General features: G+C 40.4%; 4 protein-coding genes across 7 annotated transcripts; 2 read left to right on the top strand and 2 right to left on the bottom strand.

The window, feature by feature from the left end:
- Positions 1–13,701: 13,701 nt before the first annotated feature.
- On the top strand, positions 13,702–56,066 carry LOC105929667 (sodium channel protein type 3 subunit alpha). Of its 2 annotated transcripts, none has more exons than XM_036125318.1 (32): positions 13,702–13,909; positions 16,511–16,667; positions 16,741–16,878; positions 21,400–21,518; positions 21,779–21,865; positions 24,126–24,251; positions 24,871–24,959; positions 26,538–26,795; positions 26,949–27,006; positions 27,077–27,218; positions 27,333–27,536; positions 30,341–30,431; positions 30,588–30,817; positions 31,297–31,368; positions 33,061–33,162; positions 33,794–34,141; positions 34,313–34,475; positions 34,590–34,750; positions 36,461–36,533; positions 37,965–38,119; positions 39,635–39,808; positions 41,134–41,244; positions 41,716–42,000; positions 43,725–43,778; positions 45,061–45,198; positions 45,322–45,426; positions 48,295–48,568; positions 50,941–51,571; positions 51,934–52,078; positions 52,156–52,215; positions 54,206–55,070; positions 55,584–56,066. In XM_036125318.1, the coding sequence occupies exons 1-31, from the start codon at positions 13,830–13,832 to the stop codon at positions 54,356–54,358; spliced, it is 4,983 nt and encodes a 1,660-aa protein (XP_035981211.1). In that variant the 5' UTR covers positions 13,702–13,829; the 3' UTR covers positions 54,359–55,070; positions 55,584–56,066. The 2 variants fall into 2 exon arrangements, with proteins under 2 accessions (XP_035981211.1, XP_035981207.1); XM_036125314.1 differs by having other exon boundaries at positions 13,703–13,909; positions 34,587–34,750.
- A 1,435-nt stretch (positions 56,067–57,501) lies between these two features.
- LOC105929669 (gamma-crystallin M2) lies at positions 57,502–70,398 on the bottom strand. Of its 2 annotated transcripts, none has more exons than XM_021318959.2 (3): positions 70,340–70,398; positions 58,980–59,222; positions 57,502–57,835 (listed from the first exon to the last, which is right to left on the bottom strand). In XM_021318959.2, exons 1-3 carry the CDS (start codon positions 70,367–70,369, stop codon positions 57,557–57,559), a joined length of 552 nt encoding a protein of 183 aa, XP_021174634.2. In that variant the 5' UTR covers positions 70,370–70,398; the 3' UTR covers positions 57,502–57,556. The 2 variants fall into 2 exon arrangements, with proteins under 2 accessions (XP_021174634.2, XP_012722981.2); XM_012867527.3 differs by lacking the exon at positions 70,340–70,398 and adding an exon at positions 59,832–59,945.
- On the bottom strand, positions 57,502–70,427 carry LOC118556209 (gamma-crystallin M2-like). The gene is made up of 4 exons (XM_036125308.1): positions 70,340–70,427; positions 69,496–69,738; positions 68,557–68,825; positions 57,502–57,566 (listed from the first exon to the last, which is right to left on the bottom strand). Exons 1-4 carry the CDS (start codon positions 70,367–70,369, stop codon positions 57,557–57,559), a joined length of 552 nt encoding a protein of 183 aa, XP_035981201.1. The 5' UTR covers positions 70,370–70,427; the 3' UTR covers positions 57,502–57,556.
- Positions 70,428–72,797: 2,370 nt separating this feature from the next.
- On the top strand, positions 72,798–114,967 carry lamb4 (laminin, beta 4). Of its 2 annotated transcripts, none has more exons than XM_021319023.2 (35): positions 72,798–72,936; positions 82,803–82,887; positions 83,420–83,586; positions 86,487–86,622; positions 86,706–86,779; positions 89,099–89,287; positions 91,320–91,383; positions 91,876–92,090; positions 94,383–94,503; positions 94,702–94,890; positions 95,738–95,893; positions 97,828–97,931; positions 98,143–98,222; positions 98,828–99,011; positions 100,669–100,794; positions 100,906–101,082; positions 101,428–101,540; positions 101,937–102,048; positions 103,585–103,765; positions 104,491–104,634; positions 104,732–104,963; positions 105,743–105,900; positions 106,193–106,417; positions 106,499–106,716; positions 106,820–106,916; positions 108,405–108,774; positions 108,872–109,035; positions 109,302–109,504; positions 111,280–111,438; positions 112,040–112,184; positions 112,350–112,554; positions 112,645–112,780; positions 112,859–113,023; positions 113,100–113,253; positions 114,751–114,967. In XM_021319023.2, the coding sequence occupies exons 2-35, from the start codon at positions 82,866–82,868 to the stop codon at positions 114,882–114,884; spliced, it is 5,319 nt and encodes a 1,772-aa protein (XP_021174698.2). In that variant the 5' UTR covers positions 72,798–72,936; positions 82,803–82,865; the 3' UTR covers positions 114,885–114,967. The 2 variants fall into 2 exon arrangements, with proteins under 2 accessions (XP_021174698.2, XP_021174697.2); XM_021319022.2 differs by having other exon boundaries at positions 100,903–101,082.
- The last annotated feature ends 4,175 nt before the right edge of the window (positions 114,968–119,142 follow it).

Genomic DNA, 119,142 nt, shown 5'->3' with positions numbered 1-119,142 from the left:
TCCATCAATTAAGCGCACTAAATTGCATATAGAACATATCCTACGTAAGGTACACAAAGTTTTATGAGAGATTTCCAGAGCATGAAAGAAATCATGGACACAAACATTGTGTGAGGGAGGGAGTGGCAAAAAGACTTGTCCTGGACCCTGGCATCGATATCTAAGACGGTTATTTACAGCAAATCGGGCAACATGGAGACATTCAGGATCTGGATACCATCAGCATTGGAAGCCGTTTAGCAATAGCCTTTAAAGAAACAAAACGGCTTTTGTTCGTGGTCGCTGCACAAAATTTACTGGCCAGCTCAGACTCGGAATATAAAGGAGAAAAATTCATTTCTGAAATTAGAAACTGAGGAAAAACAGCAGCTGTGTGGCAACTTTGTCTTTGTGAAGACATTTAGTCTGGGCCTCCTTGTAGGTCCTCACAAAGACACTAATTCAAACATGTGTGTGTGATGCAGGAATGTTGGGAAACAAAGAAACGCTGTTGGCTTCAAATCAGTATCCGTCACTTTTTCTTTCTTTTTTTTATTCAAGTGTTCTGGTGATTCCACGAAAACAGGATGTGATCTTCCTCATCTGGACATTTGACAAGACAGTGTTTATGTTAAAGAAGGTTCTGTTGGATAAGAATGTTGCTGGGGGATTCAGTCGCTGATGTGAATGTGTGGGTTCTCTGTTAAAACAACAATCCTTCGGTTCGGATCATTTCCTGTCAAATTTCTTCTTGTGAGTTTCACAAATAATTTTTTTTCCCCACATTTCAAGTGTTTGAGATGCAAATCTCAATCAATTTCACCCCAAATCTAAGTCAAGTAACGACTGAAATTAACATTTTCTTATCAAATCGACACCATCTTACATTTAACTCTGCATCGCTTTCAGTTAGGGCTGGACGATAGATCAATAACGGTATATATAAAGATCGATAGACGTATATCGATGATCAAGAAAAAAAAAGGGTCAATAAAAAGTTCAATAGAGTAACAGTTTTCTTTCCTTATGCATTTTAGCCATTTAGGTTAATATTACAGTCGTTACATCCTCCCAACCAATCAGAACACAGACCAAGGAACTAACCTCCCCCCCCCCCTTCAAAGAGTTCTGAGAGCACGCGTTCTTTTTTGTAGTTTTGGTAAAAAGTTGGTTGAATAAAGGGTTGAGTTTTAATTCAGTGTACTAAACAACAGCATAACATGGCGAGGGCTGCACTTTGTTGATAATTATCGATATCGATCAATATGATTTCTATTTTATCAATAAGCTTTTTTTTTTTTTTTTTTACTTCAGTCTTTTAATCATCCCAGTTATCTATTATTCACTTATCATTTGATTTATCACCCAAAGATCTAGTATAGGCTGATTTGTATTATATTGAAAATGTATCAAATGTAAAATTTATCCTATTAGAAATATAAACAAGTACTTAAGCTTAAAGTAATAAAAAAAAAAAAATTCTGTTAATGTTGCTAAGACTTGAGTTTCAGACCAAAGTCCAAGTCAAGTCGCAAGTCTTTGGAGCAAAAGTCTAATTCGAGACTTGAGTTGATATCTCTGGTTGAAACCAGTGATATCAAGAGATATCCATCACAGAGATCTACTATAACAGTTAAACACTAACTTATGCAAGGCAAGGCACGTTAATTTATATAGCACTTTTCACTAACAAGATGATTCAAAGTGCTGTACATGAAGAGAAAAACAGACAGTAAAACAAATATTACTTTAACAAAGGAATAAGCTAAACAAATCATTGACTAGACTTCTTTCATACATCAACAAACATACAGAAAGACTTAATTGTTTTTTCCATTCATAATAAGAAATAAGCTAAGTATATTTTTGGGGGTTTCTGATCTAAAGTAATTTGTCCAGCCTTTCCAAAGCTACAACTAGAACAACTTCTTTTGTTTCATTGTTTTACTGGAACAAGCTTCACTAAAAATTCTAAGCTTAATTTTTTCTATTCATAAAGCTAAAACTTGAGGTCTCTGATCTGACCTTTCTGACACTACTGCTAAAACAGAAATCAACAGAGTAAGAAAAGAAAGCACAGTAGAGGTTTGTTGTGTGTGTGCCTGTGTTAATATAGATCATGTGCATGCGTGTGAGTTTGTCTATGAACTGTGGCAGATAGCTCTCCCAGCCAGAGTCTGATAGAGATTATGTTATCAGGCAGTTCAGTAGCACTCAGTTCCAGGTCACAGAGCGGTCACAGACCACCTTGATTACATTATATCCAGGAGAAATTAAAGTTATTTGCCTTTGAAGACAGACTGGAGGCAAGATTCTGATAACAGCATTTGTGTTGGGTAGGAAGACTCTTGTTTTTCTGTCTGCCTTAAAGTCTTGCTGGTACAACCCAAAATTGTGGTGATTCTGCCAGAGTTTAGCTTCCAGCTTTCTGTAAGATCGTTCCCATCCTTCCAGCAATGACATGAAGCAAAGTCCATTAATTTCTGATAATGGAAAGCTCCAAGGGGCTTATACCACTAATACCATGATCACTTACAAATTAAATAAATATTAAATCAATTATTAATACATGATCACCTGCTTTACCATTACCAGCCAACGTTTGAGCTAGCGCAATAATTTGGAGCAATCAGGCCATTTGACCGCAACTTTATTTTATAGGTATCCTATAAGACTTTTTAATGGACACCCAGCAGCCAATCAGAATTAAGAATTCACCCAGACCATGGTGTAAGGAGTTGGCATATTAGGTGAAATAAAAGAGATTGTGACAGGTTTAACTCCTCCCTTCCAGTAGATTGCACGCTTACCCACTCTCCTTCAGTTGAGTTGTTTGCCAGCAGGCTCCAGGTCCGGTAGCATTAGCATTAGCATAATGGTTGGTATTAGCAAACATTTAAATTATCAATGCAAAAGAGAAGTGGCAACCTCTGTGAGGCTTCTGAGGCCCTTTGCTTCCTTAAGTAGACAACATCACTCCAAATATTGACTGATGTGCCTCCTCATTTTCCTTCTTTTTTGGTCCACTTGAATCTGAGAAATGTAACGCAGAGAAGCTATTTCTCAGCGGTATGACAGTTACTATGATCTGGCAACCACTGAGCTCCGTCTCATGTGACTTAAACCAGAATCCTTTTGCATTGATGTTAGCATTGTAACAAATAAATATTTGTATACTTTGGACCCATCAAATTTTATAAAACGTTTATTTATGTACTATATATGTATTTTTCCGTACAATTAATACTTTTATTCTGCACCACACTAGACATTCTGTGGATGTATTATTTTTGAAAAATTGCTTTGATGAAAAAGTTGTAGCTATAACCTTTATTACAAAAAGAAAACTTGATTTTCACAGTGTTTCTGTTCCTGCAGCTTGCTGAGTGGTAGTGTTTAACCTGTTAGATTCATTTGAAAAACTAAGTGCACTCGATGATCCAGCTGTTAGCAAAACCTCACTCAGCAGCAATAACTCCCAGCCGTGTTTTTCTGTCTCCAAATTCTGACCCGGTCTCCTTTTTATCTTTCTGTTCATTTCTGCACAGCTCTTTGAAGTTGCCATCAAAGAAATGTAATCAGGTTAAAATCTGGACTTTGATTGGGCCATTAAAACACCTTGATTCTTTTCTTTTTCAGCTGTCCTGTTGTAGATACGTTGCTGACTTTGGGATCATTGTTCTGTTGATGACCCAGTTTTTGGTCCAAACTTTAGCTGTCAGATAGATGGCCTCTCGCTTAGGTCTTGACCAGGAGTCTCAAACTCCAGTTCACGTGGGCCGATGTCCTGCAAATGTGAGATAAATTATCTGAATCCAGTGCTCGACTTCCCTCCTCAGCATGCAATAAGGTTCTACAGAGTCCTACTAAGCTGCAGGACCCTGATCTTCAAGGACTGGAGTTTGAGAACCCTGCTCGAGTGCACTTTGGTACACAAAGGAGTTCACGGTGGCCTTGTTAACTGAAAATGTGGCAGTGGGTACAACGTTTATGTGCAGATGTGACTGTTTTTGGGTTTCTCCAAATGTGGTGTTGTGCAATATGACCAAACCTCTCTACTTTTAGCGGCTCTGTCCAACGGACACTAGCTGTGCTTCCATTGATCATCAAATTGTAATAAATATTTTAAAAAATCCTTAGTAGAAACATGCAAATTTCAAAAAACCTCAAGTTTTTCGATATGCTTTGGCACTAGGATAAGGTGATTTAAAAAAAAAAATTTTTGTCAGCTGTATCGAAATTGTTGTATTTCACAAGATTACAATGGAAGTACTTTTTTTTGCATCACGGTTATTACCAATTTAGGGGTTAAGATGGATGCTGGTCTTAAGCTGGAAGCACACATTAGAGCTGTTATAAAAATCCAGCTTTTTCCACTTAAGGTAGCTAGCTAGCCAAAGTAAAACCTATTCTTTCCAGACAGCACTACGAAACAGTGATCCATGTATTTGTGACGACACAGCTGGATTACTGTAATGCACTTTATATAGGAGTCAATGATTTATATATTTCCCAGCTTCAGAGGGTACAAAATGCTGCTGCACGTCTTTTAACAAGTACACAGAAATGTTACCACATTTCCCCTATTTTAGCTTCCTTACACTGGTTGCCAGTACATTTTAGGATTGATTTTTAAAATCCTTTTCTTTGTTTTTAAAGCTCTTAATGACCTTGCCCCACCCTATCTGTCTGAGCTGTTACATTCTTACACCCCCTCCCGTTCCCTCTGGTCAGCCAATCAGTTGCTTTTGAGGGTGCCAAACACAAAGTGCAAGCCCAGAGGGGATCGTGCTTTTTCTGTGGCAGCTCCCAAGCAATGGAATGATCTTCCTTTGAGCATAAAACAGGCCTCTTCACTTGCTGTTTTTAAGTCCCTTCTTAAGACCCATATTTCTTTGGGGGGTTTGTCACAATCTGAGAGGTTTATGTATTTTATATTCGATCCTATCTATTTTATAATTGCATTATATTTTATGATTGTGTATAGCACTTTGGTCCTGTCGGTGTATAAAGTGCTTTGTAAATAAAGTTGGTATGGTATCACACATGTCCCATGATCAACAACCGGATAGTACTACTGCCGAAAAAAACAAACAAGCTAAGAAGGTGACACAAAGCAGTAGTAGGAGCATGATGATACATCATGTTTGGATTCACGAGGAGACAGAGTACTTTTAACATTTGGTTTGCGACAGAGGTATTACCAATAGATTCAAAACAGCAAAGAAATGTGAGCATTTATCCGTCGCCGCAATGTTTTTTAATGAATTACTGCATGAACAAACGTATTCATGTGTGACTCTAATTGCATTTCTTATTTAACGGAAACACAGCAATTGCGAAATTGTGTTTTACAGTAAAAGGTAGGGTAATTTTATTATTTTTTTTCCAAAACAAGATTTTATCTGAATCAACAATTTTACAACAAAACAAATTGTGGAGCCGATGGTGGAACAATGTAGCTTGAACCTGTGAAATAAAAAGAAACTGAATAATAATTTCTGATCCCCCTCTGATCCGAAGGGGTCCGATCCGGGGATCGCATCTGGTTTAGATAAAGATTCGGTTGCCGGAGCGAGCGTAGAGATTTTCCATCTGGTTCTATCTATTTTCTCTGAACAGTTGGCCTATTTGTATGCGGCTCTGAGCGTCCTGAAGGACAGGAACAACCCCAAAAGGACAGTCTCCTTCACACAGCAGCTTTTTTCATTCGTCTCTTTCTCACTAAGAGAACAGACCAGAATCAGGGGTTTCATCAAACCTTGTTGAAGACTGTCACATATTTTCCACCATGGTCATCAGATCCACCAGGAAAAAAAAAACCCAAAAACCCCAACTATTGATAAGTTTCATCTGGACACCACATGTTTATCCTCAAACTTCCCCAGCTGGGAGGAAATTGGAAGCTAGGAACATGAAGTCCGGCCCACTACTGCAGAAACAAATTTCAACATAGATTTTCATTAGAAATTTGACTAACCAGTGAGCATGGCCGTAAATACCCAGCCCAATACTGTAACAAGCATCGGGTGGGGTAGTAAGGCAGAGCCGGAGGACAGGAAGGTGAACTTCTCTCCAGAGTTTGGATCTCCAGAGCCACAACCAACAGGCATGTTTGGCTTTAGCCCTCCAATAACTTTTCCCTGCTCTCCCCTCAGAGACAAGGACTGAGGATAATCTTCCTCCTCCATCTGTGGCTTGTGTAACTCACCCCAAATTAAATGTATTTTTCCTGTAAACTGTATGAAATGGGCCTAAAGTTGCTATTTTAATTTCTCTGTGCCTTTTTTTTTCTGGTTTGACTTTGAACATAAATGTGAATAACTTTTTTTTTTTTTAAATCTCTTAACAGGCAAATTTCTTAACATCCTTTTTTTCCACAGTATTTAATTTCTTTATTTTTTCTTTGTTTCCACAATAGCTCATATGAATTTGTTTACCCTGTCTACTTTTAAGACTAATCTTAAAACTTTCCTTTCTGACAAAGCTTATAGTTAAAGAGGCTCATGTTACCCTGAGCTATCTCTATAGTTATGCTGCTATAGGCTTAGGCTGCTGGAGGATATCAGGGTCTATTTCTCTCACTCTGCTGAGTTCTCCTACCGTTCTACAATTTTGCATTGTTTGTCGTCATTTCAGCTTTTAACTTTTTGCTCTCTCTCTTTTTTTCTTCATAGAAGGTACACCTGGTCTGGTGTTCTGTTAGCTGTGACATCATCAGGGGAGGCAGATCATCCTCTATTACCATCTAACATAGAAAGTACTCCTGGGTCAATGTGAGCTTCTGTGCTTTCTGTGTCTCTGCTCTGTCTTCTCTAAGCCCCAGTGGGTCGAGGCAGATGAGCGTTCACACTGAGCCTGGTTCTGGTTCTGCTGGAGGTTCTCCTCCCTGTTAAAGGGGAGTTTTCCTCTCCACTGTCGCTTCATGCATGCTCAGTATGAGGGATTGCTGCAAAGCCTTCAGCAATGCAGACGACTGTCCACTGTGGCTCTACGCTCTTTCAGGAGGAGTGAATGCTGCTTGGAGAGACTTGATGCAACCTGCTGGGTTTCCTTAGAGAGGAAACTTTCTGACCAATCCATATCATCTGAATTTGACTTTGGAAAGAACCTTGAGATGACATGTTTCATGAATTGGCGCTATATAAATAAAATTGAATTGCAAGTTTATACATCATATTAAACAGAAAGAAAACAAGCTTTAAAAGACAAATATTAAATATCTGGGTATCACAATCATTAAAGGCCAAAGTCTAAGATCCTTAGAAAATTTTAACCCAGTTATTAAAATAGTTGAGCAAAGAAAAAAAACCTGTGGCTTATCTAGACTGGTGCATCTTGCTCTTGCACTTGATCTTCCCAAACAAGTTTATGTTGACTATGGCAGCCATTTTTTGAGTAAGAAAACAAATCTTTAAGAAACATTATCTTAAGAGATATTGCCTTTTCACCTCCATGTGTATTCTACTGGTCTAACGTTTTTGTAAATATTAACTGGAACTGGACTTAGTTGCTACTAAAGAAACATTTAATAACCAATAAAATTAGAGATATCTCGTTTGAAATGATCACAAATGTTACACAGTTAAAACTTTCTTGATAACAATAAATAAATATAAATGAGACTTGGATCCTTTATGTGCTTTTTGTAAAATTGATAAAGAAAGCATTTATCTCTGTTGGGACTGTTGCTACACTTGAATCTTTTGGAAAACTATGAGAAATTTCTTCTGCAGAAGAAATTTCAACGTCACTTTTACAAATAAGAAAGGTTTGTTTGGAATGGCACAAACTTTATTAGTGCAGACCTTTTTTATGTTTTCAATTTTTTTACTATGCATGGTAAATATATTCACACCTCGTAAAGCTACGGTTGGTAATTCTGTTCAGAAGCACTTTCTGCTATATTGGGTGAAATGGTCCTTCCAACCTGACTGTAGTCAATATATTATATATTCAGAAAAGTTGGGGAAAATGAGATCTCTGTGGGAGCTGCAGGCCTGTAAAAACTCTGACCAATCCCTGCTGTTCGGTCCAAAGGGCAGAGATTGGTCAGAGTTTTGGTCCTGCTCTCACCCCCCTCTGTCCTTTGAGCTCCATGGGGAATCACCTTTTCTATTGGTTGTTCTACATGCCAATAATTTTGACGCACTCACGTAACACCGGTGTGCGTGCTCATTTCTTGTTAGTTTCTGCTTGTCACTACTCGATCTGTACCGGTAGCACGATCCGTTCCATCAGCTCATTTGCGCACGCGCGACCAGAATAACTTCCTGGTCGCTAAGAAAATATTGTAATTACGCAACGGAAAATACTTATTTCGATACTTAAATCATTATATAACGCTAAACTATATCGTATAGAAAATATTGAAGACCTTTCTGGAAGAAATTGATGAGTTTTACATTTTCTCCATTGTATTGCTTGACGTCATCATCGGATATGCTCAGAAGTCCGGGAATATATCATTGCGTAACGTTTATCTGTAATGTCTGAATGCACTCTATTAGCTTTGTTATTTGTTCAAACAGGACTGGAAAAAAATATTTTCATCCTTAATAATAAGGTGAATTTTGTTATACAATTAATCTTGTACTAAAAATTTTTTTTATTAGATAGTTAAAATTATCGATTGAGATTTTAGCGCCCTCTGGTGTACACATCAGAAACAAGAGAAGACCTCGTCATTATAGTAGCCACATTGTTTCTTTTCTTTCTTTTTTTTTTTTTTTTTTTTTTTACAAAAACCGAACAGGGAATAGAACAAACACATAACAAAACCAAGGCATACATTATTAAAAAAAATTAAGTACAAAATACACAAATATATATGCAAATCAAATAAATGATAAAGAAACCTGAAGAATATTTAAAATCAAATACGTTTCTTTACTCCTATAGCAGGGTTTTGATGTAGTTACTTTAAAGGTATACTCACTGAGCTATATAATACAATATATAATATATAATATATAAGCTATATAATATATATATAATATTATATAGCTCAGTGGGTATACTATGCAACCGGGGTTGATTTTCCAGCGAGGCTCCCCCCAGAGGGCGAAAGTAAAAGTGCACTGTCGTAAAGATGCTCAGCTGTTCTGGTTTGTTCGTCAAGCCAGGCGCGGTTGTTTTGAGCTTAGCAGACAGGCGAACACAGCGAAAAGTGGAAAAAACGGCAGTACAAACAATGACTAACACAGTGAAGGTATGAACATCAAGCTTCCCGCAGCGCTATCTTGGCGAGGCGGCCGCCGCCGCCGACTCGCCAGTTTTATTATTATTATTATTATTATTATTATTATTATTATTATTATTATTATTATTATTATTTTATGTTGGCGAGACGCTACCGCCACCGCCTCGCCAAGCCGCAGCCGCCGCCGCCGCCTCGCCGCGGTAGCGTCTCGCCAACATAAAAACCCCCAAATAATATTAATAATAATAATAATAATAAAACTCGATATGCTTGCATGTTTATTTGACGTTAACACGCGGTTCTTTGTTGTTGCTTTCGCGCGTGCATATAGTGAATGGCAGGGCAAAAACACATGGAGTTCTCGCCGTTAAGCAAGACTTCTGTGTGTGCGGGCCGAGAGCTCTTGCAATTGCAAGTGCGGTATTTCCCCCACAGACCCCCAGGGCGGCCGAGAAAACCTTTATTCTCGGCCGCCCTGTTGTAGTTTTTTATTCAAAAAACTACAACCTTCGAGCACCTGTTTGATTTTAACGTTATATTTGTTTTTTTATTGTCAATAGATAATGTATTTATGTATATACTGTTTTTTCTTATTGTTTCTGTTTTCTTATGTTCTCTTTTTGTATGTTATACTTTAAAATAAAGTTTTTAAAATGTCAACTTGTTTAGTTTTGCAATTTTTGTCTTAAAAACGTCTCAGTGCTGCCCTCTTAAGGATGAACAGTGGCTACTGCAGCTGAATTTTCTTCTTAGATCAAATGGTACATGCTTTTGCACCTCGGAGGTAATGTTAGATTCGGTTACCCTGAACGTGGCAGCGCCGTGGTCCTACTGTACTGCACTTTTGCAGCTGATCGCAGCACCTCTAGTCCCAGATGCTCACCGCTTCTCTAAAATACTGGCTGTTCTATTTTTGCTGCTCGCCACACCAACTCCACGTGAATCTGGAGCAGAGCGGGTTCAGGCAGGATGTCAGTTGATGAAAAGCAATGTGGATCCGGTCGAGTTTACGAAAAAGACTACATATGCAGACTTTGGATTGCGTTTTTTAATTTTTTTATTGTGGCACTACAGCTCAAGTGTGAGCCGCCAGAATTGACAAAGACTCCTGGATAGGTTTTAACATGTTTTGAGAAAGAACTGAGCAAAAGTCTAGTTGCCTACGATTTAAGCCTGCTTGCTGTTGCGATGACCCGGATAACTGAGAATTTGCACAGGTGTTTACACGTGTCCTCTGTGATCTTTATGTGGGTTGGTAGGGGACACGCCATGTAGAGTGGGCTTGTTAGAAAGGAAGAGTCTGAGGACGGTACTAGCACCCACAACTAAGCCAATATTTGCCTCAGCATGAATGCCGCACCGGTCGACGCCATCTTTGTTGTTTTTTGTGAGTGAGGCACATGTGGGTTACAGACAGAGGTGAAGCTATCACGTCATTGTTTAAGAAAAGATGTGCCGCGCATGTACACTGCCATTTTGAAATGTATCCTCTCTGGGACCCGGTCTCCATAAAAGTCGCATCCATGTGGACACACAGCCTAAACGACAAAATACCTTTATGGATACATTTAATCTCATCTGAACCTGACCAGTTATGTTCTACCCTCCAGCACTTCTCTAGATTCTTTGATCAGCATGTCTTTGAGCGCATTCTTCACCAAACTGATTTGTACTCATGTCGGGGTAATTGGAAGAAGCATCAATACCAATATAACTCAATTTATAAGAAAATGGTGCCTTATAAAGCCAAAGAGGCTTAAAGTGTGAGGCAACATCCAACAAGCACACCTATGAAATGTAGCTTTAAAATCGGTGAGCAGGGGTGTCTGGCTTTGTGCATGACTTCATGCTGAGCACTGGGAGGTCTACGTTTAATTGAGTGCTACCATATGACAAAGAGTTAGGGCTGGGAGGTAATGCTGTCCTACAGTTGTGCAGAACCGTCAGATGCAACCCCTCAGATTGCACCGTCTACCTCGCATACCTAAGGGAATTTTTATTGATTTACAGAAGGCATTTGACACTATTGATCACAGTTTACTATTAAAAAAGCTGGAAAGGTATGGCATCAGAGGGTTACCTAACGAGTGGTTGCAGAGCTATTTGGAGGATAGAAAGCAAATTTTACAGTTTGGACAACATAAATCTTGGCTCAGGGGCATAACATGTGGAGTACCGCAGGGCTCCATTTTGGGTCCAACTTTATTTATTATGTATATAAACGATATTTGCAATGTGTCTTCTGTTATGAAGTTTGTACTTTTTGCTGATGATACTAGTATTGTATGCACTGGAGACAACTTGGAGCAACTTTTAGCGCAAGTAACAATCGAAATGCACAAGTTAAAGAAATGGTTCAACAACAATAAATTATCATTAAATTTGAAAAAGACTAAACTAATGTTATTTGGCAAACGGAAAACTAATGTCCCAATTGAAATTATTATTGATCATGTAAGCATAGAGAGGGTTAAACAAAATACTTTTTTGGGTGTGATTATAGATGAGACATTGTCCTGGAAAGATCACATTAATTATTTGCGCACAAAAGTTGCAAAATGTGTGGGAGTGATGAACAGAGTACGTCACTTCCTCAGTCAAAATGCATTGTTCCTTGTGTATCATTCACTTGTTATGTCATATCTGAATTGTTGTATCGAAGTTTGAGGAAACAACTTTAAGACCAATCTTCAGCCCCTGGTTACACTACAAAAAAGAGCTATTCGAATCGTTCATAAAGTAAATTATTTACATCCCACTAATTTATTGTTTCTAAAATCTTCCAATTTAAAATTGTTTGATCTTGTAAATTTAAGGACTGCGCAAATAATGTTCAGAGCGTCAACTGGCTCTCTTTCAGAAAATGTCTTAAAACTCTTTCAGGAGCGGGAGGCACTTCGCACTTATAATCTTAGAGGCGAAAAGAAATTATACCAACCAAAAGTAAGAACTACATTGAAATCAATGTGCATCTCAAGTCGTGGTGTCACCCTCTGGAACAAAAGTGTTGTGAAAACAAAAGTCTTTTTAAAAAAATATTTAAGCGGGATGTCCTGAGAAAATACCTGGAAGAGAGTGAGTGATGTTCTATAAAGGTGGTGTGGTGTAGGGAAGGGGATCGTTGGGCCAGTGTGTTGTCTTGTATGCATGAGTGTGGATGTGTCGTCTGTCTTGTCTTTGTCTTGTCGTTTGCAGGTCTTGGGAGTGTCCCTGGGATGAGCGGGAGGGGATTGGACATGTATAAGCTTTTTCTTCTTCCATCCCCCTTTCAAGCCATGCATTTGTATTGTTTAACAGTATATGTATTGTAAAATGTGAGCGGGTTTGAAATAAACTTTTGAAATGAAATGAAGGTTGATTACTCATCTAAAAGTGTAGAAAAAACTGGATGATTGGTTGCAAATTGGAAGACAATAAAGTTCTTCTCAAATGACAAAGATGCAGCTCTCAGCATGGACAACAATTCAGAGCCTGTTGTCAAATGGACAGATACCAAAACTGTCTCTGGTGAGCTTGCTTGTCTCTGTTGATCCTATCGGCCAAAGGGGCCGGAAGACTGTGTCAGTGAGCACCACTCACATGGGAGGAGTGGATTTGTCACACTCTGGCAAAGTCACACCTCTGGTACCTGACCCTATTTAGGCAGATAGGGGACATTCCTGTCAACAAGGCATGCCTTCTCCACCTCTGTGGTGCCGCAGCACTGGATCAGAAATGCCAGGGTCTGAAGAACTTTAGGCTAGATGTTGCCAGAGGTCTCATCTATCCTGAAAAGTGGTCCAGACGATTCCCCTCTACAGGATTGGGACATCCACCAACAGGATCCATCAAGCAGCCTGAAGTCTTTAGGGGTCTGGGTGATATGCGACACGCTGAGATTGGCCACGTCCATGTCCTGTCAGTAGAGGAACAATGCAGGATATGAATGTATGTTGAGACCTCAATTATGTGCCAGAAGTGCAAAGTGAGGCTTTGCATTGTTACTGGCATAAACGCTCGCTAGTGTTTCCTCAGTTTTCATTGACCCAGTGGAGATGTTAGTAGCTGATGAACCTCATTCAGAGAGAAATGAGGAGGAATTTGGATGACTGCAAGTTTACTTTTGATATAAATGTTGTTTTTTGGTTCAAAGATAGCAGTTCAAGCACGTTTAGCTTTCAAAATAAGTTGCTCGTTTTTGTCCCAATTAAAATTTTCTCACTTTGTCCCACTTTTTAACAACAACAAAAAACATAATGCAAAACTAATGCATTGTTTAGAATATTTTACCATTTGTAATGACAACTATGTCAAACTGTTATTTTCTTAAATCCCTAAATGTGCAATGTATTCTGAGAGATACAAACTGTAAATTAGAAAATAAAGGTCCAGTTAAAAGAAAAAAAAATATTGTGTGTCGTTTTAGCCTGGAAACTTCAGGAACTGGTTGTAAAAATGTATTTATATGTGTGCGTTTAAGGGTTGATGCTTTCAGGAAAGGGTGACTGGACACAAACATTGAGAAGCTCCTCCCACACACAAAGAGAGAAAAACAAGAAACTACATGAAGTCTAAAAGACTCAGAGAGAAGAACAGTTGCAGAAAGACAAACTGGAGCTGGGAGACACAAACTGGGACAGACCGAGACTGACAGAGGAGGCTGTGGAAAATGTCCTGGTTTGACTTTTGGAGCAGCAGGATGCAGCGAGCAGAACATAAGAGAACTGCAATGTTAAACCCCTCACAGAGGTGAGTCTGTCTGCAGAAACCTCCTTTGCTCTGTTCTGTTCTGTTCCGACATGAAATTCTGACCTTTAGGAGGATTTCATTCTGTGTTCTTTGCGATATTGCTGGTTCTAATCTGTTTTGCTCAGACCAATTGCTTCAGCATGTGGGCTTTGGAGTTGGAGTTACTCCTCCCAGATCCTCTGCCTGCAGAGGGGCTTCACTGTGGGGTCCTAGTTAACGACCACTGCACATACAAAGAGCTCCACCTTCCCATGCGAAGGCCCATTGGAATGTAAACCAGTTACACTCAGAAAGAAAAGTGTAGTTTTAAATTACTAAGTGTGAAATAGATCAAATCTAAAATCCTGGAGGACCAAGAAACTGATCTGTTTTCAGAACTGTTTAAAACAGGACGGGCCAAATCAAGAAATCTGTGTCAATGGACAATTATCAAATTTAATAGATGTTGTGGAGATTGTCCCTACTGACCTTTGTTGAGCAATCGGCTCTGAAGCCTGTTTGTGAAGCAGCTTCTTTGTCCGTGGAGAGCAGGAAGAGGAGAGAGTGTCCTGGAGGTTGATTAGATTAGTTCAGCTAAATGCTCTGAAGGCTCAGAGAATCCAGAATATTCACGTCCGGCAGAAATAAACTGTCAGAGGTGCATTGGTAGAGGGTGATCAGACCCGCAGACTGTTTTCCTTGTTTCAGCGTCTGTTGTTGACCTTCTGTCATGGAGCCCAGAACCAGTCATGGTGGAGGTTTCATTCAGCTTGTTACTCAGATTGACCAGAATACATTGATCCAACACAGAAACCCTTCAGAGAACAAGAAACACTTTCAATGTAAACGCAAAACACAGTGCACACAGTCTAGTTAAAAAGAAACATGTCAATGCATGACAAAGCTGAACTAGTACAAGGAAGGGTTAGCATGCTGCTGGTCTAAACCTGCGCCCCTTTTTCAACTCATTGGTGTTTTGTTTTATGTCTGACTGATGTCAACATTACAGTGAGCTGACATTCAGCCCGTAGCATAAATCTCAGTGTTCAATCCAACCAGAGGTCTAACTACTTGGGCAATGAAGGAGAAACTACTGTTAAATACACTGCAAAAACAGAACTTGAAATAAGTAAAAGGTTCTTAAACTTAGTGTATTTGTCCTTGTTTTGAGCAGGTAAATAAGACTATTTGCCAATGGAATAAGATTTTTGCACTTAAAAAAGGAACAATTCATCTCCATCACCTTATTTCAAGTGCAGGATGTCTAATTATCTCGTTTTAGGGGTCAAAATACTCATTCCATTGGCAAATAATCTTATTTACCTGCTCATATCAAGGACAAATACACTAAGTTTAAGAACATTTTACTTATTTTTAGATCCGTTTTTGCAGTGTAATCAGTTGCTCGCTCTATTTAGTTTCCGATGATTTGAAAGTGTTTTCATAATTAGATTCATAATCATATGTAAGTTGTGTCAAGTTAACGGTTGTTTAGCGGGGTAGCTTAGCATATTGTATTGAGGTAAGTAGGGTTCGTTACCATAGCTTTAGACTGCAGTTTTGGTTTCCCACACTTCTACAGTCTGTGCCTCTATATGCCCAACCTCTATCCCAAGGGATAAAAACTCCAGACACACCCCTGGTTTCTATGAGAAAAGAACCCAACACAGAACTGGAAGAATTAAATTCACATTGATAAAAACCAACAAATATTGCACTCCATTTACTTGGAAGTGCGGTGGTGGCGCAGGGGTAAGGTGCACGGCCCACAATGTGTTTTAAGGTCACATTTTATTGCTAAATCTTTGTCTTCTTTGAAGCCGTGCTGAACTGCTCAACTGTCGGTGGCAATTCCTTATTGCCACTACTGTTCAAATTATGCTATTGAGAATAACGCTGTTCTATGCATTATTTTGTGCATCTAAACAGCGCTGAAACATTCACGTCTTATGAACACCGAAATGTAGTATGAGTACGTCTGACTAAATGTTATATAAATAACAGAGAACTGCTAAAAACAGTCAAAGTATAAAGTTTTACTCAACGTTGCTGTGAGTGGCGGCCACCTTATTGCCCCTACTTTCCGACTTGTAATTTTGACTTTAGGGGCCGTTCCAGCTGAAATGTTCTTCCCTGAGGTTGGAAATTTTTATTTCTAAGGACAAATAGAACTCACCATAAAGCTATAACTAAGCACAGATAACAAATGCTTTTATACAATACCCAACATCACAATTGTAAGACTAAAATAAAGCTAAAAATGTAAGAATCTATGACATTATTGAACTGGCCCTCAATACAGGTTCAAAGGACAAAACAAACAACCAAAATCAAGATAAAAATGCAAGTGAAACACATGGATCAGTGGGAAAATGGCCAAACAGAACATGAACAGACATAGAAATCCTCTAACAAACTACCACAGCGTAACACCTGGAGTGCTATACATCATGACGTGAGCAGTAAGTAATGGGAGTGTCAGCAGCTCCACGCATCATAATTTCCTTTTTCTTAAGAGCAAAATTATGCTGACACTCAAAGGTGAGGAGGATGCCACCTGGTGTTGCTGCTTTATTTAACGTGAACCAAATTAACAGTCATTGCTTTGTAATACCTGCACAGAAACCAGTTACACGGCAACCATGAAGTTCGAGCGGAGCTACGGAACGAGACAATGACGTCTCTGCTGCCCCCTGTTGGTAAGGAGGTCTTCAGACGCTTCACACCAGCCTCACTGGAAGAGAGCAAACAAGAACAAGAAGCTGAGAAGGACAAAAAGGTAAAGGTGCACATTCAGTCAATCCAGTGAGACGCGTTACAACTTTCACTTACTGCACCTGAATTTATCCTAGAAACCAGAAAAGGACAAGCCCAAACCAGCCAATCACCTAAAGGCAGGGAGACCCCTCCCTTTTATTTATGGGGACCCACCCCCCGAGCTTCTCAGCACCCCTCTGGAGGATCTGGATCCCTTCTACCATTCTCAGAAGGTTAGTCTCATTTCTCCTGTCAGCAGGTAAACTACGGTGTTAGATAATGTTCTGGGCCCCGAAAATCTGAAGTATTGTGTAATTACAGTTTTTCTCCATTGGTTTGAATACTTTCTTGAAACAGCAGTTCCATTCTCCAAATAACTTGGAGAAACCTCCAAACCACTTGGCAATTCAAATTAAAAAATACTTGATTTATCCCAAAGGGAAATTAAATGTTTATGTAACTTATTTTGTCAAGGAGTTATTCTAGATGGTGATGGCAGTGGGCTGAAAAGATCTTCTGTTTTACAACCAATCTGACCAAGCCAATGACTGAAGAGACTCTGTTTTCCAATGATAGTTTAATGAAGAGGATGTTCAGGATTGTCAAGTGTCTCAATGCATCTGTACAAATGATGAAGTGCAAATAGCCTAATGTTTGCACATTTTTCAAATGAATAGATCTTGGTGACCTAACCTGATTAGATGATTCTCAATCTAATGGCTCTTCTCTCCTATATATCTGATATGTCAGCAGAATATCATTGTATAATTTATCACATGCTGTTGAATTGTCAAAATTAGTCAAGGACATAATACCATGAATACTATTTATGTCTCTTGAACATTTCAAGATTCATGACAGTAATTGACTGTGAGGGGAAACTTAAACTATATGAAGGAGGAGTTTCACGCATCTCGATGATCAATCAAACGGTATGTGCATTTACTTACCTGACAGGTGCCATCCATGACTGTGAGTGCTGCCAAACATGTAGGCCTATAAATAGAGCTTGACCAAGACCAGTACAAGTTCTGAACATGGAGGCACCAGGGCAAGTAAATGAACAAGGGCAACACCCTGCTCACAGGAAGATGAAGAAGAAGAAGAGGAGTGAGGGTGCAAGATGATGGGATTGGAGGAAGAAGCCAAGGAGCACGAAGACACCCGGCTGTCCCGGAGAACATTTGTCCCTCAATCATAGACCATGTTGTCAACCATCGCCTTCCGACGGCAGACGAAGGTCGCCGGGTGCAGCCCGATGTGCCTTTCTTTACAGTCTCCTCCATCATCCAAACCTTTTGAAGGGAAACATGTATGTACAGTACTCAGTCAATGATGGAGTAGTATGCTGTGTAGGACAGGGCACTGTGCATAAACCAAGAAATGTAGGGCCTGGTTCTCTACTCATCCAAGAATAGCCATGTAGTTACTACCACCTTACACTTCTTCCCTGAATCCTTTTGAAGAGTATTTCTCTGCTTGGAGGTAGAGAGGATATGGACATTGGGCTCGAGATCAAAGTTCCCTGCTCCAAGCAATGGATGCTGCGTGTGGAGACATTACAGAAGATCAGTTTAGGGGATGGTTGCGGCATGCACATTATTTCTTCCCTCGCGCATTACAAAGGAGAATATGCGTTGTGATGTGAATGAGAATCTGTGACCAGACAGACAGCAGCATGTGAAACAAAAAAACAAAATAAACAAAATGACAATTAAAGATAGTTGAAAAACATCATCAGAATGATTCAGTGAATACTGGTTCACTGCAGATCTAAGTTAGAGAACCATAGTTCACCTTAAAGAAAGTGGAATGAGTTTAAATAAGCTTGACTAATTTAGAACAACATTTGGTATGTGTTTCAACACATTCACAATGCAAATTCCAAGTTAAACAAAAAATTATTTGAGAAAATAACATTTTAAAGAATGAATAACACTGTGAATGGACGATGTTTGGGCACATCCTGTGGTCAATGTTTACATTAGCTTGGGTTTAATTCTAATGTTACACAAACACCACTAAATCGACATTAATGTTCCCTATTTATGCTGCAACGCTATGTTTAAAAATAAACCGAAGTTGTGTTTACTAAGGCCGTAGCCATAAGTTATCCAGAAGCTAGTAGCGGCTAATGCTAGTGGATATTCTGTGCTAATTTAAAAGACTTTTAAATTCTATTTGGTCGGGATGAGCAGACCGGACAACACAAACATTGGTATCCCAGCGGTGTATAACCCTTATGGAAATAAAGTTTGTTATAACCGTATAAACATACTCAAACACATCAGCAAAGCTTTGTTTCCAGAATGCTAGCAGAAGCTAGCCTATAAGTTCCAGGACTTTTTCTTACAAAGTCAAACCATATAACAAACGGATTTAAAGGGACAGTGTGTATTAAGATTTACTACCATCTAGTAGTGCACTTAATGAGATACAAATGACCAGTTAAGTGCAAAATAACTACTATGGAAGCTACAGAGTGTCATAAATGTGACAATGGACAGTCAGAATACGGCTGAAAGCACGGACAGTCTCCTGCTGATATGACTTCAGTGAATAACAGCAGCAACTGAAAACGGTTGCAACGGAGCTCATCAAATATTAGCTAATTAACAAACTTGCCATCTATGCTGGGAGGACAGTTGCTGGACCACACTGCCTTTTTCTAACATACCGGCAAAATAAACTTCACTGTTATATTGAATTAACTTACCTGTCCAGCAGAAAGCTGCAACCTCCATATCCGTTTTGAATTCCCACTCCCCCATGAACTGTCCCCGCTCCACCCGGTAAAAGCTATGCTAATATACACTCTCATTTGTCCATGATTATTACTTATTTTTCTTTTCTTGGTTACTTTCTTTTACGTCTCGTTGCGCAAAGAGTACGGATGGTCTTCCATTTCAACAGAAAACTGCAAATAGAATGGTCTACTTTCGTCTTTGCTTGTTCTATGCTCCTCTTCCGCTGACATATTCCGCTTCTGCTGTATATGAACACATCTTCATATACAGGTAAACGTATAAGACTTACAGTTTTGTTCCCTTTCAGCTACTGTAATCAAAAATGGCGAAGCAACATGACGTCTTTCGTTGGGTGCAGCGCCACCTATGTATTTCTAAACTACTCATTCTAAGTTATGAGAATGCTTTTGGTGCGATTGTTATTAGACTTTTGTGGAATATGAATTTATGAAAGCAATTCTTGATTTTTGCTAGTAAAAAAAACAGTTACTCAATGTCCCTTTAAGGCTCAGCAGAAAGCGTGGCTAGGACAGACCATAAAATAAAAGGGTTTAGTGTGTAATAAGTTTCCAGATCTGTTTCTTGGTGGTTTAACAGTTTTTTAGTTTTATAGGAATTAGAGAGTTTTCTCACCTCAAACCATGCATACTGCTCAGTGATATTTTGAGTTGGATCTACCTGACTTTTCAGTTTGATGCAGTCAGCAGTCTGCTTTTATGATTTTCTTCTACTATACTGATAATTACAGTCCTAGAGCTAGAGGCTGTGATCTCTGGAGAACCTGTTTACCCTGTTTGGTCGGCTGTTTTAATGTTCAGCCAAAGCAGTTCCAACAGTGTCAATTTGCTGAACGTTGTTAAGGAGCTTGGTTGTTGGTGTTGTTAGTGAACCGTTAATGGTCTCTAATGGTGCATTACTAGAACGACTCAGCAAACTGAACTAAATTCTGGCAGTGCTCCTCCTGCTCCTCCTTGCACAAAGGCAGAGGTGGCGGTCCATGCGGGGTTGTTGCCCTCCTTTGGCCTCCTCCACTGAACTGTCTCCTGGTAGCGCCTCCATGCTCTGGACACTACGCTGTTAGACACAACAAACCTTCTGGCCACAGCTGGCATTGATGTGCCGTCCTGGATAAGTTGCACTACCTGAGCCACTTGTGTGGGTTGTAGACTCCGTCTCATGCTACCACTAGAGCCAAAGCACCGCCACCATTCAAAAGTGACAAAACATCAGCCAAAAAGCACAGGAACAGGGAAGTGGTCTGTGGTCACCACCTGCTGCCCATGTCCTCACTAAGACTAAGAAAGTAGAGCACATAACCCCAGTTCTAAAGTCATTACGCTGGCTCCCTGTATTTCAGAGAATAGACTTTAAAATACTTCTGTTAGTCTATAAATCCCTAAATGGCTTAGCACCTAAATACATCACAGACTTGTTATCAGTGTATGAACTTTCCAGACCACTAAGGTCTTCTGGCTCCAGCCTACTCTGCATACCGAGAACCAGAACTAAACAAGGAGAAGCAGCATTTAGTTCCTATGCTCCGCTTATCTGGAACAAACTTCCAGAAAATTGTAAAGGTGCGGAAAGCCTGAGTTCCTTTAAATCAAGATTAAAAACACATTTGTTTAAGATTGCCTTCAACTGTTCTAGTTAACTGAATCACCACTTTTTTGTTCTTTTTTCTATCTACATTTTATTCCTCCTTGCTTTTATTCTGTTTTATTTTTCTATATTTTAATCATGTAAAGCACTTTGCATTGTCTTTGTACTGAATTGTGCTATATAAATAAATTTGCCTTGCCTTGCCTTGCCTTGCCTTGCAGAACCACTCCTTTATTGTCTGACCCCTCGCCTGAGACTATTGGCCATTATACTCTATCAGGAAATAAAGCTCCTGACAAAATAACGCACAGGATCATGGGTGGCAATTCAACAGAGGGTAAAATAAAACTTATGTTAGTAATGGCAGTGTGTTAAATTTAAACTGTCTGACCTTGTTCTCTGCAGACCTTCGTCGTGCTCTGTACACCAAAGATCATCCACAGGTTTAATGCTGAGTCCGCCTGCTACCTGCTCAGTCCGTTCAACCGTCTGAGGACCTCCGCCATCAAGATCCTCCTCCACCAATATCCTTCACACCCATACTTGTTTGTTAGGGGTTTTTCTGCTGGATTTTATTTATTTTTTGTTAATATTTCTTGAGGTTTCCCAAGTTGATTTTGTGCTGATGTTTCTTTGTGGGCTTTTGTTCCAGTAATGCATGTTTTTTTTGCTGGATCTTTATGTTTTTGTGTTGTTTTCTGCTTGTACTGGGTAGTTTTCATGTGTTTTTTGTGTGTTTGTTATTTTTTGGAGACATGTTTCATTTTTTCTGAACAGTAGACACATTGTTCAGTGTGATCCTCATCCTGACGATTTTAACCAACTGTATATTCATGACGTTCAGCGATTCATTGCTGACCAGAAGTGTGGAGTGAGTACACAATGGCACAAACACAAGCCTAACACACATACACCAACACATATATCTGAGTGGCTGCTCTCCCTGAACCACAGCGATACACGATAAAAGGAAAAAACAGTAGTTCACCCATATTAAGTGAAGCCTGTCAGATCATAACCTATTTAAAAGTTGTTGTTCTGCTTAAAAGTGTTGGAATACGTACTTCAGATGCCATCCATCCATCCATCCATTTTCCAAACCGCTTATCCCTCATGGGGTCGCGGGGTTGCTGGTGCCTATCTCCAGCGTTCACTGGGCGAGAGGCGGGGTACACCCTGGACAGGTCGCCAGTCTGTCGCAGGGCAACACAGAGAGACAAACAGGACAAACAACCATTCACACACACTCACACCTAAGGACAATTTAGGGAAGCCAATTAACCTGACAGTCATGTTTTTGGACTGTGGGAGGAAGCCGGAGTACCCGGAGAGAACCCACGCATGCACAGGGAGAACATGCAAACTCCATGCAGAAAGACCCAGGGGTGTACTCGAACCCAGGACCTTCTTGCTGCAAGGCAACAGTGCTACCCACTGCGCCACTGTGCAGCCTACTTCAGATGCAAATTACTAAAAAAATGTATCTGAATTATTCAAAGGAAAAAATAAAATAATCTGGAACAGTCATGGCCTAATAATAGGGAGCACCAGGGCCCCATCAAAAATGCAGGAACATGTGTAGGCACAGTAAACATAAATAAAATAAAAGCAATATTAATCATATTTGTTCTTTTATAAAATATATCTGGCATTTGATTTTTCAGCTTTTCCATTCCAATTGGGTTAATTTTAGGTTGTCTTAATGTTTTAATGTTTTGGGTTGCTGTCCAGATGAGTGTGTATAACTATTTTTAAATTTTTGGCTTGCATGTGATGTCATGATTGTCTCTAATTGGGTATTACTTATAGTTTTTTCATGGTGCACAAGTCTGCACTCGTTACCAATCAGCGCTTTTTGTGTCCTTCTTCATTCAATTAGATTTTTAATCCTTCATGCTTGTAAATCACAGTCACAGCCCAGTTTAGATGCATGAATGTCACTCAAACATGATGGAAAAGGAAGAGTCAGAAAACAACAACAAGACAAGAGAGAATGGTGGCCGTGAAAGAAACCTTGGATTTATTTAATGAATTATAATTTCTCAAGGCTTTTACTGGAAGAAAATAACAACTACAGGAATTTGAACTTGACCAACCATGTTTAAAAATCCAGCAGCAGGGAAGTGACCATAGGTGGATTATTGTTCATGTTTATTGTTATGTTGCAATCCATCCTCTCCAGGGCAGCCTATTTATCACCCCCATTATTATCAGCTGCCACTGATCTGGAAAGAGCTAAATAGTTTAACACATAAAGAACAAATTGTAAAAGTTAAATCACAGTTGGCAAATTACTAGCAGATTTAAAGGTAGAGTCTGTGATTTTACCAGAAGTTTCCCCAAGTCCCCTTTTGAATAACTGCACATGCGAAAGACCGTCTTCTCTTCTGTTCCGCTCCTTAGGGGGATCATGCAAAGAAATCTACCAAATCCATACTGGTCATTTTTATTTCTTTCGGAGGCCTTCCTCTTCCTCTCTTAAACTTGTATGCAGTTCACTTCTTGCGACTCTCAGCCATGTTCATAGTATGCGTGAGAGCAGCGGAGCTAAAATGAACGCCAAAGCTAACCTCAGAGCTAACCGCTAAGCTAACTAGATATACTCTCAGGCATTACATGAGAACGTCAGAATGATTGCCATGTGGGACAACCAATAGATACGGTGATTCCCCAAGAACTTGAGGGACAGATGGGGGTGAGAGCAAGAGGAAAACTCTGACCGATTCCTGCTCTTTGGTGCAAAGGGCAGGAATCGGTCAGAGTTTTTACAGGCCTGCAGCTTCCACAGAAATTAATTTTTTTAAGTCCTTTTTCTGAATACATAAGGTATTGACTACTGTCCGGATGGAAGGACCATTTTACCCAGCATAACAAAAAGTGTTTCTGAACAGGATAACAAACTGTAGTTTTTAATTGCTTCTTTGTATATTATGTTGAAGTTCTGGCTGGGAAGCTGTTCCCTCATATATGCTGTAATTCTTTGTGACATTCATTCCTTTAGGATCAGAAAAATGGTGGAATTTGTGTATTAAAGTTATAAACAGTTTCAACAAACACATATCTAGGGATATTTATGGCTTAGATTCTACATCATATTCTATAGATGTTTTACATCCACTTTGTGTTGACAGGTATGTGTTCTTGATCATCTACACCTTTGAGGTCCTCGTGAAGCTTTTGTCCAGGGGAGTCTGCTGTGGACAATTCACCTTCCTCAGAGATCCCTGGAACTGGTTGGATGTCCTCAACATCACTGCGTAAAGAACCCCTCCCCACAATAAAAAAATAAAATGCAAAAACACTCTTAATGCATAAACCTTATACACACCTAATAAAGTAACAGCTAAAACACACCAAATACATTTAGCTTGCACACCTGAAAGATATCAGATAAATATCTCAGACATAAACCTGACTGGTTTGCCTGATACACACTCCTGATATTTAGTTCTGAATAAAAAAAAGGCGTGTAATCATAAAGGGAAATCACATTTTGCATCTAAAATTATTCCCGTTACTTCATAAAGTCGTAGATGGTGATGGCTACAGACAGGAAGGATCCTCTGGTACAATCTCTGCTACAGTTTTTGCATTTCAGTTTTGTAAACAGCAAGCTCACGGTAGTTTAATGATACTCTTCATTTTATGAAGCATCCTTTGCACAATCATCTGCAGATTGTCCAGAGTAGTTCCCCTACAGGAGCTGGCCTTTTAAATCAAAATGGCTGAAATGCTTCTACCATAATAGGGATGGCAGTGACAGTGGCAACCACACACAAGTATTACTGATGAGAAAAAGATTGTTTTCTCCACAGTAATTTTACACAAGATCTGTATAATCTTATATTTAATGACAACGGTTTCTGTTTTTTTCAGGTCTTTTACAACAATATGTGTTCCTCTGACTAAACTAGATGCTTTGAAAACAATTCCTCGTGTACTGAAGCTCTTCAGCTACACACCAGGTTAGTGTGTGCTTGGTTTTTGTCGTCTGTATAGGACCTTTTTTGGTTAAAAAAAATTACCTCATTAAACATGATAATTATGAGAACCAAAGCCTGGTGTTTATGTGATGAAAAGTGTTTTTAGGTTGGGATTTGGGCTAAACTGTGCAGTAAGATTAAGATAAAAAAACTAGTAATCCCTAATAACAGCACTTTTTGCATTCTATTTAATTTCATAGCAAGTAAAGCCACATATACCCAGTGACATTTGCTCAAAAACAGGTGCACCAAAATCACACTGGAAATTTGCAAACTGGATGTTCTTATTTTAAAAAGAAAACCCTATTGTAAGTAATGTTGGATTTACAATCAAATACCCATCCCTTTTCTACAAAACATCTGGCTAAGGTACTTTCTTTGTTCAGTTGAAATATTGCATGCTTTTTTTTATTGGTCAGCAAGAAAACACAACTTTGTAATTTTAAAGTTGTATATTACTGACCCGCCAGTACTTTTGCTTTGAAGATTTTGGTCAAAATGACAGAAAGTTTGGTCACCCCCGTCTCTGTTCCATTCAGTCAGAGTTAGTGTCAGTCAGCACGAGTCGCTACATTTTAGATTAGATTAGATTCAATTAGATTCAACTTTATTGTCATTACACAGGTACAGGTACAAGGCAACGAAATGCGGTTTAGGTCTAACCAGAAGTGCAATAGCAGCAAGTGCAGGATAAACAATGGTTCCATAAGTACAGGACATGGGTTATTACTGAATAAAATATAGAGATGGATACTATTATAAACAGAATTTTACTGATAGATTTGCCCTATGAGTATAATATATAGATAACTAGTATTGTGAACTAAATTTACAGCTGGATATGTACCGAATGTAATATACAGGTGGATATTACTATGAATAGAGTTTTACAGATATGTACAATAGCATAATATACAGATGATTGTTATTATAATAGAGTTTACATGTACTATGCATATATGTACAGAAGGCTATTACTATAGGCAGAATTGTGAGCACGATATACAGGTAGCTGCTACTCTAAAATGAATAAATAAAGTTTGGACAGAAGCTATTTAAATTAAAGGGCAGTGGAAGGTAATTGCATATTACAGTTAAAGTACGGTATTGCAAATGTATATGTAAACAATTGGTACTGTGAATAAACAGTAAGCAGTGCAAATCAATATTCAGTCAAGGTGAGTAGCGCAAGATGCATGCAAACAGTTGTTGCAATAGTAACATTTGTCAGTATGAACCAGTATGTGTCTGTCAGTGTGTTGCCATGTAAAGCTGTGTCAATCTCAGTCAGTTTAATTCAGTCTGAGCCACCGTGTAGCAGTGTAAGCAAATTTAAGTTAGTGTCGGTGTCATTCAATTTGAGTCATCATGTTTCAGTGTGGGTCAGTATAAGTGTTAGTAGGTTTGGGTCAGTAATTGAGGGTGTAAGTCAGTTTTGAGTCAGAATCCATCAGTGGGAGCCAGTGTTTGTCAATGCCAGTATGTGTTAGAGCTTGTGTATTGTGATTCTGTTAGAGGTCAAATGTGTCAGTCTTAGAAAGTGTTATGCTCTACCCTCAGGTCTGAAGAAGACAACTGAAAGGCTTGTGAGATCATTGAAGGGGCTGGCTCACGTCCTGGTCCTGACTGCGTTCATCCTCAGTATCTTAGCTCTGATTGGCACAGAGTTTTTCATGGGTGTCCTCAGACATAAATGTGTCTCATTATTCTCGTTTCAAATAATGCATGAACCGACCACTCTGCCACCTGAGCACAACTTCACTGAAGCATCTATTGGCTATGGGTACTTTTACTACCAGGAATACATCAACAACCCAGGTATGAGGTTGATATCTGGAGTTCTCATGTGTTTTTACATGTTTTACAAAAGTTTCTGGGTCTATCGATGTGTTTTTATTATATCTTGGGTCCTTTGATTTCAGCTCATTGGACATTTCACTAATGAAACCTATATATGTCTGTGTCTGGCAGAAAACTTCTATGTCCGGAATCATGAGCCTCTGTTATGTGGGAACGCCTCAGATGCTGGGTATGTAAACGCCACAGCAGCTTCTTCAGAAGTCAACAGCAACAATGATAGCGTTTGATGATGTTTCCAGGGTCTGTCCCACGGACTTCACCTGTTTGAAGGCTGGGATGAGTCCAGACGACGGATACATCAACTTTGACATGTTTAGTATGTCTCTGCTGAGTGTGTTCAGACTGCTGACACAGGACTTGTGGGGACAACTGGTGCAGTTAGTAAGGACCAAGCTGGTCCCAGTGCTGAAACTGGGCCTGGTATATTTTTCTTCCTTTCTCTCTTATATTTATCCTCCTATCTCACCTGTATGCCTTCCCTGTCCCCCTCCTCAGACGTTGAGAGCAGCAGGTAAATCCTACCTTAGTGTCTTTGTGCTCATCCTCTTCCCTGGATGTTTCATGGTGGTCAGCCTCATTGTGGCAGCAGTTGCCAAAGAGCACGTGAAACAGGAAAAGGCCGAGGAAGCCGAGGCAAAAAGGGCAGAAGAAGAGTTTCGGCGGGTTGTGAAGGTGCTGAAAGCGAATGAGAAGAATGGGGTGAGTTCCTCTTTTTCGGTGGCAGTTCATGCCTGAATGGCTTCCTGGGCAATCCGCAACTACAATCCCCCAGTTAGGGTTGTAACAACAATAACATTTCAAACTTGGTTCAGCAATTAATACTCAGTACTTGATACTATTTTCTATCACACTGCAACATTTTCTCTAAGTAATGGCCTGCATTGTATAAGGCACAGAGTTCTTCTAATTGAGATCAAAAAATATGCCTAAGTAATATAAGAGCAAGATTTTCTTCTTATTTTTGCTTGTTTTTGCTTTTAAGAGGCTTCTGTGGGTTTTGATGGTTGCTGGGGAGGTCATGCAATCATTTGAATCAGGTGTGCTGCAACAGAGACGTGTCTAAAACATGCAGAACAGGGGTACTTCAGGACCAGGGTTGGGAACCGCTTTCTTAAACCATACAGCATTGCTGGTCTCACCACTGTCTTATTTCTTTTCATTCTTGCTGATTCTCTTTTATGACATAACACACCTGACTTCTTCACCTCTTTTCCACACTCACCGTTGCTCTGGACTGTTGACCCTGAGTACTTTAAATCCTCCACCTGCTTTATCTCTGCTCCCTGTATCCTCATTGTGTGTGAATACATTCACACACATGTATTCTGTCTTGATTTTCCTCCACCTGCTCTCACCACAGATCACAAGGTCATCTGCAAACATCTTAGTCCATGGAGATTCCTGTCTAACCTTATCCGTCAACCTGACCATTACCACATTGAATAAAAAGGAGCTCAGAGCAGATCCTTGATGCCTCTATCTTACATCTATCATACATGTCTTCGCAACCTGTTGTATGCTTTCTCTCAGTCGACAAAAACACAATGCAGATCCTTCTGGCCTTCTCTGTACTTCTCCATCAACATCCTCAGAGCAAACACTGCATCTGTAGTGTTTTTTATTGATGCAGCACTGCACACCTGGGAGGTACATCTTGATGAAGGAGCTCAGACAGACAGAACCCCATCATTGGGCTGTGAAGCTAATATTTAAATAGATAGCGTCATCTGAGAGGTTTAATACTTCACTGATGCAGATACGGGAGCTTTCATGGCCTTTTTAATTGCTCTCAAACTTGAGTGTCATAGCGTTATTAGCGCAGCTAGCATGTGGCATTCTTCATTTTTTTTCTCATAGGGAAAATACCGCCCGACCAACGCTGTTGTGTTTATCTTGTCAAAAATGTTTTTTTTTTTCTAGAAATACTCACCACTTTAGTTGAGTTTAAACTTCCGCTCAGCTCGTTGATTTAGTCAGGTGAGCGTTTGCAGGGATTGAGACTATGTTATTGCAGCTCTGCCAGCGGAGGAAGTTCAACAATTTGTAAAAATGTGAATGAGCCAGGTCATATCAATTTTGAGGCAAATGAGAATCTTTGAGTAATTCATTCTTTTTTAGCATTGATCATATCAAAAATATTGACTATTTTGACAACCATACCACCATCAACACAGTCAAAGTGATGGAAATCATCTACGTTTTCGGGCAGAATAAAATGATCCCCATACTTATCAAGCGGGAGGAACTATGCCTTCATTGAAAGCACGTGCATAAAAACAATAAAAATACTTAAGTGAGAGATAATTATATTTTTCAGCTGATGGTTATGCGCCTTCTCTTTCCAGTTTGGTCCTGGACTACTGCCAATATGTGACCCATACAAACAACCATGTGCTTCTTCTTACTAGGTTATTTAATTTTTCTGCTAAACTAATTAAATGGATGAAATATTATCTGAGCATTGGAAAAAAAGCTTCTATAATAGTTGATGGGAGTACCAGGTACGTTCTCTGATTTTAAATATGTTTATTAGTTTATGTTCTCTAATTTTAAGCATGTTTATTAATTATTCACCTAAAATTGTAAAACTAACATTACCAAACAAATCTATGCTGTAATGAATTGCTGTGGTGAATCCAAAGTTAAGCCAAACACGGAGCTGATGCTAAAAAAAAGGGTTTTTATTGAAAAAGATGACGGATCCTCCAGGGTGACAAAAAGGCTGGGACAGACTCAAAAAACAGGACAGATCATTCAGGATAACAGACATATAACATAAACAGAGGCTGCAAAGCTCTTACCACGAGGTAACGGACCGGGACGAGACGAGATATTCCGGCAACTAATCAAAACGAAGGCGTGTTTAAATAGGCAACAGAACAGGAGATCAGGGCGGGACTAATTAACAAAAACAGGTGGAGGTGATAAAGGGAGCAACAGACTGATAAACAAAAACTTAAGGTAAGAAATGAGACTAAACAGACAAGGGCTGAAATAAAAACTAACAATAAAGGCCAGATAACAAAAACAGGCTAAGCATAAATCTAAAACAAGAAACAGAAATAATTCTAAACTGAAAAAACAGAACATTACATATGCAACTGATAGTAATGCACTATCTCCAAATAATTTTTCCTTTATCCAGTACTTATTCCTTTGTCTAATTTTGTAAAACTGAGATTAAAAGGTTAAATGTTTTAAAATGTTTTAAATAGAGGTAATTTTATCCTGGGGAAATGTTGAAATGAAAGAAAGACCTTAACTACAGGGGCCCTTCAAATCTACATGGACATCATGATTCTCTCATAAAGAATAAATATCTGACCAATTGGGACGAAAACAGAAATGAACACTCCTTGGTCAACAGAAAAATAATATAAACATCTTTAAGATGCATAAAAAGGCAAATTTTATTCTTTCTACAGATTTTTTTTTAAAAATGTTCTCAGTAATGTCAACAGCCAACACTAACCCTTAAACCTGAACTTTTCCTTGGTCAACAGGCCACTGGTGGGACGGAGGTCCTGGAAGAAAGCGACTCACCACAGAAGAAGAAACCAGCAACAAAAGCTCACGATCGTGTCACAGTGAACGGTTCGTGGTGGTTCTTGTGTTTATAAGGGCTCTGCTGCCACAGATGTGGTTGAGTGCCGTCACCTGTCAGATGTAGGACGCTTAAGGATTAAATTAATGGGTATATGTCTGTAGATGCCAGATCTTGTAGGTCTTACTGTACCCTTTGCATTTCAGGTGGTGAGGATCACCTCCAGCCTTTGTGTTGCTCCTGTTGTGATGAAGTCCTGAGGGGAGACTGTTGCAGTTGCTCACAGTGGCTCAAACAGAAGCTACGTCCCTTTGTGCTGCATCGTTACTTTGACCTGGCAATTATTGCTTGCCTCATCTTAAACACCATCTTAATGGCCATGGACCATTACCCATTGAGCTATGAAGTGGCTGAGCTACTGCACATTTCAAACCTGGTTAGTGACTAGTAAGAAGAGTCTACATGTTTTATTTTAATTTCAATGTTTTTGAAGTTAAGTCTCAGTTTTGGTAGCATTTAAATCAAATTTATGTCTGGTTTTGGTCCACTTTCAATCTATTCTGTTGGTACTGTTCTGGTTTTCTGTACCGTTTCACTCCAACTTCTTGCTAATTTTAATCCAGTGTCAGGCCTGTTTCTGTTGAGGTTTATTTTATTTTCGTTACAGTAGCAGTTCACTTTCAGTCCATATTTAAGTGTTAACACAGTTTCATACTATTTTCAGTAAAGTTTAATTTCAGTCTCTGTCAGGTACTATCAAATTGTAATCCAGATTCTGTCAATTTTCTATCAATTTCCACTTTGGTTTCAGCCTAATTTTATCTTTGTTTCAGTCCAGTTTATTCCCAGTTTCAGATGAATAAATAATCTAATGAGTAAATGGGAGCAAACTCACATTTGACCTCTGATCTCCAGGTCTTCCTTACAATCTTCACAGCAGAACTTCTCCTTAAAGTTCTGGCTCTGGGTGTTAAAGGCTACTTCCAGGTGAGACAAGTCCTATTTGAATGTCAGCTCAATAGCACTGCTCTAGCCTTGTCTGGTGCTGAAACTCCTGGTGTTTCATTGAAATGTGTTAATTGTGGTTCTTTACCAATTTTGACCCTTTTATTAATCATAAAGGTTTTACACCACATTTGTACTTATATTGATCATGCTTCTGAGTTTTTTGACCACTTAAGGCTGCCATACAGGTGTGTTATTAAATCATCCAACACAGTTCTCTAGCTTTTTAATCATCAAACACTTAAAGGTAGAGTCTGAGATTTTTTCCGGACGTTTCCCAAAGTCCCTTTTTGAATAACTGACCTGCTCTTCCACTCCTCAGGGGGATCCCGTGATGAAAATTTCCCAAATCCATATAAAATCCAAATAGAATATTGGTTTTATTTCTTTCTGCTGAGGCCTTCCTCTTCTTCTAATAAACGAAGCTAACCGTTAAGCTAACCGCTAAGCTATCTGGATACATAAACACAAGAAGTGCGCATGTGCCGACAGCAAGGAGAAACTGACAAGGAAATGCATTCTTGCACAAATGCCCTTTGCACAATCAATTCTGCACATACAAATGGTTTTAAAAATACTCACCTGTACACTGTGATCGCACACTGTCTAGGGTGACCAAACGTCCGTATTTCCCGGGACATGTCCGTATTTCACGTCCTGTCCCGGGCGTCCCGGGTTTTTTTTATAAAGTGAGGAAATGTCCTGTTTTTTAAATTACCTTCATTGGTACGTCACGCTGCGTGTGACGTAATCCCTGAGCCGCGTCAGTGTGGGCAGCCCTGTTATTAATCAGAAGATAGAGTCCTCCCTCGCGCTTGTCGGCTGCGCTTGTCTATCCCCCCGCTCGGCCGCGTTTGCCTTACAACAACATCCCCCCCCAACCCCCCCCGCTCCGAGGTGTCCTGGTTTTCCCAAATGAAAATATGGTCACCCTAACACTGTCTCTTTCTCCTCCACTGTTTACATTTCAATTGTTTACTTTTAAATCACTGCTGCACCTTATACTGTAATTTACTGTAATTTACAAGCTGTATGCAACGAAATTCTGTTCTGTACGCACTCTGTGCATACAAAATGACAAATAAAGTTGTCTAAGTCTAAGTCTCTAAGTCTCTAAGTCTAAGACAGAGGGGGGGGGGGGGGGGGAGCAGGACCAAAACTGACAAATCCCTGCTCTTTGGTGTGAACGGCAGGGATTGGTCGGAGTTTTAAAGGCCTGCAGCTCCCACAGAGATAGATTTTTTTTAAAACCTCCTTTTTCTGAATATATAATATATTTACTACATTTATGATAGAAGGACTATTTTACCCAGTATAGTGTTTCTGAACAGGATTACCAATTATAGATTTATTGACTCGCAAACTGAATGGCTGTAGATGGATCTTTGATGAACTGAATCCAACAGAAATCATTGGAAAAAACTGTGAAGATCAATCATGCCAATCAATAACAGCAACCAAACACAAGGATGTGTTTGTTGCTCATGGATCAGCTGCTTTCCCTCTCTACTCTAAATCTCTCACCGCCGCCGACCGCCCCATCTTTTGCATCGTTCTCAGTCTAGCCACGGCTTACTTTGAGTCTGCCAGCCATCACAGATCACCATTTCTTGTGCAGTATATGATCTATACCTGGCATGAATGGTGCTTTTAATTGTGTTTCCATCGTTACAGGTGAGATGGCACATCCTTGACTGCGTCATTGTCATCACCGGCCTGTTGGAAGTTATGCTGAGTGACGTGGAAGGGCTGAGTGTGCTGCGCTCATTGCGACTGGTCAGTAAGATGATGACATCATCAGTGTTAAACATCCACATTTTTCCACACCCGTCTGTTGCCACCTGTTCCGACCTATCACCACCTGTCCTAGGATGTTCTTTCCTGTCCTCAACTGTCCCTACATTTCCCCCTCACCTGTTCTAATCTAATACCATCGTCCCTTATCTGTTCTTAGCTGTGAGGACAGCCACCTCTCCTTGCCTGTCCTCCTCTGCCCTCATCTTTATCTAGAGGTCTTCACATTTTGTATCTAGTCCTCACTCATTCTGATCTATTGCAACCGGTTCTATTCTGTTCTAACCTCAACTTTATCTGCTTGTCATCACATATTCCCACCTTTCGTCATGTGCCACCACCTGTTTTGAGATATTACCATCTAACCATATGTAGTCCTCTCCTCTGGTTTGTCTCCACCTGTTCTCACCTGGCTCCACCTGTTCTCCTCTTTCACCACCTCACATATTTTCAGCTTTCCTCTGTCGTCCCACCTGTTCTGACCGTTCACCCCCTGTTCTTACCTGTTCTTGCTTATTATTATTTGTCTTGTCTTATCTCGCCTGTCCTAATCTGTGCTCGTCTACTACTTGCATATTCTTACCTCTGTCCCAACTTGTCTCTCTCTGTCCAGCTGCGACCGCTGAGGTTGGCTCGTTGGTGGCCCGACTTCGCTATGCTGATGAAGATTGCCTGGTTTTCAGTCGGAAATCTCGGCCTGGTTCTGGTGTTTGTGGTCTTCATGTTCGCCGTGGTTGGCATGGAGCTCTTCCAGCAGGACTATGTGATGCATTACTGCAGCAGCCCATCCGGATGTGAGCTTCCACGCTGGCATATGGTCGACTTTGCCCACTCCATCTTGCTCGTCTTCAGACTCTTGTTCGGCGACTGGCATGAGACAATGAGAGGCTGCATGGAAGCGTCCAACAAGGGGCTTTGTGTCATCTACTTCATGGTGGTTCTGGTCATTGGAAACCTGCTGGTGAGTCTCTGTTACAACAAACCTGAGACCCAAGTTGAGTTTGAATCCTAAGGCTAGAAAGCGGCACAAGCAGATCGAAAATAAAGTTCTGTTGCTTTTGACGTTTGTTCCAGGTTTCATCTGCTCCCTGTCTCATTTTGAATAGTGCCTGTATTCTTGGTTTTGTTTCAGGTGCTGAGTCTGTTTCTCTCCCTGTTGCTGAGCCCACTGTGTGCTAAAAAGCCACGAGCAGCAGAGGGACAAGAGAAAAATAAAAGTCAGACTGGTCCCTGGAAACTGGAGTTTTTCAGAACTTTAATAGGAACGAGGATCTGTGCTGAAACTGATTACAAAGGTGGGTTTCCCATTTCCTTTAAGGGTTCCCGATGGTTGTTGTGTGCCACATTAAATATTGTTTTTTAAGCTCTGTGTCCCAGTACTGAATATTCCCTGCATAATTTCCCAGCAGTCAAGTCTAAGAACAACGACCAGAAGGACCATATGGCCTTAATCACCGTCAGCTCAGAACAGCCGCCCCTTAAAGATTCAATCAAAGACTCTAGCATGGTGGAGCTCAGCAGGTCTGCCACTGGCGAGTTCAAAATCCAAGATGAAGACAATGATCAGGAAGTGAGTAAAAACATTATGCAAGATCAGCTTCAATGGATGAACATTTTAAAGATTTCTGCCTTGAGGACAAAAGGTAGGAGCTGGTTCCACAGGAGATGAAGCTGGTACCCAAAGTATCTACGTCCCATTCTCCTCTCAGAAGTTCTAGGAGTTACCAGTAAACCTCCAGTTTAAGAAGGATATACTTTAGAGCACAAATGTGTTGCCCTCAAGCCTGTTCAAAAAATAGCCCAACCCTTCAATGAGTTGCATCTATAACATTATTTTATTTAATTGCTCTTCCTTTTCAATCATAGTTGTATTTATATTGATTTAAAATGATAAATGCATTAAAACGTTTTTATGAAACATAAAGTTAAGGTGAGCTGTTTTTACTTTCAAAGGTCATTACAGGTAACCGTTTGTATGACATTGTACCAATGAAGTAGCTCTAAACTTCAAATAGGTTGGTGACCCCTGCTTTAGAAGGAACATATCAAACAATCACATTTCTAATTGGGAATTTAAATTCTAATATGGATTATATAGGGAGCAAAAGAAGAGAAACTAACAATGGAGAAATAAGGTCTCTCCTTTTAATTCCCATGAGAGCTCTGAATGCAGTATTTTGCACAAGACAATTATTTTTTTTAGAGATTTTTTAGGACCTTCTTGACAATATAGAATCACAATAGTCCAGCCTTAAATGTACAAATGAATGGCCTTTCCCATCCTTGATCTTTGGCCCTAGGTGGCCTAATACAAGTACACTTGTACCACTTTGGTCAAACATTTTGTTCATCCCATGGTTAGTAAATAAATTTGATTCAGATTCAGTTTATTTGCCATTTGCAATATAAAAAACACATTGGAAAAGAGATGCAAGTAGCTAAAGTGCACGTTAGACATTTACACAGACAAAGGGAGAAAAACCTTAGTTACCCAATCTAATATGACGATAGCAGCACATAAAAAGAAAATTAAAACAAATACTAAAAGCCTAATAATTAAAATAAAACAAATAGCCAAAAGTGCTTTTAACAGTCATTGTATAGTCTTTTTATTTAAAATCATCACAGCTTGAGGAAAGAAGCTTTTATTGTGGTGCAATGTCCCACATTTAATTGCTCGATATCACCTCCCAGAAGGGAGAAATTCAAAAAGATTTCTTGCAGGATGCAAAAGATCCTCAATGATGGCTAAAGCCTGAGGGCAAAGTATTTGTTGATAAATGTCCTCCAGAATGGACAAATCCTCACCAATAGTCAAAGTGCGGACCACTTGGTTTAAAAATTACCTTTCTTTAGCAGAAACATTTCCAAGCCCCATACCACACTATGCCACACCATACCACACCATACCATACTATACCATACCATACCACACCACACCACACCACACCACACCATACCACACCACACCACACCACACCACAGCATACCACACCACAGCATACCATAGCACATCATACCATACCATACCATACCATACCATACCATACCATTCAATCTTTGTTTATAAAGTGCAGAGCAGGTTATTATAAAACTGAGGAGCAACAATAGAGGGTTTTTCTCATAAGCAAACCCCTACTGATAACATCATTGTTACCCACATGTAAACTCTCTGGACCATGCTGAGGGAAACTAATCTATAGTACGGTTCACCACGTTTAACATATTTTCAAAAACATGATTTCAACATGAGCATGAGAGTATCTCTGGGTTTTTACAGGGGAACAACTTGCAGAAGCTTCAGGACAACAAAAATCAGCCAGAAAACACGCCAGGAGACTGCTGCTGGGCTGGTATGTACACTGCTGTAGCAACTACCGGACTGTGCAGAAATCAGGGATTTTAAGTCAAGCCAAGCTTATTTGTTTAGGACATTTCAGCAGCAAGGCAGTTTAAAGTGCTTTACATAAAACATAAAAACATTATAAACACGTTGAAACAGTCACTGGTTATGAGACCAGTAACAAACATTAAATTGCATCAAGTGAAAACATCAATACACATCAAACATGTTGGTCGGTATTCCCGTTATAATGGCTGATAGTAACTTTAAACAGGTCGTTTCAGTCTTGATTTAAAGGAACTCAGTGTTTCGGCTGATTGCGGTTTTCTGGAAGTTTGTTTCCAATTTGTGGAGCATAGGAGCTAAATGCTGCTTGTTTGGTTCTGGTTCTGGGTATGCAGAGTGGACCAGAACCAGAAGATCTGAGTGGTCTGGAGGGTTGATACAGCAACAACAGGTCTTTAATGTATTTAGGTGCTAAGCCGTTCAGTGATTTATAAACTGACAGAAGTATTCTCTGAGCTACAGGGAGCCAGTGTAAGGACTTTAGAACCGGGCCTATATTCTCGATCTTTCTGGTTTTAGTGAGAACACGAGCAGCAGCGTTCTGGATCAGCTGCAGTTGTCTGATTGATTTTTTTTGGGCAGACCTGTGAAGACACCGTTACAGTATTCAATGCGACTAAAGATAATGGATGAGTTTCTCTAGATCTCGTTGGGACATCAGTCCTTTAATCCTGGAAATATTCTTTGGGTGGTAGAAGGCTGACTTTGTGACGGTCTTTATGTGTCCTTGAAGGTTCAGGTCTGAGTCCATCACTACACCCAGATTTCAGGCCTGATCACTAGTTTGTAGCTGTAATAACTGAAGCTGCGTGCTGACTCTAGTTTGTTCCTCTTTAGGTTCAAAGTTAATAACTTCAGTTTTGTTTCTGCTTAGCTGGAGAAATTTTTGCCACTTTCATGCTTTGATTTGTTCTGAGCATCCAATCAGTGCATGGATGGGTTCAGAGTCACCTGCTGACATAGTAATGTAGAACTCTGTACCATCTGCGTATTATACTAACTAATCTTGCTTCTTGTTATAACCTCAGCTAGAGGGAGCATATAGTAGATATTGAATAGAAGGGGTCCCAGGATTGAACCTTGGGGACCCCACATGTGACTTTTGTCCGCTCTGATGAGAAGTTACCTATTGATACAAAGAAGTCCGTGATCTTTAGGTGGGATTTGAACAAATTGAGAGCTGTACCAGAGAGTCTGACCCAGCTCTCTAGTCGCTTTAATAATATAGCATTATGGTCATGGTTTAACTAAAAATCCATCTTTTAAAATGCACTTTTATCCTTTTTGTTGTTCAAAACTGTGAACTTAAACTGTTTTTTTTTAATTGATTGGGACTGCATTAGCTGATTAAGTGATCGATTACTGTGCATTTCAGTTTGTTACAGGTGCTGTGCGATCCAGGATGTAGATACATCCCAGGGCGTAGGGAGGGTATGGCATAGGTTCAGGAAGGTGTGTCTCCTCATCGTTCAACACAGAATGTTTGAAGTCTTCATGATCTTGGTCATCCTGCTGAGCAGCGCTGCTTTGGTAAACACAAACACAACAGAGTACAACCACATATGACTTCCAGTCATTGTCAGAACGACCCCAGGGTCACTTCTAACCCACGTGTGACTGTCTCAGACTCGTTCACTGCAGCACTAACCCTTAACAACAATAGTATAATGTTAACATTACTGTTCTGATGCAAAGTCTAACCATCAGTTACTTGATGTGATATATGAGTAAAGATGTATCGCATTGGTAACGGTTTACTATGGGCTATTTTCTGTTAGTATCCTCTCGGTTCATGTCGACTCTGCTCTACACAACTCTGCATGGTTTGGGTCATTTTCCATTATAGTTATGTGCCACCTTAATGTGGGTATATAAAAGTAGGAAACAAAGTAAGCAGCATCCCTCAATTGATGGATATCTCTTTTTTCCCTTTTAAAAAAACTCCTTTGTTTGCAGAGACAGAAACAGCTGGTTACCCACAGAAGATTTTACTAATTACAACAGAGCAAGAGTTTACATTTTCAGTTTGCTCTATAAAAGCTGAAGCTGACTAACATTTTATCACAAATCGGTAATCATTATCAGAGCTCATGCTACGTTACAGTTACAGTGGGAACTTGGAAATTCTAACTTGGAAGAATCAGCTGGAACAATCTTTGAAGTCAGACTTTCCACTCAGAATGTCGGAGAAATTTTGTAAGGCCGAACGTCGGATCCAATATGGCAGCTATTTGCATCAACGGCAATAAGCTGTGATGAAAATTATTTTGCAAGACACTGTTTTACGAGGGCATCTAAAATCAATGCAAGTAGAGGCTGCAACTCTGAACCAAACAAGTTAAAAGTGGTGTTTTCATGCGGCAAGTATCGCTTTAACATTGTTTGTAGGTGGTACTATACAACAGCGTCCCTGTCCGGCGCCATATTGGAATCCCGACCTTTTGATTTTTCTTTTTGGATTTCTGACTTCAGACTGTGTTAACTCCCAGCTCCTATTTCCAACTTCCTAGGTAAATGGAACGCAGCTTAAAGGCTGTTGTGAAAAAAGTTTTTTTTACCTGAATTATCAAGAAGGAGATTTATACAAAATACATTTACTATAGAGCGATATATACCCAGGTTATACCGCCCTTGCCATGACGCCATGTATTGCTCCCCTGTTGTACCCTTGGGTTATATCACCTCATACTACCCCTGTCCTCACCCCCACACCATACTCTTAAGTCAAACCTCCTCTTGACCCTGCCATTGTACCAACATGGTCTATGTCTATGTTGCACCCTTATGTAATACCCTACATTTCCCCCTTGTGTTATACCGATGTCATACTCCCATGTTAGAACCCCAAGTCTTACCCCCATTTCACATCCTCACAGCTTATCTCTAAGTCTTGCACATATTTGTATCCCCATGTCATACACTGTACCCATATTTTGTGCCCCATGTAGTATCCCATGTTGTGGGATCTTTGTCCGTACATTAAAAAGTCGGTTATGACATGATCAGCAGCCTAGAGTGTATAACCTTAAGTGTGTTTGCATTCAGGTGTTGGAGGACACCCTCCTGCACCACCGTCCGGTCCTGCAGATGGTTCTGGACAAAGCAGAGCTGGTGTTAACCTGTGTGTTCCTGGTGGAAATGCTTCTCAAGTGGATCGCCTTTGGATTCAAGAAATACTTCAGCAGCTTCTGGTGCTGGCTGGACTTCCTCATCTTAGATGTAAGAGCATGATTGGTAACACTCGTCACTGGTCTGGTTTTGGCAGCTCTAACAGTGCTGATAATCACTCCAACATGTTTGAGACAGCGTCATCCCATTGAGAGGTTGGCTGTGTCATATAAACCTGTCCTAAATCCAGGGTTTTCAGTACAGAAACGACCCTCTGCTGAGTTCTGACCCCATTTCTGATATTCTTAATAGGTTTGTTGGGTAATTATGCAGAAAGAAATTTATTTTCTTCTTTTATAACACGTGTTGACACAATCATCAATACAAGACCTACTCCCTGTCCCTGTCACCGTTACGGCGGTTGTTTCACATGTAACCTGCCCTTGTCATCATGGTAAGCTCAGATTCACTTGAATCAGTTACCTTCTCATCATTATTACTGGGTGTATGTGATTCTTCCCCTGCCATTTGTGTCTATCACAGTGGACGCCGCTGGTTCACCTGTCTCCAAAGTAATTTATAATTCACCTTTTACCTGTCTGTATCATCATGTTAACTTCCATATGTAGCCCTGGAACAGGTCAATGATGACCATGTGTACAAGAAGCTCTTTCAAGCCAAACAGTTGTCATAAAAAAGATCAAGACAGACAGACATGACTAATAAGAGTCTCCCTGAATCTCCTTAAGTCAGATGTCTGAACTCGTCATCATTCGTCTTGGAGTTAGAGCATTCAAGACCAGAACAGATGCATCTGCTCTGTATCCATTGCAGGACTTGTCAGTCTGGTCCATTCAAGGAAGTTGAGGTCTGTCATTAGTGTCTCGCTAATGGAGTTTTTAAAATCAATGGCTGGAGCTTCTCATGTGTGCTGCCCAAAATCTGAGTCCCATTCAGAAAAATGTTCAGAGTCAATCTGAACATTGGACTGATGGAGTATAACTATAACTAACACCAACAGTGGGATATAGATCAGACCGGTAGCCACGAAGGAAAATTAAGTCCAGAGGAGGCAGCTGATTGGAAGAAAGGAGTCTGACCTTGTGTTGTCCAGCCTGGGTCCTTATCAAGACGATGGTTCCCCATGATGGATGGATGACAAAACATCTTGATTAGCAGGAACTCAGGGAGGAAGAATTACTAGTGCAACACGAACAGCTGTCAGATTATGGAAGAGGAAAACCTGAAGGAACCATTGTGGAAGGACAATATCCTGCACAATATTAGTCAATTTTTGTGTTAAATAGAGTTATTAAAACTGACAGAAACGGTGAATGCTTTGAAGCTTCTTTATTGCTCAGTATGGTTGCAACATAAAACTAACATGCTGCTCACCTGTACAACGATGTCACCAGCAGCTACGTTTTGTCCTCCAGGTGTCTCTGTTCAGCTTGGTTGGTAACTCGCTGGGATACTCCACCGAATCCCTGAGGACCCTGAGGGCCCTGAGGACAATGAGGGTCCCGTCTCGCTTCAAAGGCATGAGGGTAAGAAAGGCAGCATGACCTCTGAACAAAGACAGACAGATGGGTCACATAGACTGCACGCAGGTCAGAAAGACAGGAGAAGGTGAGAGACAGGTGAGACTTAGGGCTGCATGGACAGATGTCACTGATAGAGAAGTGAGACACAAGGACAGACTGAAAAGAGGGATGGATGGAAAGACAAAATTGAGAGGCGGCTTGACAGACTGGTGAGGCAGAGGTACAGAAGATTCAGATGATGCGACAGATGGAGAGATAGTCAGAAAGATGAGACAACTGGACAGATTGAAAGAGACAGAAGAAGACAAGATAGTTAGACAGAGATACAGGTTACATGGAAAGATGGACAGACAGACATGGGAGACAATAGACCGGTGACCAATAGCAGTCTAGACAGAGAGTAACTGCGATTGGTCAGAGCTCAGGCTGATTCCTCATCTTCTTTGTCCCACCTCCACCTGTCCTGCTGTGCAGGTGGTGCTGCAGGGCATGGCGGCAGCCTTCCCCTCCATGTTCAGCCCACTTCTTGCTGTTCTGACAGTCTGGCTGATCTTCAGCATCCTGGGAGTGAACCTGTTTGCAGGAAGGTTTTCTCACTGTTTCAATGAGACAGCCCAGACCCCATTGCACTGGGATGAAGTGGACAACATGAGTGGTTGTTACCATCTGATTTACAACAACTTCACAGAGGTCCAATGGAAGAACGATGATTTTACCTTTGACAACGTGGGGACGGGTTTTCTTTCGCTGCTGATCATGGTCAGTGTTGCATTCACAGATTCAAACCCTCAAACATGGCACTAACTCACAAAATAGCAAATTCTCTGCAGCATGATGGGAACCATTTCAGAGAATGAAACTTCTATATTATAGAGACACATTAGAGAGAGAAAGTGAAATATCTCAAGCCTTTATAGTAAATTTGACAATAATGGCCTACAGATAATTAAAACTCAAAACTCAGAAGATTAAAATGTGATGAAAAAACCTATAATATGTTCACAGAAAGTTAAGTGCCAGGAAAAATGTGAAGTAGGAAAATGTGCTCCAGAAACAGGGTTTAACAACAGCCGTCAGACGATTGTCAACAAAAAAAAGAAGACTTTGTGAGAGCTGGGCATGCTCCGATGGTGCAGGGGTAGTGAGCAGGACACATGTACGGCAGCCATCTTAACTGGGATACGGAGAAAAATAACCAGACTGTTGCTCTGTGGTCCAAAGTCCTCTTTTAAGATAAAAGTAAAGTTTTCGTTTCATTTGGAAACCAAGGTCTGGAAGAAGAGTGGAGAGGTCTTACAGGTTGCTTGTAGTCCAGTGTGAAGTTACATATATTCAGTGATGATTTGAATTGATTTTTCTTTTTTTTAAATTACAATCACAAGCTTTATACATGTAAACGGTATACTTTTCAAACATCAAACTCTCCCGGAACTACAGGTGGAAATAAGCATTTTTGCAATCACCTGGCACCAAGTATCTTTCCTGACTCTTTTTTGGTCAATGTGTTCATATCATATCGCGTTAGTGAGAACAATTGGGTGAATTTAGCTCTAGTGTAAAGCACTTTGAGTGGTCAGCATGACTGAAAATATCACTATATAAGTTCAGTCCATTTACCATTTACTAGTCTGCAGAACCACAGCCTGATTGCCCCCATGCCACACTGCATGGCTGTAGTATAACTTCAACCTAGCAGTTAGGGCTTTAAATGAACAGACTTGACATTTCTGTTTTAAATATCCGTTTTTAAATGATCTTATGTAATATTATGATGTTCTGAGACACTTCTTGGATTTTCATTATCTGTAAGCCATAATCCTCAAAAATATAGAAAATAAAGCCTTGAAATAATTTATTCTCTGCGTTATGAATATATGTAACTAATAAGTTTCACCTTCTGAAATAAATGAAAAGAAAGCAGAGGTGCGTAGTAACTAGTTACATTCATTCAGCTACATTAACTTGAGTAACTTTTTGAACAAAATGTACTTTTAGGAGTTGGTTTACTGCACTGTAGTTTGTACTTGAGTAATATTACATAAGAAGTATCGCTACTCTTACTTGAGGAAGATTTCTGGCTACTAGCGTAAGTAACTTCATTAAATAAAGAACAGACTTGTTTTAACCAAAGAAAGCACCAGAGAGGCACACAATAACAGTTTATGTTAAAGTGATATATGTTGTTTGGACTCAAGCTTTGTTGTTTTATTTCTTGTTATTTTATTTCTGCTGAGATTATTGAGCCACTTGGAGGTCAACTAAATATACAATAAACAGCAGATAGTGTCATTAGATGTACTTTGCATTGCTCTAACTTACAGTATATGCATTAACTGATACTGGTTTCCTAAGTTTTATGTTGAAAAACATTATTTAAAAAATGTTTCAGTGAAAATTTCAGTGAAACTAAATCACCATGCTGAAGCTGCTTTTATCATAAATGAGATCAGGTTTTTCTAATGAAGGTCTGTGCTTCGATGCAGGCCACATCGGATGGGTGGGAAGGCATCATGCAATCTGCTGTGGACTCCACAGAGGTCAGTGCTCCAGGAGGTACAGCTGCTTTGCTGAGACTAGCTCCACCATCTCTGCCTGCTGCCACGCTGTTGAGGTTCTGCGCAGTGTTTTAAGGCTTTGGGCGACAACCTTGTTGTGCATTCATGTACACATTGTGCTCCTATTATCTATATTTAAATAAAGCTAAAAGGAGACAGGGGGCTGCACAGTGGCACAGTTGTTGCCTTGCAGTTGTCGGCTTGTTCTTCTTGTTTATTCATGTGTTCTGTCTTCTGGCTGCCCCCCACAGTAAAAAAAAAGAAGACGGTTGGATGGATGGATGGATGGATGGATGGACGGACGGATGGGTGGATGGATGGATGGATGAATGAATGGATGAATGGATGGATGGATGGATAGTTGGATGAATGGATGGATGGAGGGAGGGAGGGAGGGATGGGTGGATGGAGGGAGGGAGGGAGGGAGGGAGGGATGGGTGGATGGATGGATGGACCGACGGATGGATGGGTGGGTGGTTGGATGGATGGACAGATGAATAGATGGTTGGATGGATGGTTGGATGGATGGATGAATGGATGGACGGATGGGTGGATGGATGGGTGGATGGATGGATGGATGGATGGATGGATGGATGAATGGTTGGATGGATGGATGGATGGGTGGGTGGATGGATGGATGGATGGATGGATGAATGAATGGATGGATGAATGGTTGGATGGATGAATGGATGGATGGATGGATGGATGGATGGATGGATGGATGGATGGATGGATATTTGGATGAATGGAGGGAGGGATGGAGGGAGGGATGGGTGGATGGATGGATGGAGGGAGGGAGGGAGGGAGGGAGGGAGGGAGGGAGGGTTGGGTGGATGGATGGATGGACCGACGGATGGATGGGTGGGTGGTTGGATGGATGGACAGATGAATAGACGGTTGGATGGATGGGTGGATGGATGGATGGATGGATAAGACTGGTGTCATTTTAGTGCCAATAATGTGGTGACTGGGTTTGACTTTAAAGCACCGTAAAATCAGACGTGGCAGTAAAGGTTGGTCTACAGGTGCAGCTGGTTGAGACCGGACACAACACTGGTGCTGCTACTGCAGCCGGCCCTGTTTCTGCTGAGACCAGCACTGTTGATGGTCGTAGTGAAACCAGTCGAACTGAAACATGGACCAGTTCCTGTAAGGCTTATGAGAGTGTTGTTGCTCCCAATGATAGCTATGGTCCTGCTACCGGTTTATGGTGCTGGTAAGGCTGATGGGAACTGTATTGTCACTGGTCTCTGCTTGTTTGTAGGTGTGGAGACAGCCGACGTATGAGTCCAAGTTCTACATGTACCTGTACTTTGTCTTTTTCATCATCTTTGGCTGCTTCTTCACCGCCAACCTCTTCATCAGGGTCTTCGTCAATGCTCTATATGAGCAGAGAAACAAGATAAGTGTTCTTACAGTGGCTACCAGTTTTTGCTGCCAACTGATTTATGATGGATCAGCGGCAGAGATGCTGGTAATCTGTCTCTACGCTGTCAGTCAATTTGTCTTTCCTGTGTTTCTTCACGCTGGAGGGAAACATGTCTTCGTGACGGAGGAGCAGCTGAAGTTTCACGGAAAAGCAAGGAAGATGTTCGCTAAGTCACCTGAGAAAGCTGCTCCACGCCCACAGGTGAGCTCGGGCGGTGTTCAGGTCACAGTCCAGGCTGGAGCAGATCCTAAAATCTCCAGGATTGGGGGAGACCTTTATCTGTAACTCCATGTGAAACCTTCTACCAGAAGGAAAATAGTTTCTACCTCTTTCTTCAACTGAGACTTTTAGGTTAAATAGAAGAACCTGGACCTAATTAACCTGTCCATCCCCGTTCAAACGCTCATTAATCAGCTGGATCAATTTGATCAGCTCTCTAAATCTAATAAACATTGGAATCATTGTTTTATCATGGTTGATTTCCATTTAAAGTTAATTGATGAGCTATTTTTGACCGTGTCTAACCCTAACCTTAGATAAGATAACCAGATCCACCCAAACACATTTTTTCCTCTTAATAACAGTTGAAACATTCACAGAAGGTTGTTTCTGCAAACTTCCTGGGTGGACGGAGCTAAAAGCAACAAGGATTTCAACAGATTAAGCTGCTGTGGATCCCACATGGCCAGTATGGCTATTAGCAATCATAGAGTCCACCAATATCCTCCAAATCGGATATATCAAACGTCAGCAGATGTCTATCATGCACCCTTAACTTTTGAAAAACAGTTTGAACATAGGATTTCGTCTGAGTTTGCATAAATGGTTCAAAAAGAACCTAAAAGCCCTTGCAGTTCGGCACAAAGTGGGGTTCCCGTTCAGGCAGACTAGCTCCGCCAAAAGATCAGACCATCTGTTGACCAGTTATCTGTTTCTGCTCAGGCCTCATACAGAGCAGGAAGGAACAAACCCCTTTCCTTACAACTGGATCTGGATCCATCAGATTGATGTCTGCGCTGAATGTCTGTACTGGACTCTGCAGAACAGAACCGACCTGCACAGTAACATGGTTATGATCTGATGATCTGATGAATTTGGGGCCAGTGGGGCCTGGCCTCACCAGATGTCGCTGTGGAGCTCTATGTTCACAATAAAAAATGGGATGTGATCGTTCTTTATAGAGCAATAATGCAAAACAGACCGATTCCCTTACAAATAGAATTCTGTTATAAACATTTGTGTCTATATATCTAAGTCTGCCAGAAAACTGACAAGCTCAGTTGGTTAAATCCTCTTGAGGCGCCTTGATATCGGGGCCAGCCCACCAACGTTTGTTTAAATTCTGAACATCTGAAATCGCAGTGCGCATGCCCAACACGCTCTCAGTAGACTGCCGTGGGGCACAAATCCTGTGGCCCCAAGCTCGGATCGTCCAATCAAAATACTGGAAATGCACACATTAGCCCCATTTACGCTACCCTTGTTTAAACCGATCCATGCCGAGCTCAGTCCGAGCTTGGATCAATTAACCAAGCCGAGCTTGGATCTTACGACCATTTATACGTCACGCTAGCACGGTTCCTTGCCTCCTAGTGACGATCTGCGGTACTACTGCTCTCTTGGATTGAAGGAGGAAATCAAGCAAATAAAAATGGCAGCGCCCGTAACATTCAGGAAGTTATGTTTGGTTATATTTCGTTGTTTGCGGAAAGTCAGGCGAAGACGGCAACTTTTGGTGAATTTACTTGATAGAGTCGGCTTTTGGGAAGTGGATAAGACAAACAAACGTCTAATCAGGATTTACAGACGCAGGAAACAATGACAGACGCTGAGGTTCATCACACTGCTAAGCAGAATCATCACTGGAAACCGTGTGTCACTGTAGGGAAGCTAGTATTTTTATGAATGTCTGAAATGTCAGCTGACTGTAAGGAGATGACGCGGTCCACTCATGCGCTCTTTGTTATCTGAGAATCGGGATACTGAAAAACCGGGCCGAGCTCACACATGGAACTGGTCTGCATTTAGCGCGGTCCAGTTGTGTCTGGCCCGGTTCAGTTCAGTTTGCGTTCCATTTACACTCTTGGACTGTTCTCGCAACGGTTAAAAAGGGGTAGTGCAAACGGGGTATTAGTGTGCAACAATCTAATGTTGGTTGGCCTTGCTAGCTCATTAAACAATTGATGTCAATTGTTTCTGTTCAGTACATTAACATTATTAGTGAGCTTTTATTTGTAAATATATGTATGTAAATTTAATTACATTAGGCTTATAGAAAATGGCATTTCTAGTGTGTTTATGCTAATGTATGTTTCATTTAAAATTGATCAAAGTCAGGTTTTATTACTCACAAAAAAATCAGTTGCTGCTAATATGTGATGAGTTTTTGTGCCCCATTTAACTTAAAATGCCATAGATGCCACTGAGCAGCCGCTGCTGCCCGCGTCCTCACTAAGACTAAGAAAGTAGAGCACATAACCCCAGTTCTAAAGTCCTTACACTGGCTCCCTGTATCTCAGAGAATAGACTTTAAAATACTTCTGTTAGTCTATAAATCCTTAAATGGCTTAGCACCTAAATACATCACAGACTTGTTATCAGTGTATCAACCCTCCAGACCACTCAGGTCTTCTGGCTCCAGTCTACTCCACATACCTAGAACCAGAACTAAACATGGAGAAGCAGCATTTAGTTCCTATGCTCCGTTTATCTGGAACAAACTTCCAGAAAACTGTAAAAGTGCGGAAAGCCTGAGTTCTTTTAAATCAAGATTAAAAACACATCTGTTTAAAATTGCCTTTGACTGTTCTAGTTAAACAGTTTGACTGTTTTTAATGTTCTTTTTTGTTACTACATTCTATCCCTACTTGCTTTTATTCTATTTTCTATCTACATTTTATTATTTTGGTATATCTTAATCATGTAAAGCACTTTGTATTGTCTTGTACTGAATTGTGCTATATAAATAAATTTGCCTTGCCTTGATTTGTTCTGTCTTTTTTCGTGAAACCTCCTGGACTCTGTTGGTTTTCAGCATTAATGAGATACTTGTCTCCTGTTTGTCCCCAGAACCGGTGCCAGGCGTGGCTCTTTGACCTGGTCACTGCTCCGCTGTTTGAGATGCTGGTGGTGGCACTGATCTGTGTGTATGTCGTGGTGATGATGGTTCTGGAAACGGACAACCAGTCTACGGAGACAGAAATTATATTGTACTATTTCCACTTTGTCGTCCTGATTCTCTTCTGCATCGAGTTCTTCCTGAAGATCATTGCACTGAGACAGCACTACTTCAGTTATGGACTAAATATCCTGGACTTTGTGGTCCTCCTCTTGATGACCATAGGTAAGCGGTCAGCTGGTGGTGAGAGATCATAGACCTCTAACCTGCAGTCAAGGCATTTTGTAGTCAGTCCTGAGCTTACAGATGGTAAACTTATAAACTGCAGAAAAGCAGAAGATGTTGATTCAGACCTTTCATTTTTAAGGATTTTAAAGAGCCTTTTGCAAAATCAGCTAACATTTTTACATACTGCAGATAATCTACAAGAATACTTTATTGTCCGAATTTCCTTTTTCTGTGAAATATATGCTTGTGAGAAAGAAGAAAAAGTATTTTTTTTTTAAAGAATCAACCATATTCACCCTCTATGTTCAACTCCCGGCTAGTTCACCGAATGCCTTACTATCTTCCCTATTTAGAAAAGATGATTTAATAAACTTATCAGAGACAACGTTTTGAAAGAGCCCAAAATTGTACTGGGATGCTAGTTAGAGCAAAAGTTTTGATCACAAAATAAAAAATAATATTTAAAATGCTAAAATAAAAAACAAAAATGTAAACAACTTGCTAATACAAGTCTGCAAAAAAACCCAACAAGACAAATTCAGTCTTTTAAGGCCTTCTGGTTCATCGTTTTCGTTTTCCATGATAGCTATTTTTGTGAGATTTAAGAATCCACAGCTTCTACCAACTCATCATGGGTGGATGTCTCGTCATAAAAAGGCGCTTGCTTTAAGAGTAGCTTGCCATCTCAGACTTCACCGAAGAAAGAAATCAACCACAAAGAAAAAAAAGATCTAAACTATAACAAGGCTGAAACGAAAATAAAACATTAAGCAAATCTTTGTTTTTTCTTTGCCATACCTTCAATTCTGCAAAAAAGAAAAAACAAAACCCATAAGCACTAAATATGTTGAAATAGCAAATAGTTTCCTTTTTAACTATACAAAGCACAGAAAATATTAAATATGAACTAACATTGGTTTTCAATATGTTAGTGGGTCCAAAGCCTATTTTCTGATGAGCCTCTGATGTTAGCGCTGGTGTTAGCTGCGCTAACATGGTTAGCTGCCTTGCTAACTGTAAGTGGAAGGGTGGAAACTGAATTTGTAAAATCAATTAAAATGATCAAATCACAGAGAGGCTTTCTCAAATATCACCGCATGAAATGAGCTCACCTTTGATTGGTTGTAGGCAGTTTTTCAAAGTCTTATCATGACCGGCGCCTGTTTGCTTTCTGCTTTCCGCCTAGCACCTGTTTCCTGCACTACTTAAGCGCCACAGCCACTAAATCAGCTGCAGATTATTGAAAGCTCTAGCGTTTCTCCATGCCAGATCTTCCCATTGCTGATCTTTTTTTTTGTTCTTTGGGTTTGGCCTGCTTCGACTTTTCCTTATCTGATATCTGCTGAGCTGCCTATCTCTGGGCAGTGATCCTGCTTCTGTGCGCTGACCTCACCACTGCCAATTAGAAAGCAGCTTGCTCCTGCAGAAATCCCCTGACTATGTTCAGGTTTCTGGTTTAGATAAACCTTTGATTGCAGCTCAGTGTCTGGCTTGAATGTTGGGTCTAGTTAAACAGCTTTTCAACCACCAGCTCTGTATTAGGCTGAGAGAGGATATGAGGGAAACCTTTTTCTCTCGCATGGAAAGTACTCCTGGATTAGTGCTTCTGTGTTTTTCTTATGTCTCTGCTCTGACCTCGGCAACCTCAGAAACCTGGTTCTGGCGAACGTTTTATTCCTGTTTAAGGGTAGTTTTACTCCCCACTGTCGCTACACGCTCATGCAGGAATGAATGCTGCAAGTCAATGACTCAATGCAACCTGCTGGGTTGACTCAGAGAGAAAACTTAACCAATCTGTCTGTATGAGTTGATAGAATTGACTCGACAAAGTGCTTTGAGATGACATTTGTTGTGGATTGGTGCTATATATAGATAAACTGAATTAAATCTAACTTGCTGTGACTCTATATATACACTACAGGAAGGCAGAAAGAAGGCAGCATGGTAACCAGGTACAGGTGCAGAACCCTGGATTACATTTTCCCTCCTGGAAACTGTCAAACTTCAGTTCAGTGGCAGATGACTGACGTGTGTCAGCAGGACATAAATAATATTTTACACATTTATATAATCAGATAAGCATCCTTTTCCGGGAGTGACCAGTTCACTTCTGGTAAAATTAATCAGATTGTGGCTAATTATACGGCTAAAAAGCCTCTGCTGCTGGTTAGAAACCACCTGACTTCTCTGATGTGTCTCAAATCAAAACGTCACTGAGATCTTTTGTTAATCAAACTCTGATTGGCTGTGATTACCACTCACCCTAACTCATCTGAGACATTCTCAACGGTCAAACTGAGGAGGGGGGCCTTGCAGTTTGAAACCTTTCAGTAGATTAAAGACTTTAAACTGTCGTCTCTTTGCTTTAGGCCTCTTCTTCGCTGATCTGATGGAAAAGTATTTCGTCTCCCCGATTGTCCCCCCTATATTTCGACTGGCTCGTATCAGCAGAGTCCTCCCTATACTTCGACTGGCTGGTATCAACAGAGTCCTCCCATTTTTCCGCTGGACCAGGGGGTTATGGACGCTGATAGTAGGCTTCATGATGTCTATTCCTGCCCTCCTCAACATCGGCCTCATCTTCTTCCTTGTGGTGTACACCTATTCCTTTGTTGGGATGCGTACCTTTGGCCTCATAAAGGAGGAAGGGGCGTTGGACGACATGACCAACTTCGAGACATTTGGGAACAGTATGATCAGTATGACTCTCATCAGCACTTCCTCTTTTTGGGACTCTCTGCTGATTGCCACCATGAAAACGCCTCCAGATTGTCACCAAGGCACACCTGACTCACCTTCAGACTGTGGAAACCCAACAGCAGGCATCATCTTCTTTTCCTCCTACATCCTGCTGTACCTCCTGCTGGTGGTCCACCTCTTCGTTGCCGTCGTCCTGGAGAGCTTCAACAGCAGCGAACTGGAGGAAGCCGAACTGCTGCAGATGTTTTACAACACCTGGAGCAAGTTTGATCCGGAAGCCTCGCAGGTCATTCAGTACAGGCAAGTTTCTTCCTGATTTCACTGCATCTAGAACCTGTTGGATGAAGTCTGAAGTTGGATAGAAGTATCCTTCCAAAAGGCCTTGATATGGCAAATTAATCTGCATGTTATCTTAGCCATAACAAGGCCTTTTTTGGGCAATAATATATAGTTTGGAACTCCTCACTACTCCAGACATTTGAATTGAGAAAGCTTTCTGGATGGGAAGCGAAACGTCTTTGAACTTTGGAAAAAAGTCCAGTTATTTATTTATTTTTTTAACGTTTTTTTTGGAATGATCATGACCTGGATGACTGAGAGTCTTCACCAGCATATTGGATAGAAGTATGCTGGACTCTAACAGACTCTGTTGTTTTCCACAGAGAGCTGTCGGATTTTTGCGACGCGCTCCAGGATCCGCTGAGGATACCCAAACCAAACAGCATCCGACTGACCTACATGGATCTGCCTCTGCTTCCAGGAGACCAGATCTGCTGTAATGATGTCCTGCTGGCGGTCATGACGCAGGTAACACCACTGGACTTCAGCCTAAATTACGTCCAGTGCCGTCACATTAATTATTATTACTATTATCGTTTGTGTAGGCATTTGGTGAAGCGGGACATGCAAAACTGGAGGAGTTGAGCACCAACAACCCAGCAAAGGTTCTATTTTATTCTCATTCTATTGAAAATATACTAGATGAAGTATTTTACAATTAGTGGAAGTGTTGACAGTAAAAATTTCACACATATTCCGCTTACTGAGCGACAGAAGATACCTGTCGGAAGAACCAGAACTTAGTCAAGTGAAATAAAATAGGACACCAAGGCGACTACCAGTAACACTTTCAGACTTATAGATGTGTTATATTAATAACATCACTGAAAAACAAAACACACAAACAAAATTGTAAAATGTGATGTCAGTGGCGCAGTGGGTAGCGCTGTTGCCTTGCAGCAAGAAGGTCCTGGGTTCAAGTACACCCCTGGGTCTTTCTGCATGGAGTTTGCATGTTCTCCCTGTGCATGCGTGGGTTCTCTCCGGGTACTCCAGCTTCCTCCCACAGACCAAAAACATGACTGTTAGGTTAATTGGCTTCTCCAAATTGTCCTTAGGTGTGAATGGTTGTTTGTCCTGTTTGTCTTTCTGTGTTGCCCTGTGACAGACTGGCGACCTGTCCAGGGTGTACCCTGCCTCTCGCCCAGTGAACGCTGGAGATAGGCACCAGCAACCCCGCGACCCCATGAGGAATTAAGCGGTTTGGAAAATGGATGGATGGATGGATGTTGATGGAAAAGGACAATGTAAAATTTCCGGCTATGGCGTCTCAGTAGGAAGTCGCATCTGAACCCTTGAGTTAATCCTTAACTTTTGACCAGACAACTCTCGTCAGCTATTTTACAGCATTTATTTTTTTAATATGCCTCCTAAAGTCGCTAAATCTGTCCAACAAACTGGGATCTCCATAAAACAGCAAAGCTAGCACTGCTGCAGCTAGAACTAGCATAACGGTGCAGCCACCACAACTTTCCCCCTATGAAACCACGACTCAAGAAACAACCAACAGCAAAATCCTTGACGCTTCTCGCTTATTACGGGCCGACACGGAAAGACAGTCGACCGACACACTGGAAGCTATCAGCAGCGTGAGAGGGGATGCACTGCAAAAACGGATCTAAAAATAAGTAAAATGTTCTTAAAGTTAGTGTATTTGTCCTTGATTTGAGCAGGTAAATAAGATTATTTGCCAATGGAATGAGTATTTTGACCCCTAAAATAAGATAATTAGACATCCTGCACTTGAAATAAGATGATGGAGATGAGTTGTTCCTATTTTAAGTGCATAAATCTTATTCCATTGGCAAAACATCTTATTTACCTGCTCAATTCAAGGACAAATACACTCATTTTAAGAACTATTTACTTATTTCAAGTTCCGTTTTTGCAGTGTGTACAGGCACACTCAGGAAGGATTGAGGAGGCAGAGGAGCGAATAACACAAGCCAAACATCATGAGAGGTGTGCCGGGAGGAAACCTTTGCTGTCTAAGGAAAACATCAGAATCAGAAATACTTTAATAATCCCAGAGGGAAATTACAGAGAGAGCGTGAAGGCCTAACTGAAGTGTGCCAGAGAAAATGTAGACAAACCCCAGGTATGATGAAATCTTTTTTTTTTGGGATAAATTAGTCTAAAATAAGCCCTGCGACAGACTGGCGACCTGTCCAGGGTGAACCCCGCCTCTCGCCCGTTGAATGCTGGAGATAGGCACCAGGACCCCTCCTGACCCCAACAGGGATAAAGCGGGACGGAAAATGGATGGATGGATAAACTAAAATTAAATGATCTGAACACCAGAGCAGTGGACATGTTTAGCATCGTATGCAGAATTGCAGGAAAGAAAACCACATATCCGCCGTGAAGCATGGAGGGGGAAGTGTCATGGCGTGGGGGCTGAACATCATAGGATCCACCACGGGTTCTAACATGTATCAGAGGAAGCTTGAGGAAAATGCATCTGTTTGGGCCAGAAGGAGGTTTGTGGTTCCGCTGTGAAACACCATCAGGTTTTGGGTGAATTAGCCGTAAATGGGATGTCAAGAAAAAAAGGCGACGTTTTCGAGTCTCATGGGTGACTCTTCTGCTCTGCAGGCGTCTCACGAACCAATCAGCAGCACCATGCGGAGGAAACAGGAAGAGGTGGCGGCAGCGGTGATCCAGAGAGCCTTCCGGAAGCACCAGGTGCAGAACGGAGCTGATGGAGACCAGCCAACCGGAGCAACCACAGGAGTGTCTTCCCAGTGATAACTTGATGGCGTTTCCTGCCTGAGAGCCGTTCGGTGTGGAAACTAGCCGCTGGAAATTTTTCCATCTTGTTCTTTTTTTTTTTTTTTTTCTCATATTTTTTATTGGAAAAAACACAATATAATGCTTTCAAACATGGAAATACAATTTCCGTGTGCACATATGCATGTGCACACGGAAACATATACACACAGAAAAAACGAAGATAACTACACAAAAACAAAACGAAAACCCACTCTAATAATAATGTAGAAGAAAATGATTAAATTGAATCACAGTGCCGTGTAGTAAACAATAAACAACCCCCCACCCACGCCCCCACTCGGCTCAACTCAACAAACACACATAGTACAGGTTATTTGTTCAACATAATAAATACAACAAAAACAGACACACATTCAATTGGGTAGAACGTCCAAATTAGTAAAATAAGAAATAAAAGGTTGACATTTGTGGAAAAATTTGACTGTACATCCTCTCATTGTGAATTTAATTTTCTCAAATTTAAAAAAAAACATGACATCTTTGAGCCATAGAGAGATAGAAGGATATCTAGCAGACTTCCAATGTAACAGTAAGAAACGTCTTGCTAGTAAGGATGTGAAAGCTATAATGTCCTTTTGTGTAGGGTTAAGTACAATTAAGGGGTTAGGAATACCAAATATAGCAATCAGTTTTCCATCTTGTTCTGAAGAGAGTTTCTCTGATCCAGGTTCTGCTTAGCCTCGTGAGACCATCCTGATCTCGCGAGCTTTCAAGGTTTCACTCGCAGATCAGTCTGGCTACTCTCCGTTAAAGAAAATTTGGAGCCGTTCACCAAACGAACGTCCAATCAGCGTTGGCTTTGAGGCGGGTTGAGGTGTGACGCAACCAGAAGCGCGACAGTTTAGTCTAAAGAACATGGCGGCTTCAGCCGATGAAACTAGCGTTAGCGTGGCTATCGAGCAAGTTTTATCGGAATTACAGAGTATTTCTTTGCTGAGCTAACAAACCTTTACCTGCAGCAGCAAGAGTAGCTTGGCTTGTGGTTGTGTTTTCGCCGTCGCGACGAAGCATGTTGACGAGTACGTCATATGCTTCGTTGATCTGATTGGTTTATTTGGCCCGTCTATCACCAACATAGGCCAATCAGCTAACCAGTATTTTCGCCCCTTCCCAAAATTACTTCAACGGAAGGTTTCCAGATGGATATGCGGAGCAAATCTATCTGGCGGAGTCAGGTTAGGTTCTGCTAGCATGAGCAGTTCTGCAGAACAAGGAACAACAGCTCTAACGTCACGCATAGCTCAGAGAAACCTCCACTGAGTTGTCCTGTTTTATTATATTTCCACTTTTCCTCCCTACAGGAGATGAAGTGATACCACAGTGACAGAACCTTCGTATGTAATCTCATGTTCTAATATGTTCTTGACCAAAGAACTAACAGCGCGTCTCTCAGTCAGTAACTAACAGACTTCTAACCCGAACTGTTGCTGGGAACCATGAACCAGCAGTATCAGCTGATCTGAACCAGCTGTCAGCAGAACCTCTGGTCCCCCGACTGCAGTAATGTCTTTACTGAGAAATCAGAGCGACACATTATGCTATTATTAAAAAACTTTAAAACATTTAAACAATTATTTACCCACCCTTTATAATTCTTACATCATATTAGGCTTCTGGCATTTTTGTACTGCTTAGAAAACCAGAAATAAATCAACATGAACAATAATGTATTGTGTGTTTATGTTTTGTCTCGTTTAATGACCTTCATCCTTCTAAATGTGGCCCTCAAGGGCCCCTGAGACTGAAACTGTGATCGTTACACCATCCTTATTTTCTGTTTCATAAATATTTTTAACAAGGTTTCAAGGTTTTCCTTTATTTGTGGAAAGTTTGGATCAGCATGGATCAAGCATAAACAAATCTGTTCAGGGGTGGTGTTGGGGTCTTTGTGCGTAGAGTTTACATGTTCTCCCTCTGTCTGCACTTATTCTCACCTGGTACTCCAGCTTCCTCCTATAGTCCAAAAACATTAATTTTAGATCAGTGTTGTCAAACTCGGTTCCTTGCTCTGCACAATTGAACCAAATGGCCAGACTGCCTGCAGTCAAGCTCTCCTAATGAGCTGCTATTGGAGTCAGGTATGTTGAAGCAGAGACACATCTAAAAGTTGCTGGATCTGGGTAACCATCTGAGACTATTGTGTTAAATTATTTTCTCCCTAAATTGTCTTTAAGAGCCTGGTTGTGTGTTGGCCTGTGATGGACTGGTGACCTGTCCAGGGTGTCCCCCACCTCTCGCCCAATGACTGCTGGGGATGGGCGACAGCCTCCTCTGCAGCCCTGCACAAATAAGTGGGTAAACACTATGGAAGGATGGAAATATATTCAGGTTAAGTGTTAATAGTCTAACTGGTTTAAGGAGAGCTTAGAGTTATAAGATGTTTCTCACAATAATTCAGGAAAATTAGCTGGAAATTATTATAGGTCCAGCTCAAATCTGCTCCCGTTCATTTCAGTCAGGCTCCCAGTAACAGGGAGTCCAGGTACATCCAATTAAAACAGTATGTCACACAGCCCTCTTCAATCAAATAAAGGTTTTCTGCCCAAGGAAGCCCCACTGATTGCATTGACCCATGGGTGACCCAAGCATGTGATGACAGTGGAGAGCAACAACTGCTTTTTAACAGGAGGGACCAGCAGCAGAACCAGGTTTTGTTTGAGTGTCAATCTAGTGTTGCAAAAAAAAGAAGCTGTTGGCTGCAAAAACATGCTTGGAGAAAATATATTAAAGGTCTTGGGGGCTTCAGGCCCCCCAGCAGCCAAATCCTGCACCAGCAGAGCAGAGATGAACTCTTGTTGTTGTTTACCAGCTTTTCTTTATCAACATGCTTCAAAGTTTTTGAGAACATTAACCTGCTGCCTTCCGGCATTTGGGTCTCCAGAACACCATAAATTATAACAGAACAACCATTAACTAAAAAAACGAGTTCATGGGAGAGTGGAATGGTTGCTAAAATTCGCTGTGTTTTACGAAAGCTTCAACATGATGGTGGCTTGTTGCTAAACAACTGTCTCTTGTTTGGATAATGCTAACTACAGTTCTCTTTACCACCATTACGTCCAACTTTTAGCTGGAAACAGATCTGAGACGTCGGCAGGTTTTAACATCAGAACGACTTTTTATTGACGTAATGTAATTTACACTTTAGCGACTTCAGTAGTAGGAGTCCATGATGCGCCTCATGCTCATGAACCTCATGTTGCTCATGCCCATGCTGGAGAAGCTCCTGTACTCGCCGGGCCTCATGTACATCATCCTGCCTCTGTAGTGGGGCTGCTCGTACATCAGCCAGTGGCCGTCCATCACGTGACACGACATGCAGTTGGACATGCGGTAGCGGTCCATGATGTTATCGCAGTCGTCCATCATCTCGTGCATCTGGCCTCCGAAGTTCTCCCTCTCGTAGATCCTCATCCTGTAGGAGCCGCGGTACTAGAAGACACCGATAATCAGTGATCAGCAAGGAAGTACCAAACAGGGAAAAATACACGAAAACCTGGACTTGTTGCATTTTTCTAGTGTTACCCACCACCATATTCTCCCATCTACTCCCAAAACTAACAACTCTTCAAACAGTCATTTGTCAACATAGGTGTGTCGATATGTAGTCACTCAGCTACTCTAGATTAGGTGTAGTGTTGCACCGATACCGATGCCAGTAACGTATGGGGCTCCGATATAGCACTAAAATGGTGGTATCGGTATCGGCGAGTACCAACAAATTGGGCACGATACCATTTTGATGTTTGTATGTCACTTGAACTCTCCCGACTAGTATTATACATGTTATATAAGTTCATGAAAGTTGCACTATTTTGCCATTTGAGAGCCAAAACTCAGGGTTTAAAAGAGATTATTCAATTATTAACGTAATTTTACTGTCTTACTGTTGCTCTACTGTTATAATTTCACCAATGTTGCACTATTTTGGCCTTTGAGAGCCAAAAGTTTATTCAACTATTGTCACCCATTTCAGGTAGGCAATAAAAAGTTCTACTACCCTAAATAGTATGCAGTTCTTCATATATATACACACACATCAATTTCAAGCAGATGGTATCGGGGCCAAAAATGGCATTGGCGCAACACTAGTTTAGGTGCCGTGCCCAAGGACACTGTGGCAGATGGGGGGTTGAAACCGCAGCTTCTGTGACGTCTGTCTAGTTACCGAAGTGTTGCTGTAATGTGGCTGAACGCTTACCAAGGACATAGTGCGCGCTGTAATGGGACTGCTTAATCATTCGGATAGTTTGTGCCGTAACTTTACTGGGAGCGTCTGTAGCTCGGTGGGAATAGTAGTTGTCTTAAAAGAAAGTTGTGGGTTCTATTCCGGCTGTCCTGTCACATGCATACAGGTGTAGGAATGAGTGCGACTTCGTAAATGTGGCTCTAGTGTAAAGGTCTCTGAGTAGCCAGTATGATTAGAAAGGAGCTGTTCAGTCCATTAACCATAGCTCTGATGTGATTGGTTACCGTGGAGATGGCTCTAATGAAACTGGTTTATGTAGAGGCCGTGTGAGCGCTAAGGTGACGGGTTACAATGGAGATGATGTGGGGCTGTAATGTGGCTGCTCACCATGGGGATCATGCGGCAGGACCTGATGCAGTCGCTCATTCCAAACATGCTCATGTAGTCGGCGTACTCTCCCCTCTTCATGAAGTACTGGTTGCCCATGTAGTTGGTGCGGTCGTAGACCATGAAGCAGCCTCTCTCCACCCTGCAGGAGTGACACCTGCTCAGGTAGGAGGACATGTCGGCGCAGTCGCTGTTGCACTGGTAGGAGCGTCCCTGGAAGTTCCTGTCCTCGTAGAAGACGATCTGAAGGGGGGGGAAAAAACAAAAACTCTGAACATTTTGCACTTTTTTGATGGTGAAGATGTTAATTAAGTGATTATACACTGCAAAAGGGAACTAAAAGTAAGTGAAATATACTTGAAACGAGTGTATTTGTCCTTAATTCGAGCAGATAAATATGATTATCTGAGTATTTTGACCCCTAAATTAAGATAATTAGATATACTGTGCTTGAAACAAGATAATGGAGATGACTTGTTCCTATTTTAAGTGCAAAAATTTTATTCCATTGGCAGATAATTTAAACTTGACTGCTCAAATAAGGACAAATGCATTAATTTCAAGAAAATCTTACTTACTTTTAGTTCCTTTTTTGCAGTGTAGTCATTGTCAAGTCAAGTGGCTTTGTTTTTTACACAGTTACACCTGCTGCTTTGCAAAAGTAATATCTTTTCTTTTTACACCCTAATTCATTTTGAGGCTTTTTAAAAATAAACTCATAGATGAAAGTTTTCTTTTTGTCAGATATCATTTAAACACAAATAGAGGGATTTTATCTGACTTGTGTAGATTTTATCTGACTTAAAACCGGTATGTGTTTGCGCTTTAGCCGGACGAGCTGCTGGTTCTCACCCTGCTCATCATGTTCATGTTGCTGGACGTCATGTTGCCGGTCAGGTTGCTCAGCTGCTTGCTGCTGGATGTCACGCCCTGAGAGAGAGAGAGATGATACTACCTGTGGAGCCGCAGCCGCTGCGCTTTATAGCACCTGAGCAGCTGAGGCCTTTTGTTCAAACAGCCTGAGCCAGCAACGCGTCATAAAGAGACGCTCAACGTTCGGCATTTCTCTTAGAAACTACAGACAAAAAGCCGCGGACAACAGCTGTATGTTTCCTTCACCCCCCTGTGGACGCCACACTTTCTGGAACAAACACCTGAAGACAAAAGTACTGGAAATTTTACACATATTTTAATATTTGTCCCCAAATTTTCTTCTAAAACCTAAACTCGGATGATTTAGTGAAGTGGGTTTTCACTTTATTAACTGTTTTAGCTTGTTTCATGAATCCACATAAAAAGACTTTTTTTTTATTTATCTTAATATTCTTGTTTTTTGTTTTGTTTTGTTTTTTTAGAAAGAAATATGAAAGGTTGAACGAATCAGTCATATGAGGGTGGACAATGAAAGCAATTTAGCATTAAAACACAGAAACAAAAACAAGTGAGATAATAAGTAAGTAAAATTTATTTGTATAGCAAGTTTTTACAGACAGCAGCGTTACACAACAGAATGCACAGCCTTATACAACAATATAAACACAGAACAATTATAAATGCATATGATAAAAACTCTTGGAACAAAAATGTCTTTATCTACTTTTTAAAGACCAAACTTAACAAGAAGTCGGAGTCACCTCACCCTGTGGGGAACCAGTAAAACATTTTTGATTTAATGACCTAAAACGGCGAGGAGAGCTGCATTTTTGGATCAAATTAGAGCTCTATGAAGAAATCTGATCATATAAAGCTCTAAAAGTTAAAACTGAGATTTTAAAATAAAACCCCGATCTAATAGGCAGCCAGTGTAGTAACTTTAAAACAGGGGTTCTATGGGTTCTTCTGTTTAAGTGAGTCAGTAATTTTGAAACAGTTTTGGACCATCTGAAGATGAGCAAGCCTCTTAGTAAAAGAATTGAACAGGACATTATAATAATCTAATCATGTAGAGACAAAATAATTTATTATCATCTCAAGTTCACTCTGGGATACCATGGATCTAAGGTTGGTGATGTTTCTCAAATTAAATTATGGTTTAAATGATACTTCAAGGAGAAAGCTTGACCAAAAATGACACCTAAATCTCCCAGCTGTTTAGTTTCAGACATGGCTCTGTCCTGAGCAATAATAGAGGTTTCTGTTTCTCCTCTTAAATATTAAGCTGTAACTGCTTAATGTTTGTTAAGCAGCTGTTTTTTTTTTTAAATTGCTCGGCTATAAAACCTGTTGTTAAATGTAGAAACAAAAAGAAAGAACAGTTTAGTTTGCATTCAGATTGTTAAAGATGGATGTTGTGGGGTTGAAAAGCATTTTCTTCATGTGGACTCCATCAAAACTTAATAGGTTCTTCAAAGGATCATCCAAAACTTCCCCTGAGCTCTTCTCCTCATTCTCTGATTTTTCCTGTAAAAGCTCAGCATCAAAAGCTAGCGAGAGCCTCCAGCCTCCAAATGCTTCCATCAGGACACAAATCAGGTGGCAAAAAGAAAGCAGGAGCTCCTGGTTCTTTACATCATTGGTCTGTTCTGTTTAGAGGGCACATTTTTTTAAATTAAGATTCGATTTATAAGACATAAGATTACATTTATGCCTCCATCTTGACCAAGACGCCCTGGAAAAAGAGATGATTTATCTGCAGGTTTTTTTCTGGACATCTTTTAACCTCTCCCTGCAGCTCTCTGTGGTCCCTGCCTACCTGAAATCCTCCATCATTTTGCCTGTTCCCAAAAACCCAACCATCACCTGCTTCAACAGTGCTTCAAGAGGATTCATCAAGAAAGACGCCATCCCCGCTGGCCTGGACAACCTGTACTTAGCTAACAGGGAGAACCATAGAGGACGCTGACTCGTTAGCACTTCACACGGCTTTGACTCCTCTGCAGCATCCCGACACCTATATTAGGATGCTCTTCACGGACTTCAGCTCAGCATTCAACATTGTGCTTCCAGACATGCTGGTTGTGAAGCTCCACAACCTGCGATTATCTCTTCTGCTCCTGGATCAGCGACTTCCTCACCAACAGGCCCCAGGTAGTGTAGAATTTAAAATTCTCCTTCTAACGTATAAAGCCCTTAATAATCAAGCTCCATCATATATCAGAGCTCTGATTACCCCGTATGTTCCTAACAGAGCACTTCGCTTTCAGACTGCAGGTCTGCTGGTGGTTCCTAGAGTCTCTAAAAGTAGAATGGGAGGCAGATCCTTTAGCTATCAGGCTCCTCTCCTGTGGAACCAACTCCCAGTTTTGGTCTGTGAGGCAGACACCCTATCTATTTTTAAGACTAATGTTAAAACTTTCCTTTTTGACAAAGCTCATAGTTAGAGTGGCTCATACCCTGAGCTATCTCTATAGTTGTGCTGTGATAGGGCTAAGCTGTTGGAGGACATCAGGGTCTAATTTTCTCACTCTACTGATTTCTACTGTTCTTCAGTCTACTGTTCTCCAGTTTTGCATTGTATTACATTGAAATGACTGTCGTCATTTCAGCTTTTAACTTTTTGCTCTCTCTCTTTTTCTTCATAGTAGGTACACCTGGTCTGGCGTTCTGTTAACTGTGACATCATCCAGAGAAGACGGCTCACACGCTACTACCATCTAATGTAGAACAGATTACTAGATCAATGTGTGCTTCTGTGCTTTTTTGTCTCTCTTGTTGTGTCTCTGCTCTGTCTTCTGTAACCCCAGTCGGTCGAGGCAGATGACCGTTCATACTGAGCCCGGTTCTGCCGGAGGTTTTCCTTCCCGTTAATGGGGAGTTTTTCTTCCCACTGTCGCTTCATGCTTGCTCAGTATGAGGGATTGCAGCAAAGCCATGTACAATGCAGACGACTCTCCCTGTGGCTCTACGGTTCCCCAGGAGTGAATGCTGCTTGTCGGGACTTTGATGCAATCAACTGGTTCCCTTATATAGGACATTTTTGACCAATCTGTATAATCTGACCCAATCTGTATAATATGATTGAACTTGACTTTGTAAAGTGCCTTGAGATGACATGTTTCATGATTTGGCGCTATATAAATAAAATTGAATTGAATTGAATTGAATTGAATAGTGAAGATAGAGAAACGCACAACCACCCCACAGTTTCTAAACACTGGAACGCCACAGGGTTGTGTCCTCAGCCCTGCTTTGTTCACTCTCTTCACACACGACTGCTCTGCCATCCACCCCACAAACATGGATGTGAAGTTTGTGGATGACACCACTATGGTGCATCTCATCTCCAACAACGATGAGACCCATTACAGAGAGGAGATACACAATCTGACAAAATGAGGCTCCAGGAACAACCTCATCCTGAACTCCAGCAAGACCAAGAAGGTAATAATAGAATACAGGAGGTCCTGGAGGACTGAACACGCTCATCTCTGCATACAGGGGGAGGTGGTGGAGCATGTGGACGGCATAAATGTCCTGGGCATTCACATTTTCTCTGACTTGACTGTGAACACCTCTCCACCTGGTGAAGAAGTCCCAACAACAGCTCTTCTAAGGAAACAGACTGGACTTTCTACTCAGCAACTAAAAAACTTTCATAGAGCTACGATTGAAAGCATCTTGTGTCTCAGTGCAACAGTCTGGTGAAGGAGCTCCAAGGCACAGGAGAGGAAGGACTTAGCACAGGTGGTGAGGACAGCACAGGGATTGTGAGATGCCGTCTACAAGATCTAGACACGGTTTATGCTGCATGAGTCCAGAAAAGGGCCAGATGCATTGCCACAGATCCCACCCGGCACTTCCATCAGGTAAACACTTTGGTAACATTCAATTAAAAACTAATATATTTAGAAACAGCTTATTTCCCAAAGCTTTGAGGGCTTTCACCCCCTGCTGAAAATCAAATAAACCACCAGCCAGTTCATGGTCTGTTACAGATTTACAAACATGTAACAAGCTACTGGCTCCACAGTTTCTTGATCCAATAAAGAAATATGTGTCTCACATGCTAATATCTATTGGCACACTTTTTAACTTGTCAGGGAGTGTTTCGTCTGATATATTCATGCAACTGCAGAGTGTTTTACATCATTCTGTAAAGTGATTGCTGTCTGTCTTTATAACATTTTTATCTTATCAGATCCATAAGGACAATTTGCAAACTTTTTAGCTTCTCAGGAAGTGCTGTCGGTACATTTAACTTGAACCTTTATGTCTTTGATCAGTGTCTGTGTGTTATGTGTAAATTCTGCACTGGTGTCTTGTCAAAAAGTCATTATTGTTGCATAATCACAATAAAAACTCTATATGCTTGATTATTCATTTATCCTGGCTAAACAAAGACTTATTATCATATAATTTTCACACAGTCCAAAAGTATAGCTGGATGAGCCATCTAAGATAGCGGAGTGTGCTTTTTTGTGTCTCTGCTGTCACTCTGCTGAGTTCTCCTACTGTTCTCCAATTTGCATTGTTTGTTGTTACTTCAACTTTTAGCTTTTTGTTCTGTCATTGTTTTTCTTCATAGAAGGTACACCTGGTCTGGTGTTCTGTTAGTTGTGACATCATCAGGGGAGACATATCATCCACTATTACCATATAACATAGAAAGTAAAATTTAATTAAAATTTTGGATTAAAAAATTTAATTGATTGAGCCACATAGAACTATTCTGGTTTTAACCCGATCCAAAATCAGTCTCAAAATCAGAATAAAAATTATTTTTTTGCCTCTCCAGTAAGCAATCTCTATCAACATTTGGGTACATTTAAGATGCATTTAGGTTTGATAATAGATAATTACTCTTTGGTTAAGAGCATCCCAGGAACTAGTAGTCACAACAATGGTTCCAATAGTAGCAAATTATTGCTAATGATAAAAAAAGATATTTAACTCACTTTATTCTTCTCTCACTACTAAAAGGGAGAACATTCTGATTGGAGACTTTAACAATAAAATAATTTTTATCTAAAACTGATAAATCTATTGTTGGCAGACAGTTTATTTTTTCTCTCTGAGGAAAAAGTTGTCGCAGCCTTACTTTGAATTATAATACCTGTAATCTAAGTGGAAAAGGGGGAAATGCATATGAGAAAAATCGTGGAACCACCCCCCATCCATCAGGTTTTAACACCAAAAACGGCATAAACAGAACTGGATAAAGCACCTTACTTCAGCCCGGACCTAGTGTTTAATCTAAAAGAGCCAACTGGACTTTCTCCACATGCTGTTTTAACAATTACCGTCTCTCAGGTGGAGTGATGGTCCCTTTTTCTCCTCCAGCTGCAGTTTTGTCTGCTTAGAGTTAATTTAGAGAGTGGTATTGGTTTGTTTTGGCTCTGTGTGTTTGATGTGTGGGAGCTTCCTCATTTTGGGTTTGAAACCGGTTTGACTCATTAAAGTAAAACACATCCAAGAGAAACCACCTACTACAAAATGTTGAATTATGTAATGTATGTAATTTCTAAGGTATACTTCATTGGAGTGTTTGCATTTATTTTTTGTTTGATTGGTTGTTGTTTTTTTTGGTGTTATTTGCACCAATGTGAAAAATGTGACATTTCTTATAAAGTATGACACCACACAATAAATAATAAAATAATAATGAATGAATAAAAATCAGACAAAAATCGGTGTTAGTGCAAATTTTAAACTTCCCCTGACTCTGATAAGCCCCCCCCCCCCACACACACACACACACACACTCCCCCCAAAACAATTTTACAGTAATTGGACAGAATGTTTATTACTTTTTGTGTTTTTTGCCTCAATCTGAAATATAATTTTTTATCATTAAAACAGAATTTTTGCTACATATGGTCAGGACTGCAGCTGATGATATTATGTAGAAAATGGGATAATGTCAAAATATTTATATCTGTATGACAATTTTACCGAGACATTTTATTTTTGCCCGACTCTTGTCCTCATAAGCTACTATCTCCAACTTTTAGATTTGTTAACCTTACCTGCAACCTGAATTCTCGCAGTATTCCTGGGCTCCCAAACACACGAGAATCCATCTTGTCCCGTGCCCATTTTGGCCAATCACGTTGCAGTATGATGGTTTAAGGCGGGACATATCAGCTATGATGAAAGCTAGAGCTGCTGAGCCCACAGCCGAACCAACATTAGCATGGCAGCGTAGGAGGACGCGTAGCTGCTGTAATCACATCTGTTTTGTCAGATCCACAATTGCTTCTTTTAAAGAACAGCAAGAACTGTCTTGACCAACGTAACTTGTTGTGGTTTCTTATGGCGTCTGCTGCTAACATTTTCATTTGATACCATGATTGGCTAAAACCAACCTTTGGTAGGCGGGAAATAGTTGCTTCACCCAATCAGCTCAGAGAGTCCGGCTGAAATTCTCTCCTTTCCCCGAATGGATTAAATGGAAGCAGACCCAGATTTATGTTGTGAAGAACATAGAGTGCAACATATTATCAATCTGGCTTGCCTTCTAAATGATTCTTTGTGCTATTTTTAAAAACTTTTTGACTTTAATAACCCACATTCTATATATTTTTCTTATGTTGTAGGCTACATTTGCTCCTAATGTACAGTCTCATAATGTCATTTCTAAGTTTTAGTGCCCTAGCATTTTCTCAGATTGTTTAAAAAATGGTGAATAGAGTAAAAAAACATTTGCTAAAATAATCAAAATGAGAATAATATGCAATCAGATGCAGTAAAAATATTTGTAATAGATAATAATCAAGTAATCCAAAGTTCACTGTTACTCAGGTGAGAGGTTTCAGATCAGATAAACATTTCTGTTTTTGAAAAAAATTGTTACATCTTGTCTTAAAATATTAATTGTTAAATATAATGGAGCATCATGAAAGCTGATGGCAGTGTTGTCCTGCGCAAAACAATATTGGGAGAGAAAACCAACATCATTTAAATCCTGCCCACTTGTAACAGGAAGCCATGGAGCGTGCTGCCGTGGCCTTAACATCTGAAAAATAAATAACTAAAAATAACTAACATTTTCTTGAAATTAATGTATGTTTCCTTGATTTGAGCAGGTAAATAGGACTATTTGCCAATGGAATAACATTTTTGCACTTAGAATAGGAACAATTCATTGCCATCGTCTTATTTCAAGAGCAGAATTTCTAATTATCTTATTTTAGGGGTAAAAATACCAAATTCCATTGGCAAATAGTCTTATTTAGCTGCTCAAATCAAGGAGAAATACACCAATTTCAAGAAAATTTTACTTGCTTTTTGCAATGAACTGATTTGTTTAGGACTGCCTTCGACTGCTCTAGTTAAATAGTTCTACCGTCATCATTCCACACCTCTCCATGCCAGTCCCCGTTTTGCCTTGGAAGCTTTGTTTTGCTCCTGTTGTTAAGGTTAGTCCTGTCAGTCACTCTAAGACTGTTCATTCACTGTTTGTTCCTGGAGAGGTTCTGCTCTGTGTCCTGGTGTCTCCAGAGAACTGCTAACTGGACTAGCCATCCTGGAAAGGCTCTGCTCTGTGCCCTGGTGTCTCTCAAGTTCTGCTAACCTGACTAGCCGCCCTGGTGAAGCTCAGCTCTGTGCCCTGGTGTCTCCAATGAACTGCTAACCTGAGTGCTATGAGGCCTGCTAGCCGAGCAGCACCTAGCAAGTGTGGACTCTCTGTCTCCGGGCTGTCAGCTCCTGCCATCATCTACATCCCTGACTTTCTGCAGTCCTGAACCTCCGGTCTTCATCACTCATCACCCAGCACACTTCTTTCAATAAAGTCTCAAACTTTTAGTTCCGTGTGTTTGTCCTGAGTTCATCGGTAAACAAAACCCTGACAGTTTCTACATTTTATTCCTACTTGTTTTTATTCTTTTTTATTTTCATATTTTAATCATGTAATGCACTTTGCATTGTCTCTGTACTGAATTGTGCTATACAAATTATTTTGCCTTGCCTTGATATATCACCCACCTACAGGAGCTGAGGACCAGTGAAGATTTAGCATGTGTTTTCAAAATCAGGAGCCACATCTGTAAAGACCCTGGCCCATGCTACTGACGTGTCACCACAGTCCACTCTTTGACACATCGGGATGGTAATCTTAAGTCCTCATTTTATTTGTTTATTTATTTTTTATTTTAGTGCTGCACACATGTTTCTCTGATGTTCAAACGGCCTCAGATGAAAGATAAATGAATGTTTCTTACAGCTTACTTTTTATTTTGGATGCACAAATCCCTGGGAACAGGACACTGGTTGACCTGCCATGGGTATGGTCATTTTTAACTTAACTATCTAACCTGAATCCAACTGAATACAAATTTAAAGGTTAATTTAGAGATCCACATAAGGCGAGACGCACTTCTGCCAAACCAGGGGTGTGAAGAGACTGAGGTAAAACAACGCACGGCTAAAATCCACCAGAGTGCGAAGATTTAAAGCTGCTTGCAGCATTCAAATTGGATTTGTTCAATTTTCCAGCATAAAATATGATGATGAATTGGTTCTAAAAGGAAAACATCACTGATATTGTATTACTTTTTTTTTTTTTACCCTGGAGTTTCACCACTTATCCACTAAATAAGACTCCATGCAATGATTTAAGAAAGACAGACAGATTTTAAAGAAACAAACATTTCTTTATTGTTTCTCTGCTCTGTGTCCTGATTGTTTTCAGTAGTAGGAGTCCATGATGCGCCTCATGCTCATGAACCTCATGTTGCTCATGCCCATGCTGGAGAAGCTCCTGTACTCGCCGGGCCTCATGTACATCATCCTGCCTCTGTAGTGGGGCTGCTCGTACATCAGCCAGTGGCCGTCCATCACGTGACACGACATGCAGTTGGACATGCGGTAGCGGTCCATGATGTTGTCGCAGTCGTCCATCATCTCGTGCATCTGGCCTCCGAAGTTCTCCCTCTCGTAGATCCTCATCCTGTAGGAGCCGCGGTACTAGAAGACACCGATAATCAGTGATCAGCAAGGAAGCACCAAACAGGGAAAAATACATGAAAACTCTGGACTTATTGCATTTTTCTAGTGTCACCCACCACTCAGTGCTTTTGGACTAAGAGACACATTCTCCCAAACTAACAACTCTTCAAACAGTCATTTGTCAACATTGGTGTGTCGATATGTAGTCACTCAACTACTCTAGGTTAGGTGCCGTGCCCAAGGACACTTTGGCAGGTGGGGGGTTGAAACCGCAGCTTCTGTGACGTCTGACTAGTTACCGAAGTGTTGCTGTAATGTGGCTGAACGCTTACCAAGGACATAGTGCGCGCTGTAATGGGACTCCTTACTCATTCGGATAGTTTGTGCCATAACTATACTGGGAGAGTCTGTAGCTCGGTGGGAATAGTAGTCTTAAAAGTTGTGGGTTCTATTCCGGCTGTCCTGTCACATGCATACAGGTGTAGGAATGAGTGCGACTTCGTAAATGTGGCTCTAGTGTAAAGGCTTTGAGTAGCCGGTGTGATTAGAAAGGAGCTGTTCAGTCCATTAACCATAGCTCTGATGTGATTGGTTACCGTGAAGATGGTGTAAGCTCTATTGAAACTAGTTTATGTAGAGCGCTAAGGTGACAATGGAGATGATGTGGGGCTGTAATGTGGCTGCTTACCATGGGGATCATGCGGCAGGACCTGATGCAGTCGCTCATTCCCATCATGCTCATGTAGTCGGCGTACTCTCCCCTCTTCATGAAGTACTGGTTGCCCATGTAGTTGGTGCGGTCGTAGACCATGAAGCAGCCTCTCTCCACCCTGCAGGAGTGACACCTGCTCAGGTAGGAGGACAGGTCGGCGCAGTCGCTGCTGCAGTCATAGGAGCGTCCCTGGAAGTTCCTGTCCTCGTAGAAGACGATCTGAGCAGAAAGAATGCCTCTACGGTGTCAGTACTTTTCATCTTCGTATAGTGAAAAAAAAAATGCTTTGAGCTATGAGTACATTTTACAGTGAAATCTGTGTTGATCGGCAGGAATGATGGGAACTTTTTAAGTGATCTGAATATGCAATTTCACCCTGAGAGACGCAATAAATATCCTGACGTCAATCATTAAGAACAAACACAGGGCTTCGTTTTCAAACATATGTTTTTTCCACAGATAGTTTGTTTTCCGTATTTAGTCAGTATTCATGTTGTCCCTTTGTGTCTGTATGCTGTGCTGCAGACACAGATCTACTGCTGGTCTGCTCTTAACTCTTCAGTCCTTCAGATTAGCGGTGTAACCGTTCACTGGTATGTTTAAAACAAACTGACACAAATCCAGCTTTCTGTGTAGAGAGATGCCACTCTCTCTCTCTCTCTCCCTTCTACTTCATCAGGTAAAAACATTGAAAGTAGACTTTTAAAATCATCTTCCACTCATTTAAAACATCCAAATCACTCTAAATGTATCTGTTAACCTTTATTAGGACGGATAATTTCTGCTTTGATCAATCCTGAGAGCTAAGAAATCGACTTACCCTGCTCATGTTCATGTTGGTGGCAGACATGTTGTCGACGTGGAGCTGGAGGAGGCTTGGTGCGCTTCTACCTGTGTGGGCTCACAGCTTTTATACACCTGAGAGATGCTGGTGGCTTTGTGCGTTAGAGTGCAGGCTCAGCACATGGCTGTGTGCCTCACACAAAGCCTCTTTGAAAGGGTTAACAATGATGGTGGGAGGCCGTCCGTGCCTGCTTTCATCCACACCAGCAGTTTGTTAACTTGTTCATCGGCAAAACACGTCGCCTGTTTCTTGCCTTCAAGCCAACGGCACACACTGAGAAAATTACAGGAGATGAAGCGGTGACGACATCACTGGTGAAAACATCTCAACCCCCTCCACTCACCACACAGGGAGAGAGAGCAGAAATGATAAAGACACTGCCAGTCTCAAAGTACGGAGATGATCTGGTTTCAGTCAGGAACAACAGGAGAACAGAAACATCAGCAGGATCGCCATTGTAACCCTGTAGCCATCAGTAACTCGCTCCTCTGAACAGAACCATGAAAATCATTGTGAAACGTGTTCTGTCGTAAATTCAACATCTTGTCCATCTGAAGATCTTGTCCCACTGATGGATCATTGTTCATCTCTGATGACCACATCATCGACAGTGTTTGTTTCTTTCTCTGTTCAGGGTCCTCGACACGCTAACAGCAAGTACTTCCACTTTGGCCTCCATTTAGCTCCTTTATGGCCAATCTGGGCGGCTCCTTCACACCCCCCCCTGAGGAGACTCCTTAACGACCTGTCAGTCTGATATCCAAACAGCTCCTGTGTTGCCTCAAGATGCCTTCTGTCTTACTTCCTGACTGCCCTTCCACAAGCAACTCCTTAACAACGTGGAGATGGTGCTTCTTTCCCACCTCCATAACCTTCAGAAGGTGCTCTTTAATGACCCTTAGTGGGAGTTCCTGGAGAGCCCCCACAACCGTCAGAGGGTTCCTTTTCAACATTCAAAACCCCAACAGGAGGCTCCTTTAAAACCTCTGTAGGGGGCTCCTTGAAGACTGTGAGAGGGCTCCTTTTGGCCTCCAGAGGAAGTTACTTTACCACCTCCACAACCTACAGTCAGGCCTCCATTCTACCTCAACAACCTCCAGAAACGCTTCCTTTCTACCTCAACAACCTAGTCAGTGTTCCTTTCTACATCGCCGACCAACAGTCAGGCCTCCTTTCCACTTTAACAACCTCCAATCAGACTTCCTTTCTACCTCAACAACCCCCGAGAGGCATCCTTTCTACCTCAACAACCTCCAGAGAGGCATCCTTTCCACTTTAACAACCTACAGTCAGGCTTCCTTTCTACCTCAACAACCTCCAGAGAGGCTTCCTTTCCCCCTCAACAACCTACAGTCAGGCCTCCTTTCCACTTTAACAACCTCCACCTCCAGTAAGGCTTCCTTTCTACCTCAACAACCCCCCGAGAGGCATCCTTTCTACCTCAACAACCCCCCGAGAGGCATCCTTTCTACCTCAACAACCCCCCGAGAGGCATCCTTTCTACCTCAACAACCCCCCGAGAGGCATCCTTTCTACCTCAACAACCCCCCGAGAGGCATCCTTTCTACCTCAACAACCCCCCAGAGAGGCATCCTTTCTACCTCAACAACCTCCAGAGAGGCATCCTTTCCATTTTAACAACCTACAGTCAGGCTTCCTTTCTATCTCAACAACCTCCAGAGAGGCTTCCTTTCCCCCTCAACAACCTACAGTCAGGCCTCCTTTCTACATCAACAACCCCCAGAGAAGCATCCTTTCCACTTTAACAACCTACAGTCCGGGTTCCTTTCTACCTCAACAACCCCCAGATATACTTCCTTTCCCCCTCAATAACCTACAGTAGGCCTCCTTTCCACTTTAACAACCTCCACCTCCAGTAAGGCTTCCTTTCTACCTCAACAACCCCCAGAGAGGCATCCCTTTCACCCAAACAACCTACAGTCAGGGTTCCTTTCTACGTCAACAACCTCCAGTCTGGCCTCCTTTCCAACAACCACCTCAAAAGGAGCCTGCTTTCCATCTCTACAACCTTCAGAGGGGGCTCTTTTACCTCCTAAACCCCCACAGGCTCCTTTACAGTATCCGGTGGAAGGTTTCTTTAGGACATTCAGAGAGCTTCCTGCTTTTCGTGAGTTTAGGCTGATTTGTTGATTAATGTTTTCAGATTTTATTAAACTGAACTGTAAGAATTAATTACTGGTTTTCAAAGCAGCTAAATCTGAAACATGATGCATTTTCTTTTCTCTGAACGGCTGGGTCGTGGTGTTCAAGATATCCATTACTGTAATTTTGGGCGGGGATCGAGGGGAGAGTTGACAAAAGGTAACCCGAGGGCTTCACCAGACCTAACGTGTTGTTCCTGAACCCCCCCCCCCACACCCCTAATTTTTTTTGTTTTTCTCCTGAATCAGCAGCAGTTGGATCGTTTTAGTTTTATTCTGAATGAGAGCAGATTTCTTTCTTGTGATTTTTCTCTTCATCTCTGACAGCTTCAGCCTCGGGCAGCAAGTGTCTCAGGTGTGCTGTTACCTGCCCAGGTGTGCTCATTCGTTCAAGGATGGCAGCTGCAGCAGGTAGGTCCACTTTCGCTCTCTGCAAAACACCAAAATGTCTTTTATGGGACACAAGTCCAAGTTAGACTGAAGGGAAAAGAAACTGGAGTCATTTTATCAGATCTGTGCAGTTAACTTTCTCCTGAAGATTTTGTTCTGTTTTCCGATTAAATTTAGAGATTTATTGTAATCTAAACTGTTATATTACATCTGCTGAAGTCCTAGAGTCTACACATGTTCTGTTTTAAATGAATTTGAAGAGTCTGCTGGGTCTGCAGGTTTAAGTTTAAGTCATACACCAGAAAAATTAAACGACGCCCTGAAAGCAAACCTAAGAAATTACATATAAAAACAATGGTCTTATTTGTGTGTGTTTGGTCAAAAATATCAAATTCAATGTGTTTTTTTAAACTAATGTCAGATTGATGTTTTACATATTTATTTTATAAAAGTAAAAAAAGGAATTCAGCTGGTCTGTTGCCACGTTTGCATCTCCATAAATAAACAAAGTGACAGAAGGTCCACCATGTCAGAGAACCTGTGCGTGTAATAACATGATGCACACCGAGTGCTGAGGCTTAACATGCTGCAGATAAATCATCCTTCGCTTTGAGCAAAGGATAATTTTCTTCCTTTTTGCTTCCTTTTGCTTGCTTCCTTTTTTGAGTTCATTTAGAAAACTGAACTATTTGTATTTCATATCACAGAATGAACCTGTCAGTGTGTAAAGGTGCTGTGACGTTTAAAGTGACTAAAATCTGATATAGGACAACATGTTAGGGATCAAGTTCATTTAAGTAAAGGCTCCCTCGCTCTTGTTTTACAGTTTTTGTATTAGTTGTCCTCCTGTGATTGGAGAAACGTGTTTAAAATAGTTTCTGCATCATATAGAAGATGTTTTTTGCTTAATTTCAAATTTCAGATTTTAATTATTTGCAATTTTATTTTTAAAGTAAGAGTCAGTTGAACCCTTTTAAAACACATTTTACAACTTCAGAACTTTATGTCAATTATTCGGTCCCTTATTTATGCACAGCGCCACCTACAGCCTACAGACAGTAAAACAAGTTTAAGTTTCATCTTAATTTATGAGTATTGTCTCCCATTTGATCTATGACCTGCAGGGTCATTTATCATGCATTTTTTGAACTCTTCATCTGTTTGGTTTCTGGTCATTTTTGTATTTATTTAATGCTTTTATTATTTATTTATTTATTTTTTTACAATTGAACACCCCTCAACCCCTCCTCTCCACTACTTGAAAAAACCTCAGACATGACCCAACAGCGTCTGAGAGCTGGAACATCAGCACAGATTAGTGGAATAAAGAGAAACAGGATCAGCGTTCCCTTATCTCTGATGTTAGGTCTTGTTTTAACGCTACCACACGACTCAATCTCTGTCTCTGATCTTCGGCACATCTTTTCGTTCTGCCTCATGAAAATAAAAGTGATTTATTCCTCGGCGCTGCAGCCAACACTTCTCATCGTAACAAAAACCTCAAATATGCAGTTAAAAGCAGCGTTGCCACTCATGAAATCACACGTGCTCATTACTGTACCTGTGGCTCACTTTCTGATCCTTTTTTTTTTTTTTTTTTTTACAAACTAGCTGCACATTCCTTAGTAAATCCGTCTGCAGATTCCTGAAAGCAAAAAGTAAAGTGATGTTTTATTGACCTTTAGTTCAGAGGATTCCTCAGGCTGATTTCTTCCCAAGCATAAACAGTAAAATTAGATTTGAGCTGTCAGAATAAAATCCCCATATATGTGCAGAGGCACGTTCCTGCAGTCTTTCAGATTTTCCATTTCCATTTTTTTTTTGGCTTCGTTCTGTTGTTGGTTAATTATGAGCTTATATAAACTGATTGTATAGGTTCAGGTTTCTGTTTAAGTTTTACTTAGAAAAGACGTTTTTAGCTTTTTCTTTTTTGTTTTAATCTTGATGATGCTGATGTGTGAAGGTTTGCAGTTAGAAAATGGTTGCTAGCAATAACTGATCAGAATTTAATTTCAGTAACAAATTCAGATTATTTTATGTCTGCTGTATGACTTGAGTTTTGAGTTTTTCATGTCATAAAAGTTTGTGGCTCAATGTTCCCTGTTGCCTAAACCTTTAAAAACTATTTTATATAAATTTAAGTGTCTATTTGGAAGTTTTACACATTGTCCAACAAGGTAGATGGTAAACAAGAGGAAACTAAGCTTTTTTAGTAAATCAGCATCCACTCAAAGTTCCTGTCAGAAGGATCCCAGCTTGGTTCTGTTCCCACCAGTTCTCTTACTGGTTCTTGAGGTTTTATCTTTCTTTGATCTGATCCATTTTGTTTTTGAATTCAGCCTCTTTAAAGAGTGTTGTCGGATAAACAACCAATCAGACTTTATTGTCAGGGAAAGAGCCAACTAGACAGCTCATGCTGGTACAATCTCTGCAGATCGATGTTTTCATCTTGATAGAAACTAAAGATCAAAACCAGATTAGCAGTTTTGACCAGACCTGTAATGTTTGAGATCCAGCATCGGAGATCCAGAGGACTGTGAATGCTGGTAAGGTGATCTCAGAGTATCTTTTTCATGGGCGTGCAACAACAATGGGAGGGGGTCTTCACTGAAGAACAGTGACTGGAAGCTTTATCAGTAGACTGTGCTAAAGAAAACTACACAGAAAGAAGTTTAACATTTTTTATCCAATTCTAACTAAAACAAAACTAGAACTGCGCCCTGCAGACATTAAAGATGTGTCCATTTAAATCAAAGTTGTTTGTTTTAGTTATACTGATCTGGAAGCCTGGTGTGTACATGTTCTGGACAGTCAGGTTGTTGTGGATGTTGATTTATTTTTCCAAATTTCTGAGCTTATTTTCAATGTGTTAGACAAACCTTGTGATTAGGTTGGGTTGAAAACTTCAACAGAAGCAGCTTCTACATCATTCTTCATTTCTCTGTGCTATCAGTTCATGCAAAATGTGCAATAACCAAGGTGCAATAATCTATTTAATACACTGTCCTACAACCCGTGCAATAATCCTGATGTAGTGACTTCTGCTGCTATCACCACCTGAACATAAGTCAGCCCACATGTATGTATGTACAAATGTGTACAATGTATATGCGCATACATACGCGTAGGTGCGTATGTAAGTAGGCGCATAGATATATGTATATATTTAAGTATATATATATATATATATATATATATATATATATATATATATATATATATATATATATATATATATATATATATATATATACCACTAAGAATGTAAATGAGACATCATATGCCCATTCCTATTTCCTTTTTTGTATTTTTTGGTATTCTTTCTGATCCATTGTATATATGAAGATTCACTGTATATAACTGAATGCACCTTCCCTACTCTGCACCTTCTTGTATGAGCCGATGTGACGAGTGAATTTCTCCATTGTGAGATCAATAAAGACTATCTTATCTTATCTTATCTTAAAACATTAAATTTTCCCCTTAAAAAAATGTCTCTTTCCCAGAAAACGCTTGTGAGAGTCCTTGCCGGAGTTTGTCATGTTTTGGTTTAGGTTTGGTTTGGTTTATCCTGCATGTGCGTGATTTTAATAATGAGATAAGAAAAAGATAACATACACTAGGCATGAGGATCAGGGTAGGGAAACAAACAATGAAGAGCAATGAAAAAAATCTGACAGAGCAACAGGGAGCATGAATTTAACGGAAGAAACCAGCGATCAGTAGTGAAAACCAGGGAGCTTAAATACGGAGTAATGTCTGGAGGAGGAGTGTAATGAATAGGAACGAAGGAGCGAAACACATGGAAGAAATCTAACAGACATAATACAAAATTTATAACGAATTAACTTAGAAAATAATCCACAAATGTATGAGCTGAAATGGCAGCAACATGAGGATATAAACAGGAAAAACAGAAACATGAGGAAACCTATAGCCTCATACATCTATAAGAATCATTAATGTTTCCATTTGTCTATTTTTGATCTCAACACGCTCCACAACACATCCACGTTTTCCTCTAAAGTCTCACCTCCCTGATTAAAATATTAAACCTGCCAGTACCTGCCAACGAACCAAAGAAATCACTTTGGATTTAATTTGGATATTTAATCACACACACACGCACACACAAAAATAAATAAATAAATAAGTAAATCAACCACAACCTCCACAGATTATTTCTAACTGTCGTTCCTATTCAGGTCATGTACCTTAATTTATTCCAATTTAAAACTAAATTTAGGGATGTATTTGTTTCCAGACACCGTGAAAACTGCTGCACAGGTGGACTAGATTAGACTGATTAGAGCAGGTGTGACACATGGCAGGAGAAAATGTGAATCATTACGGTGTTGAGTACCTTAAACATAGAAACTGCGATCGTGACTCCATCAGTATTCAAAATAATTCAAAGCATGAGATTCCTGATAATTCAACGACAGCATGCTAATTTAAAAGGTTTAAATGTTGGACACACAGCTGTAATTCTCTGTCTCGTCCATTCCAGGCCGCCAGCTGTGTGCCTCGCTGTAACAAAAACATTCCTGTGTTCATTCACACTGCTTCTGGCATTGTGAATGACCAAGGCAGAAAAAGAGTAGCCAGTTCTCCCTGGAGACCCAGAAACGTCACCATTGTTGGTTCGGATCCAACAAATAGCTTAAACAATGAACAAAGAAAGAGACAGAAAATGACAGCATGGTGGGCATAATTTAAATAACTTACAGTTTACCTGGGCCGATGAGTACCGAGTCTCCCAGATAACCCATCACTGATGATAAAAATTTTCTGTTCATGTTCTGATAGAGCAGTGACTCTCCAGCCTTCATCGCAGTGATTTTGATTCTAATAAGCCTTTACTAATTTTTATCATTTTAGTGACCTACTTAATGAACTGAGCAGGACTGTCCTAGAGTATCACAAAGGAGACCCAAAACTGCAATGAAAGCCTTCAAAAATGTAATAATTTCCATAAAATCTGTAAATGGTTAAAAATTTACCTTTGTCCAGTACAAAACAAGAAATCTATATGTTCAACAGATGCAAGAAATGACAGCAAGCGGAAAATTGTCCTCAGCCACAACCAAACTTGAAACATAAAAATAGAGACAAATCACTTAACAATTTATTTCTCTTTATTTTCCATGAATGTATTTAGAAGAAACAGACCAGAAACAGATCAAATACAGAAGGAAAAATCTAAAAAAATTAATAAATAAATAATATTGAAAGACCTGGTGCTCAGCATGAATGATTGCATCTGTTTCCTAGGATGGAGTGTTGGGCCTATTGTAGATAAAAGAAGAAAATAAACATGAAGTTTAAAAAAAAAAAAGAACAGAAAAAGAAAGAGATAAATTCCAAGTTTCTGGATTCATTTCAGATATTTACAAGATAAACTTGGCCATTCTCTGTCAAACAATCCTAGATTATGATTAAAGGCAAAACAATATACACTATTAAAACCAAGATATGCTCAGTTACTGTAAAGTGAAACGATTTGTAAGGGAAAAAGGTGTTCAATTCAATTCAATTCAATTTTATTTATATAGCGCCAATTCATGAAACATGTCATCTCAAGGCACTTTACAAAGTCAAGTTCAATCAGATTATACAGATTGGGTCAGATTATACAGATTGGTCAAAAATTCCCTATATAAGGGAAATTTATGAGACAAAAACTGCCAGAAGTTCTCTGAGATTTAAGTGGGAAACTTAAGAGATGGCCATCGGGGCTCCTTTGCTGCATCAGAACCACATCTCCCAGGTCCAGACTTGATGCAGCTTCGTTCTCGTCTTCTCACATGTGTACAATAATCTACCACTTAAACCCCAGAGAGCTTCTGGCAGTCTTCTTTTTTTCATCTATATTTCTGACTTTATGACAAAAACGTCTTACTTTTTAAATTGTAAGTGTATGCCTTTAATTAATAATTATCTTTTCTTCTTGTGAATATGTGAAATTTCTAGAGGTTTTTTTTGGTGGAAATGTATTCCTCTGTGGCATATTGGTTTGAGGATGGGCACCACCAAGCCTGCAAATGAGCGAGAAGCAGGGTACACCCTGCACAGGTCATCAGTTCATCACAATAATAATAATTTAAATTGGGAGGTAAATATGTCTGTAGTGAATTTGAATATGACAGTAAGCCTCAGCTTCTTTAGACGGAGGGCAGGGACCAAAGCAGAGCACAAAGATCAGCTGCTTTACATGTGGGCCTGGTCCTTAATCTGCTGCGAGATGTTTAAGATATTCAGAGGAGATATTATTTCTGTGCTGCTGATGGAGTCAAATGAAGACCGATCTGCAGACTAGGATTATCTGAAACCCTGAGAGGGACTGTGCTTGTTATGCCCACCGTCCGTAAAAGTTTAAAAGGTTTCCATCAGCTCACAAAAAGCAGAAAGTCTGCAGCACGTAGAGCGCTTGTGTACACGTCCGAGTCTGTGCATTTTATTTTTGTGTGAAACTTTCTCATGCAGCTTTAAATCATCTGGTGTGCTTCAGCTAGAAGGTTTGAGGAAAACCGTGAATGCATGCGGTTTTCTTCTTCGTCTGGTCTGGGTTTCTTGGAGATACTGGTTCTGCTGGTGCTTCGTCCTCCAGTTCCAGTCAATTTGAGGTGTGAGTAGCTGCCGAGTTTGAGCAGGAAACGGCGTACAGTTCTGTCAGGTGTTGGAGAGGCCTCAAACATTCCAGTAAAAGTTCACCAGTCCCTTCAGGGCACATCGGTTCACCGCCGGATTTGTGGTGCACCAGAAAAAGAACCTGGCAATTCAGCCAGACACAGTGTTTATTGAAGAGGTTTACTGAAGAATAAAACAAACAAAACTTGATGCCAGCAGAAAAAAGTCCAGAGTGTAGACAGGGGGGGGGCCTGCTCTAAATAGGCGATGACAGGCGCTGGAGGCAGAGAACTGGTCGGCGAAGCAGAAGGAGCGGAAACGCTGGAGGCAAAATCCGTGAGACAGGCATGTTATACATGGAGATGGCAAAGGGGCTGGGCTGGAATCGTGATAAAAAAACAAAAAACAAGGTAGTGTCCGCCATCAGAGAGCCGATCAGGTGTCAAAGCGAGGCCGAGGCAAAACAGGGAAGTCCAAAAAACAAAAAACTATGGTCAGAATATGCAAAATGATGCAAAACAGCAACCCTGGACAGCTAATCTCTAAAAGGCTTTTAACGATCTGGTGGAGATTGGCTGAGAGAGGCAGGTGTGACTCTACAGGTGCATGGGCAGAGTCACAGGTGAACACCATGCAGGTAATTAGGATAAGCGAAGGTATTCCCAATAATTAGTAAAGGAGAGCAGAGAGTAGCAAACAGCCAGCTCAAAAAGCAGAAAACCAGAGTCGATGCATAACAGGATAAACATGTTTCTATCACCCAGGTGTAACAATAATATATTTCTCCCATAATAATAACTTATCAGATCAAACCACAAGAACCGAGTGGATTCTTGTGGTTTGCATATTTGACGCAAGTTAGTCCCTTCATGGCTCTCAGATGGGGAAAATATGAGCTTCCTACTCCGACTCGCTGACGGAGGAAAAGCAAAGGTGGAACCGACTTGGTTATTTTGGTTTGATGTGCTCAGCTTCAGCCAAAAGGATTAACCTGTTTCCACGATCAGACTAAAGAACAGCTGCTTTCCCAAAGCTGTACGGGCTATCGTCCCCCTGCTGATAATCAACAAACCATCAGTCCAGTTCATTATCTGTAACAAACACGCTTCTAATTACACAGGTTTCTGCTCTGATGAAAGCCATCTATACTATCTCTCACTAGCCACTGAGTATTTACACACATAAATCTTTCAGTCTGTTTAGATATCCATGCAAATTACACAGTTCTGCATCTAAATTTATTGCCCAGTCTGCTATCTTTTTGACCCGAAAATAAGCCCATCAGCTGCAAAAGGCTATATGCACACTTAAGTTCCTCAGTGAGTGTTGTTGGCAATTAACAGTTTCTTCTGTTAAAAAAATTAAAAGATGGTGTCTTGTTATATCTGCTTGTTATGTGTATTTATGTGCATTCCGAGCTGGTGTCTACCTCATCAAAATTTCTTTATGGTAACACATAATGACAAATAAAGCTTCTTGATTCTCGATAATCAGGACTGGGTGAACCACATCATGTAGGTCTGTGGGTTGTGGCAATTACCTCCTGTGTGCTTTTATGTAGTCTATAGGTTGTATACAGCTCCAGATAAGGGCTGTCTTTTATTCTAGGGTTGTTTTTTTAATCATATGTCTGGATTTACTTGGGGTTTTATTTATTTGTTTTATTAGGCTAGTCTGTTTAAAAAGATACTATATCAGAGATATGACTAAATTTTAATAAGACAGTATTAGCACAATATATTTTATGGAAACCATAGTTTGTTTGTTTTTTTATAGAGATAGTGTAGTGGTCTAAGTTTCTGACATAATACTGGATTTTTTTTTCCAGGAATGTGTGCCTCTGGTTTTATCATGTTAATTTATTTTAGGAGATTTTAAACACGTATGAAGTTAAATACTAACACATGCATCTAAATAATGTGCTGACTAACAATGTCTGTGAAAATATCATTGAATGCAAATACACTCTTGCAGACTGGGAAATTAGAAAAGATCAAAGCACATAAAATAAGATTTTTTAATATGCACCTTAAATGTGAGATTGGAGTCAATATTACACCGTGACACTTAAACTTTTACACCACTTACAGTCTCTTTCTACTAACAAATATACATGATTGGTATTTCTGGAGTAAGAAATGAAAACATGAGTGCTGACACTATTGAGACACCAGTGTTATGGGCCAGACATATTAGCAAGTTTTCACTTTGTTTTAGCATGTGTATATAATACAGTGTAATCTGCATAGAGTCATATTTTAACATGGGCAAACATTAGGTAAAGTATAACTACACATACTATACTGCACTGGTCCTGGTATGAAGCCTTGTGGATTTCCATTGAGACATCAATAGAATAGCTGCAGGTAGTGTATGAAACAAATGGTGCTGGTGAATCTTAAATTCACTCAAACAAAGAGTTACGTTAAAAGAGTTTATTGGAAATGGTCAAAGCTGAGAGACTGGGGGTTGGTAGTAGAACCAGACTTGACCAGATGTAGACTAAACACACAAGAACTGAAAGTCTCGTGGCAGCAGCGCACAAGTAAGGCGATGAGAAGATCTCGCAGTGGGTGAGTGAGGCAGGCATACGAAGGCTGAGGAGCAGGTGAGCAGAGTAAGAACTGATTAGTGGCAGCAGGTGGATCTGGGCTGATGACTGAGCTGATTGGAGGGTTTCTGTGGCTGAGAGGAGACAGAGCAGATTACAGAAAAGTCATGAAAAGTCCAAAACAAAAAACCTAAATCATGAAAAAGTATTAGCAGCCTGTAGCGGTATTTTTAGTATCTGTATATAATACAGTATCATCAGCATAGAGTCATATTTTAACATTATGGCAAACATTAGGTTAGGTTTAAATCCAGACACTGAGTAGAATGGGTACCCAGTGTGGAGCCTTGTGGAACTCCTACTGCTTAGTTGCAGTATGTTGATTAAGCATTTCCTATCTTTACAGTTTGTTTTCTGTCTTTTTAATGAGACTGTATCCACCACCTGACACTTAAATGAGAACATGATGACATTAGTGGTTGTAGTTATCAGATTTCTGTGTCTATTTTTGACTTGGTTTCTATATATTGGTAATGTTTAGTTTCCATGATGAAATCTCATTGTCTATCCTGGTTCATTAAAGTTTATTCACCTCTCACCTAAGTCAGCTGCACTAACCCCTCCCACCACAGTCACACGCAAACCATAAAGCCAAATTCAAACAGTTCAACTCATTGAATTTAATATGCTTTTTCTCTTTTGGCAGAATAGGATTCATCTGCGGTCCACCAGAAACTAGACTCTACCAGGGAGCCTTTGGTGTCTCAACATGATCCTCATCGTTCTTTTAGGTGAGTTGGCTCTTTACATCTCAAATAAACGGATGGATGGGCTCATGGGTGGTTGGGTAGGTAGGGAGCTAGGTAAGTCAAGAGTAAGAACTTCTCAGAACATTTAACAATAGACCCTGATTGACAGAACCAAACAGCAGAGAGCAAAGCAGAATAAGGACGTTGGTCTCTTCGGGGTGGCTGCAGAAATAATTGGAGTCTCAAACAGTGCATCAGGATCTGATGTTGAATTTAAGGCGGATGCTCTGAGTACCTGGATATGATTGTCTGAAGGTGTGCTAGAGTAGAAATTGGATATTCATGAAGGTGTAGCACGATGGGATGTAGCTGGGTTTTGCAGCCAGAACTTCTCCAATAGTAGTGGGAGCAGGATGAAGGCATTGACATGTTTATGGTTACATTTGCTCACTAACCCCCTACTGCATGTTTCTATGCATGTAGGCCTTCAACCCTCATTTCATTTTCTGCATTTATCTCTATTTTCCATAAAGACATAATGGAGTCACTTATCGTGGCTCGTCTGTCTCTGCAGGTCTTCTCTCAGCGGTAAAACCCCAGGACCTACCGGACCAGTGCCCTGGCAGCTCCTGTCACCCCCAGCTCGGTGACCTGATGGTGGGCCGAGCAGCGCAGCTCTCAGCCTCGTCCACCTGCGGTCTGGACGGACCCCAGAACTACTGCATCGTTGGATACCTGGAGGTTAGAGGAGACCCCCCCCGCATAAACCCCCGTCAGCCGGAGTAATCTGAGTAAAAACAGAGATCAGAACTGAGCGGGATCAGCTGCAGTGGTGAATGGAAAGTTCACACAAGCATTTGAGTTTATCGAGGGAAACAGAAGATAAAGATTCTTCCAGTGGCAGAAGCTGACGCTGTTTCTGTGGGTCAACATTAGCTAACATTTTTAGTGAGTTAATGTGTTATCTGATGTGTGTTTTCACTGGCTTTTTTTGGATCTCATTTTCTTTCTATGCTCATCCTCTGACTTTCATACCAAAACATGTCTTGATTTGTCGCTTTACAGTCTGCCGCTCTTCAGCCGGAGGAGCTTTTCCAACTCATCACATTAATGTATTTTCCTTTCTCCTCTTCTGTCACGGCTTAGCTTGGAAATGCTTACTCACAGTGCAGTAAAAAAGTATGCGCCGCCAAACATAGTTCTTGATTTTGCTTTCCCTGTCCCATGGAAATATTTCAGATCATCACTAAAATTTTATATCAAACAAAGAGTTATTGAAATTTTCTGTAATTCATTAGGGATAAGAAAGCTATCCTAATCAGCCTGGCCCTATGTGAAAAAAGTAAATCCAATTCCTGCTTGTGTCAGTGTTGGCGGCAACAACTCAAGAGATTATGATAACTCACCTGAACATCACTGGATGAATTTTGATCGACTCTACTTTGCAGAAGGGTTTTAATACAATTACATTGGAGCGTTTTGGAGCATGACCAGACTTTTTTAGGGTCATGCCACAGCATCTAAATTGGATTTGACCCTAGGCTTTGGCTAGGCCACCTGAAAGCCTTTATTTTGTTCAAGATTTTCTTTAAGCCAATTCAAGACATGTTTCAATTAGACGATAAAGTTAATCTTATCTTATCTTAGGTGGCTGGTGTGCTTCAGATTATTGTCCTGCTGTACATCTCAAATGTGCCAATCCTTTTGGCTGAACATCCACCTGGTGGAGAGAACGATTTATGTATTTTTTTAAACCTTTTTTTTTTAAATAACAGGACTTTGTAAAGGTCCTAAAGCAGAAAACCTTCTGATTTACAATTATGATGTTGTTTTTCAATAAAGGTGTGTTAATTATGAACCAGGTACAGAAATTCCCAGTAGTTCCAGTTTTTGCCCACAGAATAGTTTACTGAAACTCTTGAGATATTTTTTTAGGGAAAATATGAACCGGGCCTTTGTGTTCTTTCGTGTCAGCAGTGATTTTTGCGCTGTAACTCTCCCACGCCACGGAGGCCCTTTTTGATTTATTTGTTGTTGTTGAATCATGAACTCTTACTTTAACTCAGGGGAGTGAGGCCTGCAGAGCTCAAGACGCTGTTCTAGGTTCTTTCATGACCTCCTGGATGAATAATTGAATAATAGTAATAATAATAATAATTGTTGTTTGAGTAATTTTGGCAGGCTGGCCTCTCCTGGTTTTGATTTTTGGATTTCTTCTTTTTGGATTCGGAGGATTTCTGATGTATCAGCAACTTCAGAGACTGCTGGCAGTGAATATGGCCTTGATGAGGCTGCCGGCGGCTTACGACGCGATCACTAGGGCGGTGAATGAACAGAACAATAAGCTGAATAAGTTGGCTGCGGTGGTTGAACTCAGAGGTGAGATGGGATAAAATCTGGAAGTGAAAACGCGAAATTAGCCCAACTAATTTGGAATATTGGATCCTGGAGCCAGTGATGAAATGACTTCAAAGCTGAAGGAAAAGTTGGTTCAGCTTATTCTCATAACAAATTGTGTATTGTAATCAGACTTTCCCACTATCTAAATTCTCCCCTGGGATGTTATGGCGGAATCGCACAGAACTACTCCCCCCACTCCCTTCTCCCCCGCAAACATCCGTGGAGGTGTCAAGCTGGGCTGCGAAGTGATAAAGATTTTCCATCAAGGACACTTGCCTGCTGGACGCCATTCATGGACATATAAAATCTCCACACAGCATGCACACACTACTGACTCACATTTATCTCATGAACTTACACACAACAAATCTCCAATGTTATCCTTCTGCTATTTTTGTCTCGTTATATTTGTGCTTCTTGTGCAAGAGGTTTTTTTTGTCGGATATCTCACACTGTACCGTGAGAGGATAGGGTGTGATTCATCCTTCCTTTTTCTTTCCTCCTCTTTCCCCTATGGTGTAATCTATCCTTCATCGGATTCAAGGGCAGTGCCCTGTGGGCATGTGTAAACAGTGTCCTTGGCAGCATGGCCTCAGCATGGCCTCAGTAAACCGTCTCCCCCTGTAATTTGTGATGTGTATATATATATATATATATATATATATATATATATATATATATATATATATATATATATATATATATATATATATATATATATATATATATATATGTGTATGTATGTATGTATGTATGTATGTATGTATGTATGTATGTATGTATGTATATGTATGTATATATGTATGTATATATATATATATATATGTGTATATGTGATGGTGGTTGTACTGAAACAGCAATTTCCCTCTGGGATTATTAAAGTATATATGATTCTGATTCTGATTCTGATATTACAGGTCTGTCCGTAATGATTTGGAGGGACTAATGAAACTGGACTAAGGATTTGGTTTAATTATGATTTTACAAGGCTATTGCTGCAAGGGTCAGATAAAAATAATGTATTTTATTCTTTTACATGGAATAAAAACTCAAAGTCGATCCATGAATCAGATTTCTATCAGTGCTGCTTCTTTACACCTACATAATCCCAAAGCTTCTTCCTGTTGCTCTTTAGTAGAGTGGACCCATCCGGCAGAAACCATAACCTTTCCATAGTGATTAGTAAACTGTTGATTATTGATTTGGTTGAATGATTTTTCTTTTAATTATTTATCCATCAGGGGGAGCGGAAATGTTTCACTTGTGACTCCAGACTGCCATTTAGTCCCCTTGACAACCCCAAGAGCCATCGTATCGAGAACGTCATCACCACCTTTGACTCTGAGAGACGAATGATGTGGTGGCAGTCTGAAAACGGTGAGATAGAAACGGTCCACAGAACGAAATTATTAAAGGCAGAAGAAGACACCAGTAGCTTTGTTTTTTGTTGTTGTTTGCAGGAGTTCATCAGGTCAGCATCCAGTTAGATCTGGAGACCGTTTTTCAATTCAGCCACCTGGTCCTTACCTTCAAGGTAAACGGCTAAAAACACTCAAGTTTCCTTTTATTTCAGCCACGTTTAATATTTTGTTATTCGGCCTTTAAAGGACAGGTTGTGTTTAACACAAGGGGACGCTGGCTCCTCAACGCCTGGACATTGATTAAAGCTTATACTTGAAATCTTGTTCAGGATGCAACTGACAGATCAATAAACTAGAATAAATCAGCTTCATCGGCCAGGTTTGAGCACACAAACAAGGAATTTCTACTTTGGTAAAAACATTTAAAGAATATTTGAAAAATTGTGAGAAATTAAAAAGAAGGTTTTGATATAAATGTGTCATTTGCAATGTTTTTACAAGCATGGTATTCCCCGGACCCATGTGGGGGGGTCACAAGATGATCCAAATGATTATCCAAATTTCTGACTTTACAATGTTAGAGGTATGCTTGTTTTAATATAGCAAATTTATGCTTTTCTTTGTGGAAAATAACAAACACTATGCAACATCAGCAAACATCTAAGTTTTTTCTTGCAGATATGTGACATTAACAACAAACTTAATAGGTTTTTGTGGAAATTTACTTAGAAATCGATTTTCTTTAATCAAAAATGGCCGTAATATAATTTGGTTCTTGTTTTTTTGGGAATTACAAGAATAAAGTGAGAATATTAGGCTTACAAGAATAAAGAATATTACAAGGATAAACTCAAGCAAAAGACTGCAGTTTTTTTGTAAGAGTTCTCATAAAATTACTACTATATTCTCACAATATTTCTCTCATAATATCCTAAAAAATAAACACACCCCTCCTGTCAAATGGAGGTCGCCGGTCTCTGGTGCTGTTATTTTGTGGGTCGCAGGCTGATAAGTTTGGGAACCCCTGGTCTAAGCATTCTGTGTGCTGAAACTGTGCAACAGCCAATAATCTATAATAAAATAAAATCTTTCTCTGACGATGAGCTTTCTAATCTGATGGAGCGGATTAAAACTGAGCTGAAGTAAAAAAAAAAATACTGTAATGTTTTTCCCCCTGCTTCAAAATTATTGTTTTAAATCCCCATAAAACAAAAGCAACATGGAGGTAAAGGATGCCTGATAAATTCTCAGTTTGGTCTGGGGAAAAAAGAAAACATTATATATCTGTGAATAAAAGAGAAAGACAGTAAAATGCAAAAATACAAAACTCTTAATCATGGCAGGATCGGTCCTCAATAAGCTGCAACATGAATATAACATTTTCATTGAGGTTTCCACCATCTGCTGGAATATTAACACAGTGGAAATCTGAAGCAACTAAAATAGGATTTTTTTTTAAATGACATGAAAGTCTAGGAGTGCAGAAGAATGCAGCAGGGTTGGACTGGAGTGCCCGGGGTTGCTGAGATTTGCACCGGCAGCCTTATAGCTAACCACCAGGGCTTCTCCATGGTGCAGGGAGGAGATCTGGTTTAAATCTCTCATGAGTCAGTTGAGAATGATAAATTGTCTGAATTTATAATTTAATTAAATTTTATTCATTTAACGCAAATTCATGAAACATGTCATCTCAAGGCTCTTTACAAAGACAAATTCAATCAAATCCTCCAGGTTGGTCAGAAAGTTTCCTCTCTAAGGAAACCCAGCAGGTTGCATCAAGTCTCTCCAAGCAGCATTCACTCCTCCTGAAAGAGCGTAGAGCCACAGTGGACAGTCGTCTGCATTGTTGATGGCTTTGCAGCAATCCCTCATACTGAGCATGCATGAAGCGACAGTGGGGAGGAAAACTCATATTTAACAGGGAGGAAAACCTCCAGCAGAACCAGAACCAGGCTCAGTGTGAACGCTCATCTGCCTCGACACACTGGAGGTTAGAGAAGACAGAGCAGAGACACAGAAAGCTCAGAAGCTCACATTGACCCAGGAGTACTTTCTATGTTAGAGAAGACAGAGCAGAGACACAGAAAGCACAGAAGCTCACATTGATCCAGGAGTACTTTCTATGTTATATGGTAATAGTGGATGATTTGTCTACCCTGGATGATGTCACAGCTAACAGAACCCTCATTCATGCAACAGAAATGTTGCATGAATGTTCATGCAACATTCAGGCAACCTTTGGTTAACTGCCTTGCCCAAGGGCACGCCGACATGTCACAGGAGGAACCTGGAACTGGAGTGCGAGACGACTAATTTTCTCTCTGAGCTGAGAAACTTGATTATTACAGAAAACAAGACCTGAAGACCCTCTGATGAAACATTGTTGGTGGGACACGTCCCATTTAGTGGATGAACAGGGTTCGGTCCTGACGGTTTTACTGGGTCAGATTTGTGGGACAAGATGTGGACGTCTCCTCTCCGTCTTTCTGCAGAGCTTCAGGCCTGCAGCCATGCTGGTGGAGCGCTCCAAGGATTTTGGACGAAGCTGGAAAGTTTTCCGCTACTTTGCAGACGACTGTTCGCTTCATTTTCCGTCAGTTCCTGCAGAACCTGCCGACTTCATCGACGACGTGGTCTGTGACAGCAGATACTCTGGACCAGAACCTTCCACAGGCGGCGAGGTAGGTACCACATTTAAGAGCATACATTAAGTTTTCTACTTTTTTTTAGGCGTTTATTAATAGTATTCATCATACTACTGACCAAACAGCAGGGGGTGCTGTTGTCACCTCTACGATGATTTACGAGGCCTGTTAAAAGAAAAAAGAAAAACTATAATAAAAACACTCTGAGTTTGTGCTACTGAACTCTGGAAAAAGGTACAGGACACCCTTATGCAAACATCAATTCAATTATTTATATAGCGCCAAATCATGAAACATGTCATCTCAAGGCACTTTACAAAGTCAAGTTCAATCATATTATACAGATTGGGTCAGATTATACAGATTGGTCAAAAATGTCCTATATAAGGAAACCAGTTGATTGCATCAAAGTCCCGACAAGCAGCATTCACTCCTGGGGAACCGTAGAGCCACAGGAAGAGTCATCTGCATTGTACATGGCTTTGCTGCAATCCCTCATACTGAGCAAGCATGAAGCGACAGTGGGAAGAAAAACCACCCATTAACGGGAAGGAAAAACCTCCGGCAGAACCGGGCTCAGTATGAACGGTCATCTGCCTCGACCGACTGGGGTTACAGAAGACAGAACAGAGACACAACAAGAGAAACAAAAAAGCACAGAAGCACACATTGATCTAGTAATCTGTTCTACATTAGATGGTAGTAGCGGGTGAGCCGTCTTCTCTGGATGATGTCACAGTTAACAGAACGCCAGACCAGGTGTACCTACTATGAAGAGAAAAGAGAGAGAACAGAAAGTTAAAGCAGAAATGACAACACATAATGCATAATTGAAGAACATAATTGAAGAACAGTAGATTTAAACATTTGTTCATCCCATTGTCAATAAAACTTGTTAATAAGCGCATGGTTTGGGTGGAAACGATTCAAAGGGGAAGTGCTAGGACATGCGGGTAGCCATATCTATGACCGCTTATGATCTACAGCAGCAAACTGGGAGGGCAGTGGTGTTTTAACTTAGTTTCTTTTAAAGGTTGATTTGCATGGTTTTAATGATCGCTTTAGTTGTACTGTGATTTATGAACTGATGTTACTATTTTATATTTATTATTTTACCATTTTATTATTATTTTTATAAAAGATTTATCTTATCAGTGATTGAATATGTGGTGATCCTTGTATCCGAGCAGATTTCTCTCAAGGGAGACGAATAAAGATACTTTGACTTTGACTTTTGAAAAAACAAAACAAGAAAGCTGAGGCTGTTCTTCTCCCCGCCATACCCTTACGCACCTCACTGTTTGAGAAGCACTGCAACAAGTCAACCAGTTCAATAAATACAGACTTCACATATTTTGAACCAATTAAGACATTGTTGGGTTAAATAGACTTTTTTTTAATATTGTAAACGTAATTACAAGAAAATAAATACATAATTGCTTGTTTTAAACCCAATAAAAAATTGTTTTAATGTGTTAACTGGATATGAAATGTGAATATAAAGTGGACTAGCGCCCTGGTTCCATTTTATGAGCACAGAAACTAGTAAAGTTGGAAGAAATGTCTCTGTTTGAGAAACTTGTGTGATAGACCGACCCACCACCATTATCTTTAGTTTGTAGCAGGTACAGTTGTCCTTCCATTGTCCCAAACTTTGTCAATAATAACAGGGAATTATCATTGTCAATCAACGCAGATTCTTCCAGAACATCAGAGACTTTTATACTAATTTATACAGTTGAAACTGGATATTTACACACCCCGATCATCATCATCATCATCATCATCATCCTCAATTCCTGACATCAAATCAGACTAAATGTTTCCTGTTTTTAGATTAGTTACAATTACCAAAATTATTCATTTTTGTCCATTGTGAATAAGAGTCCTCTCTGTGGTGTAGCCTTAGTGGGCAATAAGAACCTAGATTCAAGCCCTCATCTATGCCAGAGTTAAAACTCTTCCAGATCTGAGTGTAATGATTTGATTTAGAGAGCAGAAGAAATAATTATCATACATGTAAATAACTGGTTTCAATAAATCTGTAATTCTCATGTTTGTCCACCAGGTGGTGCTAAAAGCTCTGGATCCTGTCTTTGAAATAGAGAACCCGTACGCTCCAAACATTCAAGGTAAGACAATGGAGTCATAAAGCCTTAAAATATTCAGTCAGTTGGAATATTATTAAACAGTTGATTTAATTTAGTAACTTAATTAACTGATTGACACATGTGTAGATAAATTACACGCAAACGGGTGTTTTCAAGCCTTTATTTATGTTAATTATGATACATTTTCACTTCCGGACGCTGCCAATGAAAACACAACATGTAGGATTAGAATATTACATTTGACCAAGAATACCATTTAATACACAAATGTGGGCTTAATGAAAATATGCTTAATACCTGCTTTAAGGTTATTTTTAATCTGACAAATGAGCGTCATCAGAACACATTTTCCAGTTTATTATTTTTTTTATGATAAACATTTTATTGGGGTTTATATATTTCACACATAGCAACTATGCACGTACACAAGAAGCAAACAGACAGCTATCGCATCATCAAATGTATCGAATATGATTGGACAAATATAACATTTTGAAGTTTAATCGCCCTCAGAACTGATCACCATGACGAATATCCGGGTGAACTTCACTCGTCTCTTCACGCTTGGTGACACGCTGCTGACTCGCAGACGCAGGAACCCTCAGGAGAAATATTACTACTCGCTTTACAGCATGGTGGTTCAGGGAAGCTGCTTCTGCAATGGACACGCCAGCCGGTGTGTCCCTGTGGACGGAGGACGTGGGGACGTCTTCACCCAGCCCGACATGGTACCACTCACTAATACTGCAAAGCAGCGTTCACTATAAATTCAATTATGCTCAGCTTTAAGCTACTTTCACAAACCGAAATGGGTCCCTCATATATTCAACAGCTCCACCAATCAAACATGTTTGTATTCTTTGTTGGCTTATCAGTCACATTTTTTGCTCAGTTTAAAGAAAGAGGTTTGCCATAGGCAGCTAAATGGATTTCAAAATGTAAACTAAACTTTGGAGTCATCCTGAGAGGTCTTCAAAAAACCTGCTGGAGGAAATGTTTTTCTATAAAACCAGACACTGAGTATCTCCTGACATGCAAAAAAAAAAAAAGCAAATCAGTTCAATTCAATTCAAATGAAACTTTCTTCGTCCGGGACAAATAAAGCTACAGACAGTTGACACAACAAATAATATGCATTGAAAAACGTATGAAAACAAATAACAGACAATAATTAGTAAGTTATTGGAGAAAGCTTGTGTTGTTCCAGAAAAAAGTTGTTTGGTTGCATCTTTTTCTAAGATTGTTGAGGTAAAAGGTATTTTAGAAATGGACTTGTAGTAATTTGGCAGAAAAGAGTCCAGGTTGGGATTTCTTTCAAAACAGCGTGTGTTAAATTAGAGTAAGCAGAGCTGGTTTGAAGGGGAAATTATTGGCTTGGTAGAAAAATCCATGGGGTTACAAAAGGATTTCAAGTTGTTGTAAGAATAACAAAAATGTTCTAAAAACTAAAGAGGAATCATGACTAAGAAGAAGATAAATGGAAAAAAAAAGGAATGGTTAGAGGGGAACGATTACGATATGGAAAAACCACCCAGGCAGAGAGAAAGACTCCCCAGAGTCCTCAAAACTGCAGAGAGGATCATTAAAACTGATTTTGCATCATTGGACATATGAAACACTGCAGAAAAAGAGCAAAAAATATCATGAAGGACAGTAAACATTCAGGTTATGCACTCCTCAGACACAGGCCATCAGGTTTCTGTCTGAGACGCAGCCGAACAGTCAGTCTTATCACAAACTGTAGTAGTTTTTTTTATCCTGTCTGCTATCTTCCGTCTTGGCGCTCAGATCATTCGTTAGTGAAGTGCATCATAAATATCTTGTAATCCAGTGTTTTATTGTTACTTCATCACCTTGGCTTTTTACTTTATTTTATTTATTTTTTTGTTACATCCCAACATGTCCATGAGACCACAATAAACCATACGATCCACAGAGCTGAGGTTTCTGAAAGAGTGTACAGAAAAAAGCCATTACTAACATAAGGACGGCATGTTTTGAGTTTGCCAAAAGGCACGTGGGTGACTCCTAAAATGTATGGAGGACAGAGTTCTGGTCAGATGACACTAAAATTAAACTTTGTCTGGTGCAAACCCAAGACATACCATCCCCCTCGGGGTGATGGTATGTCTTGGGAAACATTGTGGTGGCAGCATCATGCTCTGGGGATGTTTTTCAGCAGCAGGGACTGGGAAACTTGTCGGAGTGGAGGGAAAGATGGATGGTGCTAAATACAGGGATGCTCTGGTGCAGAACAGATGTCAGTCTGCCTGTGATTTGAGACGAAGGTTCACCTTCCAGCAGAATAATCACACGAAGCAGACTGCTAACGCAACACTGGAGGGGTTCAAGGGGGAACATTTAAATGAGTTGAAATGTCCTAGTCAAAGTCCAGACCTCAATCCAAATGAGAATCTGTGGTTAGATGTAATATTGCTGTTCACAAGTGAAAATCGTCCCACATGGAAGAGCTGGAGCAGTTTAGCCTTGAGGAAAGGGCAGACATGTGGCGAGCTCATGTAGGCTGATTCAAACAGACTTGCAGCTGGAACTACTGCTCTAAACCGGCTCTATGTACTGATTTTAGGGAGATCGAGCACTTGTGCATGCTGAAGTTTTCTGTTGTTTTACCCTATTTGTTTGCTTCACAATAAATTAATACATCTTCAAAGTTGTAGCCATGTTGTGTAAATGACACAGCGCAAACTCCCAAACAATCCATTTTATTTTCACATTGTGAGGCCGCAAAACATAAAAAAGAAACGCCAAGGGGAGAAATACTTTAGCAGGCCACTTTGTTGTCTTTCAATGTTGTTTTTCTGTTAATTGATATTGTCTTTTCAGTGTTTGAGCTTGTCAGGTTTGGATGGTTGACCAGTCTTGCATCTTAAATTTACCCCAATGTCTCTAATTTTACACTCAAAGGCCAAGGAAGTTTTAAATAATGTCCTCAGCAGGGAAACAGATAAATTGTCGACTGCTGGGTTTTTCTGCAGGTGAAGATTTGTTTCTTCTTCCAGATTCATGGTCAGTGTGTTTGTCAGCACAACACAGCCGGGGAAAACTGTGAGAGATGTCAGCCGCTCTACAACGACTCCCCCTGGAGGCCGGGAGGAGAAAACACAGCCAGCATCTGCAGGAGTAATTTTTTATATATAATTTCTTCTTTTATATGCACACACATGAATCAGGCAGAATTTTTTTTTATTTTATATTAAACATCGATGATAAACTCCTTTTGTATGCCCCTAAAACATGCCGTTAATTTAAAATGAATGTTTATGACGCTTGTGGCGTTAGATCTGTTGGGCTCTCTGTGATGCTGTTTGTCTCTCTCAGGGTGTGACTGTCATGGTCACTCGGACTCGTGTCACTTCGACGCTGCTCGCTACGAAGAAACGGGCGGGGCGAGTGGCGGCGTGTGTGACGACTGCCGCCATGACAGAACGGGGCCTCAGTGTGAACGCTGTCGACCGTTCCTGTATCAGGACCCGCAGCGGGCGCCGGAGGACCCCCACGCCTGCATACGTATGCTTCATCATATGCAACTTGTTGATGCGTTTCCTGCTGGGTCGATGAGGATGTGAGACTAGCTTCTACTCGTGTTGAAAACATTCACACTTCTGTGCGAATAAAAACGGCTTTTCCTCCCTCGTAAAAACTGGTAACAGCGCAGACATCCAGACCGGGTCTACCATCTACGTAGATCCTCAGAGTGCTCAGTGGTCCTAAACTCAAATCGTTGAGGACCAGTGTACTGCAACGTTTAGATCTGTCCATTGGTCCTACAACGTCTTAAGGTCTTACATTTACAGTGGTAACAATCGGTTCCACTTAGACCTGATGATTGTGGAGCTACTCCTGATCTATTTCAGTCATGTATTTACAGACAGAAGTTGTTTCTGAAACCCTCTGAGCTTAACAGGTTGGAATGGGACGATTTAAAGCAGGAGTGTCCAAGTCCAGTCCTCAAAAACTACTTTGAGATGCATCCCTTCTGCCACCCAACTTAATCAAATGGCTAAATTCTCTCATCATCATTCATCTGCTGAGATCTGACAATGTGACAAAGAGATGTATCTAAAAGCAGCAGGATGGTAGCTTTTGTGGATCAGACTTGGCCGACTCTGACCTAAAGGCTAAAGGATCTCAGAGTTGGTCTGTAATTGGTTCAGCATTATCTTATATGAACATTTGCAGATGTTTCCCTGTTGCGTGAAGGAAACCTTCCAAGCATGTCCAACTCTGATCGTTTTAGTTTTTAACACCTTTCTGTTGCAGAACATCAGGTCACTGATTGTTCTGAAGCTTTCGTCAGCAAGGTGCCAGGATGTTTCCTTCGTCTGAGCATCACGGGGTGATGGTTTTGTTTCAGCGTGTGACTGCGACCCTGCCGGCTCCCTCGGCGGCGGTCTGTGTGACGCTTCCAGTGGTCGGTGCTTATGTAAAGAAAACGTGGAGGGTCAACGCTGTGATCGCTGCAAACACGGTTTCTTCAATCTGAGAGCGGACAATCCAACTGGATGTGAAGGTACCAATGGACTCACTGACCCTCTTTTAACCTTTGAAACAGGCTCCATTCTAATCACTTTATTCATATTGTGCCAATTAAATTCCTCTCAATACACTCTACAAGATCAAAAGATCAGATTTAAAGACAGAACTATACAACCAGGTCATTCACTGCAAAAACGGATCTAAAAACAAGTAAAATGTTCTTAAAGTTAGTCTATTTGTCCTTGATTTGAGCCAGTAAATAAGATTATCTGCCAATGGAATGAGTATCTTTACCCCTAAAACAAGATAATTATACATCCTGCACTTGAAATAAGATGATGGAGATGAATTGTTCCTATTTTACGTGGAAAAATCTTATTCCTTATGGCAAATAGTCTTATTTACCTGCTCAAATCAAGGACAAATACACTAATTTCAAGAAAATTGTACCTATTTTTAGTTCTGTTTTTGCAGTGTTCCAATCATATAAACAAAATTAACTTTCATTACATACATTTTGTTTTTAACCTTGATATAAATTAATTCAGTCTCATATCAGTATATGATGCCAACTGTTAAACGTATCTTAAGGAAGCCCTGCTGGCTGCATCAGGTCACTGGATTTACAGCAATTCCTCATGCTGAGTGAGCATATGGCAACTGTAGAAAGATAAACTTAGAAAGCCAAGGTGAAGTGTATCATCTGTAGAAAGCCAACAGGAAGTTATTGACAGCAATTGTTGAGCTAAAGGGCCCATGTGTGATGGCAACAGCCTAAAAACTACCTACCAGATGTAACTTTTTTTCTAAATTAAAAGCAGAGAACTTAATGTGGAATACAGAAATAACTGAAGATAATGCATGATTGGAGAGTAGTAGGAGAATGTAGCAGAGTGCAGGAAATATGTTGCATTCCATTTGCAGCCAGAAATCGGAAATCCTGGATTCTGATGGGAAAAATTAACTGTAATGGTCGCTATAGTCCGACTTTCCCCTCAGAAAGTCGGATACATTTTTAAGGCCGATTGTTGGATCCAATATGGCAGCTCCTCGCATCTGCACCAGTAAGCTGTGATGAAACATTTTTATTTTACAAGATACAGTTGTAAGAGTGTGTCTAAAATCAATGTAGCATGTAGAGGCTACAACTCTGAACCCAACAAATTAAAAGTGGTGTTTGCATATGGAAAATACAGCTTTAAAGGACATTTAAAAGAGGTACTACAAACAAAACAACAGCTTTCACCATATTGGAATTCTTTTTTAAATTTTTTAAATTTATTTTTTGAGTCCTGTCTGGCAATGTGGCTATATGAATTGTTGTCTTAATGCCAAAAAAAAGCCCAAGAGATTTTGCTTTCACAAGCAGAGCCTTACCGCTTTCATCACAGTGGTCCGCTTGATTTGAAACAAATAGGTAGAAGAGGAAAAAGAAGGAGAAAAGGTGAAAGAGAAAGAGGAGAGAAAAGGGAGAGAGTGATACAACCGTATTGGAATCCTAACCTTTTGTTTTTTTGTTTTTATTTTGGTATGCCGACTTCTCCGATTGTGTTAACTGTAACACGTTTTATCCGGGTTTACCCCATTCCTAGTTCGTATTTTCGTTTTCCAAGGCAAATGGAATGTAACAATGGCTCTTAATGTCTTCCTGCAGCCTAAGCCTATAGCAGCATAACTATAGAGGTAGCTCAGGGTAACATGAGCCACTCTAACTAGAACTTTGTCAAAAACGAAAGTTTTAAATCTAGTCTTAAAAGTAGACGGGGTGTCTGCCTCACGGACCAAAACTGGGAGTTGGTTCCACAGGAGAGGAGCCTGATAGCTAAAGGATCTGCCTCCCATTCTACTTTTAGAGACTCTAGGAACCACCAGCAGACCTGGAACTATTTTTAAAAAATTATTTTAGATAATGGATTAGCCAGGTTATGTTTCTGTGTGCAGCCCTTTTCTGACTTTTACTGTTTTCAGACTGCAGGTGTCACAGTTTGGGAAGTGTTGGACCATGCGATCAGCTGACAGGAAGCTGCAAATGTGAGCCAATGGCGAGCGGACCGCTGTGTGATCGCTGTGTGGTAGGTTAAAGGTGCAGGTTGTAAAATTAAATAAAACTATTTGTCACCAATAGATTTAGGCTGAGTCCAGCTGTGGACTGCAAGGGGAGATGTTATTTATATTTTGTAAAATGAGCAGAAGAAAAGAGAAATTGTTCCTAAATAATGACCTGCAGAAACAGATCTTGTGCTTCTTGGATCGTGTTCTGATAGTTGTGGATTTTGTTTCCAGGCAGGTTTCTGGGGTTTGGGAAACTCCGTGTTCAGATGTTCACCCTGTGACTGCGATATCGGTGGAGCTCACAGCAACATGTAGGATTTTATTTTTTTTACGTTTGACACGCTCAGTTTGGCAGCGAAACACTAACTTTCATCTACCTTGTTAAAGCTTACTCCTGAGTCACTAGCCGTCCTCTAAATCTCCACCATTCGTAAAGAAAACATAAACTAGAGCATTTATTCTGTTGAAAATATAAATGAAAATCTACATCTCATCAGAAACCAAAAGCTTCATCTTCACTTCCAAAGTGAGAAGAAACTCAGATTGTTAAAATTTTTTTTTTCCCCAGATGATTATTCTTTGGAGTTGATCTGAAATTACCAGATATTTATGTGATCTGTTCTCAAATGACTAAAGTACCATATATAAAATTTACCTTTCAAGTAGCATTCAGTCTACCCTTAAAATGTTAATAAAGTCAAGAGCTAAGAAATATTAAGTCATTTATAAGACCAACTGGTCCATCTGGAAGCTGCTGGTTATTTTTTTTACATCACGTTTAAAGGGTCACATGACCATTAGCTGAGTCATCTGACCTCAGAGTGGATCATGTGACCTTGGGGTTAATTACTGGCAGGTTAAACCGCCCTTAAAGGATATAAAAAATATTTAGTAAATGTTTTTTGGGTTTGCTCAGGTGTTCTCCAGAGGACGGACAGTGTCCCTGTTTACCCAACATGGCTGGCCGGCGCTGCTCTGATCCCAGTCCCGGTTACTTCCTGCCATCCCTGAACTACTTCCTGTATGAGGCGGAGCTTGCTGCACAGCTGTCAGGAGAAAACTCCTCCCCTCCCACTCCTTCATCCTCTTCCTCTCCTCTGGTTTGTATCATCATGGCTGAAGGGGACACAGCCATCTCCTGTTCAGTCCAGAGGAACCTGAGTTCCATTTTGGTCCAACCATTAGAACCAGGGAGTGGTTCCGAACCATAAACCCACTCCTAGATCAGCCCAATTGTTTTTAGTTGTTATACCACTGGTGGTAAATTCTTCAGGTTCTGGTTTAGCTTCAAGTTCTGCTTCACAACGCTGAGAATCCCAAACCGAACCTCAAGTTATCTCGAAGAAGTCACCGATCCTGCTAAGGACTCCAAATCCTGGCAATCCAGACAGAACAGTGTTTTTATAGCAAGGGCTGAATGGGAACATAGTTGTGGGCACTTTTGCTTTGAAGCAAAAAGGTCCTGGGTTCGAATCCCTTTCTGTGACGTTTGTATTTTCTCTGCGAGCATGAGAAGGAAGCCCGACCTTCAACCCCAGTCCAATAGTTTTTATATATTAGGTTGAATCTGATTTCTGCATTACCATAAGGCAGGGTTCTGCAACCTGTGGCTCCGTAGCCACAAGTGTCTCTTTGGACCCTTCACAATGACTCTCAGCAAGTTTGGTTGAAAAGAAAAAGAACCAACTAATGTTTTTAAATGTAGATATAATAACAAATCCAGTCTTTAGTAATTTTTTCCAAGGAGTAATTGCATTGAATTCCCTCAACGGAAAGACATTAAAAACACCAGTAGTATTTTTTTCTCTATTTTTCTTTATTAGATTTTAAATAAAATTCCAACAATATCAGCATTGCACATATTTTTTTTAAATGAATTTTGCAAAACATATGTTTTTCTTTATTTTAAAATCTAAAAATGTAGATAACAGTTCATTTAAAATGACAAATATCAACTACTGGAAATTTATTATGAAAAATTATAAATGTTCTTTTTTTTTTCCGAAAATGTCATGTAACATTTACAGCTCTAAACGAGTTTTATTTAGCTGGACTGAGCGCTAAAATGGCTCCCTGGATAGTAGAGGTTGCTTGTTCAGGGTGCTCCCCTACCCATGCAACCTCACAACCAAGCAAGGTTAAACAGGGATAGAAGATGGATGGATGGATGGATGGATGGATAAAGCTTTCTAGCATGGAGTGCATCAAACTTTTGGTAGAAGACACCCATGCTGTCTTGAGAATATTCGCTCAGAAACCTGTTTAAACTGTTTATATTGCTCACTAACTGCATGTTAACATTTCAACGGCCTGTTTGTACGGACTGTAAACAGGCTGTTTTCTTTTTATGAGTACTCTGTGTTAGTTAACATGTACTTAGCTAATTTTTCTTTTTTAATTTTCTCAGTTTACGTGGAGACTGTCTTTGCTTGTACACTGCAAAAACAGATCTAAAAATAAGTAAAATGTTCTTAAAATTAGAGTTTTTGTCCTAGATTTGAGCAGATAAATAAGATTATCTGCCAATGGAATGAGTATTTTGTCCCCTAATATAAGATAATTAGATACACTGCACTTGAAATAAGATGACGAAGATGAATTGTTCCTATTTTAAGTGCAAAAGTACTCATTCTATTGGCAGATCATCTTATTTACCTGCTCAAATCAAAGATACACTCATTTTTAATTATTTTTAGTTCTGTTGTTGCAGTGTATGCACTTGTCTCTCAGTTTACACAGACTGTACACTGCTTTCAGGTGAATCCCGGCCTTTTGCCTTCATGTGAGCAGTATTTCAGGAACCAGGGCTATGACTATCAACTCTCCAATGGAAAAGTGATTTTGATCCGGAAGCCCCGCCGTCTCAGCCGCCGGAGGCGACAGGTAAAGCTGGGATTCATTTCCTGATTGTGTCTCAGGAAGGGAACGTGATCCTTTCATTTTGAAGCTAATCAGATCCTTCTTTCCTCTGTGTTTTTGTTGGTCCTGCAGCAGAACACAAAACCTCTGAACTTGGGGCCCCTCCAGATTCTTCCCCACCAGGGGTCACCTGATCAGTCAGGAACTGGTCTGGGATTGGTCAGAGTAACAGAGGGGGCGGGGCTTAGATTCACAGTAGACAATTTGCCAACATCAATGGAGTATCAGCTGGTGATCCGCTATGAATCTGAGGTATGGATGACCTTAGAGCCCTAGTGCTAATCTATATATATATATATATATATATATATATATATATATATATATATATATATATATATATATATATATATATATATATATATATATATATATATATATATATATATTAGTGTTTTGGTCATGCATGAATAATGGTTTTATTTTTAATTTTCCTAATGTTGATATCTGATGAAAAACATGCAGTCATAACCATGAACAAAATGTAAAATGTATATCAGAACAATGTGATAATCTTATTGTGCTTCTGACATTTTTAGATAAAAAACATAACATTTTATCTTTATAAGCTGAACCCTAGTCTTTTCCCCTCTACAGTCTGTCTCTGATTGGCTGGCTACGGCACGCATCATGATGCTGTCACCAGGTGATGGAGGCTGCAGTGACCCCCCAACAGGAAGTCTAACGCTGATGCTCCCCAGAGGCTCCAGGTGAGTAGCCATCAGTAAACTTCAGGTAATATACCTTTACTGACCACTTTCTGCAGCGCATCGCATTAAAACACAGGAGGGTGGGAACAACTGTACTGACGAATGTGTCTGTTTAACGTCCTCCACACACTCAATGGCTCACTAAGCTGACGGATGACCCAAGTGTTTCTCTTTAGATCTTCATAACTTCGAATGATTCCCAAAAGAGTGTCTAAAATGTTATCTAAAGCTCGGTTTTCACTTTGAAACACCAAGCTACAAAGTAACGCTAAAAGAAGATCTATGGCTCTTTTTCCTGTAAAGCAGAAGATTTAGTTTGACACTCAGCCATTTATCATGTCGTTTTAGTCACTTTAATTTTTACGCTACACTCTTTTTTTTTTTTTTTGTTTCCAGGTTGGGAATTCTGGACCCCCGTGTTTGTCTGAACGCCAGAGGTCAATACCTTGTGGAAATCTTCTTTAACAAGCAGCAAATATCTGACAACGTTCCCCTGCTGGTCGACTCGGTGAGGAAGGCATGATCTAAAAACACATTTCTGTACAACTATGGATAGATATCCATTAAAAGTTGCTGCAGGAAGAGTTTCATTTAAGCATAACGTAGCAGTCGTGCTGGTAAATATTGTAAGGATTTAAAAAAACAATCTGAATTACTTTAAATAATGCATTAATCAAGATTTTTTGATTCTCTACCTGAATCAGCACGTTCTCTCTAAAACCAGGCGTCCTGCAGTCTGGAAATGTCAGAAACTTTCATAATTTTCAAGGTCCAGATCAGCATTCAAAAATAAAAGCAGATTATGTAAAAATGTTGCGTCTCCAGAATATAGTCCTTTTTCCTGTTTCTAAAACATTAAAAAAATCAGATTTTCTTAATATTTGATGGCTGACTTAATTAACTTATATATTTGATTTGAAACAATTTACATTTTTGTCAAACTAATTAAAAAGTTTGGTTTGATAGATCTGTATAAAGTCTATTTCATCTTTTTAGATCCTGTTTTCCCCCCAAATAGATTCATTTTTTTCTGTTTTTCTCTTAATTCTTTGTTTCTGGATTTAACCAGATTTGTTTAAAATTCTAAGAACAGCAAAAACAGACTAAACTTTTTATTAATTCCCTGGTATTAGAGTTGCGGATTGAAGGAATTTGCAGATAAACCCTCCTTAAACCATTTTTCTACTTTTTTTTTGGCATCTAGGCATAAAACAACACACTGAAAAACTCCCCTGTTTTTACTTTTACAAACAGAACAAAGGTACCAAACTTTACAACTATGTTTTAAAGAATCTGTATGTATTGTAGGATAATTCAGTCCATATTTGAAAAAGAGCTGATTTAACTTTCCAGGAAATATTGATAATAAGTAGAAAGAGACACTTTTCCAGACAGCTTTTTAATCATGAACATACAGATAAAACAGAACTAAATGCTTTTTTTGTACTCAAATGTCTTGATTTCTGATATGAAAAAAGTGCATGAACCCTGTAAAACAGACCTAACGAGGCAGAAGGACTTTAAATGTTACCCAGAACTTTCAGAGCAGGTTTAGCAGAACTTTGTTGCTCAGCCCGGGCTGGGTGATCTTGAAGTTTGTGTTACAGATGCTGTCTTCACCTCAGATTCCCAGTTTTGGAGGCTTCACTGCAAAAACGGCTCTAAAAACAAGTAAAATGTTCTTAAAGTTAGTCTATTTGTCCTTAAATTTGATCCAGTAAATAAGATTATCTGCCAATGGAATGAGTATCTTTACCCCTAAAATAAGATAATTAGACATCCTGCACTTGAAATAAGATGATGGAGATGAGTTGTTCCTATTTTAAGTGGAAAAATCTTATTCCATTGGCAAATAGTCTTATTTACCTGCTCAAATCAAGGACAAATACACTAATTTCAAGAACATTTTACCTATTTTTAGTTCCGTTTTTGCAGTGTTCAGATTAAGACCTACTTTGTAGTTTAAAAACAAGTCAGTTTTACTAACAATAAGCTCTATGTTAGTATTTCTGTAAAAAGTCTTCTTAATTTTTACCTTTCATAGATGGGACTGATTCAGAATTTCGATTCGGATCAAGACTTCTGCTCCAGGGGCGACTTCGACTCTTTCAGTCACTTTCGCTGCGTCGGCTTGGATGTCTATCTCGGCTCTCAAGAGTCGCTTCCAAAAATCTGCGAAGGACTGATCAAGAGTCTGTCGGCGCTCATCCACAATGGAGCTGTTGGTGAGACATTCGCCGCAAATCTGCAGGCGATAATAAACGTGTTAATAAAACATACATTAAAACAACGGTGTTTAAGAGTAGTTGTCTGAATTATAGTTTACATACATGCACACAGAATTTAGAAGATGTTGCAGATTCATGCAGAAATTCTATTAGTGAGTTAAAAATGTGGCTTTTAACATTAAAAAACATCCATAATCCCCATTGCCACCTGTCCCCGCCCCAAAGTCTTTATTGAGTTTTATGCACTGTCTTCATATCCTAAGCTCTGCCTCACTTCCATGTCCAGCTTTTCGTCACAGGTCTTTCAGCCACATTACCCCTCAGCTCTTTGTACAGTTTCATCACTACTTACCAACACTGCACTTTCACCACATTCTATGCATTAGTTTTATAATATTTGTCTTATAATATGTGGTTATATGTATATGTATAATAGGCTGACTGTGGGAGGAGGGGGGGTATATGTAGGCAAGATAACAGGTGTAACCGGTGGAGGTAATCAGAAGAACCGCAGGTGTATCTGCTCATCCTAATTAGCAGAGTGGAGCAGAGCAGCTAGTGGCCCAAAAAACAGCAGGACCATAACAATAACTTTTTAATGTCACAACTTCTGTTTACAATTTATTTTATCTTTTCCACTGACACTGTTTAAGTTTTTTTAATGTTTGTAATTATTTTTATGCCAAATAAGCCGTCACTGATTCGGTTCCGTACGGCTTCAGCTTGCAGGTGTAACGTCGATGGTTCTCTTGGGTCGGGATGCAGTAAGCTGGGTGGGTCCTGTGAATGTAAACCCGGCGTGATCGGACGCTGCTGCGACGCCTGCGCACCTCTGACCTTTGGATTCGGGCCCGAAGGCTGCACACGTAAGCAGGAAGCTGTGATCTGCAGGTCCAGTCAGAACGCTGCTGTGAGAAACGGCTCGTCTTGAAAAAAAAAAGAAAAACCATCTTGTGGTTTCAGGATGCGACTGCGACCCTCGAGGCTCCGCGTCGGAGGCGTGCGATCCGATCAGAGGTCAGTGTGCGTGCCGCCCACAGGTGACGGGCCGACGCTGCGATCGATGCGAGCCCGGCTTCTGGGGATTCCCGCTCTGTCGGCCGTGTGATTGTAACGGCCTGTCGGAAACATGCGACGGAGAGACAGGAGAGTGTCTGGACTGCAGGGAACACAGCAGCGGACCGCACTGTGACAGGTTCTGGGTCAGACCACAAAGTAGGGCTGGACAATATATAAAAAAAACATATCGATAAAATAGAAATCATATTGATCGATATCGATAATTATCAACAAATTCAAAACTTTTTTTTTTTTTTTATAAGTGCAGCCCTGGCCATTTTATGCTGTTGCTTAGCGACTTATTTATAGAGACAGAACACACAAACACTGAATCTAAACCCTTTATTCAACCAACGTTTTACCAAAACTACTAGTTTTTAAAAACTTGTTTCTATATCGATAAAATAGAAATCATATTGATTGATATCAATAATTATCAACAAATTCAAAACTTTTTTTTTTTTATAAGTGCAGCCCTGGCCATTTTATGTTGTTGCTTAGCGACTTATTTATAGAGACAGAACACACAAACACTGAATCTAAACTCAACCCTTTATTCAACCAACATTTTACCAAAACTACAAGTTTTTAAAAAATTAAAAAGAACTGTGATTGGTTGGGAGGATGTAATGACTTTAATATTAACCTACATGATAGGCTAGAATAAAGGAAGGAAAACTTTTCTGTTAAACTTTTCATTGACTCCTTTTTTTTCCATCATCAATATGCGTCTATCGATTCCATTGACATATATTGTTATTGAATTATCGTCCAGCCCTATTACAAAACACTCAGTTTTACATCCTTTCCTTTTCGAAGCTCCTTTTCTCAACAATGTGAGCTATTTTGTCCCTTCAGGTAAGATGATCTGTGATGCTGTCCTGCGGTTCTGACCCACCTGTGCTGTTGCCGTAGGTGTGTGGAGGGTTACATTGGTGACCCGGTCTCCAGGGAGCCCTGTAAGCCCTGCCTGTGTCCCGACAACCTGGGCAGCGGACGATTCTTTGCATCTTCCTGTCGATACGACCCGCAGTCCCTCAGTGTGAGCTGCTCCTGCAGGGAGGGGCACACAGGTAGGAGTTCTGTTTTCACCTGGTCTGTAGGTGCTCGGGAGCAAATCTTTGTTCCTATTGGGTTGCTGCTTAAGCTCAGGGAGGCAGAAAGAAACATTTTTTGTAGGTTTGAACTGAACTTATTGACTGCAGGTCACTTGGTCCCCTTATTTTGCACCTTTTATGCTTGTGTGCGAGTTTATTTTTTATGGTAGATGGGTTATTTTGAAGATAAATTCTTATAAAAATGCTAAAAATCCTCCAAAAAAAGGAAAAAGAAGTGAATTAATTGTACATTATTTTGCCCTCTCAGGTGCACAGTGTGACAGGTGCAGTCCTGGTTTTTATGGCGACCTGACCTTACCGGGTGGCAGCTGCAGTTTGTGCTCATGCAACAACAACATCGACCCAGACGACGGCGACGCCTGCGACAGCACAACCGGGGAGTGTCTTCGCTGCCTCCACCACACCACAGGCCCACAGTGCCAGTTCTGCACACCTGGCTACTTTGGCAATGCCCTGCAGCACAACTGCAAAGGTAAAAAAAATTAAAAAATGTCATGTGGTCACCGGAGGTCCAGTCGCAACAGGTGCCTCACATGTATGGTTTATTTCCCAGAATGCTCCTGTGACCGTCGGGGGACAGAGGCGACCCTATGTCCTCTGGAGAGTCCCTGCTTCTGCGACAGGGAGACAGGACGGTGTCCCTGCAGGACGGGGGTGGTGGGAGACCTCTGTGACGAATGCGAGGACGGATTCTGGAACCTGGACGGAGCATCGGGATGCCAGGCCTGCAGCTGTGACCCTGCAAACTCCGTCTCCAACATCTGTAACAAGGTAGGAGGGTCAGAGGTTCTTCAGGACTCAGATCCGGGGAAACGGACGCAGACGACGATCGTTTGTTTGAAAAGTTCGCCGCCTGAAGCTGTGATGTGTTCAGGTGTCGGGGCAGTGTCCTTGTCGTCCTGAGTTTGGAGGAAGACAGTGCGATGAATGTGGAGAAAATCATTTTGGGAATCCAGACCTGCAATGCATCTGTGAGTGGATTACTTTATCTGCCCAAAACCTTTTTCCCTGTTTTATACAAATACGTTTTAGTCAATGACTTCATTCTTAAATCCAACCTTCATGTTATTTTTTTTAGCTAAAACTTTGAGACGCTAAGGAGAAATGCATCTACTAATCACTTTAACATTAGCTCTAAAATTAAAAAAATATAGGAGGTGGGGTTGTCGTTTCATTTAAGAGAACTGTTAAGATATCGGAAGATAACAGGTAAACCTGAACTGTTTAGCAATGTATTCATTGTTTTCCACACCACAGCACTAAGACTACATTGGTAAACAATCTAAATGCCAAATATCTTAGTTTTCTCAGTAGTGAGAAAATTGTATAAGGCTATAAATCTTGAATTTGACTTTGTAAAGTTCCTTGAGATGACATGCTTCATGGATTGGCGCTATATAAGTAAAATTGAATTGAATTGAATTGCTCAATATGTGCCAAAGTGGTTCACGTCTCATTTGGAAAACTGTAACATTTGGTAATTATACATCTGAGCAAACAAAGTCCACACCAGGCATACCTCAAAGCTTCATTCTTGGGCCACTTTTATTTAGCATTGCACGCTCAGATTATGGTTCTATGATTAAATGATAAATGGTAAATGGACTGAACTTATATAGCGCTTTTCCAGTCCAGATTAACCATCTATACTGATGACATTCAACTTTATAGCGGTACCTCCACCTGACCATAGTTCCTGATACTTTATGCAGATTAAACAGACATTTTTTTGTTCTCCCAACTTTGAAGTTAGGAATTAACTAGACTTGAGGCAAAAGACCACAGAGCACGCCAGAAACCTCAGTTTCCTAATGGACTCAGACCTAGATTAACATCTCCATAAAGTACTTTAGAAATTGGCCACTACCTTCCTAAAACATTGCCTACATTTCCTGCCAGACTGGAATCCAGAACCCAGATGCTTGTTTTTATTTATGTTTGTATTTATTTATTATTAGGCAGGTAGAATGACAGACAAGGAGTAAACACAGAAATATTCCAGAAACAAGATACAAAAAACTAACAGAATCTACTAACTAATGAAACAAACACTAAAGATAAACAGACAAATAAAAGGATAAATAAATGTGATCCAAATACAAACACCAAAGGATTATGACACCGTGCTCCTCAGCTCTGGAACTAACTCCACGAAAACCTTGGATGTGAGAAAATGTTGACTCCTTTGAATCGACTGTGAAAATCGTACTGTTTACTGCAGCTTATCCAAACGGCAAAGATTGCTGCATTTTTAGTTTGTCTTAGCTTGGTATTTGTTTTAAATTTTACATTTATTTTTTCTTTTATCTAACTTTTATAATTGGAATGCATTCCTCATTCACAATGGACTTCTTTAGCTGTGTTTATACTCATGTAATGCACTGTAAATTAGCTTACATATGGATGGTGCTTTTATAAATGAGCTTGTTTTGCATAAATTCAGCACTTCTTGTTCTTAGCTTGTGACTGTAACCTGGAGGGAACCGAGCGGCCGTCGTGTGACCCTGAAACCGGTGAGTGCATCTGTCGGACCGGCGTCACCGGCATGTTCTGCGACGAGTGCGCTCCTGGTTACAGCTCGGAGTTTCCAGCATGTGAGAAATGCCACGAGTGCATGACTCTGTGGCGCGAGAACGTCACTGACGTCCAGCGAGCTGCACAGAGGATGAGAACCTTGATCCCTCTGCATGGCGACACCCAGGAGCCCTCACAAAGTCGCTACTGGCAATGGATGCTGGAGCTGCACTCCAGACTTGACAGCGTTGGGAACATGACGGATCTGTTCCTCCCAAAGCTGGAAAAGGTAGAGAAACTCTACATGAAGATAAGGTGAGTTCTGCGTTTTGCTTTCTGCAGGAAGCTCCTGGTTGTCAGAGGCCAACGTTGTTTGCAGAAATCTGTGATATCGAAGGACTTCTCTTCACAGTAAGCTGAAGGATGCCATTGACACCAACATGATTCTGATGGACCCGTCTCTGCTGCTTAACAATGAGATCGATAACATTCATGCAGAGTTTGAGAAGCTGCTGAAAAACCTGAAGGACAAACTCATCAAGGCTCCAATAAAGACAGAAACTCAGCCTGTGGCAGGTGAAGATCGGCTTTATACGTACACTACAAACAGACTTTATCTGTTTAACCATCACAACACTTTTTTCTTTACACAGAATTTTCACATTTAAAGCAAAACCTGAAGAAAAAAAAAAAAAAAAAATATATATATATATATATATATATATATATATATATATATATATATATATATATATATATATATATATATATATATATATATATATATATATATATTTTGATATGAAAAATAATTAGACCATGTTGTGTTTGCTCTGTTGCAGAGCTGCTGGGGGAGATCCAGAAGCTTCATAAAACCTTCATGTCAGATGAGAAGAGGGTGAGAAGCTCCAATAAAGCTGTGGAGGACTCCATGGACACCAGACAGGAGGTTAAACGCAAACTAAGCATGTGTGGTGGCGGAGGAGACCTGGCAACCCTGGAGAAGAAGGTCAAAGAGCTCAGCGTGCTTAAACTCAACCAAAAGGTGAAAAATGTTCATAGTGGTCTCATTTTTTTACTTCAGATATCAAGTTTTGATGGAAATCAGCAGAGAGAGGACTGGGACTTTCTGAAATGAAACATACACTTACATACACCACTTAGTGCATTGTAACGTACACATACTGAACCCACTTTATCGCTCACCATTACATGCTTCATAAAATACACTACATAATGCACAGGAACACAGACCCCTGCATGCATTAAAAAAATACAGCTTAACCTGCGCTGTAACATACCGACACTACACGCACCACAGCATTCACCACCATTAGCAAATATACCGCTACATGCTCTATAACTTTCAGTTGCTTAGACTTCTTGTGCATTCGATTCATCACAAAGATAAAACCCATTTTTAGTGACTTTGAAATGAAATATCTGGGGTCCCTCAAACCTCTACTCTGTGACAGTTTGGTTTTAAAGGGACAGTGTGTAACTAATTTGGCTTTTAATTGGCAAAAAGCAGACTTTGTCAGAATATGCATTTATAAAAGCAATGCTTAACAACTTCACATCAAAAATGAAAGCGTTCTCATACCTTAGAATTAGTAGTTTAGAAATGCATAGGTGTCAGTTGGCCCACTGGGAGACGCCATGTTGCTATTCCTGATTTCAGAAGCCAAAAGGGGACAAACTTGCCAGTTATAAGCATTTTTCCCTATCTGTCTCGGATATAAAGACAGATTTTATTTTATTTATTTATTTGACAGGGACAGTGTACATTAATTAGCATTGCTGCAAATGCACCAGAATTAGCCAAAAGGCTATTTTTCATCTATTGTCCCTGGACCGATCTTAAAATTGTCTACCTGAATACACAACAGTAAGAATTTTACAGTGAACAATACAAATATAAAAAGAAATAAAACAGATATAACTCTTCAATCATTGTCTGTGGAGGAGGAGTATAAACAAGCAAAGACGACCGTAGATCAGTCTATTTGCTGTTTTCTGTTGAAATGGAGGACTATCCGTACTCTTCGCCCAGCGAGAGGAAAGAGAAAGTAAACCAGAAAAGAAAAATAAGTAACAACTGGGAGAAAAATTAGAGTCTATAGTTGCACAGCTATTATTACCAGGTGGAGATAATTTATGAGGCAGCGGCGATTTAAAATGGATGCGGAGGTTGCATTTTTTTTGCTGGACAGCAGGTAAGTGGTAAGTTGGCTCCTATTAACCAACTAGAGATCTTTATATGCAGCAATTTCTGTTACTTCACTAAAGTGGTGACTGTGACATGACCGTGTAGTTTACAGACTGTAATTTCTATCTGTTGGGATTAATGTTTATACTTCATTAACCGATTTATCTTGTTATGATGTAGTAATGTAAGCTTCTGATATAATTATATTACTCACATGATAGCTTAATCATGTCTGTGCAAAGAAACAGAAGACACTCTGTTTCTTCCCTTCCTGAAACAAGAAGACTCAGCTACAAGATTATGTGCTGACTGGATGTGATTGCTCAGCTGTGTATCTTTGTTGACAACTGAGGCTGTAACTATCTGTTTCCCCACCCTTCAGTACAGCCTCAGTCATGTAACTAGGGAAACGCCCCAAACTTAATAAAATCGAGGAGAACGCTGAGACCGGCAGAGTGGGTTGGAGATTGTAACTGTGCGGTCTCTTCCTAATGGAGAGAGCCGTCTAGTGCCCATAAGTGTTACGCTTAAACTTCATCATTCCTGCTAATTTATAACTAGAATTAACTGACAAAGGGCAGCATAATGAAACCTGTCGTGATCTGATGCAGGTCTGTGGGCGACCAGATCCAGAGGACTGCTCAGGATGTCCTGAAGGTCAGTACTGTGATGGAGCTGTTCCTGTCGCTCAGAAAGCTTCAGAGATGGAAGAGAGATTAAAGGACCAGCTCGTCAAATTCCCATCCAAGCTGCAGGAGTCAAAGAAAAAGGCAGGTTCACAATGGGGAAGGTTTTTTTTTTTTTTCCACCAAAATGGGTCCTGCGATGGTTCAGGCTTGGTGTCAGACACAGTTCCTAATTGATTTTTCTGACGAAAAGAGAAATCATCAAAGATCCAGTTTGGTTTTCCGGAGAGATGCTGGGGAGGGAAGTGTGCCATAATGGGCAGGATGAGGGCTGGACCGGCTGAAGTGGGCTTGGAACCAGATTAAAACTGCCTGCTGTTCCATTTTTTGATTACGGTCAAACTTACCAGCATTTCCACTGATTGTCGCCACGAGTCACTCCTGATCAACAGGGTTCTTTCCTCTGGACTTGCAATGACTCGGTGGCAAGATAAAAACCAGAGAAAACAGAAAAAAAAAACAGATGCTGAGAAAACTTGAGCGCGAAACCAGACCTTTAGTGAACTGTAGTTTGGTGAGAACCAGCAGTTAAAGATGTGTTTTGTTTTTTTAAAGATGTCTGCTGTTGAACATCCGATGTGTGCTGGTCTGTGAATGTCAGCTCTGAATCAGAGAGGATCCGTCACTCTGGGGTGTTTGTAGGAAATCTGCTATAAGAAATGTTTTATTGTTTTTGCTGTTTCAGATGAGTGACGCCCAGCAGGCGGCTCAGGACACCAAAGACCAGGCCAGGGACCTGCAGCGTCAGATCAGCGACGCCTCTGGATCACTGGAGAGAGAGAAAAACAAGACCAGGGAGCTCCTCCAGAGAGTCACTCAGTACCTGAGGGGTCGGTGTTTGCAGGCGTAAAATCAGTTCTCGCTGACCTCTTAGGAGACTCTTAACAGCAAAACAACCGACAACCGGATTTAATAAGCGATATGCTAAATGAGTTTCCTTTCATGACATTTTCTTGAATGATCTTGACGTCTCTGTGCGTTTCCTTTCTTCGCAGATGAAATCGTTTCTGCTGACGACATTGAGAAAACGGCTAACGCGGTCCTGAGCATCCAGTTACCGCGTTCACCTGCTGAGATCAGAAAGATGATCGACGACATCAATAATCTGCTGAACGGCGCCACCAAAGTCCAGGACCTGAAGAAGCTGCAGGATCAAGCCCAAACGGCTCAGGAGCTGCTGCAGAAGGCGACAAAAATCAAGTCAGAGTCTCAAACCACAAAAATGAGATCAATTAACGGCGTAGCGAGAGCGCAGATCATTTTTTAAAATGTGCGCTTTTATTTTAACAGGGAGAAGACTGAAAAAATCAGTGTTAAAGAGATCCTCAGAGACATTTTAGCAGCAGACAGAGCTCAGACCAAAGCCAACGATGACCTGGAGATGGCCAATCAGGACAGAGACGACGCCAAGGAACAAATCCAAGAGGTAAAATTCAAACATTCCCATTTTTACAGCAGTCAGTTTGGCCTGATTGGAGCTGATGGTGGTTCTGCCTTGTTTCAGGCTGAAGACAAACTGGACGGCATTGAATCTGAGCTGATGAATCGGCCTGCAGGTCTGCTGGAAGAGATCGAAGCTGTGAAAAATAAAACAGAGCTGAACAGAGAGTTGGCCAAAGAGGCCAGAGAGGCTGCAGAGTCGGCACTTAGCAGCATTTCTAACGAAACGGTAAAACCTGAAAACTGTCGACCCGCCCCGATGTCTTTGGTGTGACCACATTTCTGAGACGCTTTCTCTCCAACAGGATCTGCAGGAAGTTCAGGAGCAGTTTCAGCTTTTAAAGCAAAAGCACTCGGATCGAACAAATGAAGACGAAGCCTCAGATCGACTGAAGAAAATCCTGAAGGAGGCCGAAGACATGCAGAGAGAGATGGAGGACAGACTCCAACAGATACAAGGTTTTAACAATCAGTCGAAGACTCCAAACATCATTATCCAACATCAGATGTGACTAAAAGAGACGCTTATTTTAGCAGCAAAGCTCCGCTGAAGAAGATGCTTAAAAAGAGTGAAGTTTGTACTTTGAAAAGGGAAACGTTTGCACTGGCTGGCCAACAAACAGACATTACCAATTAATAGCAAGTAGTACAAAATGTAATTATTTAAAATGTGTTTTAAAACAAATCTGGGTTAGAAAAATGGTATTTCGATGGATTTCATTGGTCTGAAGCGAAGGTTTTCTCTGACCCTCTCAATTCACTTTGGGAGAATTTGTGCCAGACACTTTTGGATCAATAGTTTCCAAAGGAAGGATTATTTGTCCTTAGGGACAAGCGTGTCAGTGTAGTTTAGTCATTTTTAGAAGAATTTAAGGAATTGAGACAATTTTAAAAGTTGAGTTGTATTTGTTCAACAGAGCAAAGAAATTATTTATTCACAATGAGATGGAAGTTTGTATCCAAGGATGGTTTAGGTTATATTTTAGGAAATGTAGATGAACTTTTGTTTGGGGGTAAAAAACCTTCGATTGAGTCTGTTTTCCAACTCATTACACATGAGCAAAATTCAATCTTTTTCCTGTCATCCCAGATGTTTGTTTTTTTATTGTTTTCTAGTATTCAATTAAGTTTTCAATTCAATTTTATTTATATAGCGCCAATTCATGAAACATGTCATCTCAAGGCACTTTACAAAGTAAAGTTCAATCATATTATACAGATTGGGTCAGATTATACAGATCATACAGGTCAAAAATGTCCTATATAAGGAAACCAGTTGATTGCATCAAAGTCCCGACAAGCAGCATTCACTCCTGGAGAAGAGTAGAGCTACAGGGAGAGTCGTCTGCATTGTACATGGCTTTGCTGCAATCCCTCATACTGAGCAAGCATGAAGCGACAGTGGAAAGAAAAAACACCCGTTAGCGGGAAGGAAAAACCTCGAGCAGAACCGGGCTCAGTGTGAATGGTCATCTGCCTCGACCCACTGGGGTTACAGAAGACAGAACAGAGACACAACAAGAGAGACAAAAAAGTACAGAAGCACACATTGATCTAGTAATCTGTTCTACATTAGATGGTAATAGTCGGTGATAGTAGTGGTAGTAGTTTTTGGTTTGGTTAAAATGCAAATATGTTGATGAAAACCAATAAACGACCAGAGTCAAAACAGACATGTTCAGACTAAAGCAGCAGAGGATGTTTATTTTCTATCTTCAGTTAAGCTGATCATCTACAGAACTGATGAAACATTTAAGTTAATTTAGGAGAAGACAAAAAGATACACTCTTTGAGAAGGTTCCTCTGAAAAATATCCCGGTTTCTGCATTTTGAATGAGGAGACCGTGTTTCTGGACACAGTTCCTGCAGTCCAAGTTCTGAATGTCTGAATGTGGATTCTGTAAAGTGGTTTGGACTGATCTGGGTTGATGTTTCCTCTTTATGTGTTTCCGGCAGACCTGGAGCAGAAGATCCAGCTGCTGCTCCAGAGGAAGAAAGAGAAAGTAGTGGAGGTGTCCGAGCTGCTGGAGATGGCGGAGTCACTTCGAAGGGAAATCACCTCTCGAGCCAATGGATTCGCCACCTGTTAGAATATCTGTCTTTTTACGAAATAAACTTTTATAAAGATCGAAGCCTACTTCATAGAAATAAAAATAAATTATATTGAACTTGGTTCTCAGGGTTTTTTTTTTTGGAGACAGGTCATGGTTTCAGATTAAATATTCAAATCAAAGGTAGGGTCCTATAAAGACAAACAAAGAAAAAAAACAGATGTTGCGAAATATTAATTACTGACAGAAAAATCCTAAAGAAATATTTAAAGATGAATAATGAAATATTTCCACTACCTATTTGAGCTGTTTTCAGCTCTGATACGCATCATAATGCCAGTTTATTTATAGGTTTTAAAATAGATTCACTAAACATTATCTAGAGACATTTTATAGATTTTTGTAATGATTCTGCTTTGACCTGTCTGCAGTGATGGTCACTCCCTGTCTGCTCAGCCAAGCTCTGTAAATAAGGTCTGAGTAGGGCTGGACGATAATTCAATAACAATATATATCGATCGATAGATGTGTGGCGCGATAGGAAAAAATAGGGTCGATAAAACTTCGATAGAAACAGTTTTCCTTCCTTCCTTTCAGCCTATCATATTAGCTGATGCTACAGTCACTACTTCCTCTCGACCAATCGTAATCGCGGACCCAGGCACGCCGTCACAAAGCCCCGCCCTCTCAAAGCCCCGCCCTCTCAAACCACAACACAGAGCACGTGAATATGTCGCAGCAAGCAGCGGCGGAGGAAACGGTCCCAAAACGGGGTTTTACTAGTTCGCCAGTCTGACAGAAATAAACCAGTGATTTGTGAAACTTGCAAGGAACCGGTAAAAACAAAGTTTGGTAACGCAACCAACTTGTTTCATCACGTAAGCCGCTCATGCCCGCAGCAGCGCGAGCCGTTTTAGCTCCGCGCCGCTCCGCGTCATCTTCGGAGAAATCTTACGGAGCTTCTTCCAAAACAAAGCAGGTATAGCAGCTAAGCTGGGCTCCCTTCTTTGTGATAAAATGGTATTGGTATATTTATTTTGGTCATTTTACTGGTCACTTTAGTTTATTCTTTGTCAGTATTTAATAACATAACTCAGGTCTCTTAAGTCATTTTCTTTAAAAAAAATTCTGTTATGGTTAAAAAAGTTGGTTAAATAAAGATTTAATTGGAATTCTGTGTTGGTGTTCTTTATTAAAATTAAATCATTTACCAATATTATAAAATGTCCAGGCAGAGCTGCACATAAAATATGGTTTTAAATATTTTCAATAATTATTGATATCGATCAATATGCATTTTTTTTTTTTTTATCAATAAGCTTTTTTTCTATATCGTCCAGCCCTAGGTCTGAGCAGCTTCACCTGCAGCGGCTCTGATTAGTGGAGCCGTCGCATCTGATGAACTCCTTATATATCCTCGCCTCTTCCAGCGTGTAGCGGCCAGATCCTTGAAAGCCTTCCTGTGACCGGACCATCCAGCGGCCTCTGACTGTATTGTGTAAAGTTTGGTGGAAGGAGGGTTCTGGTGACGGGTTGTTGGAGCTGGGCTTGGCCCTTTGGTTCCAGTGAAAGGAACTCTGAACGCTTCCGCAGACCGAGAGAGTTCGGACTCTTCCATGCGCTCAACTTTGTAGGAACAGTTTGGAGCTGGCCCCTTCCTCTTTCAACATGTCTGTGCACCAAAGTACAAAGTAAGGTCCATAAAGACACGGATGAGAGTTGGATGTATGGGAGCCCTAACTTTAACCTGATAGAACACCTTAGGGGGGAAATAGAGTGGATACTGAGAGCCAGGCCTTCTCGTCCAACATCAGTGTCTGATCTCAGAAATGTTCTTCTGGAAGAACGGTCAGAAATTCCCTTAAACACTCCAGAACCTCGTGGATAGCCTTCTCTGAAGAGTTGAAGCTGTTTATAGCTGCAAAAAGTGGAGCAACATCATAATGAATCCTATGGATTGAGAACTGGATGTCAATGAAGATTATATGTGAGTTTAGGCAGGTGAGAGCGTACTTCTGGCAATATAGTGTAATATCTAATCATGTACCAGAGACAACTATCTTTGGACTTTTACCCTCACTGTTTCACCTCCTCCTGGTAAATATTCTTGCAGCTCATCTTCTTCACTACTCAGTCTATTTCGCTATATAAAACTGGAAGGAGGTAGTTCAGCCATCTTCTGATATAACAGACTGCAGAATGAGGCTGAATTATTTAGGTAAAAGGAGGAACAGACAAATGGGTGACTGTATTAGTTAGGTTGACAAAGTAGCTTAATAAAATACCTTGAACTTTACTACAACAAATTTCAATGTATATTTTAAAATTGCAAAGGTTAAAGCTAAAGTCTGATGGGTATGTATGCCTTTGTAAATTATCAATACCTAAACACGCAGTCCAAACATTTCTCATTTCCATCATGATGCCTGTGGTCGGTCACACTGAGACAGACTCTTCCTGGTAGAAGAGAGTGTTACTGTTTACAGTCACCACATACTTGTTCAGGAGGGATTGCTGCAAAATTAGTGAATTAATGCAATTCACCAGAGACCTTGTTACCAACTAGCATAATAAACATAATTTGCATTGATGTTTTCGACTGATTTCAATTAATATGATTGAATTGATGAAATATGTTTTAGCTTTTTTAAAAGTACCTTGTGAGGACTGCTGTTCTAAATCAGAACTATAAAAATAAACTGACTTGAACTGAGTGTAACGATGGTACTTTGTTGTCTCGGGGCAGGTTTTAACAAGTTTTCATTATTTAATTGCTCATGCTAGTGTGACTGTTGGCGCCAGGAAATTTCGTCAGGCCCTTTCCATTTTATTCAATGGAGCTCAAGGAAAGCCTTGAGACAAATCAAAGCACTGCTGTTTGCTATGATTTTCTCGCTTTTCGAAGGTCCTGCATCATTCAGAGATGCAGTGTTGAGTTGTGGGCTGAGGGGAAACTCTTAAACATGAGAGAGACATCTTAATCTGCTTTACATTAAATGTCTCGTACATGAATGCATGTTCATGTCTGAATATCCGTGTTTTAAATAAATGATGGTCAATACGGGCTCATTCCGTTTCTTTCCACCAGGGGGTGCTCTTGTTTCAGAGAGCTTTGCTCCTGGTCTCCTGAAGGAGCTTCAGCTGTGTCAGAATTAAGCATTTTCTGATAGCTTGAATATTGCGGACAGTTTCTTTGCATTTTTTTTTTTTTTACAACTAACAGCTCAAGTCAAGGAAACAACGTTTGTACAAATGCATCCAAATGTGTGAAACCATCCATGTTGATGATACCATGCACATTTCCTCTGCACAAACCAGACTCATCCTTTGACATTCTACTATTTAAAAAAAATCCAGCTCAGCGTAGAGTAGACATGCCCTCTACATGTTATCTGGCTTTTTGCATGAAATCAAAGATGTTTTCATGTGGGAGAGAGCGGATCTTCACGGGAAGAGCTGGAAATGCTTCTAAATGAGGTACGAAAGAATACCCGCTTATCTGTGGACGAGAGGTGGGGTGCACTTTGGACAGGTTGCCAGTGCATCACAAGCATGCAACACACACTCCTTCCTACTGGCAATTTGGAGAGACCAAAAAATCTAACAGTCGTCTTTGGAATGTGGGAGGAAGCGGGAGTACCCAGAGAAAACTCACGCATGCACAGGGAGAACATGCAAACTGCAGAAAGAGCCAAAGGAAACCCTGCATATTGCATCGGGTCACTGACTGGCATCATTCACTCCTCCTGGATAAGCATGGGATTGTGTCATGGCTGGGAAGCACTGATTTAAATGATGAAGCCAAAGGAAAAGCTGGGAAGTGACATCATTTTCAATTTGACAAAACAAGAAGCATCATGTTTTTATTAAGAAGCCAAACCTGACGAATATGCAACCTCACATGGTCAGAAACAGCGTTTCAAACCAAAAGACTCTTTCAATGTCTAGGGAGACAAAGAAACCAGAGATTTAAGTCATGAGGACACAGGGAGAAACGTCAGTCAAAGAAGATAGAAGGAAACACTCCTGGGATACAAGGATGGATAAGAACAAGGATGGGAGGAAAGTGTAGGGTTATTTAAGTTCTACTATTTTAATGTTTAATGATAGATAGTCCCCTAAAAACACTAAATGAATCATAGCTTCTCACAGAAACCTGCAGCAGCCAATCAGCACTCAGATTTTGTTTATAATACAACAGGAAGTTTACAGTAAACACCTGGAGGAGGGAGGAAGGGGAGCATCTCAGGGCTCAGTGTGACTGAACATGTGGCAGCCTGCAGAGACATCTCACACA

Source organism: Fundulus heteroclitus, chromosome 2, assembly GCF_011125445.2.
Source record: "Fundulus heteroclitus isolate FHET01 chromosome 2, MU-UCD_Fhet_4.1, whole genome shotgun sequence".
Classification (NCBI taxonomy): Eukaryota; Metazoa; Chordata; class Actinopteri; order Cyprinodontiformes; family Fundulidae; genus Fundulus; species Fundulus heteroclitus.
Note: the sequence above shows the minus strand (reverse complement) of the source record. Positions and strands in the feature narration are given on the sequence as shown.

Bases quoted from the DNA above. Each gene is read 5' to 3' on its own strand.
- LOC105929667 (XM_036125314.1), top strand. From the start codon at position 13,830: ATGTCCTGGTTTGACTTTTGGAGCAGCAGGATGCAGCGAGCAGAACAT. The intron at 26,796-26,948 runs GTATGAGGTTGA...TGTGTCTGGCAG, and splicing joins GGAATACATCAACAACCCAG to AAAACTTCTATGTCCGGAAT. The intron at 34,476-34,586 runs GTGGGTTTCCCA...ATAATTTCCCAG, and splicing joins TGCTGAAACTGATTACAAAG to CAGTCAAGTCTAAGAACAAC.
- LOC105929669 (XM_012867527.3), bottom strand. From the start codon at position 59,864: ATGACGTCCAGCAACATGAACATGATGAGCAGG. The intron at 59,223-59,831 runs GTGAGAACCAGC...CCCCCCCTTCAG, and splicing joins ACATGAACATGATGAGCAGG to ATCGTCTTCTACGAGGACAG. The intron at 57,836-58,979 runs GTGAGCAGCCAC...GGTGTCTTCTAG, and splicing joins CCTGCCGCATGATCCCCATG to TACCGCGGCTCCTACAGGAT.
- LOC118556209 (XM_036125308.1), bottom strand. From the start codon at position 70,369: ATGTCTGCCACCAACATGAACATGAGCAGG. The intron at 69,739-70,339 runs GTAAGTCGATTT...CTTTCTGCTCAG, and splicing joins CCAACATGAACATGAGCAGG to ATCGTCTTCTACGAGGACAG. The intron at 68,826-69,495 runs GTAAGCAGCCAC...GGTGTCTTCTAG, and splicing joins CCTGCCGCATGATCCCCATG to TACCGCGGCTCCTACAGGAT.
- lamb4 (XM_021319022.2), top strand. From the start codon at position 82,866: ATGATCCTCATCGTTCTTTTAG. The intron at 91,384-91,875 runs GTAAGACAATGG...AATCGCCCTCAG, and splicing joins GTACGCTCCAAACATTCAAG to AACTGATCACCATGACGAAT. The intron at 109,036-109,301 runs GTGAAGATCGGC...GCTCTGTTGCAG, and splicing joins AGAAACTCAGCCTGTGGCAG to AGCTGCTGGGGGAGATCCAG.